Genomic DNA, 144,179 nt, shown 5'->3' with positions numbered 1-144,179 from the left:
TCATGACTTTCTTTATAGAGTTAATACTTTTGACACACAAGAATGTAGAACTCTTAGTATTGAATGCACTAGAGAACACGAAATTAATTAGAGTTGTTTTGGATCTTATTTATAAGAATTGAATATGTGCATGCATTAGGGACATATCTTTTGGTTTTTAGAACATACATGTTGGAAGAGTGTGAATTTCAACTTTTCTTGGTCGGATGCAATCTGAAGCGTCAGAACTGGCTTGAAAAGCGTAGAAGAAAAGAGATTCCTTAGATTAGTCCCAAATTTGCCCAACATACGAGGCCAAATAGTTGTTTGATGTTGATTTCGGGTTATGCCACCCCATCGCCGACGCAGGTGGAACGTGATCGTCGATTCGACGCGGTGGCATCTCAACAAGATACCAATGGTTGCATAGCCTGGTTGTTAGATCTTATCTTTTGGCTCGATTAAAACGCGAGTTATCTGATCTGGACATTCTTGCTTTCCCTAAATAACCCCCATTAACTTTTCTTCTTTGTCATACTAGTCTCTAAAGTGGTTAGATAAAAAGTGAAATTGGATTTAAACTACCTTCCCTTTGTTTCTCTCAACTAAAAATGTGGGGAATTAAAGATTAAATTAATCATTTAACCATTGGTATAAGTCACTCTATCATTTCCCTTGGTGGGAGATGCTAGAGAGCCCAAATTTTTTGGGCATTTTAGTGCCCAGCTGTGTAAATAAGGAAATATGTCACCCTCTAAGTACCAATTTCTAAGTCACTCTATCATTTCCCTTGGTATAATTACACAAAGATTTTTAAAAATAGTTTGTTAACATATCCTAGTCCACGATCTCATCTTTATTAAGCTTATCATAAATAGACAGTCATGCTTATCCATAGTTAACTAAGTTGTTTTATTATAATAGATGGCTAATTATATAAGATGTAGGTGTTGTTTGTTTTTTTTTTTTTTTGTTAACTCTGAATATGAAATCTGAAATGATGTGTTATTTACTCGTAGCATATGAGTACTTCCATTGTTTACTTATCAATTCAAATCTTAAAACAAATTTCTTTTCAAATTGAAACTTGTCTTGAAAGCTGAAAATATATTCAAGAGTTTAAGATAAAAAAATGAAAAGCAACTAAATGATGCCCAACTTAAGACCCTTTCATATAATTTCTATAGGAAAATTCTCAAACATTTCCAAATCAGGATTAAAATCACAAACGGAAAAGAGCACAATCCAATGGCACAAAATTAAACAGAGCAATCAAATTATTCATGATTCTCAATTAGAAACTTGACACATGGCATCTTAGAGGGTCTGCCTAAGATTTAAAAAGAAAAATATATACTACAACTTTTTTTTTTTTGATGAGATATATTAGAACTTGTTTGTTGGTGTAGCAACAGAAGAACAATAGGTAGGGTAACCCTAAGTTCATAACTACAGGCTGGAAATTTAGAGGTGACCTCTCACCAGATCTCTTATTTCTCTCTCTAAATTATGTTGACTGTCTACTTATGCTCTCAAAAAGAATCTTCAAATGTTATATAGTTGTTATAATGTTGCACCACTCATTCATAATAAGTACTTGGACTATTGTTGCTTTCACTAAAAGTTTCAAAATCATTATTTAATTAGATTGATATTCTCATGATTTATTTAATTAAACATAAAAAAAAAAATATGAAGAAGACTTGGGAGAGTTAGAGGAGAGTTTCAAAACCTAAGTAGATCAACCGACTTATTATTTGTGCTATTGAGATAGACAAAAGAAATACAGAAAAGATAATCAATGGGAAAAAAATCTATTTAGAGTCAATCAGATTTTTGTTTAATAACTAATTAGACTACCTTCACCCCCATCCTTCTTAGGTTTTCATGAAAATTTAGACTAATATGCAGTTTAAATACTAATTAAATCATAAGTAGATATAATTTAGGAGCCATCACCTACTAATGAAGTTGAGGGAGTCCTCTTACACTAGTGGGACCCGCCACTTTCTCGTAGAATAGGGGTCGGATAAATTTGCATGTAATTAAACTACTAATAAAACTACATTAACTATTTTAAGTTGACTCTTTCATCATTGTTTGGTGTTTAAGGGAAATGTTAATCTCACTGTTAAGATATATCACCAGGCCCAAGAATACACAAGCCCACCAACATCATGGGATGACCGGCCGACTAGCAAGAGGAAGCCCAACCGGTTATAATTAGGGTTTCCTAATTATTAATAGTTTCCTAACTATTAATTGTCATTTTATGTAATAACTTGTTAAAGGAAGTTTCCATGTTTCCTAGATTTACTTCTATATATAACTTACATGTAAACCTATAAATACTCATGTAAACTAGATGAATAAACACACAGAGAATTCTTTCTCCCATCTCTCTCTCTCCCACACGATTTCTCTCTCTCTCTCTCTCTCTCTCTGTGGTCAGTTAATTATAATCTTCTATTATCAAGAGGTGATTTACCTCTTCACGTGGTATAAGAGCCAATTTTTTTTTGAAAATCAATATCTTCTATCATGACTACTACTGATATCGATTCTGGAGACTATACTCCAAACTCTCCACCTAATCCGGTGTTTGATGTTCATCACTCTGATTCACCAACTACTATTCTCATCACTCCATTATTATCCGGAGATAATTATGCCTCTTGGTCAAGAGCCATGAAGATGGCTCTTCGAGCTAAAGATAAATTCGGGTTTGTAGATGGTTCTATTCCCAAACCCACTTCTCCAACTCAATTACACTCATGGGGAAGGTGTAATGATCTCGTTAGTAGTTGGATTATCAACTCTATTGCTCCGGATATTCGTTCTTCTGTTTTATATGATGAAAGTGCCGCCGATATTTGGCGTAATCTTTACGAAAGGTTCTTCCAAACCAATGCTCCCAAAATCTATCAATTAAAACGGGCAATTTCTTCCTTCAAACAAGAAGGACATGATGTATCTTCCTATTTTACTAAACTCTCCAAGATGAGTTACAATCTCTCATGGTGGTCGATCCATGTATTTGTGGTCAAGGAAAATCATTACTTGATCGTACCAATCAAGAACGCGCCATGGAATTCCTTCAAGGACTACATGATAGATTTTCGGCTATTCGAAGTCAAGTTTTGTTAATGGATCCTTTTCCTTCGATCTTGAAAATTCATTCTCTTGTTAAGCAAGAAGAGATCCAACAAAACATCATGGCCGCCACTTCAACTCCACCGGAAGCCGCCGCTCTTGCCACCTACAATGACCAACGACTACCTCGCATGGACAAATCAACCGGTCAACGTCCTAAGCGACCACGTCCGTTTTGCAATTATTGTCAACAACACGGTCATGTACGGGCTACCTGCTTCCAACTCCATGGATACCCGAACCGACAAGGCCAGCAACCTCGCCCACGGCAAAACCGACCAGCCGGTTCGGTGGCAGCCACCGTGACTGCCCCTGCCGATGCCGAGCTGAACACGGGTGTGCCTCTAGCCACCAGCCTCACCAATGAACAGTACCGTGGGCTGCTGTCCATGCTCGATCAGCACCAGAATTCTGCAGGCACCCACCGATCAGCACCTAGTCAAGCCGAACCTGGAATTAATCTCACGGGTTCGGACATTAATCTCTCAGGTATTTCTTTTTCATCCTCCCCTTGGGTTATCGATTCCGGCGCTGCCAAACATATTTGTTGTCACTTATCTCGCTTCTCCTATTATACTAATGCCCCATCTAATTACTTTGTCCGTCTTCCGGATGGTTCACGCATTAAAGTTCATCATATTGGAACGATTGTTTTCAATAAACAATTTTTACTTCATAATGTTTTATACATTCCAGAATTTAAAATCAATTTAATTTCTGTTTCTCAAATCACTACTTCTCTTCGATGTTTGGTAACATTCGATTCTGGTTCTTGTGTCTTTCAGGACAAATTGACGAAGGCGACGATTGGACTTGGTGATCTCCATGATGACCTTTATTTTCTTCGCACGGACCTTAAGATTTGTTCGTTTTCAGTTCCTAATACTAGTATCAATAAAGATGTTTCCGATATATGGCATTGGCGCCTAGGACATCCCTCTTTTACTTCTTTTAAGTATTTAGTTTCCAAAACTCCATGTATGAAGTTAATTTCTTTTAATAAAATTCCGTGCGAAATTTGTCCTTTGTCCAAATTTACACGTTTACCTTTTCCTTTAAGTCATACATCGACTTCTCGTTCTTTTGAACTCGTTCATGCCGATTTATGGGGACCATTCTCTGTCCCCTCTCATTCCGGCTGTCGTTATTTTCTCACTTTAGTAAACGACTTTACTCGTTGTACTTGGATATTTTTAATGTCCCACAAATCCGACACCTTTAGACTAATCAAGAATTTTTCCAATTATATATCTACTCAATTCAATTCGTCCATCTCTCAATTCAAATCCGGACAAGGAACGATCCTAGTTCCCAAAATTCAAACCATTCGCTCAGACAATGGTACCGAATTTATGAACAATGACATCCAATCATGGTTCCGCAAAAAGGGAATTCTCCATCAGACTAGTTGTCCTCATACTCCACAACAGAATGGAATCGTCGAGAGAAAACATCGACACATTCTAGAGGTGGCACGTTCTCTTCGCCTTCAGGCTCATCTTCCACTTTCCTTTTGGGGTGAGTGTGTTCTCACGGCAGTTTACCTCATTAATAAATTGCCTACACCCACTTTAAAAGGTCTTTCTCCTCATGAAAAGTTATTGGGATCTCCTCCCACATTTGATCATCTTCGGGTTTTCGGTTGTCTATGTTTTACTAGACGACCATTGGTCAAAACCAAATTCGATTCCCGTGCTTCTCCGGGTATTTTCGTTGGTTACCCCAACAGTCAAAAAGGTTATCGCGTTTTTTATCTCAATTCTCGAAAAATCATCACTTCTCGTGATGTTGTCTTCCATGAAAACAAATTTCCCATGATCACAACCGGTCGGGTCCCTCCTTTGGTTCACACACATCCGATGATCTCCATTCCGGATGATGGCTCATTCATCTTTCCTCCTTCTTCTCCTTCGGACTCAACCGGTCTACCTATAGGCACACCAACTAGGATCAATGATTCAGCTCATGCCCTTTCCGGCACTCTCGATCCGCCCTCTCCTTCTCGCCCTACGAGCACTCCCGGGCCTCCTCGGTCTCGGTCATCAAGCCCACCATCTTTCGATGACCGGCCGGTCCCTCTAGAGGCACCATCGTCCCTACCTCTAGAGGCACCGTCATCTCCACCTCATTCCCTTCGGCCTTCACGCCTCCGTCGTCCCCCGACGCACCTAGACGATTATGTTTGTCACTCCTATCCTTCTTCTACTGTTACTTATCCACTCACTAACTATCTTCACTTTAATCAATTTTCAGCCTCTCACCAGGTTTTCCTTAACTCTGTAATCTCTACAGTTGAGCCTACTTCATTCTCTCAGGCAGTCAAATCCCCTCACTGGCGTGAGGCAATGGAAAAAGAAATTGCAGCCTTAGAGGCTAATCAAACATGGACTGTAGACGGTAAAATGTCTACGGGTCGGAAAGTCTGACAGTCAACGGGTCGACGGTCAAATGTCTTGTCGGGTCGGGTCGGATGCTTCGGGGACCGGCTACGTGTCGAAAAGAACCTGCACACAAAAAGAGAGAAGAGATCGTGAAGCCTCTGGGACACCGGGATGGTGCCGGCCTAAGGGGGCTCCGACGGTCAAGTCAGATTACTCGATCAAATATAAATAAAGTGAAAGTGGGCGATAAGGATGTAACCGTCGTCAGAGTGCTTAGGTGTCTCGGCTCGTGGAGTTGTCGGAACAGATCCCCACGGTAATGATATACTTACTGTAATTACGAGGGTGATGGTGATGAAATATTGGCGTTAACTCGCTGGTCGTAAAAGAGACTAGCAATAAGGTGCTGGTCGTAAAGGGGTCAGCAATAAGGTGCTGGTCGTAAATGGATCGGACGGTGAGGATCGATGGATGGATGATGACGATACGCCAAGCGTCTTATCGCTAGGTGAGTGATGCGGTAAGGGGGTGGCCGTATTAAGATGGTGATGCGGCCAGCTAGTTACTGCTGGATGGGTGTTACGGTCAGCTCGTTACCGTTGGATGGAAGATATATCAGACCAGAAAGCTCTTGTGCAATAAGGTGATGGTCGTATGGTGTCGATACGGCTAGCTAGTTATCGCTCGATTCGTGACTACCAGACTCTTATCTCCAAACTTCTAAGATGAAGAGTCAGAGACTTTGAGAGAATCGAAAGACCTTTGAGATGCTTATGAGAGAGTAAGTGAGTGGAGAGAATGGATTAGACTACTCGAGTACTATTGTCGAATGTTGGATGCCTTGGTCTGGTTGTAGCCTCTTGTATTTATAGTGGTAGAGGAGGGTCGTCTTGATGACGGTCAGCTCGTAACCGATGTAATTATTCTGTGACATTACTCATGGAAGTACGTTAAGAGATAGGGGATCTGACGTACTGACCGTCAGATGAGAATTCGAATCTCTTGGGGGACGGTCAGGATGCTACCGCGTGTGCGATAAGCTACTGGCCGGTAACGTCCGTCTTTAAGTGGAAGATACGGAATATTCACCATTAGTGCGGTTATGGATTGCGCGATAACCTTCTAGCCGTCAGATAGCTTAGTACTAGGAGGTGGTTATTGCGCGACACGTGTCAGATACGCTTAGTGTTAAGCGGGTATGGATCTGGTGATCATGCTAGCGTCTTGGGCCGTTACCGGGCCTCCTTATCAAGCTTCGCGGATTTTATCCTTACGAAGCGGTTGTTCATAAATTCTTTGGGCACCTCGTGGGGCGGATATTTGCCCATACAATTTGCCCCCCACTCTCTAAGTCCGGATGCGGAGTTAGAGAGTAGTGAGGTATGACCGTGTCAGCGGAGGAGTGCGCGTCTCGATCATATTTTACTAGCGGGAGTGCCACTTTGCATCGTAGCGATGGCTGTTTCGAGGTTGAGTGTCCTGCTCGTATTATTGGGGTGCCGGTAGGTTTCGGATACTTGGTCTGTCAGAATCGCGGGAAGATTCGTTTGACGGAAAATTGGTCGCGAGATGGGGTGCCACGCGAAAAAATCAGATGTTTCGGGCGCTGGCAGTACGTTGTTGGGCGCCGGGCGCAATGGGGGCGCGCGGGGCGCCCGGAGTGCGACCAGGGCGCTCCTGCGCATGGGCGCACAGGAGCGCACCACGTGGCGCGCGCTGGGCGTTTGAGGAACGCCCAGCGCGCTCCTGCGCGATCGCACAGGAGCGCGCCACGTGGCGCGCGCTGGGCGTTTTGCGGAACGCCCAGCGCGCTCCTGCGCGCTCGCACAGGAGCGCGCCACGTGGGCGCACGCTGGCCGTTGAACGGCCAGCGCTCTCCTGCGCGCGGGCTGGCCGTTCAACGGCCAGCGCTCTCCTGCGCGCGGGCTGGCCGTTGATCGGCCAGCACTCTCTTGCGTGCCGACCGTCCGGACGGCCAGCTTCTTCCGGCGCGTTTGCCGTTCGGACGACAAATGGTCTGTCGCACTTTGTTTGGACGATCAGCTCTCTCCGTTTCGTTTTGTCCGAGTGTCGCCCACTCGGTTCCCGCGTATGCCTCAGACATGTCTTGGGTCCTTGGGACGCCTATGTTCTTCACGTATCAGTGCTCGAATGTATTTGCGCGAAAGACTACCTTGCGGGAAGGAGTTGGGGGGTACCCCTTGGGTTGGACCCTATAAAAAGAGGTGTAAGGCCATTTTTTCACTTGCCATTTGGAGCTTGGAGAGAGATTCTTGGGATTCTTCACCTTCATAAGGTATTTTTCTCTTTCCTACTTGATTTTGTTGAGTTCTTTGATTGAATTTTAGTGTTCTTCAATTATTTTTGAATCGTTCTTGAGTGTTTATAGCGTTTGATCTTCAAAGTTACTTTCCTTATTTGTTGGCATGTGTTTTTGAGATTCATACCTTGAGTTAGTTGTTGCTAGGTTAGATACCTTGACCGAGTTGTTGCTATGTTCGATACTTTGACTGAGTTAGTGCTAGGCTTGATACCTTGAGTGAGTTACTGCAAGGTTTGATACCTTGAGTGGGTTGCTGCTAGGTTTGATACCTTGAGTGGGTTATCACTTAGCTCGATTAACTGACTGCACACACCAAACTAAATATTGCATACCAAGCCAGCTATTGCTCACTTCCTTAGCCTCAGTTAGTCGTTGTAGGATCTGAAACCTTGTCCATTTTCCATACAGACTTTGCCTTCTGAGATGAGTCACCGTCAGCACGGTAGTTCCTCTGATCCGACTAACGCGCCAGATCCTTCCGAATTTAGACGGATGTTGGCGCGAAAAAGCGCATCCTTGAAGCGCTTATCTGAAAACCCGGCCTCCACTATTACGGAGGAGGGGCTTCAGAATGTGAGATTCATGTATAACATTCCCGGCTCTATAGAGCTCAGGCTTCCTCAACCCGATGAGCTGATTGACGAGGATCATGGCGGCTGGACCGCACTGTACACGACTCCTTTCTCCATGGGATTTAGATTCCCCATCCCCCGCTTGGTTCACGGGGTCTTAGATCATTACGAAATAGCTCCTTCGCAGCTCATGCCTGGCGCGTGGAGGCTTTTGTTGTGTTTGGAAGTGTTGGCCTACCTACAAAGCGTAGATCTCTCAGCGAACGATGTCCTCCGCTTCTACCACTTGGCGAGTCACTCTAGGGACAAGGGTCGGTATGGCATCAAGCCGCGAAAACCTGGTGTTCTTTTGATCACTGGTTTGCCGGATACCGATCGAAAGTGGAAAACCAATTATTTTCTTGCACGTGGTGACCTGGTGTTCGGTGACCGGGGGATAGGTCAGATTCCTTCCCGTTGGCAAGACGCCCGTAAGTATGTTACCATTTATTTTGAGTACGCCATGTATGTTGTTGCCTAATGTTGTATCACCTTCTTGACAGATTGTACGTTCAATAATCAGAACGTTGCGAAGCTTCGTGGCTGGAAAGAGAGGATCTCCCAACTGCTGGAACGACGTGACCCCGAGAGAAGTAGCGCTTTCCTTCTGTCTCATTCTCTTATTTCATCAACTCCTCTGTGGGATTTCGTCCCTGGTAGAACTTTGGTTGGTCAAGTTCCTCCTCCTGCTGCGGCTGTCGAGATACAGAGTGCGCTTCGTCATTCCCAAGAGGTGTTTAGTGCGCCGATCTTATTCTCACCTCCCGCAGCGAGTACAGAGTCTTTTTCATCGTCAGAAATGGTGGGTTCCGGCTACATCCCTGGTGCTTATGCGGACATCCGGAAGGGTGGCCAGAGGAAGAGGTCCAAGGCAGGTACCGGTTCGAGTTCTCTTCCTCATTCTTCTTCGTCTACTCCTGTTACCGAGGAGGCCCCAGCTTCAGAGCCGGTTTATTCGGCGATACCTCTGTCTGGGTCTTCTGGTGAGGTTCCCATGTGGAGGCATCATCCTTCTGCTTCTCCTTTTGATGGTTCCACCTTTTTATCTACTGGAGGGGACCAGCTGCTCTCTTCTGAGGATCATCAGAAGTTCCTTGCTTATGGTCCCTGCGGGGGTGCAGACTTTGGTGTTTCGCACCAATACCAGGTATTTACCTCTTACCCCAGTTGCAACTATTTTTTGTTATATTTACATGCTCATCTTTGTTTTGGGTCTTGGTAGGCTCTCATGGCATCGATCTCCTCCCGTCGTCAGTTGAGCGAGAGTGTTGACCGAGTTGCAGAGTTGACGGGATCATTCTCCAGGTTGCAGACTCGCTACGACAGCCAGGTGGTTTCCTTTCAGGAGCAGGGTGACAGGATGCGTGCCCGGGAGAGAGAGTTGGAGGATCTTCGGGGGCGGTACACTGTGTTGGAGCGAGAAGCGGCGTACAACCAACAGCTAGTTGATGAATTTCCCCGTGAGAGAGATCAGATCGCGACTGACGCGGCGTTACGAACTCGTGCAGACTTGTTCGTCGAGTACCGCGAGCATGGGCCCGACAAATGGGATATGGATGATAACATAGAGGCCTGGCGGGTTCGTTACGAGGAGCTCTTGGCGGAGAAGCGGGCGGGAGAGATGACGATAGATATGGATGAGGTGATGAGGGGCGATGATGCAACTGGAGGTAGTTCGCCTCATTAGTGCTTTCCTTTACTTGACTTGTCTAGAAATACTATGTGCGTTGTTGATTTCTTTTCTATGTGACGAACCATATTTGGTCGTCGTCGTGTGTCGTGAGGCGTTCAGCCCTTTTGTTTGGGCGACACACGTCGGATATATGTTGTTGTTGACGAACTATATGTAGTCGTCATCGTGTGTCGTCAGGCGCTCAGCCCTTTTGTTTGGACGACACGCGTCGGATATATGTTGTCGTTGACTCTTGGTTCAGCTAGACTTCTGGATTTGTATTTTAACGGTTCAAGTGAACCCACTGGATTTCTTTAAGACTCTTCCTTCAAGGATACATTTGTTATTGTTGTTTTTCTCCTTAGTTGAGTGGTTATGCTTATGTAGGGAAGACGACAAGCGCCTTATTGCGTTTAGGTGTCGGCAAGTAACTTATTGTCTCATCTTGGATGGATTACCAATCATAATTTATACCAGTGATACGGTCAGCACCTTACTGTGTTCAGGTGACGGCTAGCAGCTTGTCGTCCTAACTTGAATGGATTATGAATCCTAAGTTATACACGGGATACGGCCAGCACCTTACTGTGTTCAGGTGACGGCTAGCAGCTTGTCGTCCTAACTTGAATGGATTATGAATCCTAAGTCATACACGGGATACGGCCAGCACCTTACTGCGTTCAGGTGACGGCTAGCAGCTTGTCGTCCTAACTTGAATGGATTATGAATCCTAAGTCATACACGGGATACGGCCAGCACCTTACTGCGTTCAGGTGACGGCCAGCTGCTTGTTGTCCCAACTTGAATGCTAATTTACATACGGGATACGGCCAGCACCTTACTGTGTTCAGGCGACGGCTAGCTACTTGTTGTCCCGTCTTGGATGGGTTTCCAATCTTCACTTATAAAAGTGATACGACCGACACTTTATTGTGTTTTGGGATCGTCTAGCGACCTACTGTTTTCCTCCAGACAAGTAATTAGATGCCCTTGTAGTGAAATGACAACACAAGTAATTACTGGATAAATACTTGAGATTTTATTTCTAAATTTTTGTTTACATCGGAAGTGATATCTTAGATTTAAGAACATTACATTGAACTTGAGGAATAAGTGCGGGACTTTGTTCCTTCTAAATTAATTTTGATGAACAGTACGTTGATCTTGTTGTTGTCAAATGAAGAAGTGTTCGTCATTCAACTTAGGTGCCTGGTGATTTTAGTTGCCTGTTGGACAGGTGAGGGTTGTTTAACCCGTATTGTTCTTCAGTTTCTTCATAGTCTTCTTATAGTATCCTCATGCCCCCCAGTCGAAGTGCGGAACTCTTCTGGTGGTTTGGACTTCGACTCTGACGTCCAGCCTCTTATTGTTTTTGCTACTTTGTTGTGTCTTGGAGACAGTTCCTGTCATCACACGTAGGTAGTGAGGGGTGGTTGTTGGCGTAGCCAACAACCCTCCGACGCCCAAGTCAGTAGGTGATCTTTTGGAAAAAAGGCAAAATAGGAGAAGTTTCAAGGTTAGAAGTAGTACCTTCGTAAGTGAACGGCATTCCAGCTATTGCCTATGTTTAGGCCATCTTTTGATTGAAGTTTGTAGGCTCCTTGTCCCACTACCTTGGTAATGAGGTATGGGCCCTCCCAAGTAGGGGCTAACTTGCCAGCTCCTGTTTCCTTAGTATTTTGAAATACTTTCCTCAGAACCCAGTCGCCAACTTTGAATGTTCGAACCCTGACGTTCTTGTTGTAATGTTTGGCTGCTTTCTGTTGATATGCGGCATTCCTGATTGCCGCCATGTCCCTTACCTCGTCTACCGTATCTAGGTTATGGTTAAGTAGCTCCCAATTGCTTTCTTCTGTGGTCCACTGGTATCGGGCAGAGGGAACTCCTGTTTCAGCTGGTATTACCGCCTCACAACCGTATGCAAGTGAAAATGGGGTTTCCCCAGTTGGGGTCTTTGAAGTGGTTCTGTATGACCACAACACTCCTGGTAGTTCATCTGCCCATGCCCCTTTAGCTTTTTTGAGTCGTTTTTTCAGTGAGTTCATTATCGTTTTGTTTGACGATTCTGCTTGCCCATTGGATTGAGGGTATCTAGGAGTCGAAAAACTTAGTTTGATTCCCCACTCCTTGCAGAAGTCTTGGAAATCAAAGCTGATAAATTGTGAACCATTGTCTGTGACAATCTCCTTGGGAACTCCAAACCTGCAAATGACATGTTTCCAAACAAAACTTTTTACCTCGCGGTCTCTGATTTGGTGGTAGGCTTCGGCTTCTACCCACTTAGTGAAGTAGTCTGTGACAGCAAGCATGTAGACTCTCTGGCCTGGGGCTGTTGGTAGTTTGCCTACTATATCCATCCCCCATTTCATGAAAGGCCATGGGGATAGAATCGAACTTAGCTTCTCTGGAGGGAGGTGGGAAGTTTGGGCGAACCTCTGGCAGTTGTCGCAACGTTTAGCATAGTCAGTAGAGTCTGCTCTCATAGTCGGCCAGTAGTAACCTGCAGTCAGTGCTCTGTTGGCCAGGCTGCGACCGCCAGAGTGGTTACCGCATTCCCCCTCATGTAATTCCTTGAGGACATACTTGGATTCCTCTTGGGTGATGCATTTCAAGTAAGGCCCAGAGTATGATCTCTTAAGGAGCTGGCCGTCCATGATGCAAAACCTTGCAGCTTTGACTTTGAGCCTTCTAGCTTCATTTCGATCCTGTGGCAACTCATCGTTAGTTAAGTACCTGATTATTGGTGTCATCCAGGTCTCTTCTGCATCTGTAACCGCTACCTCTGAAGGCTTTGTTTTCCATACTGCCGGCCACTGAAGTAGCGTTAGGGGTATTGTCTGTGCATCCTTGGTTGGAATTGATGACCCTAAATTGGCCAAGGCATCAGCGTGCCCATTCTCGAGCCTGGGTACCTGTTCAAAACTAACCTCGGTGAACTGACTTTGTAGTTCTTTTACATGCGACACATAGGCTGCCATCTTCACGTCTTTGGCCTGGTAGGTTCCTTGTAGCTGGTTAACTACGAGTTGGGAGTCTGATTTTATCGCAAGTTTCTGGACTCCCATCTCCTTTGCCAAGTTCATACCTGCGATCAAGGCCTCGTACTCTGTTTCATTGTTGGTGGCTTTGAACCCGCATCTTATTGCTTGTTGGATTAGGTCACCTTCTGGGGAGGTGAGAACAACACCAAGTCCTACTCCATTCATGTTGCTGGAACCATCTACTGATAAGGTCCATTTGAGTTGGCTATGTTCCTGTAGATGGAGCAATTCTCCTTGTGCCTGCACTAAGGTGTTAGGTGTAAAATCAGCAATAAAATCGGCCAGTACCTGAGATTTGATTGCTGTCCTTGGCTGGTAGCTGATGTCATGTTCGCTTAACTCCACTGCCCATTTGGTCAATCTCCCAGACAACTCTGGTTTGTGAAGAATATTCTTCATTGGGAAAGTTGTTACCACCACAATTGGGTGGCATTGAAAGTAAGGTCTCAGCTTCCTGGCTGCAGTAACAAGGGCAAGGGCTAGCTTCTCTAGTTGGCTGTATCGGGTTTCAGCATCGAGCAATGACTTGCTTGTGTAGTAGACTGGAAGCTGCTTACCGTCTTCCTCACGAAGGAGTACTGCACTTACCGCTGTCTCTGAAACAGCATGGTATATGAACAGTTTCTCTCCATCTTTTGGTTTGGAGAGCAAAGGTGGAGAAGTGAGGTATCTCTTCAGCTGTTGTAGAGCTTCTTCACAGGCAGGTGTCCACTCGAAATTTTTCCCCTTTCGTAGAGTGGTGAAGAACAAGTAGCATCTCTCGGAAGACCTAGAAATGAATCGGCTAAGTGCCGCCACTCTACCTGCAAGCTTCTGGACGTCCTTTATGCATTTCGGGGAAGGAATACCCATCACCGAATTGATCTGATCTGGGTTGGCTTCGATCCCCCTTTGAGTCACCATATAACCTAGAAATTTTCCAGAGGACACACCGAAAGAACACTTAGCCGGGTTTAGTTTCATATTATACCTCCTGAGTACCTCAAATGCTTGTTTGAGGTGTTCCAAGTGTTGTTCTGCTACTAAGGACTTGACCAGCATATCATCGATGTAGACCTCCATAGTGTCGCCTAGCATGTTGGCGAACATTTTGTTTACGAGCCTCTGGTAGGTGGCACCTGCATTTTTTAGTCCAAAAGGCATGACTTTGTAACAGAATATACCTCTCTCCGTGACGAAGGCGGTTTTCTCCTGGTCGTTTGGATGCATAAGGATCTGATTGTAGCCCGAGAATGCATCCATGAAGCTCAAGAGTTCATGTCCGGCTGTGGCGTCTACTAGCATGTCGATGTGAGGTAGTGGGAAGGAATCCTTCGGGCATGCTTTGTTCAAGTCTGTAAAGTCAATACATACCCGCCACTTACCATTTTTCTTTTTAACGACCACCACATTAGCGAGCCAATCCGGATAGTGTACTTCTCTTACAGATCCGATATCAAGTAGCTTCTGGATCTCCTCGTTGATCACCTTGTTGCGTTCTGGTGCGAATTTCCTTCTTTTCTGTCTGACCGGGGTATGGGAAGGGTCTACCTGTAATTCATGAACTATTATAGAGGGGTCTATCCCTGTCATATCTGCATGAGACCAGGCAAAACAATCAGAGTTATCGGTTAGGAATTCAATGAGTTTTTCTCTGAGAGTAGGAGCTAGCTGTGCTCCAATTTGGACTTTGTGCTCTGGGATGTTGGGGTTAATTTGGACTTCGTCTAACTCCTCCATGTTTGGTTGGTTGAGGTTTGAGTTGAGGGGCACTTTGTTCTGTAATTGCTACAAGGGCTTCTTGGGAGCCTTCATTGTGTTCTTGTAGCAGTTCCTGGAAGCTCCTTGGTCTCCTTTGATTTCCCGTACTCCCCAAGGTGTTGGAAACCTCAATACTTGGTGGTATGTTGATGGTACTGCCCTCATCTCATGGATCCAAGGTCTTCCAAGGATCATGTTATAAGCTGATGGGCAGTCCAGTACCACAAAGGTGGTGCTAAGGTTAATTCCTCCTGCATATACCGGTAGCACGATTTCTCCCAAGGTATACTTCTGTTCTCCACTAAATCCTATAAGGACAGTAGAACGTCGGCAGATGCTCGATTCTTCTAGTCCCATTCCTAGCAAGGCATGAAGAAACAAGACATTAGTGGAGGATCCGTTATCAATAAGTATACGTTTAACTAACACATTTGCAATAGTGAGAGAGAGGACGAGAGCGTCATGATGAGGGTTGACGAGCCCTGAGACTTCGTTGTCAACGAAGCTGATGGTTTGGTTGGTGAAAGTTAGGGTTGACGCCTCTGTCGAGTGGGCAGTTGGATTTGCTACGATTCGTGCACTCCTTTTGGCTGCTGAGTGGCTTACTCCACTCACTTCTGAGCCACCTGTGATCATGTTGCAAGTCAATGTTGGAATCGGCTCTTCTGGCTCTTTGGGTCGGGCATCTGCTTGGGACATGGTTTTCTTGCCTTTATCCGTCAGTAAGTCGGTGAGGTGACCCCTCTTTAGGAGCTCAGCAACTTCAAGCCTGAGGGCAATGCAATCTGCAGTAGTGTGCCCATGGTCCGAGTGGAATTCACACCACTTGGAAGTATCCCTCTTGTCGCTTGGCGTCTTTGTCTTCCCTGGCCACCTTACCGTGTTACCCATCCCCTTCATTACAGCAATCACCTCACTTGGTTCAATATTGAGGTTGTATTCTGGAATCTTGGTACGGATGGGTCCTTGCGGTTTCTCGTTTTGACGATTAGGTGGAGGGTTGAATGGCCTCCTGTTCTCCCTTGGAATTGGTCGTCTGGTTGGGTATGGATCATTGCTCCTGGCTTCTGACCGTCGTTCATATCTTCTGGAGTGACGGTCTCTTGACCTATCTTCCTGTGAGTAGTATCTGTTCCTGTGGGCTTCGTCTTCTTCCCACCTAATTTCAACCCAGGCTCTGGAAAGAACATCCTCCATTGTTGTGCAATTGAACTTGGTGAGCTCTTTGTACAACTCCCCATCTGGCAGTAAACCTTTCCTGAATGCATCAACTGCTGTCTCCTGGTTGCAGTAAGGAATTGACACCTTCTCCCGATTGAATCTTCCCACATACTCTCTGAGTGGTTCACCTCTTCGTTGTTGGATTCGGTAGAGATCACCAGAGAGTTTCTCCAGCTTCTTACTGCTTGCAAATTGCTCGACAAAGGTGTCTGTGAGCTGGGCAAATGAAGCGATTGAGTTATGGGGGAGGTTAGTGTACCATTGCAGAGCTGGGCCAATCAGACTAGACCCAAAACTCTTGCACATACACGCTTCCCGCAAGTCCCTTGGAATCGCAGCAGTAAACATTCTCTGTTTGTAAGAGGCTATGTGATCGTCCGGATCAGAGGTGTCGTCATACATCTTCATGTTGGGGAAAGTGAACTTTTTGGGCATCTCTACCAGAGCAATTGCATCGACGAACGGAGAATCGGCATAGCTCTGAGGAAGACTCTTCTTGAAGGGGGTTGGGACTCCTGGAATTCTAGTGATCAGGGCCTCCATTTCAGCTAGCCTCTTTGCTAAAGCTTGCTCTAAAGGGGTACCTGTATGTGAAAACAATAAGGGATTAGAAGCCATGGTGGGTTGAGTAGGCATAGGGAAGATAGTAGGCATAGCAATATTAGAAGATGAGTAAAGAGGAGCAGCCATGGTCTGCTGTGGAGTGAGAGGTTGTTGAAAGGTATGTGTTGGAGCCATGAATGGAGCACTTGCGGATCCTGTCCCTACTTGGCTGGTGGTGAAGCCTGCAGTAGTGTTGTGAGGGGGTGTTGGGCGATTAGATGGTCCTCCTACTTCAGAACCGTTGGGAGGTGGTCGATTGTCCCCCAAACTTTGTCTTCTCGGAACCACCAACTCGGTAATTCTTTCTTGCAGTAGCATGTTCTCTGCCCGGACAGTAGAGTTCTCCTCCTCCAAAGCTCTCAATCTTTCGGCGTTTTCTTGCATCTGGGCAGTGAGTGCAGCAAGTTGTGATGAGAAATCCACAGAAGCGTTGGACATGTCTCCTTCCATGGTACTTGTCTTTTCAGTAGTTAGTGGCTGGCCCCCTCCTTCTAGCGCCAAATTGTAGACGGTAAAATGTCTACGGGTCGGAAAGTCTGACAGTCAACGGGTCGACGGTCAAATGTCTTGTCGGGTCGGGTCGGATGCTTCGGGGACCGGCTACGTGTCGAAAAGAACCTGCACACAAAAAGAGAGAAGAGATCGTGAAGCCTCTGGGACACCGGGATGGTGCCGGCCTAAGGGGGCTCCGACGGTCAAGTCAGATTACTCGATCAAATATAAATAAAGTGAAAGTGGGCGATAAGGATGTAACCGTCGTCAGAGTGCTTAGGTGTCTCGGCTCGTGGAGTTGTCGGAACAGATCCCCACGGTAATGATATACTTACTGTAATTACGAGGGTGATGGTGATGAAATATTGGCGTTAACTCGCTGGTCGTAAAAGAGACTAGCAATAAGGTGCTGGTCGTAAAGGGGTCAGCAATAAGGTGCTGGTCGTAAATGGATCGGACGGTGAGGATCGATGGATGGATGATGACGATACGCCAAGCGTCTTATCGCTAGGTGAGTGATGCGGTAAGGGGGTGGCCGTATTAAGATGGTGATGCGGCCAGCTAGTTACTGCTGGATGGGTGTTACGGTCAGCTCGTTACCGTTGGATGGAAGATATATCAGACCAGAAAGCTCTTGTGCAATAAGGTGATGGTCGTATGGTGTCGATACGGCTAGCTAGTTATCGCTCGATTCGTGACTACCAGACTCTTATCTCCAAACTTCTAAGATGAAGAGTCAGAGACTTTGAGAGAATCGAAAGACCTTTGAGATGCTTATGAGAGAGTAAGTGAGTGGAGAGAATGGATTAGACTACTCGAGTACTATTGTCGAATGTTGGATGCCTTGGTCTGGTTGTAGCCTCTTGTATTTATAGTGGTAGAGGAGGGTCGTCTTGATGACGGTCAGCTCGTAACCGATGTAATTATTCTGTGACATTACTCATGGAAGTACGTTAAGAGATAGGGGATCTGACGTACTGACCGTCAGATGAGAATTCGAATCTCTTGGGGGACGGTCAGGATGCTACCGCGTGTGCGATAAGCTACTGGCCGGTAACGTCCGTCTTTAAGTGGAAGATACGGAATATTCACCATTAGTGCGGTTATGGATTGCGCGATAACCTTCTAGCCGTCAGATAGCTTAGTACTAGGAGGTGGTTATTGCGCGACACGTGTCAGATACGCTTAGTGTTAAGCGGGTATGGATCTGGTGATCATGCTAGCGTCTTGGGCCGTTACCGGGCCTCCTTATCAAGCTTCGCGGATTTTATCCTTACGAAGCGGTTGTTCATAAATTCTTTGGGCACCTCGTGGGGCGGATATTTGCCCATACATGGACCATTACAGACCTCCCTTCCGGAAAAAGGGCAATTGGTCGTAAATGGGTTTACAAAATCAAATTCAAAGCTGATGGCTCTATTGAACGTTACAAAGCTCGTCTTGTCGCAAAGGGATATACTCAAATAGAGGGCCTTGATTTCCATGACACCTTTGCTCCTGTCGCCAAATTAGTTACAGTTCGCGTCCTGCTATCCATTGCAGCTGTTAAAAAATGGTCCCTACATCAATTAGATGTCAACAATGCCTTTCTCCAAGGCGACCTCGATGAAGAGGTCTTCATGAAACTACCTCCCGGTTTTTCTAAACAGGGGGAGTCTAAAGTTTGTCGTTTACAAAAGTCTCTATATGGCCTAAAACAGGCCTCCCGTCAATGGTTCTCTAAATTCTCTTCAGTCCTTATCAAAAAGGGCTTCACACAGTCCCTTTCCGACTATTCGTTATTTTCTCTCTGCACAGAATCTGTCCATCTCTACGTATTAGTTTATGTAGATGACATCGTTATTACTGGAAATGACGAAATCGCCATCTCTCAACTAAAATCTTTTCTTTACACCACCTTTTCTCTCAAAGATTTAGGTCCTCTTAAATACTTTCTAGGAATCGAGGTCTCTCGCTCCTCTCAAGGCATCTTCTTGTGTCAGCGCAAATATGCCCTTGACATTATTACAGATTCAGGTCTTTCTGCTTGTCGTCCCTCTCCATTTCCAATGGAACAGAAACTTCGTCTAAGTCCTTCTGATGGTGACCCTCTTCCGGATCCCACCATCTACAGACGACTGATTGGTCGCCTCCTCTATCTCACTGTCACCCGACCTGACATCAGTTATGCAGTGAATAATCTTAGTCAATTTCTTCAAAAACCTAGCACCACTCATCTCGATGCTGCTCATCGTGTTCTACGATATCTCAAAGGATCTATTGGTCATGGTCTACTCCTATCTTCCACCAGTTCTTTACACATATCTGGATATTGTGACTCGGACTGGGCTGGCTGTCCGTCCAACCGTCGTTCTACAACGTGATATTTCACTATGTTGGGTTCTAGCCCACTCTCCTGGAAATCTAAAAAGCAACCTACCATTGCTAAGTCTTCTGCTGAAGCAGAATATCGTGCCTAGCACATTTAACTAGTGAACTTCAATGGTTGAAATATCTACTTCGCGATCTTGGTATCGACCACTCTTCTCCTATGTCAGTTTACTGTGATAATAAAGCAGCACTCCACATAGCTGATAACCCAGTTTTTCATGAACGTACAAAGCATATTGAGATTCATTGTCACTTTGTTCGGGAAAAGATTAAAGCCAACGTCATTGCTCCCCGTTTTACACCTACTTCTGAGCAACTAGCGGATATTTTCACGAAGCCACTTGGAGCAGATGCGTTCAAACATATTATTGGCAAGTTGGGCATCACGTCCCTTTCTGCTCCAACTTGAGGGGGGGTGTTAAGGTATATCACCAGGCCCAAGAATACACAAGCCCACCAACATCATGGGATGACCGGCCTACTAGCAAGAGGAAGCCCAACCGGCTATAATTAGGGTTTCCTGATTATTAATAGTTTCCTAACTATTAATTGTCATTTTATGTAATAACTTGTTAAAAGAAGTTTCCATGTTTCCTAGATTTACTTCTATATGTAACTTATATGTAAACCTATAAATACTCATGTAAACTAGATGAATAAACACACAGAGAATTCTTTCTCCCATCTCTCTCTCTCTCCCACACGATTTCTCTCTCTCTCTCTGTGTTCAGTTAATTATAATCTTCTATTATCAAGAGGTGATTTACCTCTTCACACTCACAAAAAAAAAAGGGAAATGCTAGTGTTTCTCATTAGATAACTTAGAGGATTACCAGTCCACTCATATAGGTGAAGTAAAGTAGCAAAATGTCACTTCAGTTATATGAGTGGTATGACCATCCTCCAAATAAATCAATGAGGAACTATATCATTTCGGCAAGTCTAATTTTCCTCGAGTGATTTAGCATGCACATAAACTCAAAGTATGAGAATGAAACATAGGGAAGTCTTAGAACTAACTTCAGGTAAATATTAAGTTTAGGAGAGTGATGGATCTAACCCATGGTTAAGAACAAATATCCCTAGGAAAATAAAATCTTTAGATCAATACTTTTATATGAAATGTACTACTATTTTCTCTCAGATCTATTTTTCATATATATAATATAATATACAAGAGTATAACTCGTCTGCGCTGGATATAGACGATTCTATTAAATTTTGAAATTAAAAAGAAAAGTCAGATGATAGAATTTGTGTGGGATTTGGTAAACACAAAGAGAGGACTATGTGTTGTGTAAATTTGAAGATAAGTGTTGGAAGTATAATATCAACCTTTTTGACAAATTTGAGAGATGTAATCTTAGTCATTTAAAAGGATGATGGTTTAACTTAAAAAGATATCCTCTTAAAGATATATCTAGAAAATATAATTTCAACCGATTGAAATAAGTACGAGAAGTATAATCTTAGTCATTCAAAAGGAGAGTATAACCAGTGTTTGCCATCCTGGGATAATTTTATCAAATGCGTAACTACATCTCTTAAAGATAAGTTGGGAAGTACAATCTTAGTCATTGATTTGAAGATAAGTTTGAGAAGTATAATCTCAACTTTTTGAAATAAGTTTGGAAAGTGTAATTTTAGCCATTGAATAGAGTTTGAAAGTAAGTTTGAGAGATATCATTTCAACTTTGGAGATAAATTTAGAAGGTGTATTCTTAGCGATTGAATATAAGAGTACATATTAAAAAAGATACCATCTTCCTTTATTATATGAGATATATTATATATAGTTAAACCCCTTTTAAGGGACTCTATAATTCTTTCATTTCCAACACACCTATATAAAATTTCTTAACAGAAAAAAAAAAAAAAAACACACCTATATAAAATGGGCTTTGATTCATTGAGCTCGAGCTCATACGGTGAGGTACGAGCTCGAGCTCGTGGCCCTAGATTTCCAAGATCAACGGCATTCAACAAGAGCGCAAGGTGGTGCCAGCTTGCATTCACACTAAGGAAAAGGGTAACAGTAGAAATACTCCATATAAGTCTAAGTATTAACGAAATTGCCACCCTCTTTACTCCATTTCCTGCACCCTGCACGCTCCTCTTTTGTGCTTTCTGCCCATTAAAACCTATGTGCTTTGGTTGGTTTGATTCATATCTGTTTCATTTTGAAAAGAATTTCAGAGAAAAAAAAAGAGAAATGGGTAGAGATGAGTTTGAAACAGGGGAGAGAGAGAAGAGATTGAAGTTATGATGAAGATGGATAATAGTTTTGAAGAAAGAAAACCCAGAAACAAAATTATTAACAATAGTTTTGAAGATGGATAATATGTTGAGAAGAGATTGGTTAGTTTTGAAGAAAGCGAACCCAGATGAAGATGGATAATAGGTTTGTATCCCGTTGGAGAAGTAGTTGTTCTGTCAAAATCATCAAGTGGTAGGCTGGTAGCAGTAGTTCCAGAGGAAGAAGATGAAAGTTGGAATCTAATGACTAATGGAAAGGGGGTTATCATTAAGTAACAGTAACTAATAGTCTGATACTACTACTATTAACAAGGAGTTAGAAACCACCAGGTTCCCTACATCAGTAGTACTTGATTTTACTTATTCCCTTTTCATTCTGTTTTAAGTCTAATACAAGTTTCTAAACCAATTTCTGATTGTCTTCTTCCTTCCACACCTTAACTCCTAAAAACCCATGTCCGAAGTCCTCTGAAAAGAATAACCCATGTTTTCTTTTTCCTCTTTTGTGTGATCATTTTGATGTCTTGACCTAAAAATGGAACAAGAACTCTTCTCTTGCTAAAATTGCTATAATATTATGACCTTAATCAAGATGTAAGCTTGACCCAGAACAAGAATTTTAATTCTACCTTTTCGAAAATCATTGAGAAAGTAGAAATGTAAGTTTTAATCCAATAGTAGAAGAGAGGAACGACCAGGAGCGAGGATGGGCTAAAGAGAGTGGCAATTTCGTTAATACGTAGACTTATATGGGGTATTTCTACTGTTACCCTTTTCCTTAGTGTGAATGCAAGCAGGCACCACCTTGCGCTCTTGTTGAATGCCGTTGATCTTGGAAATCAAGGGCCACGAGCTCGAGCTCATACCTCACCGTATGAGCTCGAGCTCAATGAATCAAAGCCCATATAAAATTATTCCTACCTTTCACAATAGAAACAGATCCACCAAAGGCATTCCCTAATTAGATTTAGATCACCACCAAAGTTTGTTCCTCCACCTTGGTCCCACTAAACTATTCCTGAATTATTGGGCCCAAACTTTCTATTCTTGATTTGAAAACCCACATTGTTTAATAAAAAGTTCATAAAGACAGGAAAAAGGAAAAAAAATTATTTACACTGCTCATAGATCCAATCGATCTTGTAAAAAATCAGAGAGTGAATTCAGTCTTTCTGTACAATTTCATCATTATGCTTTAGAAAATGATTTTACTTTCAAATTCTTATGCATCCAAAGTCATATTAGCAAATTTTTCATGTTATATACTTGAAAATGGACTTGCATAGACTACAAAAAATTACAATGGTAGTCTATATTATGTAACAAAAGTCGACTCGACCACCCAACACACATGTACAATCTCAATGGTCCCGATTAAAAATTTTGTACTGGACTGTTAGATACTGAAGTACTCAACCAGGTAAGTGCATATGCAATCACATTTCTTTACTTTTAAGATCAAAGATGGGATAAAGATACAATTCCTATCAAACTACTATGAAGGCCACCCATTAAGAATAATTCTACAATAAAACTAATCATTTGATAGATATAAATTATAAGTGGAAAATCTTAAGGTAACCAGAATGTCTAAAACTTGACCCATAATATCTCACTATTTTAAAGTGATGAAAATTAACAAGTTTACAAACTAAAGGGGTAAAGAAAAGTTTATAGTGTGAAATTCACGATTATATTATAATCGGATATATAAACATAAAGTAAAAACACAATATTTAACGAGGTTCAGTCGGATATTCACGACCTACATCTTCGGATAAAGTCAGAATGGCTACTTACTTTATTAACCACAATTGTGGTGATTTATTACAATAATTGAATGGTAATCGAATGTTTAAACTACTAAAACCCATCTCTTATTTATAAAGTAAATTAGATTTTAGGGTTTCCTAGTTTCTCCTAACTAAACTAGGAAACAATATAATCTCTACGTAATACTACTATTAAATTGTTACAAGAGATATCCTAAACATAAGAAAATATATCTTCGATATTTTTCATATCTTCTAATATCTTAAACTCATATTGGTCGCCGGATTCTTCATCTCGATCCGTCTCATATCTCAATATATAGGATTAGATAGAAGCATATATATATATATGGGAGATTTTATAGGGCCCCCTCATTTTTGTTAAAAGGCCTCCCCTCAGTGATAATTTAGCAAGTAAAATGGTTCATGGGGAGGCCTTTTAACAAAATTGGTATATATATCCAAATCTAATATGGTATTTGGTAAATATCTGGCATATATCAGTTCATTAGATCTAAGTTCTACAATTACTCAAAAACTTAATGTTGGAAGGTCCACTCCACTCGGCCAAACCGAGTGGACTTGGTCCAAATAGGAATCCTACTACAACTAGGATTCCTTAGGTATTAGGATTATAGTTTAGATTAGTTTAGGATTAGTTTAGATAAGTTTTGATAACTTAAAACTCTTCATCATGTAAACCTATATAAGGAGATCATACACAATGTATTATTAAGTTGTAGTGTTAATAAACAAGGTATTTACCTATCTCTCTCTCTCCTTCTCACACGATCAACAACTCACTAATCATCATCAAACATTCTCGGTTATAACCGAGAGCTCCATCTCTCTCTCTCTCGGTTATACCCGAGCATCTAAGTTCCATCACTCTCTGCTTCAACCGAGAGTCATCACATATCGTCTCGGTTATAGCCGAGACCATCATCCCTTCTTTATCTTCCTCGGTTAACAACCGAGTTAATCATCTTCTTCATCTCCACTCGATTATATTCGAGTGTGTTTATCATTCAAAGGTTTAACCTTTTCACATGGTATAAGAGCCTTCAAATTTTTTTTTCTCTTGAATCATGAATACTCCCGAAGCTTCTGAAACTTCTCAAGTTCATGCTACCATTAATAGTGGACCGTTTGAGGTTCACCACTCGGATTCTCCCACCACGATGCCTTCAGCAACTACTCTCACACCGGAGCAATACCAATCTATAATTGCCTTATTGGAACAAAACAAACAGCCCACATCTTCTCATGGTACCACTAAAGACCCTCACGTCAATCTTACAGGTAAGTATTATTCTTCTTTTCATCCTCCTTGGGTTATTGATTCCGGTGCCGCTAAACACATATGTTCGGTTTTATCACGTTTTTCTTCATATTCTCTTGCTCCTCCGGATTTATTTGTTAGACTACCCGATGGATCAAGAGTTAAGGTACACCATATTGGTTCGGTCTATTTTTCCAATAGATTTTATTTACAAGATGTGCTTCATATTCCATCTTTTCAATTTAATCTCATATCTATATCTCAAATTTCTAAATCTCTTCGTTGTACCGTCTTATTTGACGATGACTTATGTCTTTTTCAAGACCGAACAACGAAGATGGAGATTGGGCATGGTAGTCTCCATGATGATCTTTACTTCCTCCGCACGGAGCGTCAAATTTTTTCCGTTTCAAATTTATTTCAAGATAAACCTAGTCATGAGTCTTTTTCTTTATGGCATTGCCGTTTAGGCCATCCATCTTTCTCTCGTTTTCAATTTTTTAATTCTAGACTTCCATGTATGAATTTTAAATTCTTATCAAATAAAGTGCCGTGCGATATATGTCCGCTTTCTAAGCAATGTCGATTGCCTTTTCCTTCTAGCACTACTTCTTCCACTCATATATTTGAGTTAGTTCATGCCGATATATGGGGTCCCTTTCCGGTTCTCTCCACCTCCGGGTGTCGTTATTTTTTTACCCTTGTTGACGATTTTTCTCGTTGTACTTGGATATTCCTTCTAAGTTCTAAATCGGACTCCACCATGAAAATTAGGAATTTTTCTAATTATGTTCATACACAATTTAATTGTGTGATAAAAACAATTAGATCAGACAATGGTTCTGAGTTCATGAATCATTCCCTCCAAAGTTGGTTTCTTGAAAAAGGAATCACCCATCAACGTAGTTGCACTTATACACCTCAACAAAACGGTGTTGTTGAGCGAAAACATCGCCACATTCTTGAAGTCGCTAGATCTTTACGACTACAAGCTCACCTCCCTCTTTCTTTTTGGGGAGAATGTGTTTTAACTGCCGTCAACCTCATAAATAAATTACCCACACCAATTCTTGATGGGAAATCTCCTCATGAAATCCTCATGGGTGCTCCTCCGAATCTTTCACACTTACGTGTATTCGGTTGCCTTTGCTATGCCCGTATCCCTTTGGTAAAAACCAAGATGGACGCCCGGTCTTCCGCCGGCATCTTTCTTGGTTACCCAAGTGGACAGAAAGGTTACCGTATCTACGATATCTCTACTCAACGTATCTTTATCTCACGAGATGTGTCTTTCTTTGAGAACCGCTTTCCGATGGCCTCTCCGCCTCCGGCACAACCTCCTCTTGCCAATCCGTCCACGTCCCTCTCTATCGATGATGACGGTACCTTTAATTTTCCGGTGATTAACAAGTCTTCTCCCAACTCACTGTCCGACAGCAGCAGGTTCACCGAAGAACCCACTGTTCCTGTCGTCCCGACTTCTGATTCTGTTTCAGGGGTGCCTCCAGACACCCCTGCTGACCCGCCTTCGGGGGTGCCGACAGAAACTCTTAATTTCCCTTCGGGGGTGCCGATAGAAACTCTTAATTCCCCTTCGGGGGTGCCGACAGAAAATCCTGACGGACTCCCAAGTTCAGGGGTGCCGACAGAACCTCCTGTCTTCACTCCCAGCTCGGTCTCTTCGCTGCCACCGAACGCGATCGACGTTCCCGCTTCCGACTTTCCCGTCGTTGATTCCGGCAGACCGGTTCGGTCTCGCCATCCACCTAGTCACCTCAAAGACTATGTTTGCTCCAACACCACTACCGTCAAGTACCCACTTGAAAACTACTTTTCAATCAATTCTTTTTCCACTTCTCATCAAAAATTTCTTTCTTCGGTCTTGTCCTCGACCGAACCCACTTCCTTCACCCAAGCAATGAAATCTTCTCATTGGAAGGATGCAATGGCCAAGGAAATTTCGGCCTTGGAAGAAAACAAAACATGGACTCTTACTAACTTACCACCCGGCAAGAAGCCTATCGGTTGTAAATGGGTGTATAAAATAAAATTCAAGCCCGATGGCTCCATAGAACGCTATAAAGCTCGTTTAGTGGCTAAAGGCTATACTCAAATAGAGGGTTTAGATTACAATGATACCTTTGCTCCGGTTGCTAAACTAGTAACCGTTCGAGTTCTTCTTTCTCTCGCCGCCATTAAAGGCTGGTCTCTCCATCAATTGGATGTCAATAACGCCTTTCTTCAAGGCGACCTTCATGAAGAAGTTTACATGAAATTACCCCCCGGTTTTTCATCTCAGGGGGAGTCTAAAGTATGTCGTCTCCATAAATCTCTCTATGGTCTCAAACAGGCCTCTCGACAATGGTTTTCAAAATTTTCCTCCGTTCTCATCGAACGTGGCTTTTCTCAGTCTAAAAGTGACTATTCTCTTTTTACTTTTAGATCTCACTCCACTCAAATCTATGTCCTTGTCTACGTAGACGACATAATTATCACGGGAAATAATGATCATGCTATCTCCCAGTTAAAAATATTTCTGAATAAAGCCTTTTCACTAAAGGATCTGGGCCGCCTACAGTACTTCCTTGGTATCGAAGTATCTCGCTCATCACAAGGCATATTTCTATGTCAAAGGAAATATGTTCTTGATATTTTAAAAGATTCTGGACTCACCGCTGCACGTCCTTCTGAGTTTCCCATGGAACAAAAACTACGTCTCAGTCCCACCGACGGTACACCTTTACCAGATCCGTCAGTTTACCGTCGTCTCATAGGCAGATTACTTTACTTAACGGTTACACGGCCAGATATCACCTTTGCCGTAAACAACCTCAGCCAGTTCATGCAAACACCTAGCCAAGTACACTTAGACGCAGCTCATCGCGTTCTACGATACTTGAAGGGTACCCTTGATAAAGGAGTCTTCTTATCCGCAGACAGCTCTCTCCATATTACAGGATACTGTGATTCGGATTGGGCTGGCTGCCCTTCAACCCGTAGATCTACTACTGGGTATTTCACAATGTTGGGATCCAGCCCTCTCTCCTGGAAATCAAAGAAGCAACCCACAGTTGCAAAATCTTCGGCAGAAGCAGAATATCGAGCTTTAGCCATCCTCACATGCGAATTACAATGGCTCAAGTATTTACTACTTGATTTTGGAATCGACCACTCTGACCCGATGACAGTTTACTGTGACAATCGGGCCGCTCTCCACATTGCTGATAATCCCGTCTTCCACGAACGTACAAAACACATTGAGATAGATTGCCACATCGTTCGTGAAAAGATTAAAGACAACGTCATTGCCACACGCTTCACCAGTACAGAAAATCAGTTAGCGGATATCTTCACAAAGCCACTTGGGGCAGAACCGTTCAAGAACATTATTGGCAAGTTAGGCGTTACTTCCATTCCCGCTCTAACTTGAGGGGGAGTGTTGGAAGGTCCACTCCACTCGGCCAAACCGAGTGGACTTGGTCCAAATAGGAATCCTACTACAACTAGGATTCCTTAGGTATTAGGATTATAGTTTAGATTAGTTTAGGATTAGTTTAGATAAGTTTTGATAACTTAAAACTCTTCATCATGTAAACCTATATAAGGAGATCATACACAATGTATTATTAAGTTGTAGTGTTAATAAACAAGGTATTTACCTATCTCTCTCTCTCCTTCTCACACGATCAACAACTCACTAATCATCATCAATCATTCTCGGTTATAACCGAGAGCTCCATCTCTCTCTCTCTCGGTTATACCCAAGCATCTAAGTTCCATCACTCTCTGCTTCAACCGAGAGTCATCACATATCGTCTCGGTTATAGCCGAGACCATCATCCCTTCTTTATCTTCCTCGGTTAACAACCGAGTTAATCATCTTCTTCATCTCCACTCGATTATATTCGAGTGTGTTTATCATTCAAAGGTTTAACCTTTTCACACTTAAAACTTTTAATTACATTTTATTCAATTTCTATAAAAATCAATGAAACTAATTTCATCATTTGATTATAATGAATATATAATATCGTTAATATAGAAATATGTATGTATTTCGAACATAAATGTAATATTTTACTTATAAAATCAAGTATAACCAAATAAAATTTGTAATTATTAAAACAACATAGTAATCAATATTATAGTAATCAATATTGGATAATTGTTAGATACGATACGTGAATTCAATTTATCAGATATGGATTCAAATATCTAAAATTTCGAATAATTTTTAATTTAGAGAATACGAAGTACGAACTCAAATCTAATGTCAAATTTCTTAATATCCATGAACAGATTGATTACAGACTCATGTGGTGTAGTGTATTTTTGGTACAAGAGAGATGGTAACTCGATATGTTTAGACGAGAGAGAGAGGGAGAGAGAGAGGGAGAGAGTTGATGAAAGCAAGTTGCACGCGTGCACATGAGTTGGTCCACATGCAAACCGCGGGTGCGGTGCCCTAGTGCGTTCTTTCCTTCTCTCATCACTTGGAAAATGTCTGGACAGTTTCTTGACTTTTTGGAAAGACAAAACTAAAGCAACCAAAACTAGAGAGAGAAAAGAGAGAATCTATCCATTTATAGTAACCATTAAGAATCCTGCAAATGGAAAAAACCTTTTATACTCCTTCTTAATGGTGGAGTATTTATTTAATTAATGTTTGTGATCAACACTTTCTAATAAACACGAGGGGGGAGTGTATTTAGCCCCTCACTAACTTGAAGGGTCGGATTTGTTTAAGAGACGTATTTTCATAGCTTCAAATTTGTTTGTTTAATTTAAACTTTAAATAATTAATAGTAGGTCTTCTGCAAATTTAATCTTTATTTATACAGTTCTTTTTCTATTCATAGTAGTCAGTGCAAAAGCCAACCACTATCGAGATGTCTCATTTCAAGTATATATATATATATATATATATATATATATATATATATATATATATATATATATGTATTCATAAAGGTTTATTTTATTTTGGCCTTCTATTTGTGATCGACGTACTGTTTTAGTTCCTATAGGTATCTGATAGTTTGTTTTTGTCGCCAAGACTCACATTTTATTTGTATTCTTTAACAGTAACTTATGACATTCTTGTAATTTTGGTTTCCACGACTCACAATTTATTTAGGCCGTTGATTTAGGGAAATAAGAAAAATATCTGAGGTGCAAAATTCTAAATATGTTGAAATTTAGAAGATTTTTTGGGGAAACAAATTTTAAGGGGAAATAAAATATTGTTATTCTTTCTTCTTCTTCTTTCTTCTACAACTCCGACCACCACCTCCGGCCGCCACCACCACTATTATTTCTCTCTTCCTTCTCTCTCTTACTCACTCTCACTGTCTATCTCTTTCTCTAAAGTCTCTCTCACACATGCCCTCCCTCTCTCTCACGGTCTCTCTCTCTCTCTCTCTCAGAGTATCTCTCCAAATCTCTCTCTCGCGCTATCTCCCTCTCTCTCTCTCCCTCTCTCTCACAGAACCTTGGAATCTAATAACACTAGTTACAAGAAATCCTAGATCTTCATCAATTTCTTGCAGCTCGATTAACAGCACCTTAGAATCTAATAATTCGAGTTACAGAAAACCCTAGACCTGTTCCAAAACTTCCTACACAATCTCTTTTGTCCTCAGGAAAAGAAACCTTAGAATCCACTGTACACCCAATATTCAAGCTTTACTCTTTTGACGATATAGATTCACGATTTAATTGAAGGGCAATAGGTTATCGAATTAGGTCAACTTAGAGAGAGAGAAATTGATGGGTTAATTGTAACTGAGAGATTTCGAGCCGCTTTTCTGACGGCGATTTCGCGATCTAAGAGAATGATGAATAGAGAGAAAAAAAAATGATGATGGTGGTGGTCGGGATAATAGTGGTCAGGGGTGGTGATGGCCGGATTTGGTGATCGGAAAATGAGAAATGAGAACGAAAGATTTGAAAAAAATAATAATAATTAAGGTCGTCGATAATGGCAGTTTTCCGGCGACCCTTGCCGGTATGGAGAAGAAATGGTCAACAAAATTTTATTCCCATAACAATTAGAAAATATATTGGTCAACTAAAATTGACAAGTTTTTTAAAAAGTCTTTGTACCCCGAGTACTTTTCTTATTTCCCCAAATCAGCTGCCTTTATTTATATTTTTCAAAAGTAACTTTCAACATTCTTGTAATGCTGACTTTTTTTAGAATAAATCTATTTTGGCCTCTTAAAGACGATCAACTTTCATTTTGGCTCCGTTTTGATTTTTTTCATCAGTCAACCTTAACAGATGAGTTATCTTTCCTTTTCTACCTCTATCTTCAAAACTATTTTCCTTTCTATCCTTTGTAACTTTCTTCTTTCCAGTCACCGGAGATCGGCAGTAACTGATCGGCGTTCATCATTTTAAAAAAAAAAATTTGTTTTCTTCTTTTTCTCATCCTTGTTCCCCTCCTCCGAACACCACAACTTCCTCCGCCCAGCCAACACCATCTCTGCTTCTTCATTTCATTTTTCTTTTTCTTCTTCCCTCTATCTTCTTATCTCTCTTTTGATTTCTCTATTCTAGTTAGATTAACTCACAATTTCCCTTCTCAGACATCTTTTTCCTCTTTATTTTCTTTTCTCTTTTTCTCCGTCTCTCTGTCTCTCTGTCTCTCTCTCTCTCTCTCTCTCTCTCTCTCTCTATATATATATATATATATATATATATATATATATATATATATACATATATATATATATATATTCTATCATCTTTAAACACAATAGAGAGAGAAGAATGAACTCTCGATTAAGGGTTATAGTGGAAGCCTCGATTGAGGGTTCCATACTTATAGTAGAACCCTTGAACTAGGGTTCCAACCATCAAATGGACAAGGGTTCCACCAAAATCCTAATTCGAGGATTTCCCTAAAGGAACATTCGAAGCAGGTTTTCTACAACCTCTAGTAGAAGGTATTGTTCTCTCTACTATGGAGGAAGAGAACCAATAGAGCGAAAGGAGTTGTTAGAGATAGGAAATGAGGGTATCGAGAAAGAGATGTTGTAGGTTTAGTGAAGGGGGGGGGGGGGGGGGGGGGATGGGGACAAAGGAAAAGAAAATGAAATTTTTGGTCATAGTCCTCGCCCTGAGAACGACATTCCTCCTACAACCGACAAGAAGAAAGTGACAAAAGATAGATGGGAAAGAATTTTGAAGAGAATTGATGCATCCCAGAATAGTGGCTAAGTGGGCCTAACAACCACGGGAGGAAAGCCCGCTCGACTATCCCTATAGATTAGATATTTTATCTATTTTAGAAGTTATCTCTTTATTTCCATGTTTATCAGATTAAGTAGCTTAGCAAACACGAAATTAGTATTTAAGTTTTATTTATTTTCAAGTTTGAGTCTATTTTAGGTTTGTCTAAAATCCTATAAAAGGGAGGCTATTATGTTTGTTTTTCATTCAACCACTCCTGAACCACCTATATTTTCTTCATCCTTCCAACCACCAACGACTTTAGTTCACCTTCTAGAACCGAAACCCTAGACCACCCACCTTCATCTAGTCGTGTTACTCAACCTATAAATGACCATAGGTTCCCACCATTATTCGGTAATACCGATTTATTCCAAAATCCTATGTCCCAACCAACCACAAACCCTATCTATCACACTTTCCTAAACCCTACTATGCAACATTACACACCATCCTTCCACCTTAGTAACCCCATGCAAAACCGTGACCACAATACCCTTAGTTAAGACCAATACCCAAACTAAAACCCTAATTCAAACCCTAGAACATCTAGTCGACCACACTTCGAAATCGACCCTGAGCAATTCAATCACAACCATGACCTCCACCCTACACCTATTTGAAACCTCACTCGAGCCCCATCCTTCTCCTTCCATGAATCACCTCTGTTTCCTCAATCAAGGTTAACATTACCACCTCACATGAGCAATTCTTATTCTCGTGGGGTCTTGTTCTTCTCCATCATCTCTGTATTGTATTCATATGGATGTACCTTGATGGGTCAATCGATATAGAAAACTTTTTGGACTATGTTTATAGACTTGAGATATTTTTTGATGTTATGCAAGTTTATGGACCGGATCAAGTTCGTTGTGTTATGAGATATTTATCAAAGACGGCTCTTACATGGTGGAAACAAGAATTCAAAAATAGAAGAATTAATGGTTTTCCGCCTATCACTTCATGGTATGAACTTAAGCCGTTGACGATGGCTCGTTTCTTACCACCTGATTATGAGAACCAATTATGTTCGGCTTATCTTAAGTGTTGACAAGGTAATTGATCAATTGAAGAATATGCTTTGGACTTCCATTGACTAACCACTCAACTTAATTTACCGGATTCAGATTCCATGAAAATTGAGAAGTTCAAAGATGGTCTTCGTAACGATATAAGGGACCTTGTCAATCTTCGTCCTTATTCATCCGTCTCTGACTGTATAAGTGTGGCAAGAGCATTTGAGAACGATTCAAGAGTCATTTATCGTGGTTCTTCTCCTAAACGTAATTCTATGATATACTCAACCGAAGAATCTGATCTACCTAAAAATTCTGAGGTAAAGTCAACTATTGAAAATCCATATAAAAACCCCCTTCTGGTTAAACGCTATATATGTCAAGAATTTGGGCGTTATTCTAAGGTTTGCCCTTCAAGAAGACAAGGTAAACTAGTTGACAAACAAGATGTGGATGATTTCGATGACAAGGATTTTGAGAAAGTTGAAACCAGGGCCGACAATGGGGACCGAGCTGTCTTTGTTCTCCGAAAGGTATTTCTTACTCCTTACTCTCTCGAAAAATCCCAACGATGCAACTTATTCGTTACAAGAGGAACTCTTAAAGGTAAAATATGCACTACTGTCATTGACAAGAGATCTGTTGAAAATCTCATCGCATTACCCTACTTCCTTAATCCAAATAGCCATAGGAGAAGATGAGCTAGCTAAACTAAGTCCGTAGCTAAAGTTCTCAAACAAGAGTGTCATTCCCCTTACTCGTATTGCAGGCAAATCCCGTTACTACTATTGAGAAAGCAAGCCAGAATTCTTTTTCATCACGCTCTATAGTCTGGTCCCTGTCCCTGTCCAACATTTGGGTATCCCTACTGACGGTTTGGATTTGTTCCGGGCCTACAACTCATGTAAACCTTTTTTGCAAGATTCATATTTATATTGGTTCTACTTATTCAGACGATTTTTACTTATTCAGACGAGTTTTGTTCTGATTTTACGAATATGGATATGTGTCATATTATATTTAGAATGAAGGAGATGTACTTCGACCAAAAATGTAATGCGAGCAATTTGTCGGATAGGGAAATTGACGAAGAAGATCATCAAGGCTGGACGATTTAGGGATCGTAATGTTTCGCTAGAAACCAACTACAATCGTCGAATCATAGGGTGATTCGCGGCTAACTTCATCCGGACTCTACATCAAGTTACACCAAAGAGTATCGATTTGATAGGAAAATATGACCAGAGAGATGAGACATAAAAGTATAGATTAGATCCATAAACATGTTCAAAAGGCCGACGACAAAGATAGTAAAAGGTCTGGGTCAAAAGGAAGTTTGGGTCAAGTGCTTAAAGCCCATAAGTGGGCCGCCATGGCCGACCAGACTAATAGGGCTGATCAGACCTAACCCATTAGGGTAAAGGGAGTCCAACCATAACAAAGAAACAAGGAGTTTCTATTTTGAGGAAATCCTAAGTTTGTTTCTATTTTGGCTCTTTAGGAATCCTAATTAGGGTTGGACTATGACTTTATGGATTCTATATAAGGGCCTCATTAGAACAGAGATAGGTGTGAAAAATTCTCAAGGAGATTTCTATCTTTACAACATCAAGTAAAGAGAAAAAGAGAGAGATAGAGAGAATAGTTCTCAACAATCTATCTAGTCTAAAGAACAAGGTGGTCTTCATCTAACTACCATAAAGTTCTAGCTAACTTGAAGGTGGGAAATCAAGTTTTTTTGCTCGGGTGTCTTAGAGAAGCTACAATTGGAGCGCCTGGTCTTCGAATAATCAACCATATTAGTTCATGGGATTTAGCGATTAAGGTAATTTATAAACTTCTAAGTTCATATTTAGCTCATGCATGAGATCCTGGGGATACTAGTTTTAGACATTAGATGTCTGAGATTCCGCTTAGAACACTAGGAGACACCATAACCCAACATGAAGACCATTGCAATCAGATATAGATGCTATTTATCATGGTCGTGCTAGCACATATGAGTTTCTTTGGAATGATAAACTTGTTACTTTACTACCAAATGAAAATGGTATGGAAGAGTTCAATTCTTTACAACAAAGGTCCGAGACAAACCTCCTGAAAGAGGGGGGAGGCTGATGCAGCCCAGAATAGTGGCTGAGTGGGCCTAACAACCACGAGAGGGAAGCCCACTCGGTGAGCCCTATTGATTATGTATTTTATCTATTTTAGAAGTCATCTCCTTATTTCCATGTTTATTAGATTAGATAGCTTAGCAAACAAGAAATTAGTATTTAGGTTTTATTTCTTTCAAAGTTCGAGTCTATTTTAGGTTTGACTAAAACTTTATGAAATGAAAGATATTATGTTTGTTTTTCATTCATTCAGTTATTATCTGTAGAAAAAGCGTCTTGTTTGCATCTTAGTTATTCTAGTTTTATTAATTGTTCATCGTAGTTATTTCTCATAATCCGTTGTGCTACACCAAGAATGCTTGAAACGAAAAAGATAACCAACATGTATAGTTACCAGACGGAAAAAAAGGTCAAAATGGAGGTTGGTCATCTTTATGGCCCATTTTGGTGAGTTTTCATCTATAGGGGCCAAAATAAAATTATCCTTTTTTCACACATGAACCATTTTTCGCTCCTCCGCATCACCCCCCCCCCCCCCAACTCCACATCATCAAACCCTCATCATCATCTTCTTCTTCTTCTTCTTCTTCTTCTTCTTCTTCCCCTTCACGGTCACCGACAAGTGGTTGTCGGCCGACAACCTTAAAACAAAAAAACCTATGCCCTCTATTTTTCTCCCCCTCTTCTTTATCTCTCTTTACTCTCCCTCTCCTCTTTGTCGGGCGGGGGAAAAACCCTTATGTCAAAAAATTTATCTAGTAAAACTGGACCAAGATGGTTTGGTTTTACTAGACGACTCCTTGAATTCTTACCTCTTTAAAAGCATTGCTTGCCACATAGAAAATCTGCACAAAAATTTGGCTGGTTACAGTTTGTGAATCAAAGTTTTAATCATTTTAGTCGTTAGAATCAAAGAGAGATGAACGGATGAGATGATTTGATGATGTGGAAAAAGGGATGATGTGGAGGAAAAAAATAAGTTGAGGTGAATATATAGAAAAATAATAAAAGTACCACAAAGATATCTTTGAAAAATTACAAACAATATTGAACCTTAGGCACTGTAAAATTATTTCTAGAATCCTCAAAGTCAGAAACATCAACAGAGAGGATCCATACTTAGGAGCTAATAGATTCATTGGTAGATCCAAAATTAAACCTTTCCTTCCCATACTTGATAGACTCCATCAAAAACTCAGTTTATGGAAAGAAACCACCTATCTTAGGCTGGCAGAGGAGAATTAATCAAATCTTCCTTGGTTGCTGCCCCTAGGTACCAAATGGCAATCTTTGATCTTCCTTGTAAGATAAAAAGGTCTATTACTTCTCTTCAGAGAGAATTTTGGTGGGGAACTACTGGTAACAAGAAGAAAATTTGCTTCAAGAGTTGGGCATCTATTTGTAAACCTAAGTCACAAGGGGGTTTGGGTCTTAGGAATGTTCATAATGACAATCAAGCCCTTAGAAGTAAATTGAACTGGACCATCGCTACCAAACCTAATACTGCTTGGGCGGAACAAATGAAACTTAAATACCCTTCTTTCACTAGGCAGAGCCATGCCAACTATTCATGGCTTTGGAAATCTATTCAAAAAAACCAGCAGCAGATTGATAATCATATTTGCTATGACATTGGTGATGGTACTCGGATGAATATCTGGACAGATATATGGGTTCCAGGTATGCAACAATTAGGACCAATTGAACAAAATTATGGATATAATATGGTCTCACAGCTTATTACCCCAGAACACAATGGAACTTCAATGCTCTGTCTCTTCTCTTTTCCCATGATATCCAACAGAAAATCCAACCCGTACCTCTCAACACCTCCCAGGATCAAATGAGTTTTTTTTAACTGAGAAGAACTCTCTGTCTCCTCTTACTATAAACACTTGATCCACATGCAACCTATAACTATTCATTTTCATGAGTGGAAACAACTATGAAACCTGAGAATCCATCCTAGAATTCATCTTTTCCTCTGGAAATAGCACAAGACATCATCCCTCTCAACTTCTATCTGTCAAAGTACTTGAGTAACAACTCCGCCATTTGCCCTTGTTTGAAGGAAGATGAATCAATTATCCTCAGTGGTAAAAACTTTTCTAGGGGAATTTCACCCACTGTGTCTCACTCAACTCCCTTGCACTAATTTCTCTGAATGGTTTGAACACTTTATGCAACTGGATCATGGAGAGGATCACTTTAACTCTCTGTCTCTACTTGATACCTTAGCAACTGTTCTTTGGCATATTTGGAAATGTAGGTGTGAACTAATATTCAAAGGAAAACAACTTCACGTATCATCCTTGGTTAGCAACATCAAAAGTTACATTCACACAGATTACTACACTTCCAATATACCAAATTAGCCGAATATCTGGATCACAACAATGGAATGCACCTCCTTCAGGAGTTATTAAGATTAATTATGATGTCTCGCTTGAAAAAAAACTCTTTCATATCAGCTCTGACTTTTGTTGTCTATGATTGCATAGGAAACCAGGTCACCAAAGAATCCAACCTCACCAACTCAAATCAGTAGATGAAGGAAAAGTGAAGGCAACACTATATGGAATTCGATGGGCAATAAGGCATGAAATCACGAAACTTATTTTGGAGGGAGATTCCATAAATATAAACAACTTTTTTAATGGTTTACAAAGTTCCATCCATTGGACGGCAAGCATGCTATGAAAGATCTTAAAGCCTTAATCTTCTCTTTTGAGATGATAACTTTTGTTTACGTAAATAGAAAGATTAACTGTAAAGCGAACTATGTCGCTCGTAGCACTAGAAAAAAGAAACTCAGCTACTCTACTTGTATTCCTAATTGCTCTCTATCTCACCATAACATCCATGTAACTAACATTATTCCAAATCAATAGATGTTATGATTTAAAAAAAAAAACTTAGGGGGCCAAAACAAACTTCAATGTATATATATATATATATATATATAAATATATATAAAGGAAAATAACCTAACTATCACCACAAAAAAGTTAAACAAAGTAATGTAAATTATGTTCATTTATCAGTACATGTCAAACATGAAGGACCCTATTATACACATCCAAATTTGTGCAGTAATAATTAAATTGTTCAATTTTTAGGTCTTCTATTTTTTTTGTTGATTTAGATAATTTTAATGATGTTCATATATTTAAATTTTCTCGAATATTTTAAGACAACAGAATGAAGAGATCAAGCTGTAATTGGTCGTTCATGTAATAAAATATAATTTGACAATACCCACTATTTGTTATTTATTAATTGTATAAAGAGAGTATTGGTTGTTCATGGCATAAAGTAAATAGAAATAAATGAAGAGTCTGAGACAAAAACCTACTTCAAAGAGTTCAAAATGTATTTTAAAATAATCAAGAACCAATGCGAAACCCCAAAGTGATATGTGACGTTATAGTTTACTAATTTTATACCAAACCCATAATCCAAAATGTTGGATTACACATGACAACATTTTATGCTTATAATAATCTTAATCAATTTATTAACTCCTTAATTTTGACATCCAGACGTACTTCATTCTTATTTAGTTTTCTAATCTAATTAACATTGTACTATTTTAGAGTAATTAATGATAGATTTGGTACACTCATTCGAGATTATATGCTCCTCTACCGAAAAACATGAGAAACAAGGCTACACGACTTAGTCGTAATTCTCAATTGATTTCTTTATTATCTCGATAGAATTCATTCTTTCTGGAGGCGTAATATATTCGTTAACTAACTAGATAAACTTTTAAATTATACAATTTAAGATGTCACGTCATACTGAAAATATATTCAAATGGTGATTTTAAACAAAATGGTTCGGAAACATCAGACATGCCACATGAATTACTCTCCACACCCCTCTTTCTTAACCCTCAAACATGTTGAGTAAGAGAATCATGGCCTCTTTTATCATGGGATGTAAAACAAATATTGTATAAGGTTGACCATAAAGTATAAACACAATGCTCCCTTAACAAAAAAAAAAAAAACACAATGCTAATTCTTTGTTTAGGTTTTGGAAAAATACCATAATCATATAAGCTTCCCAAAAGGTGTGAGATTGCAAGTCCTTTACCAAATAAGAGAAAATCACATAAGATTTTGCTAATTGCTTTATATTTGATTTCAAAAAAAAATTAGTGAAGATTAAAATTTAGAATAAATATATAAAATTGAAAAATGTTGAACCAATATCATTTCATAGAAATGTGTGCCATTCAAAATTTACCCCATCAAGTTGGGTAGGAAGTCAAATAAAATGCCACATCTACTAAAGATTATCACGTGTACCTAGCTGACACGTGATATTGGATTAAGTATTTGGTCCAAGGGCTTTGACTAAGTAAGTCTTGAGTTGCAGCAGGTCAAAGCCGGAGTTGTAGTTAACCACTAACCTGGTCCACATGTAAACAGGATTAGAGCCTAATTAGCAATAGGTAGTGATTAGAACTTTTTAGTTAGGTTGTGTTTGTTTTTTTTTTTTTGTCTGAATCTGAATTGGCTGAATCTGAATTGGCTAAACTGAAATGGCTGAATCTGAATTGGCTGAATAATTTTACGAGTTAGCATGTTTGTTTTTTCATCTGAAATATTATGTCTGAATTGAATTTTTTACATTTATACCCTTATAGTAAAAGAACAATTACTTCCAAATCTTTCAACAAAAAAAATCCAAATCTTTCAACAAAAAAAATCCAAATCTTTCAACAAAAAAAAAATCTGAATGTGTGTTAATTTAACACTAATAACCCCTTGAATTAAAAAACTTCCACCACCAACACCACTACCACCACCACCACAACCGAACCAGCACCACTAACCACCACAAAACCTGAAACATGGTATGCAAGGAACTGTCCACGTCAGCAAAAATAAACACGTGTAATAAATACACCAATTACAAAAGAAAATTACGAACCACCAAATTAAACCAGACCTAAAATGACTTCTAAATCTTTCAGCTCTCCGATTCACTTTTTCACTTTTCAAAAGAGATGTATCCAAATAGAGATGAACCTCTCACCATTCCTGTATATACTGTTTGTGATGAATCAAGGTATACCATACCATTTTCTCTCTAGTTTCCATTTATCATCACACACCAATAACTACACCATTCCTGTATATACTGTTTGTGATGAATCAATGTATACCATACCCTATCTTAACAAAAAACAGGTACTAAGAAAATGAAAAGCGCAAGGTCAGAAGAAAAAGGAGAGGCGGAGCAGCAGGCACAACCACCACACATGACATAAATACCCTAGCTAGCTAGTCCCCACTCCCTTTAGACCTCTATTTTGTGAGACAAAAATTCAGTGATTCAAAAACTTTTATATGGAAAAAAAAAGTGAAGCACAATACTAACCTCAAGTAAGAATCTAGGCTCCAAAGATTTGCATTTTTATTAACATCATAATCCCAAACTTCCCAATAAATTGGTGAGTTGATTGAAGAAGAAGAAGATAAAGACTTTATAATAATCTCATCAAGAGTTGCCCCTGCTTTTTCATAACATTCATCAAAACCTCTCTCCCATAATTTCTTGTTACTTTTATATCTTCATCATCTATAGTAAAGTGAACTTACCACCCATTCCTTTTGATCCGCGCCATATGTCTCCCCACTGTTTAGATATATAAGTATTGGTTTAAAGTGAACAAAATTAGAAAACTTTTAACGACATTGAAACAAATCACTAGGCCACGAATAAAAAAAACGAGTAGTTAAAGTGAATATATCTACCTTGTTGTCGGCTCCGACTTTTATCTTCTATCAGAGTTTGATTGAGCAGCAGTAGCACTTCCTCCCGTTGTCGAGAATTGATCGAATTCCATACCTAAATTAGTAAACAAAATCTATGGTTCATAATGCTCTATGGTTCATCAAGATTTCAATTACGATAAACTAGAGTATATCACATTGTTTCTAATAATCCTCGGCTAAGTGCATACAATTTCAAAATAAACATAATAAGGGAACTTCAATTTCTATATAACAAAAAGGACAAGGGAAGCAAGCTTGAACATCTTCATCTCCATCTGAATCAACCATTATCAAATGGTTTTCTATTTTAAAATCAAAAACACATTCTCATATGAATAACAGGAAAAATTCAAACATCATCTTAAATCAAAACCCTACTTCTACCAAACCTTAGATACCCATTAAGTCATACAAGATCTCTAAATGAAACCAACTAATCAATTCATACAAGTTTGGGTAATTGAATTAAAATCTTAGATACCCATTACTTCAATTAAACTAAAAACCCCTAATTCTAACTAACCCTCAAAACAACAACAACAACAACAAGAATTTAAAAACAGAAAAGATCTAAACTTTAGCAAAATTCATGAAAACAAAAAATTACTACTATGAAATTTCAAGGAATTTAAAGGAGAATGAAATTTGGGTACCAGAGTGAAGCCTTGAAGTATGCATAGTAGTAAAGTAGTTGTTGGATGAATGAACCCTAGATGACCAGTTATCAAAGTCCATGGATTGTTAGTTTTTGAACTCAGAAACGTGTCAACTTTCTTACCCAAAAAAGGGGTTAGTTTCTGGTGAGCATGAAACTCGGATTTGAAGATCCTTTCGTAATATGTCAAAACTTACCACAATTTGAGGGTTTCATTAAATCAAAGAATCGGGAAAGATAAAACCAGTATACATATATCGGGAAAAATAGAAATCGAACGAAATCAAATAACATAGAAGTTAAAACCATACCAGTTTGGAGTTGAAAGAGAGTCGAGATCAGAGGAGTTTCTCACAACTAGGTCTCCGGTGCTGCTCGATTTAATGGAGTTTCTCACAGAGGGTTTAAGAGAGAGAAAGTGCGTGTGTGTGTGTTTTAGAGAGAAAGAGAGGGAGGAGGGAGGGAAAGCATAAGGAATGGAACTCAGCTGGAACCCTAGGGTTTTCTGAGTGAAGAAGCCGAGAAGAGAAGAGAAAAAACTCGATTGTTTTGATTTCTAATTTTTTTAAGAGGGTTAAGTTCGTCATTTTACTCATTTCAGATTGTGTCCTTCATTTTCAGACTTGTTTTGAAGTCTGAAAATATGTGGACTTATTTCAGCCGAATTCAGACTTTGGGACTATTCAGACGTCAATTCAGATTTTGTGAAAAAAAAAAACAAACGTCTGAAATCTGAATTGGAGACCAATTCAGATTTCAGATCTGAAATTTTGAAAAAACAAACACAACCTTACTCTCTTAAGTCTTAAACCATGTTTAGAATTAAAAAGACTACCAAAACCTTTAGAAGACAAATAGTTGAAAGAGATGCCATCTTTCTCCAATATAATAAAAAAAAAATGCATATTGTTGGGCTTCTTATGTTTTAATTTAGGTAACACGTTATTTAGAAAGTTATTAAGTTTTCAGTTTTTTTTTTATTTAACTAACCATTGACCTTAGTTTTCATTCATGGATAAAAATAGTTATAGAGTACCATAACTGATTGATTTTCTTACTATTTAACAGTTATTTCGAGTGTACCAATACATGTGCCCATCAAATCATCCTAGCTTACTTTTCACGAGTATATAAAAAGTTATGCAAGTACATTGACGCAACTCTTCACCGAAAAAACGTATTTATTCTCGTGAAACATTTTTTTCTTGAAAATTTTAGATAATTTGTCAGTAAAATCATCGTGGTTATGTAATTATGTTGATTATGAATATCAAGCATGTCCTTCAAGAAAATTAGAAAACTTATATAATATTCTAATTTTTTATTTTTTCTAAATTTTCATTTCGGTTGGGTTAGTTTTTTCTTCTTTTTATTAATGAGAATTTGTTGTAGGGTAGAGAGAGAAAGAGTCCTATTTTAGTTGCAGTGCCTACAAACACCATTCCATCCAATCACAAGCAAACCTTTGGCTGCTCATCTCTTTCTCTCTCTCATCCCTGTAGTTAGTTAGATCTTTTTCTCTCTCTCATCCCTGTAGTTAGTTAGATCTTTTTACAAGGACGAAGAGAAGAAAAATTGGATTCATTTCTTCACCCTCACTTCCCTGCTCATACCTCCTTACTTTTCTACTTTTTTCTCTTTCTTCTCACTTGCTCCAGTCTCAAGGAAGAGAAGAAGAAAGAAAGAAAGAAAGAAAGAAAGGATTTCTTTTCCACTTTTTCTGCTTTGATTCTTCAGATTCTCCCTGTTTTCTCACTTGGGTTTCTGTTACTTCCCACTTTTCTAGATTTTTTTCAGCTCCCCTCACTTATTTGATCCCAAATTTGCTTATCAGTTTGGACTTCACTCAAGATTTTAAGTTGAAGATATCTCAAAATCTTCTTTATAATTTATATATCTCTTCAAGTTTCTTTATCTTTTCTGCTTAGTTTGAGTAAATTTCATCTCAGCCTCTGTTTAATTTCTATCTTTTACTTTGGATTCAGATCTGATGCATTTTGGTTTCTTCTGATTTCCAAAAAGTGGGTCTCTTTTTTTTTCCTTAGATTCTTCAACTAAATGCTATTCGGATTCGCTGCAAATGCTTCTTGATTTAATCCCAATGTTTTCTTCATGAAATCATCAGTTCTTTGCATTTCTTGTTACTCTTTCTTCCTCCCCTGTTCTTCTGATGAACAAATTTGAAAACTCAAACTATTATTTCTTGGATTTGAATTGTAATTAGATATGATGAAGTGGGGAATGGAAATTCTTTCTCCTCAGTCTTATACTCCGAATTCGAATTGGTTACTTGAAGATATGAAGAGCACAAGATGGACAAGGGAAGAGAATAAAAGATTTGAAAATGCTTTGGCACAATTCGATAAGGAAACACCGGATCGATGGCAGAAAATAGCTGCCATGATTCCTGGTAAGACAGTTATGGATGTTATGAAACAATATAAAGAATTGGAAGATGATGTTAGCTTTATAGAAGCAGGTCAAGTTCCAATTCCTGGTTATACAACTTCTTCTTTTACTTTAGATTGGGTTAATAATCGATGTTTCGATGGATCAAACGGAAAGAGATCTTCTTCTAATAGGCTTACTGATCAGGAGAGGAAGAAAGGTGTCCCATGGACTGAAGATGAACACAGGTAATTCACTCTCTCTCTCTCTCTCTCTCACACACACTTTCTCTAAACTTTAGTATTTTTGAATGTGGTTAGGCAAGTGGGTGAGATTTTTCTTTGATAAATTACAGATTGTTTTTACTGGGTCTCAAAAAGTATGGAAAAGGAGATTGGAGAAATATTTCGAGAAATTTCGTCGTCTCAAGAACTCCAACTCAAGTGGCAAGTCATGCTCAGAAGTACTTTATCCGGCAACTATCGGGAGGGAAAGATAAGAGAAGATCAAGCATTCACGATATCACGACGGTTAATCTTACAGAAATAAGACCTCCTTCACCAGACAGCAATACATCAACGATCGATCAATTTACAATGTTAACTCAACAACCTAATCAGAATTGCACACCTAAAGCACTATTTGATTGGAATCAATCCCATGAAGGAACAAACATGGTTTTCAATTCAGCAGAAGGAAATAATTTGTATGGGCCACCTGCTTTCGGTATGAACTCATATGGGATGAAAATGCAAGGCCAAAATCTACACAGAAATTCTCTACATGGATCATATATTGGAGCTCATAATACACTACTTCAGATGCAACCCTCTCAATGTCATCCTCGTGGGTAAGATCAGACGAGTTTCTTATTTCTAAATGGATCGAAATTCTGCTAAGTTGACTTGAATATCTCTGTTTTTGTAATGTCGACGTGGTTTTAATATGAATATATTGATGAATACTTGAGATAGTTCAGCTCTGAACTTCTAAAAGGATATAGAGTCTATTTTGTGATTCAATTTCTGAATTTTGGCATTGAAAGGGGAAGATTCTTGAATTGTGTAAGTTCTATAGGACTTTTAATTTTTACCATCAAAAGAAAAACTAGGAGTGGACCTGAGTAAAAGAAAAACTAAATACACAATGGCTCTTAATCAAAATACACTTACAAAATACTGTTTCGGGGCCGACCACGGGCCGAAAGGTGACGTGGCCGACCCCAATTGGTCAAGCCACTTTTCTCTCCTCATGGCCTAACCAATTGGTGCCTGCCATATCAACATTCGACCTGTAGCCGGTCCCAAAATTCGAACCATTTAGCATTTCTGTATATGCATATTCTAGGATAGAAAGATAATGAACTTGAAATGAGATTGCATTTGACATGAATAATTTCATTTTCTATTCGTCATGGTGTTGAAGTATCTAAATACTAATATTTTGATATCTAAATCTTAGTATTCGATTGATAGTTGCATATGATAAAGCAGAACAACAAGATGAACATAGTAACTTGTTAATGAGTCAAAACTAAACTACAATTTTCATTAAAGAGACTTAATCATAGAATTCAATAGGTATAAGTTATAACTAAACAAGTGGAATCAAATTGAAAACTTTTTCAAGAGGCATTCATGAGAATAGACCAGAACTAGTCAAATCAAACTTTAAGACATCTCTCATTGGATTCTGAATACAAATTGGCTGACTCACAAAGCACTCTCTTTTGATTTTCATTCTAGTTCATCTCTGATTACTTCAAAACTTTTTATTTCTCTCCTAGATAGACCTTTTGAAAGAATTATACTTCCAACATGGCCTAGTTGACTAAAGTTGACTACCACAGTTAAGTAAATGATGTCTATGTTCCACTAATTTCAAGCATCTCAATCCCACTTTTCTTCATTTGTTTGTTGCTTTTTTTTTTCTTCTTCCCCTTTCTTGATGAGTATATTATGCTATAATGGGTGGATCCTAAATACATGTAAAAAGTTAATTTCATGAAACATAGAAGATCCAGTCAGATTATCATTTTATAGTTTTTAATTATTGTTTAATCTTTTGTCCTAATCAACTTTTGTTTAGATTAAGATATTCATCTTCTTTCTTAATAACCTAACTGTAGCAATAAGAATGTTTTGTAACACGTGATTAGTTTTCGTTGTTTAAGCATAATACCGTACTAAAGTCTTATTCCGATACTGTTGTTAGTGGGAATGAAGGATAAAATTAACTTTCTAAATCAAAACCAAGACTATTTCTAAATCAAGAAGATCAAATCTTTATATCTTGAACATGAAGATTCTCTCCATGGATCAAGGAAAGAAAGAAGAATCTGGTTTCTAATTAGGTAATTATCTAACAAGACAAGTTGCATTAATCATGAAATATAAAGCGATTCCATAAAGTAAAACAACCCAAAATGAAAAATACCATCCTTTGACTCATAAGACTAATGGTGGTCTAAATCTAATTACATAAATTTACGTTTGGGCACTCTCCATTTGTCGACGTTTTCGCTACCGGAGTTCTAGCTAGGGATTTGTATTAGTAAAATGTATTGCACCGAATGCGGATTTATGAAGTAAAGAACCCTATGTCAACAGAGTGAAATGTTCATATCAAAATACAGAGGAAGGCAAAAGAAAAGTTTGATAGTGTCACTAAAATGCCTAACTTTTACCCACCCAACTATCCCACTCACCATCTTCCTTTTCTCTACTTAATTCAACAAATAAAAACAACAATTATTTGTCTTAACTCCATTATTTAATTCAATAATGACAAGGAAAAATTAACAAATTTTAATTCCTACTGTCCTGTTTTTTCATGCTTGTCTTTCACTTTTTTTTTTTTTCTATTTTTATTCTAGTTACAATTATTAAATATTTTTATGTCATGTTCTTGTTGCTACTACTAGTTACTACAACCATTGCTGTCAGGGTGGCAACCATCTTGAGAAAAGCCCTAGTGCCCACCATGACACTTGCATATATTATTTCAAAAGTTTCAACCCCTTAAGCAAATAAAAAGAAAAATACATCAAAGCATAACAAGAAAAACTATCATTTTTTTTAGATCTTTTACTCTGCTAATTGACAAAACTACCCACTTTCTCTCTTTTATTTTCTAATTTTCTTTGTCCTAAAAGGAAACCCTTTCTCCAAGTTGCATAGGAAAGCACCTTGACAACTTTATTCTTATTTTGTGATCTAATGGTAATGTGGATTAAGATTTAAAACGTCGAGAGTCAAGACTCCCCTCATGTAATATTAAAATTTTCACATTAGTTTACTCTTTTTTCATTGACAATATTCCGATTCTCTATTCAAATTGCTTTCAATAATCATCAGCATTCAATAGTGTCTATATAAAGTGACTACTTACTACGTATACGAAAGAAAAGAAAATGTCACATAGAGAGAGAGAAATAGAGAGAGGGTGGCTTTCTTTGGATTTTAGTTTTGTGCTGTGGGGTTCACTTCTGACAACCCATTAAAAAAAGAAGAAGCAGACATAAAAGGAGAAGATGCACTAAAATCTAAACCAAAATACAATTATATATTATTGCAACTTGCTAAATTTTGTGTAGTCATAAAAGTGAAAACAAAAGGTCATATACACTACCAAAGGAGCTATAGTTTCTAGTGATCATCTTGATGATATAATCCGTGCTTCTAGATCGTTCGATGGAATTCAAGCGATAGATAACGGAGACTTCATCGATACCCCGACAGTGTAAATACTATACTACAACAGTATGACTTAGAAAACTACAGGGCCAGCAATGATTTCATAAAAAATATCGACTAGAGTGGAGTTCTTTAGTTGATCCAGCGTAAATTGTTGCCATGAAAGTTTTCTTGCTTGAGAAGCTCTTTGAATCCCACTTCTAACCAAATCCTATGGAAGATGTAAGAGTAGATCAGTATATAACAAATAACAAACCCATTTAAATATGACACGAGGAACTTTTATCGACAAGATATCTTTATTTGCTTTTGATAAGCTATGACGTTAGACAAATAACATTTCTGGATTATGAATTCTATGATCCACTGTACCCAAACTGCAATTGGAGCAGTCTTAACGCTTTTATGCAAATAACAACTTGTATAATGAGCGCCGAAATTGAGCATCAAAGTTACTAAAATATTAATAACAGAAAATCTTCAGCGCAGAGGCAAAACTAGTCAAAAACTTATCTTTAAATATCATACAACAAGGTAAGACACAAGCCATTAAACCAGAACCATATAACGTTAGTCCGACTTTTTCTCCTCGGAATGATAATAGTAGTACCCACATGGTATTGACCCAGTAGCCCAAGTAGAAGCCCAATATGAGAATCAAAGATGCAACACTACCAGCTGGCCTATGGTAAATATCAAATTTTGCTATCTCACGGCACCTCATCGACTGAATGGTTATAGATGAGGAGAATTTAGGCTTCATAAATAGCACAGATGGACCTTATACTTAACGCCTCTTAGTTAACTTACTTTTTTTTTTTTTTGTTGAGGTAGTTAACTTACTTGAGAGGCTCTTATTCAATAGATTTGATACCCAGAATTCATGGGCAATTGACCATGTCATCCTGCGAAGACGTTCAAATCATCCACTTATCCTCATGATACAAGAATAGATATACGCTTATACTCTCGTTACGAATAACCAATTGGAAACTCTGGAAGCTACAGAGTTGAACAAATCAGTAGCACCAGGGGGGATCTCAAGACTTGAATTTCACCCAAGGCCTCATAATATGCAGCTTCCCTTACCACAACAATGGCTAGGGCACATTTATCTGTGAAATGTTTTTACGGATACTGCACATAGATCACTTCTGTTTTGTTACCAGCTACTACTGAGTTCTCTCCACGATTATCCGACAATATAATAAGATTTACATCAATATCAAGAGTGTCAAAGCTACATAATAGGAAGAAGAACCTCATTGCAAATGTTAACCATATCACACCAGGCCAGACATGGTGTCGTATGGGTACTCTTCCAATTCATATATAGAAGGGGGATATATCATTCCTCTCGTTCAACTCTTAGTCGGTACCCAATTCCCCGTCACCAACATAATGATGGTCACCGGAATAATTTAATCAAACTAATTAAACAAACAACGCATGTAGTATGGGCAAAAGTTAAAATCCTGAAGCAGTAGATAGTGGTAGAGGAAAGAGAAAACAGTTACTTCTTTTATGAGCAGGTAGTCATCGTAGAGTTATATCGCGACATGGGGAATGTCTAGAAACTACAGACAAGATCAAACAAAATCAAGTAGATGTTCAATCTGGTGAAGATACATATAATGGGAGAAAGACTATCTAGCAACCAAACATATAATGTCTTAGATTCTCTCCACTCGTTGCCAATAGGTTTTGAGTAAGATGATCACAAATTTAACATGGTATCAGAGTTAGGGTCACACGTGTTTCACGTCACCCGGAAAAAAGAAAGGGAGATTTTAAAAGGCCTCCCCGTTTTTGTTAAAAGGCCTCCCCATGGTTTCGTTGACTTAGTAAAAAACCTTTGACTTAGCTTGGTTAAAGGGCCCCCCTCTTTGAATGGGTGAAAAAAACCCCTTTAAAGGTGTATTTCACCCACATCATTTGACCACGCCACGTCATCACCTTCTCCGGCAAGGTCGCCGGCCGGCCAAATTTCCGGCCGGCGACCTTCAAAATAAAAAAAAAAAAAAAATTTTTTTTTTTCTTTCTCTCCTCTCTCTCTCTAAGAACTCCGGCGAAGGAAGGCGAAGGGTTCCTTCGCCGGAGTTCTTAGAGAGAGAGAGAGAGGAGAGAAAGAAAAAAAAAACCATTAGGGAAATAACCCTAAAAAAAAAAAAAAAAAATTTGAAGGTCGCCGGCCGGAAGTTTGGCCTGCCGGCGACCTTGCCGGAGAAGATGATGATGTGGCGTGGTCAACATCACCGGTCTTGGGTTAAGTTTGACCTAACGGCGTTAACTTTGCCGTTAGGTCAAATATTGATGAAGGAGGTGCTCTTTTGTAGAGGGGGCCCTATAACCAAATGGGTCATAAAGAGAGGCGCTTTTAGCGGGGAGGCCTTTTAACAAAAACGGGGGGGCCTTTTAAAATTTCCCAAAAAGAAAATACGTGTTAGGCTAACCAGCCCACACGTGAGGGGGCGTGTGAGAATAGTCTGGGAGAAGATCTACTAATAAAACTCAATTAGTTTCTCCGGGGAATTTACGAAGAGGAAAAGAAATTAATTACCCATCTTCCTCTCTGCTCATCTCCCGCTCATTTATCAAAATTTCGTGGCCAGGATTTACTTCTGTGGTGGTTGGTGAATAAATAGGTCGATTTGCAGGGAAGCAGGCGGGAACGGAAAACCAGAAACCGCTACTAATCTCATTCGGAAAGTTAGGTCAGTTTCAACTGGAATTTCGTGTTTATGAATCTTCATCTACCAGTTTGAACTTTGATATTCTTTAATCAAAAGATTTTTCTGTTTTAGATATATACTTTATCTAGGTTTCTTAAGTTTGGGCTCTTAATTCAGTCGCTTGTGAAGAATATTGATGAGTTTCTGAGTGGAAATGACAATGAAACTTTTAGATTGTTTATTGAGTGAGTTAAATTGATATACAAGTTCGCCTTCACTTCATATAGAAATTAGTGACAAAAATCAGCAAAAAAAAAAAAAGGATCAAAAGTTTGATATTACATACAATGAGTTCACATAATTTCCATATTTCCAAATTAATAAACAAAAACTAAACCCTAAATGAAGGATATCTTTAGTTGATTCTTATGACATCACTTTTAATTGCTGTTTGGTTCACTACTTAGTAGTGAGTTTCCATTCATGGATTGATTCCTGTACTATTTGATTTCTGAACTTCTTAATTTTCAAGTTGATTCGAAGTTTCGTTTTGAAGGTGCTGATTTGCTTCTAAAACTAGGTTTTCTGGTCCCTTTTCCATCACCTTTAGTATGTTATTGCCATCATCAGAATGATCAGCAGAGGCAACTAGCTCATGAACTTCTTCTTTGAGTATATGCATATATGGATCACTTTCTAGATTCTGATTTGTTTCTAAAGTTTTCCCTTCTGTTTCGCTTTCCATTGCCTTTAGTTGGTTAACATCGTCCCCAGAATGATCAGTAGAGATAACACTAGTTTGCATTGGTGTTAACTCGTGAACTTCTTCGTCAGGTAGTTGGTCATAAGGATCACCTTCTATATTCTGATTTGCTTCATGAGATTGCTTCTCTGTTTCGTTTTCCGTTGCCTTTAGTTGGTTAACACCATCGTCAGAACGGTCTGTAGAGGTAATTCCAGTTTGGAATGTTGTTGATTGTGTTAGCTCATGAACTTCTTCGTCAAGTAGATGCATATAAGGATCAGTTTCTAGATTCTGATTTATTTCCAACTTTTCCGCTTCATTTTCGGTCGTCTTTAGTTGGTTAGCGCCATCATCAGAATGATCTGTAGAGATTATACCAACTTCGACTGTTGTTGGTGGTGTTAGCTCATGAATTTCTTCGTCAAGTAGATGCATATAAGGATCAGTTTCTAGATTTTGATTTATTTCCAACTTTTCCGCTTCATTTGCGGTTGTATTTAGTTGGTTAGCGCCATCATCAGAATGATCTGTAGAGATTATACCAACTTCGACTGTCGTTGGTGGTGATATCCGATGAACTTCTTCGTCTAGTATATGCATACAAGGATCAGTTTCTAGATTCTGATTTATTTCTAACTTTTCCGCTTCATTTTCGGTTGTCTTTAGTTGGTTAGCGCCATCATCAGAATGATTTGTAGAGATCATACCATCTTCGACTGTTGTTGGTGGTGATATGTGATGAACTTCTTCATCAATTATATGCATATAAGGATCAGTTTCTTGATCCTGATTTATCCCTAACTTTTCTGTTTCATTTTCCATTTTCTTTAGTTGGTTCACACCATCATCAGAATGATCTGTAGAGATAATACCAGCTTCCACTGTTGTTAATAGTGATACCTGATGAACTTCTTCGTCAAGTAGATGCATATAAGGATCACTATCTTGAACTTGGTTTATTTCCAGAGCTGTTTCTTGGAGTTCATTGCGTCCACTATCATGATGGTCAGCGGAGCTAATACTGGGTTGTAATCTTGTTTGTGGTGTTAGCTTATGAACCTCTTGTTCATGAAGATGCTTTGAAGATTCATCTTCTGAATGCTCTTTTACCTGAGAAGCTTGTTCTTCTGTTCCGCTTTCTTTCACCTTTATAAGGATTTCATCATCATTATTAGAATGATGAATGGAACTTGCACCAGATTGTATTGGTGTTTCTGGTGTTAACGAATGAGCTTCTTGGTCATGGAAAGCCTCAGAAGATTCATTCTCTGAATTCTGTTTTGTGTAAAAAACTTGCTCCTTTATTTCGCTCTCCATAGTCTTTGGAAGGGTATCAAGTTCATCATCATGATGATCAGAAGAGACTGCACCTGATTGAGTTGTTGTTTGTGATGTTATATTATGAAATTGTTGGTCGTTTTGATGCTTCTCTATTCCGCTCTTAGTCGCATTTAGAAGGATTGTATCTTCATCATCATGGTCTGATGGGCTGATATCAGATTGTATTGTTGTTTGTGATCTAATCTGAACTTCTCTATCCTGGGTTTCATTGTCCAGATGTTGTTTTTCTTCCAGAACATGCTTCTCCATTCCAGTCTCAACCATTTTTGGATCGATGCCAATCTCATCGTTAGAGCTAATAGAAGAGCTAATACTGAATTCCCGTGTTGTTTCTGGAGTTGGCTGAACTTCTTGGTTGTAAGGATGCTCAGTAGTGTTGTTCTCTAGATTTGTTGTTTCTTCATCCTTTGCTCCACTCTCATTTGCATTTATAAGGAGTTTGATGTCCTCATCAGAACGGTCACCAGGGTTAACACCTGATTCGTTTGCTAAATGCTGATTTCCTTTGAAAGCTTGCTTCTCTGTTTCAGTTTCCACCGCATTTAGAAGGATCTCAATTCCGTTATCAGAATGATCTGACGAGCTGACTCCAGATTGATTTGTTGTTTGTGGTGTGAGCAGTATATCTTTTTCAGAGAGAAGCTTAGAAGAATCATTTCCTAAATGTTGACTAATTCGATCATCTTCACTATTTCGATCATCAGAATCAGACGAAGAGCTAGTACTGGATTCTGATGATGTATCTGAGAGTATCCCAACTTCTTGGTTGTGGAGACGCGTATTAGTTTCTTCTCCTGTATGCAGATTTTCTGCAGAAGTTTGTTTCTTCATTCCGCTCTCTGTCACATTTAGTGGGATCTCAACCCCATCATTAGAATGATCTGACGATTTGACACTAGATTGTATTGTTGTCTGTGTTGTGAGCTGAACTTCTTTTTCTTGTAGATGCTCAGCAGATTCATTTTCCCGATTTTGATTTTCTTCGAGAGCTTGCTTCTCTATTGATTTTCCAAATGACTGATCATAAGAGTTATTACCAGATTCTGTTGTTGGTTTGGGTGTTTTTCCCACTTCTTGGTTATGGTGATGCTCGGAAATTTTATTTTCTCGATGCTGATTTACATTGTCATGTGTTCCACTCTCTGATACTCTTAAAAGGCTTTCAACTCCCTCATCAGAATGCTTGGAGCTGATATCAGATTCAGTTGTTGTTTGTGGTGTTAGGTGAACTTCTTGGATATGCATTTGCTCAGAAAAATCTTTTTCTAAAAGCTGAGTTGGTTCTACAGCTTGCTTTCCTGTTCCTATCTCCTCACTATTTAGAGTACTTTTAATTCCATGATCAGAATGATCAGAAGAGCCTACATCAGAATCTTGTGTGGTTTCTGGTGTTGGATGATGAACTTCTGGTTCACTATGAAGACACTCAGATGTTCCACTCGTTAGATGATTATCATCAGAAGCTTTGTCTTGTGACATGCTTTCTGTCTTTTCCTGAAAGTTTATACTTCCATGATCAGGATCATCAGATTTAACACCGGAATCTATTATTACTTCTGGTGCTATCTGAAGCTCAGAAGCTAGCTCGTTGTCTAGTTCATCTGCTGCCAAAGATTCTTGATGTATTCCGCTCTCCATTGTCTGTTGAAGGTTCACTGTAGATTCTAACATTATTTCTGGTGTTGGTTGTTCATGCAGGTTATTAGAATTTTCCTTATCTGGTTGCTGATTGGCTTCTAAAATTTGATTCTGTATTCCACTCTCCAATGTGTGTGGAAGTTTATGACTTTCTTGACCAGAATGATAAGAAAAGCTGGTGCGAAATCCCATTGGTGTTTTTGGTGTTCCTAGTGTTGTTTTTGGTGTTAGCCAAACCTCTTCTTCATTTTGCAAATGCTTGGGAGTCCCGTCCTGGACTTGCTGTTTTGCTTCAAAAGCTTCCTTCTGTCTTTTGATAATCATCTGGCGAAGTTTATTACCTCCTTGTTCATGATGATCAGCAAAGCTATTACCAGACCCTGATGATGTTTTGGGTGTTAGCCAAACTTCTTCTTCACTTTGCAGATGCTGATTTGCTTCAAGATCTTCTTTCTGTGTATCTCTGTCCGTCATCTATTAAAGCAATCTCCCATTATTAGGATAAAAAGTAGAGATGAGACTCAATTGCGATATTGTTTCTAGTGTTACCTGATGAATCTCTTCTTCATTATTCTGAAGCTCTGAAGTTTGGTTTTCTGGATGTTGGTTTGTGTCAAAAGCTTCATCCTGCGTCCCCGTTTCCCTCGTCTGTTGAAGTTCATTACTTCCATCATCATGGTGGTCGTAACTAACACCAGTTTCTGAGACCATTTCTGGTTTTGCTTGATCTTCTTGTCCCTGTATATGCTTATCAGGTGTTTCATTTACAAGGTTATGATTTGCTGTGAAATCTTCATCTTGTATCCTGGTCTTCATCTGTTTAAGGTTAAAACTACACTGATTAGGATAAAGGCTAGAGTTAACAGTTCCACATTCTAAGGTTGTTTCCTGTGTTACCTGATTAGTTTCTTGTTCATTATACAGAGGACCGAAACTTTCACTGTCTGGTTGTTGCTTTGCTTCCGAAGCTTCTTTCTGTGTCTTGCTCTCTGTTGTCTGTTGAAGTTTATCATTTCCATGATCAGCATAGCTAATACTAGTTTCTGGTATTACCCGAATTTCGTCTTCATCCATATGGTCAGCAGTTGTTTTGATTCTAAGATCATGAGTTGCTGTGAAAGCAGCATCCTTCTGTGTCCCGCTCTCTACCATCTGTCGCAGGTTAAAACTGACATCTTCATATAAAATAAATAGAGATAACAATACCATATTATATTGTTTCTAGTATTACCTGATTAACTTCTTGTTCGTTTTGCAGATGCTTGGAAGTTCTGTTTTCTATATTATTATCAGCTTCTAAATCTTCCTTTTGCGTCCTGCTTTCTATTGTTTGTTGAAGTTTAGTACTTTCATGATCAGGATGACCAGAAGAGCTAAGATCAGATTCAAATATTGTTCCCGGTCTTCCGTCGTGAACTTCTTCGTCATTCAAATGCTTAGTAGTTTTGTTTTCTGGACTCTTATCTGTTTCAAGAGCTTCATTTTGTGTCTCACTCACCATCACCTGTTGAAGGTTATTACTCTCATTATCAGGATGAATAACTGAGGTAAGATCAGCTTCTGATATTGTTTCTGGTGTTACTCCATGGACTTGTTGTTCAAGTGTATGCTTATACTCTGTTTCATGTTCGTGATCTTGATTTGCTTTGGCCTCTTCCAGTATTCCACTCTCCATCATCTGCTGATACGTCACAACTTTATGATTAAGATAAATGAAAGAGCTAACAGTACCATATCCTGATATTGTATCTGGTATTACCTGATGAATTTCTTGTTCAAGCACATTCGTAGAAGTTTCATCTTTTAGCTGATTCACTTCAGAAGCTTGCTCTGGTACTTGAAGGTCATTCCTTCCATGAACACTGTAACGATCATCAGAGTTGGCACTAGCTTCTAATCTTGTTTCTGTTGTTACCTCTTGAACTCGTTGATCGAGATGCTTAGAAATTTCGTTTTCTAGATGATTTACTTTAGAAGCTTGGTTATGTATTTCTCTGTCGGCCTCCTCTAGAACGTTATAATTTTCATGACCATGATGAAAATCGGAGCTAACAGTTCCAGATTCTATTGCTGTTTCTGGTGTTATCTGTGTTGCTTCTTGTTCATGCAGATGCTTAGAAGTTCTTTCGTCCAGATGATTTTCTTCTATATCTTGCTTTAGTATTTCACTCTCTGTTGTCCCTACGAGTTTACTCCCATGGTGATGGTGATCAATAGAGCTAACACCAATTTCTGACAAGTCCATATTATTCTGGTATTCTGCATTTTCTTGAATTTCTTCAGTTAATCTTTTCCCGTCGTCAGCTTCTATTTGACCCTTTGTATCCTTGGAGATGCTCTCTTCTGACGTAGAGTCCTGCTGTTTTTAAATGATTGAACTGTTAAAAATGCCTCTTTTGGTTCTTCCTTTGTTTACAAAATGATAATTATTGTTCGTGTGTGAATATATATATATATATATATATATATATATATATATATATATATATATATATATATATATTCATGCATGAAAAATGCAGTATATTTTAGCAGCTTTATTAAGCCGACTCACCTGTGATAGTGTATGATGTTTGCTGTCCATATACTGATGATCTGTTGATTTTCCAATCACAGTTTGCGTATCTGAAGAACTGGAAGCTATTGGCTCCACCTCCTCCATATTAACTTGATCGACTTCTTTCTGCTTCTCTGGTTCAGTACCTGATGGTGGATTTTGAATCATCAAATCCCCCTTTATTGGTTCACACGTTAAAGGTAAAGTTGAATTCGTCTCTTCTTGTACTGGATCCTTCAAATTGTTGATGATGTTGTCTTCTTCTATGGACTTGGTAGATTGTTCATGTTCATTGCCCGTTGGCAAATTAACTGTTGATTTTTCGACCATAACCTGCATAGGCGATGAAGTAGAACTTACTGGTTCCACATTGACCACAATGTTCACTTCTTGGACATGATTATGCGTCTCAGGTTCGGCACTTAATGATGGGTTTTGATTTGTCTCCCCTTCTTCAGTTGGCCTACTCATTAGAGATGATTTTGAGTTGGAGTCAACTTCTACAGGAGCCTCCTCATTGTTGATGATGTTCCCTTCCTCCGAAGATTTGGCCGGTGGTTCCTGTTCATTGTCCATTACCTTATAAGTAACAAACTGAAGAATCATGATTTTACCTTATACTTCATTAAAACTAACTAACCTGTGTTTCTTCATGATTCTTGTCAGTATCAATGGAAGGTGGACTTGTCGAATATCCATCCTGAAGTGGTATAGAAGCTACTGGTTCTACATTCTCCTCCAAATCCAATTTATGAACTGGTTCATGCTTATCGGCTTCAGAACCTGATGATGGATATTGATTCATGAAACCTTCATTTATTGGTTCAAAAATTAATGGGCATGAAGTTGAACTGGAGTCAATCAGTGGTTGTAGCTCAATGGGTACTGCATGAAGGACATTGCTGGAATTCGTATTATCTCCTCGAAGTCCACCTCCTATAACATCAGATTCACTAATTTCTGATATTCCCTTTGATTTTGATTCATTTTCATCTACTTCACATAACTCCGACGAAGCTGCCCAAAGATCCTCTTCACTCTTAATGTTCATGCCGGGGTTTACTAACTCTTCATCTGTAAATGCAGTTGTTATTTCTGATGAAGCTGAAGGTGAACTCACTTCTGATACCTCTACTTGCAAATCAGAAGCTATGGATGGAACAGATGTCAGAACAACATCTTTATCCACACAGAACAATGATTCCTCTATCGTCCTTTTTTCTGTTGCAGATGGACTGGAATCAAAAAGTGCTTCATGGGTCTGATTATTGCCTTCCAGCTTCACTGTAGTCCCACTCGTAAGATCACAATCCTCGACCGTTAATGGTGGGCCGTCAGTATTTTGTGATTGAGCTTCATTTTGGCTGGATTCAGATGAGGATGATGAACTCGACCCACTATACTTCTCTTCGACAATATCAGGTTTTACATACACTTCATCGGTGTGTTTACAATTGTTCTCGGCAATATCAGCTTCGAAGGATTGAGTTATTTCTTCAGCGACGTTAGGAGAATAATCAATGTGGGAGATCATTTTAGCTTCTATTGGATTATTTTGGTCTTGCTGATCGGCAAACGAAGGCGGGATTTCAGTTTCAAGAACAAAACTCGACGTAGAATCGCTTCTCTCACTCAATGGTCTTTGCTCCACTGTCGCAGAATCTTCCATTACCAAGTAAGGTTTTATATGATTATCACTTTTATCTTGCTTGATTCCTCCTAAGTATGAACTTGAACCATAACAGAAACTTTCATGTCTGCAAAAAATATCCTTCTGTAGAACTGTCATGAATTCTTGTTGAAAACTATCACGAGTAAGATCAGGTCTTTCTTCTTGTGGGTCATAAGGAAGATCAAAAGGGTTAATTCTGGGAACCAAAACCGAAGGAGCTGAACCAGGTAGAGGTGGTAATCCTGGAATTTCATTTTCAGGCACAGGAACAAAGGGGTTGTTTTTTATGATTGTAATTGGAGCTACTTGTAATGAAGGATCATTGCTATTGAAATCTATCAGTTTTTTCTCCATTCTCAATAATTTCTTCCTTGCTCTTCTCCTTGCCATTAAACTCTCTAATCTCTGGTTCCTCTCCTCCTCAGAAGATCCAAGATCCATAAGATCTTTCTCATCGTCCTCTGTCCATGCAACTACAGATTTCCTTCGTTCTTTCTCTACTATTACATTCTTATCAGTTTCTTCTACAGGATTTTCCGAGTCTAAAACTTGGTGGGATCTGTCACCCGCCATGAAAGCTCTTGAGGAAGAGCTTTCTGCATTCTTAGAAACCTGACCTGGACCTGAAGACTCAGCATTGTCTTCATTGTGATCTATTGAATGGGTATCAGTAATTTCACCTATTCGCTTATCAATCTTCAATTTGCCATCTTCATGAATTTCTTTCGGTTGATTACTCTTTACAGTTTTACTGATCGAACCATAATGATGGATTGGTGAAAAAGTTACCCTTCTCTTACTGCCCTTTGAGTTGGTCCTCTCAGTCAAACTCGAACCTCTTTCAACCGTCTTCTGCTTGATATCATCTGTGTTCTTCAGATTGGTTTCTTTTTCAGAAGTTATCCGATTTTTATCGATAGTGAAATCATCTTTAACGATGTCGCTTTCTTTAGGATATTTCTGCTTCTGTTCTGTATGAGATGTTTCTGTCCGATGACCGAAATAGATGAGTGTTGCAAGAAGAATAATTGTGCAGACAAAAACAGGGAAAGAAGGCAACAAGAGGATAAAAACAGAAGGGAAAAATTTATAAAGAAGAAAGAAGGGAGGTATTAAACACAAGATTGAAGGATGGCATCTGATCACTCTATAACAGGTTTTGATGGAAAAGATTAGGGCTTTGAAGATATGAACTCCATTCTTCATCACATTAATACCCATCTCTCTTCCTCTAGATGTGAATTTATCTATAGATTATACAGACATAACCAATAGACAACTTAGACAAAACTGAGTGTAAATTGAAGAACCAACCTCTGATAGATTTATTTTTTCTTTTAGATCTTTAGATGAAAAAAGAAAAGAAAATGATCCATAATGATCAACTTCACCTGAGACCCACAGAACAAAATGGGAAAAATAATGAATCCCAAGAGTGATTGATTGTTTAAGGTGTAATTTTTGTTAGAACAAAACCAGATGATTGTGGATAGAAATGGAGATTAAGCATGAGTTTAGGTTAAGATAATGCCAGTTAAATCTTTCTTTCATGCATCACCTCTTGTTTTGGTGTCTATATTTAGGTAGCCATAGAAATGAACGTTCAAGTTTCGTGTGTTAGGGTTGTGATAGATCCTGTAAATTAGGGTCTTTTTTTGTCAATTCTTTTCAACAACTTCCCGCCTTTACTCTCACATTTTTTAGAAATGTAAGAAGTCAGATGTTGGCCTTTATTGGTGCACAGGAGTGTACACAAAAATGTTAATTTAACAACTTTTTACTTGACTAGGAGGGTCCCTGGGGGGAAATACTGACGAGAGGGTGTATGATTTTTTAGCACTTGTAAGTGATAGCACTTACAAGTGAATATCACTTATAAAGTGCTATCACTTAATAAGTGCAACGCCGTTTGTTTTTTATCACTTACAAGTGCAATGTCATTTGTTTTTCATCACTTATAAGCGCTTAAAAAAATGTAAATTGTCTAGATTATCCTTGCATAAAATCTCTTAATTTTGTAACTTTTGTTAGTAGAATTCATTCAAAAACATAATTAATCAAACTTCACATCCTAAATTGATAAGGTAAATAAACTTCATGTCCCATATAGTTATGTAAGAAAATAGCATTACGCAATCACATTTGCACTATTAACTAGTTCATCTGCAATTTCGTTTCGGAGTTGGATCATTGCAGCTTGATCTTGAGGTCGGAATGTCTGAGAATGTGGAATTGGATCATCAGAGTCTATAGGAACATTGTTGTTTATCTCTGCCTCAACATCTTCTTTACGTTCTTACTCGATTTTCTTCATAAGAATTTCTCTATCATCTTTGGAGCCTTCAACATGAGAACGCATTATTTCAAGTAATTCACTATATTCCGCACTTGATCTTTTTCTTTTTCCTGAACCTTGAGACTTTTCAAGAGTATGACTTGGTGAAATAGCATAATCTTCCACATAAACATCATTATTTTTTGAAAAATAGTCATCTTTGTCAAGATCCAGATTTCCAGATTTGGGTTCAATTTCCAGATTTGTATATTTTTTTTGTCTCTTTCTCGGCAGATTCTTTACGCACAATATTTAGCTTCGACATTCTTCTCAGAAAATAGAAGTAAACAGACAAATAGATTTAACAACTAATCAAATTTCTCAATTATTATTCTAAAACTCCTTTTATAATCATAAGGTTTATGATTGAAGGTTGTTCATGAAGTGAGTATGTCTTTCTAAACAATGATATTTATTTTTGGAGTGATTTGTTGTGTTACAAAGCATATACAATAATATTTATTGAACAATTGATTTTATGTGTATGGAGAAAAAATTGGGATAGATTTTATTAAGTATGAATATTGTAAACAACACAATATCGTTTTTCTATGCTGTATCACTGTATTAGTTTGTATACCTTCTCATTCTTTCTCAAATAAATAAATATTTAGCTAAACAATACAATCATGATCCTTCAAAAAAAAAAAAAAACAATGCAATCATGATGAAGACACCAAAATAACCGTCAAACAATAAATTAAATAAACCATGAACAATAGAAAAAGATTACCTCAAAGTTGTTATCTCTCTCTATAAGTCTTCTTCTCTCTAGATTGCCTCTTCAAATTTTCTCCACAATTTAATTAGGAATTGTTACGGGCAGTGATTTTAAGTTTTAATATAGATTTGGTTAGGGCACAGAGCAAGTTATTAGGGTTGGTAACCTGCAAAGCAAGTTTCGGGTTTTGGTTAGGGCACAAATTAGTATAGGTATATATAGGTGTGTGGTAAGTTGCCACGCTTTCTGTGGTTTATAATGGGTAGGGCAAGTTTTTAGTTTTGGTTTTGGTTTATAGACATAGGCATTAATTAGGTTTATAATGGGTTTTTTTGTGAGAAGAGTTTAGTTGGTTAGTTAGTAATTTTTATATTGTGTGGAGGGGTGTTATGTCCTTTTTTAGCACTTACAGATGAGCTTACTTTTTTCACTTACTTTGACACCGAGGGTGTTTGATTTTTTCATCACTTATAAGCGCTTTAAAAAATGTTAATTGTCTCTTAACCTTGCATAAAATCTCTTAATTTTGTAACTTTTGTTAATACGAATTTATTCAAAAAATCAATCATAATTAATCAAACTTCACATCCTAAATTGATAAGGTAAATAAACTTCATGTCACATATAGTTATGTAAGAAAATAAGCATTAAGCAATAACATTTGCACTATTAACTAGTTCATCTGCAATTTCGTTTCGGAGTTGGATCATTGCAACTTGATCTTGAGGCCCGAATGTCTAAGAATGTGGCATTGGATCATCAGAATCGATAGGAACATTGTTGTTTATCTCTGCGTCAACATCTTCATATTGTTGAAACAATGAATCATCAAGTGAATGTCGACGAAGATAATTGTGTAACGCTATGCATGCAACCACAATGTGTATTTGTGTTTGAAAACTATAAGATGACATTTTTCCTAATATAGGAAATCTACACTTCAACACACCAAAGGCTCGTTCAATCACATTTCTTAACCGAGCATGTGCGCGGTTAAATATTTCTTCTTTACCAATAGCAGGTCCAGATTTCCAACTCGACAACCAATATCTTTGATTGCGATAAGGAGCCATAAACCCTCTAGTGTGCGTGTAAGCAATGTCACATAAATAATATTTATCTGCATCAACAAATACAAAATAAAATCAATTTTAAAATTCAAAATGAAATCTTATGGTAAATAATGAACAAATTTTACCTGGAGGGGGTAGTGGAAATTTCAAAGCTGGGTTACGGACAGTCTCAGATAAAATCCTAGAGTCATGGGCTACACCTTCCCATCCAGCTACCACAAATAAGAACTTCATATCAAAATCACATACTGCCATCACATTTTGAAAACACTCTTTGCCACCTCGTCCTCTAAAAGGAATTCTTTTCTCAGGAGGAATCACTGCATGGATTAATGTGACATCTAATGCGCCGATAGCTCCTCTGAATGCCCCTTCTCTAAGTCGCCTATGTGTTCTTACTGGTGGCATTGGTTTTTCAAAATTTGGTGGAACTATCATTTCCTTTGCGAATTCTTGCATAGCCCTCAACACTTCATGAAAAAAGTTACTTATAGTTTGTCCTGAGTGTTGAAAACGATGTTTAATCATACGATTGGTTTCTTTATGACCAACTGTCATTAAGAACATGGCAAGTTTTTCTTCAACATTTACATGTTTACTATCACTAAGAAATCCTTTATCTCTTAAATGAGAAGACAACTCAGTAAACGCATTTTTATGCATTATTAATAATTGATACATCACTATTGATGGACCATCTAAAAGTTCCCGTATGTATGCTTTGCCAGTGAGCGAAGAAACACATAAACTTTTGCGAACGTTGGGGCTATGAACTTCGTTAGGTTTGAAACGTAAGAGTAACAATAATGCAAAAAAAATAAATATTTCATCTTCTTTAAGGAAATGTAGAATTATATCCGCATTTGATACCTTGTCGACCAAATTTAATATATCTACAAAGAAAAAAAATATAAATCATAAGCAACACAAACATTCATTAAAATGAAAATGAAAATCTAAATGTCATATAAAATAATTTGTGATAAAGATAAAATTAGTTTATGACACTAAATGTATTAAGAACCTTATCAGAAAAAAAACTTAAAGAAAAACAAAAACCTAAATAAATATTAAACTTAAATTCAACCCTACGATTGTTTCACTAGTTCTTCTAAAAAGACTACCTTATCATCTACGTCTTCTTGCATCATGAAAGCCTTTCGCAATTCAGTGTTTCTACAAAGTATGATTGTAGCAGCAGCATAAACTTTTTTGTCTAATTGAACATCAGGTATGACCTTCATTGCATTTATAATCTTTAGACATTCATCAACAGAATAAGTTTTGGCTTCTACGCCTTCTTTAAGTTCTTGTTCGATTTTCTTTGTTAAAATTTCTCTATCGGCTTTGGACCCTTCAAGATGAGAGCGCATTATTCTAATTAATTCACTGTACTCCGCATTTGCTCTTTTTCTTTTCCTGAACCTTGAGACCTTTCAAGAGTAGGACTTTGTGAAATAGTAAAATCTTCCACATAAGCATCATTATTTTTTGAAAAATAATCATCTTTGTCAAGATCCACAAAGGTTTCACTTTCATTAGAAGTGATTTTATCATTGTCATCCTTTAATGAATCATCATGCACATCTTGATCAAATAGAATGGGACTATAAGCCGTTTCTCCAGTTGAGAGTGTACCCTCAAAGAGTTGCTCCAACTCCTTAAAATGATTTAAAGGTTGATTTCTAAACTTTGCAACCCTCTTATCTTTCTGTACATGCAAAAGGAAAGAAATTAAATTATTACTTACGTTATACTAAACTTAATAAACTAGTCTTTATCTTAAATATGCTACTTGTCTCAATTAAAGTTTTCCATATCTCCTCGGGCCAATCGAATGTTCCTTGATCAGCGTTGTAACCGTGACCAGTCTTATGTGTGAGTTGTCTCCAAACCATATACCCGCTCTTCAGAGAACACCACTTATTCTTAAGGGTCTTTTAGTCAAAGTTCTGATTGTATTTGTTATTCAATACACTGATAATGTTAGACCAATTTTTTAGAGAACTTCCAGCGTAACCAAACACCCCAACCGACTCCAAACATAAATCGATGAAATCTTTCTCCATTGCCGGATTCAATTTCCAGATTTGCATATTTCTTTTTGTCTCTTTCTCGGCAGACTCTTTGCGAACAATATTTAGCTTCGACATTCTTCTCATACAAAGTAAACAACACAAAAAGATTTAATAGATTTTGAGATGATTTTTACCGAAGTATTTCATCTTCAATAATGAATTGAACTTGTTTATATAAATATTTCATCTTCAATAAATAATGTACGAATAACATAAAAATCATAATATTTTTTAATGAATTGAACTTGTTTATATATTAATTAGTGAATAATGTAAAATAACTATGATGACTGACCTTGTTTATATATTCTCTTTGATGATGTAAAAAACTATGATGAATGAATAACAAAAAGATAAAATAATATTATACTAGTAATTAATTGCATAACTTATTTAATCTAAAAAAACTATGATGGAGACAAGACATATCAACAAACAATAAATTAATTAAATAATAAGAAACACTTATGGAGTACCTTATTAGGTGTCTTCTTCTCTCTCTAGCTCTTTCTTCACCGGGTTGTTCCTTCCTTTCTCACAACCAACTTTTTAGATTTTAGGGTTTTAGGTCTTTCAAAAAAAAAAAGATTTTAGGGTTTTTGGTGCTTGTCAATAGGTATAGAGTTTAGGGTTGTAGATGGTTATTAATAGGTATGTCTTTTTAATAGGTAAACCTCTCTAACATTAATAGATAGGTTTTGTCTATTATTATTATATTAGGGTTTTGGTGGTTTTGGGTCTTTCAACTAAAAAAAAGGTGGTTTTGGGAATTTTACCACAACACCTTTTTTTTAGAATTCCCAAAACCACCTTTTCAACTTATTAAGTGAAAAAACAAAGGACCTAAAAAAAAGGTGGTTTTGGGAATTATTATATTAGGGTTTTTGGAGCTTACTTTTTTGCACTTATTTTGACATCACTTACAAGTGATTTTCACTTATTAAGTGAAAAAACAAACGACCTAAAATTGCCGGCCCGCACTTATTAAGTGAAAATCACTTAATAAGTGCAAAAATCAAACACCCTCAAAAGTGATATTCACTTATTAAGTGAAAAAACAAACGCCTAAAATTGTCGGCCCGCACTTCACTTAATAAGTGCAAAAATCAAACACCCTCGGAGCCGCAACTAAATTGTGTTGCTCTTGCTTAAAATGGATTCCAATCATTTTTAAAAGTACAATAACTTTGACCACATTCACAACGAAGTTATTTGAACGACGAAAAAATGCACGTGATTTACATTAACTTTGACAACATTCATAATGGACTTTGTGTTCCCATCCAGGTTGATTGAAACCAAATTAAGTTTTCTTTGTCCCCTTAATTTCTCTAAACTAGTAAGAACTAGTCGACCGAGATTGTAATTTACGAAATTAAGCAATTCAACTCCACATGTCTGAAAGGGAAACTGGAATATCTTATGAAATTGTTTTCACCACCAAAAGTGTAATCACGTTGTAGATTTGGCAAAATCATCAAAGAGAAAAAGGTTTAGCCTAGTAACAGAGAATATGACAGAACAGACTCAGTCAATGCATGAAGAAGTGAGACTTAGCCTTGAGGAGAGTAATGCTAATAACAAAGTCGTAGTAGATGAACATCGTCGAAAAAATGTATATGAAGGTGACCAAGTGATGATTTTCTTATGGATGTGTTTCCGCATGTACTCATAATTAGTTGCAGCAGCCTAATAATTACGGCCCTTACAAAGTTTTGAAGAAAATCCATAACACTGCTTGTGTGGTAGATCTTCCTACAGATACGGGAATTTCAAATACTTTTGATGTGGTATTTATATTTTTCATTCGGGTACGCCAGTTTATCCTATAATCAAAACTCGAGGTCGAATTTTTTTCTAGTAGAGGAGACGGTGTATAAGAATTGACTGATAAATTCATAGAAGAACCCGACGCGGCAAAAAATTAGAGCAAACGGATTAATGGATGAACCTATCAAATTCGAAACTACGGATGTCGAAATTGAACGAATTTTTGAGCATTGGTGCGAAACGACATGTTGCACATTCGTTGACGCTTACGTCGAGGGTAGTGGTCAAATTCCATTGTTAGGCCCTCAAAACAAGACTTTCAGTTTTTGATTTGACCCATTTTAAAGTTTTCTATTTTTTTTGAGATTTTACAATTTATTTATGGATTTCTCAAGAATGCAGAAGAGTCTTGTGTTTACAAGAAGGTTAGTGGGAGCAACCTAGTTTTCTTAGTCCTTTATGTCGATGACATATTAATCATAGGAAACAATATTCCGATGTTGGAATCAGTTAAAGCCTGGCTTCGGAAATGCTTCTCTATGAAGGACCTAGGAGAGACAAAATACATATTAGGAATCAAGATCTATAGAGATAGATTAAGGAGGATGATCGGACTCAGTCAAGAAACTTATATAGATAAAATTCTTCAACGGTTCGAGATGACAAACTCCAAAAGAGGATTCCTTCCCATGACACATGGCATAGTGCTTAGCAAAGATCAGTGTCCTAAGAGTCCTGATGAGCTAGCACACATGATGAAAGTACCTTATGCTTCGGCAATAGGATCTATCATGTACGCCATGATCTGCACTCGCCCAGATGTCTCATATGCCTTGAGCATGTATAGCCGTTACCAATCAAATCTAGGCGAAGCGCACTGGAGCGCCGCCAAGAATATTCTAAAGTACCTGAAAAGGACTAAGGATCACTTCCTGGCATATGGCGGGGAAGATACTCTAAAGGTTGTAGGCAATGTGCATGCAAGCTTTCGGACGGATAGAGACGACTTCAAATCGCAGTCCGGTTACGTCTACTGTCTGAATAGAGGAGCAGTGAGTTGGAAAAGTTCCAAGCAGAGCACAGTTGCAGACTCTACCACTGAAGCAGAATACCTAGCGGCCTCGGAAGCTGCAAAGGAAGGAGTTTGGATAAAGAAGTTCATAATAGAACTTGGTGTCGTACCTGGCATAGAAGAGGGAGTGACTCTCTATTGTGACAACAATGGAGCGATATCCCAAGCCAAGGAACCAAGAGCACACCAAAAATCCAAGCATATCTAAAGGAAGTACCACTTGATTAGAGAAATCATAGAGAGAAAAGATGTGGTCATTTGCAAGGTTCACACGGATGACATTGTTGCAGATCCATTGACTAAACTGTTACCTCAGCCCAAACATGATTCACACATGAGGAGCATTGGTATAAAGTGCATTGAGGAATGGCAACAAATGTAATTTGGATTCATAAAAGAGTTTATGTACCTAATTACTTACATTCGATAAATAAAATAAAAGGAATTTTATTTTTGTCCTTAAAATTTGGTTTGGTATTTAAGAGACAGTCCGTAGATAAAGAAAACACTCCGAGTAGGCTTGTCAGATACGTGATCTGATGAATGAAACCCTACTAAGTGAACTTGGAGTGATTCATTATCAATTCCCTAGTCCAGGTCATTGCATGGACAACAATGACTCACGAAGACTAGTACGGGAGTCGATGGGATAGCGCAGTTTCGTGGGCTATAAGAATAGTGTATTCGATTCGACTACGTGAGTGCATATAGGGGTTATACGCTGGAATAGCCCTCTACATGAGAAGTTCATCCAAAGAATGATGAATCGTCAAACTTCTCATAAAGACAAGATTGAAGAGATTCCTCAAAACATGAGTGCTCAGCTCATCTTATGTAAGGAATGTCTGACTTTGGTTCCGTTAAGCGTCGCGCCGTAAAAGGAGGTTACAAAAACAGATACTGGGAAGGACAAGATAGACCTGAAGTTGAGTGGGAGCGCAAGAATGGATTATGTCCTCCTAACCATGTTAGGATGCAGTGTCCTCGGGCCACTTGACGAGCAACAACTGAAAATGCATGGTCGTGCTCAAATGGATTAAAAGTTAATCATTTGTTTTGACAGTTATACTCGAGATCAAGAAAGTCTGGATGACGTGACATATCAGATGGGATACTAAGTAACATGGGAATCGAGCATTGTACTTGTTCTAAGTCCAAGTGGGAGTCTAAAGGAGTTGAAGGGGATGTCCTTCGACCAAGGTGACAATGCGAACAATTTGTCGGATAGGACAATTGATGTGGAAGATCATCAAGTCCGATTGATTTAGGGATCGTAGAGTTGTAGCTAGAGACCAAAGAAACACGCTTACTCTCATAGGAATGTTGCTTCTCCAAATATCTCTGAAAATAGGCTGATTCCCCTGACCGTTGTTGGTTAAAAGACAAAACAAGGACTTCACTGATATCTCTTCCATCTCAGAAGTCGAGGTGGAGATCCACATTCTTGAATCCTGCTGATTGGATAAACAGAAAGTAGTAATGTCATTCAAAAGACCATTAGCCTCCTCCATTTCCCAATCAAACATACCTCTTCTTAAGTCCACCTTCCAACTGTTCGATTCTAAGTCAAAGAACTCACTCACTGTCCCTTCCTTGGAAACGGCTAATAAGAACAAATTTGGGTACGCCTCTTTAAGAGTGGTGTCCTTGACCCATATATCTGCCCAAAAACTCGCATTCTTCCCATCACCAATCTTAATCTTGGAGATAGACTTAAACTTGTGCCACCGCTTGAATATTCCTCTCCAAACCGAGACCCCATAAGATCCTTTGAGAGGTTTAGAAATCTAACCCAACTCATCCTCCCCATACTTTTCCTTAATAATTCTCCTCCAAAGATGATCTTTCTCCGTGTCAAATCTCCACAACCATTTGGATAGCAAGGCGTCGTTCATACTCCTCAGACTTTTGATGCTAATCCCCCTTGGGAGAGAGGTTTAAAAAGCTTTTTCCATGCCACCCAATGAATCCTTTTGCTGTCTCCATCTCCATCCCAGAAGAAGTCCTTGAATTTCTTCTCCAACACATTACAAATCGAAACAGGAGCAGAGAATAAGGAAAGGAAGTAAATTGGAAGGGCCGATACGACAACCTTAACCAAAGTTAGTTTCCCCCCTCTCGATAGGAGTCTGGCCTTCCAAGGAGACAGACGCCGAGACACCTTCTCAATGACTGGATCCCACAAATGCTTAGATCTGTATGAATAACCCAGAGGCAAACGCAGATAAGTAATCGGCAAGGACGTTTTACCGCACCCGAACACCAAGGCCAGATCCTCTAACCCCGCCACCTTCCCCACTTCAATAACTTGACTTTTGTCATAGTTCACTTTAAGACCTGACGCCGCTTCAAACCAGATGAGAGTATCTTTTAATTTACGGATTTGGTTGATGTCGTCTTTAAGGAAAAATAAGGTATTGTCAGCAAATTGGAGATGGCTAACTGAAGAGGCACTGTTGGCTGCTTGGAAACCATCGAACCAATTAATCTCTTCCCCTCTTTTAATCATACAACTGAGAACTTCCGCGACAAGAAAAAATAAAAGAGGCGATAAAGGATCGCCTTGCCGAATCCCTCTGGAATTCTGTATCTCTTTATAAGGAAACCCTAAATCCTTTATATCCCTATAATTACCACTTATGTACATTAGAATAATATATCAATATAGAGAGAATTAATTTATCAACTATCTCTACCTTCTCTTTGCACTTGTTCTCTCTCTCTCTCTCTCTTTCTCTCGATTACCCTCTCTATCTCTCGGTCTCACTGACTCTCTTTGTATTTTAATAATATTATCAAGAGGTTCATCCCTCTTCACTGGTATAAGAGCCAATTTTTTTAAGCTATAACTTTTCACAAATTTTCTTCCGAAATTGTTACTACTTCTCTTCCTAATCTTGGTGGTCCATTCGACGTTCATCATTTGGATTCTCCCCCTACTATTTTAATCACGCCACTTCTAACTGGCGATAACTACTCCTCAAGGTCTGGAGGAATGATCAAAGCTCTTCGAGCGAAGGATAAAGGCTTTGTTGATGGAACAATCTCAAAACCTACTGATCCTAATGAGTTGCATCTATGGGGACGTTGTAACGACTTAGTCTCTAGTTGGCTTATCAACTCAGTCGATCCTTCTCTTCGTTCATCAATTCTCTATGATGATAATGCATCTGATGTTTAGAAAAATCTCCATGATCACTTCTATCAAACTAATGCTCTGAAGGTTTTTCGACTCAAACTAGCTATTTCTTCCCTTAAGCAAGATGGTTCTGACGTCTCCAATTATTTTACTAATCTCAAGACTCTTCAAGACGAATTAAATTTTTTGATGATTACAGAACCATGTATTTGCGCACATTGAAGGTTTCTTCTTCATCGCACAAATCAAGATGGAGCCATGAAATTTTATCAATTAAGGTCTTGACGACCGGTTTTCGGCTATTCGGAGCCAAATCTTATTAATGGACTATTTTCCCTCCATTCTTCGTATTCATTTTCTTGTTAAGAAAGAAGAAGTGCAACAAAGCTTAATCAACTCAACCATTATCAAGAATGAGGCTGCTACTCTAGTTGTCGGCTCACACGACGATGGACAACCTCCTTGTGACCGATCGGATAAGCCACGTCCAAAGCGTCCACGACACATTGTGATCATTGTAAAATTCACGGACACTACATATCGATTTGCTGTCAACTCCATGGCTATCTCCCTCAAACCGGTGCTCGCCCACGAAACCGCAATCGACCAGACCAGCTAGCCGTTGCGGTTCAAGAACCGACCGGCAATTCGGTGCCTTTAGCATCGTCCCTCACCGTCGACCAATACAAGTTGTTATAGCGCTTTTGGATCAACAGAAGCAGCCGGCTAACACTTCTCCCATCGACACCCCTCAAATCAACCTCACAGGTACATTCTCTTCCTCTCTTTCTTCTCCTTGGGTTATCGATTCGGGCACTGCCAAACATATTTGTTCTTTATTAAACATTTCAAGTCGAGTGGTCACATTAAACATTTCAAGTCGAGTGGTCACATTGCATATCTATTCAGGTAATTCACTTCTCAGATGATTATACCATAAGCTTAAAACTCTCATATTAATACAATTTCAGTTTTGTTAATAAAACGTGGAAGATGAAAGAAATAGTTCATTCGAATTTGTTTGGTGAGATTAGTGGGCGGAAGATGAACATTAGATAAAATTATAAGAATTAAATTCCTTTTCGAAAAAATAAATTCTTGAATCAAGTTTTTTAGTGATAGACAAAAAAGACTTTTCTAATGGACCATTGTCATTAATGATTTTAAATTGTTTTTTAGCTTCATTTTCTTCTCTGTTTTTCTTTTATTTCCCTCAGTAGAATAAATGTAAGATCGACGATTTGAATCACCACCAAGAGCTATCTATATTAGCACAACACTGGGTTCTCGGTTCCCTTATGATGCGAAGGGCATGTTCTTGGATGAGATGAACCAACAATGACACGAAAGGTCGTGTGCAAGATGGGTCTTCGCCAACTAAGTTGGACCTGATCGTCTATCTCCATGAATTCCAATTCTTAGGAATACTTCTCTAATGGCACACAACTCCATTACTACATCTACCATATTCATTCTTTCAGCTGATGATTGAACCGAACAAGCTACACCGATTTTCAGTACTGAGTTTAAGCACACCTTCAGTTTACCTGCTCGAATTCCATCTCTATTAATGCGTTCTTGAATATCAATTAACAGACGTTGATCGATCATCTGAAGTGTTCTCCCTTCAGATGACATAACCAACTTCGAAAAACTATGAAGGTTTAGATCTTCTTTGAACATCTCCTCCGTTGGTCTTTTCCCTGTAAACATCTCAAGTAAGACAATACCAAAGCTGTATACATCACCTTCTATTGATGCTTCACCACCCATTCCGTATTCTGCATTATTGAAATGTTTGGATTACTATTAGAAAGAGATTAAACTTACCTTGTTTAGTAGGCGAAGTTAATCACTTTTTTATCAATAAAATTTAAAGGAAATTAAATGACATGAAGTAGTATAATACCTGGAGCAACATAACCAATAGATCCCTTAATAGCAGCAGATGAAGAGCTAGTTGGATTTTGACTAAAACTAGTCGAAATGGTGGTGCTGAGGAACTTGGCTAGTCCAAAATCACCAACATGGGCCGTCATGTCAAAATCTAGGAGAATGTTGCTTGGCTTTAAATCCCGATGAACGATTGGTGTTTCACACTGATGATGAAGATAATATAATGCAGAAGCAACATCAATTGCTGCATTTAATCTCCGCAAAAGGTCAAAATGTCTCGGTTGAACTTCCAAATTCGTTTCTGGATCAGGGTGTAACCAATTCTCTAGACTACCATTAGCCATGAACTCAAAAACAAGAGCTTTGAAATCATTGCCTCTACTATCAACACTAGAGCAGACAGTCAAGATTTTTATTAGATTTCGATGCCGAATGTTTCTCAAGGAATTGCATTCAGCCATGAAACTTTTTGAAGCTCCTTGTTGTTGAAGGTTCAGTACCTTCACTGCAACAAATATTTCAGTACTACCATCATCCCTTAGAACTCCTTTATATACAGAACCATAACTACCAACACCAATCAAATTTTCTGATGAGAACCCATCTGTTGCTTTGAGGAGTTCCACATAAGAAACCCGTAAAAATTGATGATCAAAGGAAGCTTCAGAAGTAGGTTTCTTTCTTGATCGACTACGTGTAATAACAAAATAACATGTTATTAAGCAAAGGATCATGGCAACAGTAATGAGTGGTGTTATTAGTCTTAGAAGTATAGACTTCGGATGTTTCTTTCGGCCCAAAGCGGGCTGGACAACACACACTGGTAGTCTGAGACTAGGTATACCTCCACAGATCTTACTGTTTCCAATAAGTGATAAAGCACTAACATTTAGGAACACTCCTTGTTGAGGTACTTTACCGTCAAAATCATTAAAGGACAGGTTCAATTTGTATAGGAAATGAATCGAACCTAAATATTCTGGAATTTGACCTGTTAACTCATTACTTGAAAGATCAAGCTCTTGTAAGCCCACTAAAGCATTTAAAGACCGAGGAATGGTTCCTTTGAACGAGTTACCATCTAAGTATAGGTATGTCAAATGAACACAGTTACTAAGTTCGTCAGGGATTTTGCCCGATAATTTGTTGCCAGAAATGTGTAAAGCACCAAGATTTGTCAAGCTACTCACTTGTAGTGGTAGTGACCCACTAAAATAATTATACGACAAGTCGAGGGAAATGGCAAGTGACGAAATACTAAGAACTGGTCCAGGTATGGAACCGGTAAGGTTGTTGTAGCTAAGGTTTAGTTCTCCCAATTGTAAACAGTTTCCTAGAGTAGAAGGTACGCTTCCTTGTAAGCTATTCTTCTGCATGTAGAGTAAATTCAACTTAGACAAGTTCCCAATGGAGGATGGTATAAGACCAGAAAGCTTGTTGTCGCTCAAATACAATATCTCTAACTTCTGAAGCCTCCCTATTCTAACAGGGATACTACCACTAAAGTAGTTAATATCCAATCCTAATGCCTTCAAACTGACAAGGTTCTCAATCCCTGCAGGAATTTCACCATGAATAGAATTTCCTCCGATAAAGAATCGTTCAAGTTGGGTCGACAAATTGCCTATCGATTTAGGTAATTCGCCTCCTAGATTATTGTACGCTACGGATAAAAGTCTCAAATTAGTACAATTAACCAAAGAAGAAAGGAAATTTAAGTCGCTGGTTCCCCCCGATCCAAGTTGATTGAACTCCAAATTTAGTGTGGCTAGTCCCTTTAATTTCCCTAAGCTTATAGGAATTGGTCCACTTAGACGATTATCTGATAAGTCAACCATTTGAAGTCCAGATATATTTGACATGGAAACTGGAATGTGTCCTGTTAAGTTGTTTCCAGCACCAATGAAAACCTCAAGATTAGGAAGAGTGTGGCCTATATCAAATGGAAGTTGGCCGTGAAGATAGTTGTCGGTAAAGGAGAAGAAGAATAAAGAAGAGATGTTATATATAGGAGGAGGAATAATACCAGATAGTTTGTTTAGAGAAACTTGAAAGAATCCTAAGCTCCTCGATTGACCAAGTTCATCTGGAATGGCTCCTTCAAAATTATTGTCTAAGAGAGTCAGCTCAAGTAGAGACGAAAAGTTGCCTAACCAGGGTGGTATTCTTCCTGTAAGATTGTTTTTTTCTAGTTCGAGGTATACCAACTTTGTAAGTGAACTCAGCTGCTTAGGTATACTTCCAACCATGTTGTTAAGACCTAAGCTTAGGGCTCGGAGGTGTGAACAGTGAGTCAGATTGGCTGGAATTTGGCCTGTAAATGAGTTATACGTCAGATTCAGAAACCGCAGTCGTAGCAAAAGACCAATCTCTTGAGGGACTTCACCATGGAAGTTGTTGTCGCTTAGACTTAAACGAGTAAGAAAGGTAAGATTTCCAATAGAGGGTGGCACTGACCCAACTAACTTATGACCTTTTAAGTTCAAGCCCACCACCCTCTCATCAGAGGAATTGCAAGAAACTCCTACCCATTGACAGAAATGGATAGAATTGTTCCATGAGTTCATGACTTGGAATGGATCTTGAGTAATTCTCTCCTTGAATGAAAGTAAAGCAAGACGGTCTGACTCGTTTCCAGAAACTATGGTTGTCCTTTTACTCGATTGTGAACGAGAAATCATGAGAAAAAGAAGAAGAAGAATGACATGAGTGAATAATGACCAATACATGCTTAATCTCGTAAAAAAGAATTAGAAAGTAGTGTGGGAAATGAAGCTCTTTTAAGAAACTTCTGTATTTATAAGCAAATTCAAGTTCAATGACTATTGACTCTTGAGTGGCAGCCCACCCAGCACTTCATTCGCATTATATTGGTCATATTTGAGGTATTTTCATCTTACACTCTTATCATTGTTTGGGAAGATTAGTGGGAAATTTGAAGATTATATAAATATAATGGAATGGAACTTCTTGGTGGTAGACCACAAAGACTTCTCTTGTTCACTAAATTCCTTATTGTCATGATGATTTCAAACAGTTTTTAGTTTGCTTGTCTTCTCAGTCTTTTTCCTGTTTCTTTCTTTTGGTGGTAGAAAGATGTACTAATGGGTTCTAAATTCTTATAGACCTCAAGTCAAGTGGTGACCTTGACTTTGACTTCATAAAGATTAGGTGGATGTTGGAAAAGAAATTAGTAGCAAAAGTAAAGGAAGACTAGCACACCGGGTGAAAGATGGTCTTAAACGCACTAAACACTTGTCGATTTGGAATTGTCGTGACTATTAAGCTAGCACTCACTTCACTACTAGGAGATGCGTGGTCACTGGTAGGACATAATCTCCATACATGACCGAATGATATATACCATGTGATGCTCTATTACGAGAACTAACAGTGTGGTATTAGAGGCTCAGATATCAAGAGAGAAAAGAAAAGAAAAAAGTAGATTTAGGTATAAGTATTTTCTTTGAGAATACCTCAATCCCCAGTTACACACAAAACCATAGAAGTTAAAGCTCACTAACCCCTTGAATCTGGAAGCCACATATCGCTGTGTAGAAGAAGTTCGCAAAGATTTAACGCAGCACTTACGTTAAAACATCCAGCAAGTAACTCTTCCACCTGCGAGAAAGCAATTACAGTTGCCATTAGGACTTTCAATCAGAAATGGAGAAACATCTTCTCCATCATGGTTCATATGAAACCAAGAGAACAAATAACGCGATCGATAACAAAGTTTCTATAGACGGTCGTCCAATCTCTTCGCAGGAAGTATACGGACAGACGAAATGTTCAAGGATGGTTTAACCATTCACAAGTAATGTAGATTGTGGATCCAAAACTGCTCTTAGAAGAAGAAAATATCAATCCCATGGACAATGACCAAAACTAGAATAGATTAGAGGAGTATTTGGTTTCCGTCGCTAGAGCTGGACTCTAATGTACTTTTGAAGGTCATCTCAATAGTCGGGACTCATGGATACTTGCTTATCAAGTTCTTTCTACAAGATTACATCATATTTCCTTTATGAACAAAAAAAAAAACCTAACAAATCAATCAAGCGGAATATAAATGAATTTAAATACAAAGAGTTACAGGTAATAAATCTAAACAAAGATATTGAGCAAACAAAATAAATAATCATCAAAGATAAATGAAACGCCAATAAATTTGAGCCTCGTTATTGATAATCCATAATAACCAACTTCAGAATTTGTTATAGATGAGAATGCTGAATAATAGCATGTTCAGTCAAGCTAACCAAAGCTTCGATCTCCTTATCAGAATCAACAAAAGCGCAAATGATTTCAGTGTTTTGAACGATAACGTGAGAGAACTCCAAACAAAACATGATTTATTCGGCACCATTAATCAGGCTGAGTTAGGTTGGGGTGGCAGGTTAAACTGTTTCTGTCAGGTCATGTGGTAGTACATCAGTATAATATGTATTCGGTATGTTAAAAATGATGAATCTGGTCTTCCAACTATATGGTTTCTAATGTTATCCTGTTCTTTTCCTGTCACCAACACATACAAGAAATGATTTTCTGATGTCATGCAGTTTACTAACTACATTTTTAATCACCATCCGTTCATTCGGTGAATGTGCAGAACACAAGATGCCGATTCTAATCACAGCAACCAAGCATTTCTTAATTCTAGTATCTATATTCTTCATTCTATGCTCAGCCTCAAATTCCAACACAAGTGTTGTTTCTTCTTTTTCTCTTGCCTCTACCTCCCCTATCCCATCTTCCACTGCTACAGCTAAAACCATAAGGGGGTCTACGATCTCCATTACTCGATCCGGCAAACCCCTCAAAGCAAAATTGTGAAGATTTAGGCGTCCTTGAACATGTCGTTGGTAGGCCTTTTTCCTGTAAACATCTCCAACAAGAGAATTCCAAAGCTATATACATCACCCATGATAGAAACTTGACCACCCATTCCGTACTCTGTAATTTTTTTTTTTTGCATTAGAATCAGTCTAGTGGGTAAAAAAAATGTTATATTTAAAGGAAAGCTTATTTTAGATAATTATATTTACCGGGAGGAACGTAACCAATGGATCCCCTTAGCCCAAGTGCTATGCTTTGATTTTCGGAAGAACTATTCGATTTTTTGGAGAGGAACTTTGCTCAGCCAAAGTCACTAATGTGAGCTATTTCATCTTCATCTAGAAGTACATTACTTGGCTTTAGATCACAATGAGCAATAGAAGTCTCACAATTATGATGAAGATACTCTAATGCAGAAGCTACATCTATGGCTATATGTAGTCTTTGACTAAAATTTAAACTCTTGGGACGACCATTTTCCATGTCAACTTGCGGATGCAATCGTTCTTCTAAACTACCATTCGGCATAAATTCAAAAACCAAAGCTTTAAAGTCATTCCCTTCAGAATCGATACTCGAACATGTAGTTATGACTTTAACAATATTACGATGTCGAATGTTTCTCAAAGCTTCACATTCATATATAAAACTCCTGGAAGCACCCACCTGTTGAAGGTTCAATACCTTCACAGCAACTATTGTTCTATCTTCGTTACTAACTCCTTTATACACGCAACCGAAACTACCCACACCAATCAGATTTTCAATGGAGAACCCACCTGTCAATTTAAATAGCTCCATGTAGGATGCACTTCTTAACTGACCACTAGTTGAGGCGGATGCAGGAGCTTTAGTTTTCTTTCTGAACTTTCTGATCCAAATACAAGTAACAAGAGACAACAGAACTACACCTAGAACTCCAAATAGTACTGGGGCTATAACTTTTCGAGAAAGATGACTATGTGATATATGAGTGGCTTTTCCCGAGCACACTGGCAAATGTAGTTTTGGGTTACCACCACAGAGATTATAGTTTCCTAGAATAAAAGTTTCATTTATATCACCAAAAATACCTGATTTTGGTACTTCACCTCTAAACTCATTGAAAGAAAGATTGAGGTACTTCAGAGACAAAAATTTCTCAAGAAAGTCCGGGATCTCTTCGGACAAATCATTATGTGAAAGATCCAACTCTTCTATGACTTTTAAAGCACTCAAAGACTGAGGAAGTGTTCCCTCAAAGCGATTTCGCCCTATGTACAAGTGTTCTAAGCTAATACAGTTTCCCAAAGTGCTTGGAATTTGACCACTAAACTGGTTATCTGACAAATATAACTTTCCGACATTTTTTAAGTTGCCCACTTCTAATGGTAAAGAACCACTCAGTAAATTGTGATTAATGGCCAAGGAAATTGAGAGGGAGGGAAGATTGAAGACCTGAATGGGTATGGTCCCATTAAGATTATTATAAGAGAGGTCTAACAGTACCAAATTTTTACAATTTCCTAGAGTTGAAGGTATGCTTCCTTGTAAGCTATTCATTTCAAGGTAGAGTGAATTCAAATTAGACAAGTTTCCAATGGAGGATGGTATATGGCCTGAAAGCTTGTTAGAATTCAAGTACAACATCTCTAACCTCTGAAGCCTCCCTATCCCAACAGGGATAGTACCAGTCAAATAGGTATGGTCCAACGATAATAGTGTCAAACTGGCAAGGTTCTGAATCCCCATAACAAATCGTTCAAGTTGGGTCGACAAATTGGCTACCGATTTGGGCAATTCGCCTCCTAGTTGATTATCTGCTAAGGATAAACCTTCCAGGTTAGTGCAATTAACTAGAGAAGCAAGGATATTCAAGTCATTGGTTTCCCCTGCTCCAAGTTGATTGCCATAGAAATTAAGCCAAGTTAATCCATGTAATGTTCCTAAACTTATAGGAATTGGTCCACTGAGATGGTTGGTTCCCAAATCAAGCACTTCAAGTACAGATATGTTTGACAGGGAAACTGGAATGTTGCCTGTAAAATTATTTCTGCCGCCAGAGAAAAACTTCAGATTAGGAAGAGTGAGGCCTATATCAGATGGAAGATGACCGTGAAGACGATTTTGTGCAACAGAGAATGCGGATATAGAAGAGATGTTAAAAATAGAAGGAGGAATAATACCAGATAGTTTGTTTCCAAAAACTAGAAAGTAACTTAAGCTCCTCAATTGACCAAATTCATCTGGTATGCCTCCTTCAAGATTATTTTGTCCAAATGAAAGATGAGATAAAGATGAAAAGTTGCCTATCCATGGTGGTATTCTTCCAGTAAGATTATTTCTTTCCAGACCAAGAGACAACAAGTTTGTTAGTGAACTCATCTGGTCAGGTATACTTCCGTCCATATTGTTGTAATCTAAGTCCAAGACTAGGAGATCTGAACAATGGGTGATATTGATCGGAATTTTCCCAGTAAATGAGTTATAACTCAGATTCATATACTTCAATCGTAGCAAAAGACCTAACTCTTGAGGGATTTCACCATGGAAGGAGTTGTCGCTTAGAGTTAAATCAGTAAGAAAGGTAAGATTTCCAATGGAGGGTGGTATTGATCCAACTAGTTTATGACCTACTAAGGTCAAGTTCACCACCCTGTCATTAGAAGGATTGCAGGAAACTCCTACCCATTGACAGAAATGTATAGAATTGTTCCATGAGTTCATGACTTGAAGTGGATCATGAGTAACCTTATCCTTGAACGAAAGCAAAGCAAGACGGTCCGACTCATTTCTAGTAACCGTTGTTGTTGTAATTCTCGATTGTGATGAAGAATTCATGAGAAGAAGAAGAAGAATGGCATGAATGTATAATGACCAATACATTCTTAATCTGGATAAAAGTAATCAAAACAACAAATTTCTTCATGAAATATGAAGCTCTTTCAAGCTTATATATATATATATATATATAGTTATCAGTTGGAGCCTGATTATGCTACGCAAGCGTAATAGTAATAAGGATTCTGCTGTAATCAGCAATTTGGACTTCACTTGCATTTGCCTTAAATGTATCACCTACTATCTTAAAATTTGATGAAGAATGGGAAAAGAAAAATACCCAAATTGATCGGGGAGTAGAATGAAACTAAATCAAACCCTAGAAATCAATCCAGCGGAAGAAAAATGTTGACATACAGATAAATGAAACAAAAGTATAGATGAAACAAGAAAAGATAACTATTACTAAAATGAAAAAAAAAAAAAAAAAAACGAAACACCTCAAATTTGAGCCTCTCCGAACTTCTTCAAAATCGGCAAGAATGGGGATGATTTCAAATTTGGCGCCATTAATCAGACAAGAGTTAGGTTGGTTGGACTACAAGAGCATATCCAATGCAAGACTTCAAGAAAAACTCTAAAAATCATGTGTCAAAGTTTGAAAAATGAATCTCTGACTGACCTCTTTCCTATTTGGCTATTTAGAGATACTCTATTGAAACCAGAGTGATAGGGGACTCCAAACATATACTCCATTTTGTACTCCCTTGGTGAGTTGTAAAAAAGACAAAACATTTTATTATTTTTTGATATTAAAGGTATGAGTATTAGGAGAGAGATAAATTCTAGGTGTTTACCACAGTTAGCTCTAAAAGGGACGGGGTCAAATCAATTGTTTTTTTAATATCAAAGATATAAACAACCAGATTTTTTTACTTTTGTGGGTACTTGTCAAATCTATAATTTTATTCTTTTTTACTTTTTCAGAGAAGTCAAATCGGTACTTTTTTATTCTTTTTAACTTTTCAGAGAAGTCAAATCAATAATTAAATTACCAAAAGACCGGTCTTTTAATTTTTATTTTCAATTGTGTCATTGAAATCAACGACTTAAATTGAATCTCGAATTTGGACTTTTTTTATCTTTGATTGAACTTCCAGACTTATATAACATTCATACTTATTCTAAACACCCATCCTTCTTCTAAACATTCCTTTTTCTTTCAAAAACTTAGTTTTTCATCAAATAACTTCAAGTTCTTCTTTCTTTAACATTTGAAGTCTACTTGTTAAAATTTCTTCCATAAGGTATGTAAAGGATACTACATAAACTATGTGATCTTTGTATTTCTAACATTTCATGTAATGTCTTGTATTTCCAACATTTTCATGCTATTTTATTTGAAATGTTTTATTTCTTTTACTTTGTAGATTAGATAACATACATGGAGGATGTACGTGGAAAGTCTATAGTTGTACAAGAGTCGAATGATGATTTAGAGGTAGAAGAAGATTTTGATGGAAGCGAAAAACACGTGGATAGTTCAGAGATTAGTTCAGAGGATTTAAGAACGACCCTCCAATATGGAACACAATACGATGATCCCGACGAAGTGTACGAAAAATTTAGAAAGTATGGGGCTATAATGGGATTCTCAATCCGGAGGCGAAGTAGTAAAAGAAATGTTGAAGGAGTTGTTGCATACATTGCTTTCACTTGTGGTCAAGAAGGAAACAGACCTAGCAAAACTGCAAATGTCTTGAGACCTAGAGCAAAGTGTCATACAAATTGTAAAGTTTTGATCAGAATAACTCTTGGCGCAGATAGGAAATGGAGTATTACTAAATCAGAGCTTGAACATAACCATGTTCTTAGTCCTACCCAATCTAGATTCTTCAAATGCAATCGAGTCATTAATCCTTCCGATAGAAGAAAATTAGAATTACACGAAAGAGCGGGAATTCGAACAAATAAGAGTTTCGTGTGATTGTTGAAGAGGCACATGGGTATGGAAATTTACCTATCACAAAAAGAGATGCACGAAACTAGTAGATGCTCTTAGGCGAACCCGTCTTGGGAAAGGTGATGTTGTTACACTACAAAGTTATTTTTTGAAGATGCAGTCGGAAAATAACGATTTCTTCTATCGTATGGACCATGATGAACATGGTCATCTGGAAAGAGTGTTTTGGGCAAATGCAAGGAGCAGGAAATGTTGCAAAGAATTTGGAAATGTGATCACATTCGATACGACTTATCTAACTAACAAGTATGACATGCCTTTTGCTCCATTTGTTGGAGTTAATCATCATGGTCAAACAATCTTACTTGGTTGTGGTCTAATCTCACATTAGGATATCAAATCATTTGAATGGTGGCTTACTTGCATGCATGACTGTCATCCTATAGGAATAATCACCGACCAAGACGCAGAAATGAAAGTTGCCATTGCAAAAGTGTTTCCTAAAACTAGGCATAGATTGTGCTTATGGCATATTCTCAAAAAGTTGTCTGAAAAATTAGGTAGTAATAAAAATTATGAGGCTATTAATCAGACAATATACGAATTGGTATATGATTCACAGTACGAAGTTGATTTTGAGCAAGGTTGGGTTGAAATGATTCAAAAGTATGATTTGCATCAACATAGGTGGCTTTATGAAATTTATGAGTTAAGACATAGTTGGGTCCAAGTATACCTTAAGAATTCTTTTTGGACCGGTATGTCAAGTACACAAAGAAATGAAGGTGTAAATGCATTTTTTGATGGTTATGTGCATCATAAAACATCTTTGCACCAATTTGTTGAGAAATACGGTCGTGCAGCAAGAGACAAAGCAGAAAATGAAGCATTAGCTAACTTTAAATCATACTCACAGATGATTCCGTGTGTGACAAGATTTCGGATGGAGAAACAAGCTCAAGCAGTCTACACTAATAAGAAATTCCAACAGTTCCAACAAGAATTAACTTCGTTGTTATATCTTTTTCTAGGGGGAGTTCGTCAGTTACACCAGTATGTAGAATATGACATACTAGATCAGGTTTTGATTGGAGAAAAATATCGTAAAACAGTGACATTCACTGTTTCATTTAGTCAACCGCAACAGGCAATATCATGTAGTTGTTGTATGTTCGAATTTAAAGGTATACTATGTAGACATGCTATGTATGTGATGGTAAACAACAATAGTTGTGATCTCCTTCCGGATATGTATATTCTACGTCGATGGAGAAAAGATGTGAAGAGAGCACGCACAAAGATGCGTGTTGGCGGTGAAGATTGGGGTGTAAGTCTTGATCTTATTCGTTATGATCAACTATGTAGGTCATTTGAAGAACTGGCTGACTTATCTTGTGACGACGATAACCGATGTCAAAGGTATATTAAATGGTGTGAAAAAGAGAAGAAATCAATATCTATTTATAGGCCTCGTGGTGATCCAACTCCTTTGAGTGTTAATGTTAATGCTAATCCTAATGATGATGAAGTCACATTGCGTGATCCACAACGCAATACCTGTAAGGGTAGGCCTAAGTCTACAAGGTTAAAATCTACACGGTTCAATTCCGAAGCGTCAAAAAAGAAAGATTCGGTAATGTTTTTCTAATCGAATATTTTTCGGTTATTTATTTTGAAGTTCATAAGATGTAACTCTATAACATATTTTTTTTGTAGAATCTTGGTGGTCCATCTGAGATGCCAGCTACTTAAGAAAGCATTGATGCATCATCAACTCAAGGGAACAACTATTTTAATCAAACATACGGACAATATACTCATTTTGATCCATATGGAAGTGTGAGTGTTTCTTTATTATATCAACACATAGATGATAATCTTTAACATCTTCATAAGTTAATGTAACACAATTGCCTTTTATTATAATAGGTTGGAACACAATATGGAATGTATCCGTCACCGAATTTCAACTTTGGAGAGCTCTTACAACAAGTCGATCAGAGGAATTATAGTTCAGATGAAAGTTGAAGTTTACTACATGTTATTTTCATGTTAGTTAATTTAGTTTACTGTTATGTTCTAGAACTTGAGAATTTGGTCATTTAACTTAATGAAATTTGACTTCTTTTCATAAGACATTAAGTTTATTTTCAAGCAATTAGACAATATGACTTAAAACATAAAAAATAAAACATAAAACATGTCAATGTTTTTAATCCATAAAATAAAGACAAATACAATCTAACATGAATTAATTTTTCTTTTCCATAGACACAACAACCTTCGTAACTGATGTTGTGATTTTTACGGATTTCTTCTCGACAATTCGAGTCAATTTTTCAAACATGTTTTCGAGCTCTGCCACTTCCGGCGATGACGTGTTTCCTTCTCCTACTTCAATCTTCTTATCCGAATCAAATGACTCACTTTTGTCCCACACGAAATACTTACATTCCCGCACCGAACAATTAAAAAATAGACGTCCATTATTTGGACCATCTTTGACAACTCGTAACCAACGAATTATACCTTCTCCGCATTTGGGACATTTTTTTTATCGGACATTGGATGAAGTTGTGTCCGGCTTCTCTACAGCTATAGCACATCCCATCGTTATACCCACTCTGGCTACATATTCAAATAAAAGATAAAAATGGATCAAATCTACAAAATTTGCAATCTACAATTGCAAATTATTTACAGAGTTATTATGACATTTAAAAGACCCATATTAAATATTTTTGTCCAAATTAGCTTCTAAAATATATTCTATAGATTAAACACAAAATATGGAGATTTGAATTTGACAAAAAAGGTAAAAATCTCAAAAAAAATTGATAAATAGGCTAGGGATGAACTTGTATATGAATTTGGTGTGGACATAAATGGACTAGGGATGAACTTGAATTTGACTAAAAAACTCTAAAGATCATTATGAAACATACCTTTTAGAGTGAAATAAGAATCAAGCCAAACAGATAAATTTGTCTTTAATTTTCTTCTATGATCAAGCAAGAACTAAGAAATGTTAGAGCAAATGTCCCTGGAACTAGAGAGAGATAGATACTTTTTTTATTGTTTGTGGAAAAAATAGAGGGAGGGTTGAGACAATATAAAGACCAACTCAAACAGTAGAAAGTAGAGATAGAAAAGTAAATTTGGTGTGGGTCAGTGCACAAGGTTTTTTTTTTCTCAAACTGTTGAAAATAAATTTGGTGGGGGACAGTGCACATGGGTTTTTATATTTTTTTAGGATAATGTGCACGTGGGTTTGCATTGAAAGAAGAGATTTCTTCTTGGTTGGCATTAATTGAAACGAATTGAAATTTGAAGTAACGGAGCGTTGCCGTTCGTTTCTTTATTTCCCCTCAATGGACACCTAGGCAATGGAGTACCCTTGGGGGTACACTTAATACGGGTCTTTTATCATTTTCGCTATTGAAAAACCTTCTCCAATGCAACACTCAAGAGAAACTCTAAAAGCTTATATTTTAGTGTAAAATTAATTGATTTGCATATATGGCACTTAAAGATCCTCAAGAGGACACTCTAAATTTAGAGTGTCTTCTTAAGGATCTCTAAAATAACTACCGCCACGTCATTTTAGAGATTCAAGTTAAGTGTTGCCTTGGAGATGAATTTTGAAGAGAAACCCTAAAAATTCCTATGTGGCACTCTAAGATTTATAATTTGTGTCTTACATTGGAGATGCTCTAAGTATGATACAAGTACACCTCCCACTTTTGTGCACCGTTCAATAGGAGGAGGATTAATTTTTCTGAATCACTGCTTTGTGATGGGCCTAGAAAGTTTCCTAAATAGGTCACCACCCGCAAGTATACGGGCGTCAAGTGATAATTCCGGTAAGACCGGTTCGTTCCTCAGAGACTAAGTGAAACCTATTCTAAGACTTGGAAGTAAGACGGTTTTTGTTTTTGAAAATTTGGTTTTGGTGATAAAATAATAAAACGAATAAAATAATAAGACAAATAATGAAAGTGAACAGATCAATGGGGAGAGGACCTAGAATTTGGAATCCGCCTTAAACATTTGAAAATAATATCACCGCCTTCCTATCATGATTCTCTAACCTTATAACTCAACGTTTAGAAAATCAACATTATCTAAACATCGGAGAATCAAACATTTTAAACAAATATACCCGAAATGAACTATGCTAAATTTAAACCATAAATAATCATATCCCAACTATCGCCTATCAAATGTCAAGCATAAACCATCAAAGGAATCTATTCCTAAGCATGACATATCAAGCTATAAGCATAAACGATGAAGTTGCTATTATCATTTTATGGAATCAACTAAAGCTTAGTTAAATATTAGCACATCTAAATGAGAATCATGAAGATAAAAGAAATAAACCATTTACTCATGCTTTAAGCTTCATCTTCACTCTAGGTGAGGATTTAGTTGTTAGAAAATTGAATTCAAATACACAAATAAGGGGGATAGAGATAGAGATTAATTAGAGGCTTGAAACGTGTACTAGGTACACTTTCCTTAAAGCAATATTTGCCCCCTCTCATCGAGATTACTTGAAGGTTACTAGACAAATTGCTTCCCAAGATATGACAAGCCTTTGTGAAACTACACCAAGTAACTTGTGGAGATTTCACTTAAGGAGCATTAGAACATTATGAGGATGGCAAAGGTTTTCCGACATTGTTTCTATATGTTGTTTCATCAACTTATAGTTTGTTTAGAGAAAACTTTATTTATAGAAAACGAAGAGACATTTTTCAAGAAGAAAATCTTTTCACAAAAAGAGATATCTCTCCATATAATTTATCAAAAGATATAACTATTAAACATAAATTTCAAATTCAAATATTATAAAAATTAATTTCTGATTTTATAAAATAGTTTACTTAATAACTTGTCCAAAATTCCAACATTAGTTACTCAAATTTTTCATAATCATAAAATATTTGCTCATTAAAAATCAAATGTAAGAGTAAAAAAGATCACTGAATAAGTAGTTATTGTTCCTCGATGACGAATGAGATGGATTGTTAATGATGAGTTTCTCTCTCACAAAGAAAACTCAATAATACAAATGAATTCTTTATCCTTCTCTGTCTTTACAAATATCCTCCCTTTCTCTCTTTGTTCACTTTCTTTTCTCTCTCACAAAGAAAAGAAGGAGATGAAGAACAAATGATGAAATGAAGATGAAATATGATGAACAATCTCTTATAATCCTCTCTTTCTCTCTACACAGTTCTCTTTGTTAATGGAAGAAAAGAAAAGTCTCTCACAAACCCTCTCTATCTTCTCTAAACAATATGCTCAGTTTCTATGACCTCTCTCTACAAATCTCTCTCTCTCTCTCTCTGCAAACTTCTCTCACTAAAATGAAACAGAAGAAGGAGATGAGGAATTATGCTCTCTGTTTTTCTCTATCTCTCTCTAAAAATCTAACATCTAAGCTCCGAGAGTGAGAAGAAGAACATAAACCTTTCTTCAATTCCAATGGAGCTCTCTATTAGTTGCTGTCCCAAGATGAGATAATCCTCTACTGTGTTTTCTGAATATATAGGAGAAGAAGAGCAATAAACTCAGAAATATTTTGCTCTATGTCCATCTCTTTTAAAAATATCTTCAATTTTCTTTGTCTAACAGTCAGAGATTTTTTAGATTTCCAATTCTCTTTCTATAACTCATTGAAAATTCCTGATTTTTGTCTCTAAATCTTCTAACAAAATCACCCAAATAATCTTCTCAGCCCAAATATCTCCTCAAACAAATTTCAATTTCCAGCCAGAGTTCTTTCTCTCTATCTCTACTGTCAATTATAAGAGAGAAGCAGAAGATAAGAGAAAACCAATTCCTAATCAAATATCCTCACTATCAATCTCTGTCTCTATACTATTAAGAGAAATATCAGTTCTGTTTTTAGAAGAGGATAAGAGTAAGAGAACAAAATCTTGTAACTTCCTTCCTCCAGTCCAAATCTTTCTCTAATGTTCCTGTTAAAATATTCAGCCATATCTCTACTTCAATCAACCAAGAAAGAGACTTATATCAATGAAGATAAGAGAAATCTCTTCACCATTCCTTTCCTTTATTTATCTTAGAAAATATCTTCCCAAATCTCTATCAATTTCTGTAAATTCCAGCTCTTCCTTCCATTTTGATGCTAATATCTTTCTCTTTAATTTCTAAAGAATCAGGAAAGATTTCTAAGAATTTGGCTAAATTGGCCATTCCCTCCAAATCACGTTTGAATTGCTTCATAATAGGCAATAAAGTTGGTAAGTGCTGATCCTTTGATACTGGGAAACTTTGTTGTAGCTGGGTTTATCAAGAAAAGTTGAGGAGACCATCTAATTCTTGTTATTCCGTGCGCCCGCGATTGTGTCCGTCGGATCCGCTCGGGAGCATTGAAACTCTAACGTGTGAAGCACCAAATCAAGAGTCAAAAGAAATCCCGAGTGCCATCCAATGTTTCCCAACAGTGTACCACACACTCATCCATGCCATAGATCTACTTCCATCTTGTGCGCCAAGTGTCACTGACCAATCTATGTTGACTTTTATTCAACCGATTTTGACACAAACTTTGACATGCTCTAGTTTTTTCCTCCGAACTCCGATTCAACTTCTGTCTTCGCCTATGGATTCCTCTTGGACTCTATTTTTCAACCGGGTACTAAAATTTCCAGAACATACAAATTTTCAGAATGACCAAAATACCCTCAAGTGTGTCTTTCTCCCGATTTTATTCGTTTTCCGCATTCAACTCTGTAAAAGACACCTCGACAAAAGAAACGCACAATTCATCAGAGTAACTGCTCGAATTGGACTAACTAACCTAAATTAAGAGATCAGATGAGGCATTTTCATGACTCATCACCTTGGCAAAAAAGATAAAATTATATCTTAGTTCTATTAGCCACGTAAAACATACGGTATATAAGGATGTACACGAAAGTGTTCTTTAAACATTTTTCTAGTTAACTATGGGACGGGGGTCCCTTCGAAAATGAGGAATTGTGGCCGAACTTGTCAAGAGCCGACAATTTTCCTCAAAATCATCTACAGAAACATCCAAGGCTCTTGGAAAGAAAAATTTGTCAAAGACTCAGTTTTCGTGGTACTCTTGTTAAATTTGTTTTTGTTCTAATACTACTGTTTAAAATAGTATGCCAATACTTTTTTAAACTACAATAAATTTGACAATATTTACAACGAATGATCTATATTTTTGGTACAAAAAATCCACGTTGATCGTTTAATTAATTTCTCTGCGACTAGAGTAGTATCGTGGTAGTTTAGGTAACGGACATACAATTGTTACTCTTCTTTTGATTAAACTAGAGATATCAAAATAGTATAATTTGTTGGAAAAATATTGTTGTTACGAGTTTGAAATGGAAAAATCAAAAATACAATGTTGTACACGAAAAGTAAAAAGCTTGATAAATCGATTCTTTTAGACAGTAATTCGCCCCCTTCTTGTATAAACTACGAGTACACAACGGGTATGGAATTATGCTTTCAGGGTACAGTGAATTCTTTACAACTATCTGGGTTTAAAGTATGCATGTCTTGACAAAAGATCGAGAACATTCTAAAAAATTTACTGATTATGCCGATAGAGACCGACTTCGAATTCGACAAAGAACTTGTAGCATTATCCCAAGAATTCACCCTTGATTATGAAATAGAAAATGCAAGAGAGACCGAGAGAAAGAGTTTCATTAGATTCCTGGATGGTTTATTGTCACTTAATTTATATTAAGTGAAAGATATGGATGCATCTCATCCCATGGGATGCATCCATTTGATGCAACAGACAGTAATTTGAATGGACATTGCACCCATTCAATTTCTTGACGAGATGGACAACTACCATCTTCCCTCCAAAAAAGCATCCTTCAAATGCCATATTAAACCATTGAAAATTTTCAACAATCCTTCACCATTTTAAAAATTTAAATATATGTAATAAAAATCGAGACATACGAGACAAAGTAGAAATAAAACAAAATAATTTTGCCATTATCACAAAAACTTGTACATACATGATAGATATCTTATGGATTTGAACCTTCACTTGGTGCAAACAATTCAAAGCTTTATCAGAATGATATGTTAACGTATCTTGAAGCAAGAAAAAAAAACTCAAAGCTTTATCAGAATGCTATGGTGAACGTATCTTTAACCAAGAATCATTTAGTGATGAAACCGCAGTCGTTGCACATACTTGTTTCGGTGGGAAAAAGTATTCATACTTTGCACATTAATGGCCATGTGCACTATCATTTTCACGAATCTTCTTAGGAAAACGGTTTTATTTTCCTAGGAAACGGCCTGTCTCCATAGTCACTTAGGTAAGTCCACTTGAGGTGTTTCCACGAGGCACCACTTAAAATTAGGACTTATTAAGGATTTATTATCGATCCTTTGCCTTGCAGAAAAACAATACTAGCTCAGAAGTGGGATATGATATCTTATATCTTGGAAGCAATTGCAAGTTTGGCTGAATCAAGAGTTGCGTCAAAGGATATGATATTTGATTCTAAGGTAAAAAACAATTGAACCTGTTCCCGGATTACCATTTTGAAATGTGTCATATTGTTCATTGACTTTGATTATCATTTCGTTTAGTTATTATGATGGTAAGTGTTTGTTTATTTATTTTAGCTGCTTCATAATCAATTTGATTCTAATTTTTTGTTAAAATTTGTTTTCTGTTTTGTTTTTAATATGAGATTTACGTGTAATCGATTGACCCTTTCTTACTATTCATTTTATTTACGATCCGTTCTCATCTCTCTCTCTCTCTCTCTCTCTCATATTATATAAGGGGTTTGTGGAAAAATGGATCAAGTATTAGCTTCTTATGAAATACGGAGATGATTAAAGATAGGTTGCTTGAGTAAATCAAAATTCATATACAATTGTAATTTGTTAAAGTTGTCACTTATTGCAACTTTGAGCTTTCTTCGTCCAGGTCAGATATCTTCATGGATTTCATATATCAATATGCAAAACTTGATCAAGGGTTTGAATCTTATTTCTATATGTTACTTTGAGAAAAGAACATAATCTTGGTTTAGATTCATTTATTATCATCTACTTTTATGTTAAGCACGAGTGATTTTTTGTAATTGATGTGTTTTTATTGTAGATTTTAGAGGGAGAAAGTTGAAGCTTCAAGGAGTAGGGAGACATACCACGTTGCAATTAGTGATCATTTTAATTAGTTCTTGGCAATCATGTTATTTTGTTCTTTTGATTCATTATTATCAATTTTCATGTTAAACATAAGTGATTTTTTTGTATAAATCTTACTATAGTTTTCATCAAACAAGAAAGTTAGGATTAGGGAAAGTATCCACAAGGTTCCGATGAACTCCTTTGAACATATTTTTTATCGTGGTTTTCCTAAGTATATACAAAGGAAGTATTCATATGATAGTGCTTCAACATACAAAACATAAATAGTTTTTTTATATGTTCGTTTAATGTGTAATATTTTTATTATTCATTTGCATTTGATTTGATTTTCGTAAATTTTGATTTTTATGTTTCCCACATTTTTTTTGGTTCTTCTAATGTATTTTTGGATTTCTTAAATTTTCATTTTAAGACCATATGGTATTTTAGTCCTAAAATAAATCCAAACCTAATCTTTTTAGTGTTCACTGTTTTTTTTTTTTTTTGATGAAAGTTTTTAGTGTTTACTTAGTACATATGTTCAGATATGTTAATGTTCCATCACAGAGTACTATATATGGATCCCAAATAGTAATAAATCCAAATAGCCCGGTAACACCACTACTATATATGGATCCCAACTACTTATAATCATCTTTGCGTTGTATTTTAGACTCATGTTTCTCTTTGTAGTAACAAGGAAGAGAGACAATTCGATCTCTATTGAGTAGTTTGTTATGTAGTTTCAAAAAAAAAGTAGTTTGTTATGTTAATGAATTGTTATTACAATGTTGAGGGGCGAGTGTCGTAAAATACTATCAAATCTTTTCTTCAGTCATTATAAAAGGGAAATATGTCTGAATCTCTGTCCATTCTAACCATACTTCTTCAAAAATAAATTTGTTCTTGATTTATTACACTGGTGTAAGATCATAACACATTTAGAGTTTGTCGTGAATGTTGAGTTTGTTTAGTGAAGAAACAAACATCTCCAATGAATAGCATCAACAAAAAACATGTGTAAACCAGTGAGCAAATAAAATGGGATGGAGAAAGTATATCCTAGGTAGGTGGCTGAGTAAGGACTTCATAACCGGTGAATGTTATTTTTTTTTGTTGAAAGTATATTTTTCATTAAGATTTTGAATTTATATTATGCACGCATACAAACACTTTACGTAAAGTGTTAATAGAATTTTCCGTGCCCTATGGGCACGGGTTATACCTAGTCTATTACGAACCAGATTGACAATGTGTTTGAGAAGCTAGACAATGATACACGTGATTGGAAACTATGTTCAATTCTCGTTTCGGACATTCTTGAAAGTATCAGTGTAGAAGACTACTTTGGAGACAGTGGGGAGATCTTCTATGAGGATGTGAGGGGACGTATGGATGAACTGAAGCAGCTCAATGATGATTCTGGTAAAGTTGTCAAAGGCTTGGAGGCTATACATTCTTTCAACCTATTTATATCAAGGAGCATGCAAAATGGGATGATGGCCAGGGAGTTGTCGCAGAGAGAGAATGCTGATGGTGGATGGAATGTTATTGGTATATGATCCATCTAATAGTGTGTGTTTTTCGTTCATGTTTAAGTGATCTTTCATGTTTAAGTGATCCTTTTTACTATTACTAGGGTATAACCTGTGCGGACAGTTTATCCTATATATTGAGTGAAATTGTTTAAGTCATCGATGCTCCATTATCTCTCTAACTCCACATCTGTTTATCTTTGTCATCAACCCATCTCAGAACCACCACCATCACGACAACCATTCATGAAACATTAAATTCAATGCATGTGATCACAAATAACCCTTTAACGGGTGTTGTCCGGTTGGGCATGTCTCATTTAAGGGCATGTTTCTTATTTGCCTGTAGTCAGGCGGGTGTTGACGGATAGGGGGACTGCAAATCTGTCCTACAAATAGCTATTGTCCCAAATACCTGTCATTCTTTTCGCAAAATGACAGGTATTTGGGACGTAGATAATTTTGTTAATCACCAATAGGACGTAGATAATTTTGCAACCACAACACTGTTATTTAAACACTCAACCCTTGTGTCTGAAAATGTGGTGGATTGCATACTAATTTCGCTTTGCTATCCTAGGTTATCTTTTTTATATAGATTTGTCATATTATAAAGCCCTAAGTTTCTGGTCGATTAATCATTTGAATTTGTCAATATCTAAGCAATAGCTATGAAAATCCATCTTGTATTCATCTTCAACAATGCAGTAAAATTGGAACATGAAATAATGGGAAAAAAAAAATTCATCTTCGAAACATGAAAAAAATATGTAGGACTAATATACAGTCAAGTGCCTAATGAGAACATGTGTGTGTACCCCTTCTGGAAGGGCCCGTTATTCTAAGGCCCAAAATATGAGGGATAATAGAAAAGAGGCCCGATCTTAAATATTAATGAGAAAAAAACCAATCTGTAAAATTACTTCCTTACCCATTGATAAACAAAATACCCAAAAATCCTTCATCAAATTCCCGCCCAAATCAGAAGGGTTATAATTTTCAAAATCCTCTCTTTCTTACCAATAATAACACAAACCTTTCCATCTTTCATTCTCTCTCTGCATTTCTCAAAAAACATTCACACATTTTCTCTCTCTACATTTCTCCAAAGAAGCTCAAACCTATTTTTTTTCTCTCAAAATTTGTAGCAAAAACTAGAGGAATCATGCATCTATTAGAAGCAGTTAGGGTTTCAGTTACAAAGCAACACTTGATGGGTCCAATCTTGAAAAAACTAGGGTTGTGTCTCTTCCTTGCTTCTACCATTTGGAAAGGATCTTTAGGTGATCGATCGATGTGTTTATCTCAATCTCCATCTTCTTTAATCCTCATCTCCATCTTTCTTAATCTTCATCTTCTTCTTTAATCTTCATCATCATACAATCATAAGTTTTTTTTATAGTGTTTTAGAAAAAAAAAAAAAATTCGGATCTAGAGATTTTAATCTCCATTGATGAGGTATTTCTTGATGTTTCTTTATTTAATGATGTGCAATCTTCTTATAAGATTTTTGAGCTTTACTTCTACGTTCTATAATTTCTTTAACAATGTGAAATCCATTATACAGTTTTTTGTTCTAAGAAACCAAAAAGTACAAAGTTAGATCTATTTTTCGGTTTCTCTCTCTAGAAATTACGTTTTAGCAGATGTTGATTTTTAACAGACAAATTTTCAGGTGTTTTAAGCATTTTAGAATATGTTGTTCGTTAAGGGGTTTTGTTTCAAACATTTAGGAGTTTGTTGATGATTTTTTGGGGTTTTACTTGGTAAAAAGCTATTGTTCTTCGCTAAGCATTTTGGGAGGTTTTTTGGAGACATTTACAGTTATGTTGAAGACATTTGGGATTCTGTTTCAAACATTTAGGGTTTTGTTGTTGATTTTTGGGTGTTTTACTTGGTAAAAAAGCTTTTGTTCTTCGTTAAGCATTTTAGGGGTTTTGGGAAAAATTTAAAGTTAAGTTGAAGACATTTTGGGTTATGTTTCAAACATTTAGGGGTTTGTTGATGATTTTTTGTTGTTTTACTTGGTACAAAAGTGATTGTTCTTCGTTAAGCATTTTTTGTTGTTCAAAATACCGACACTTCTTCAATAATGAGAACACTTTCTCTTTTGTTAGAAGCATACTTATCAATTGTTTAATCTATATTTTTGCTCTTCATATTCGGGATTCATTCTGAATGAGAATGTCTTTGACATTTTTTGCTAATTCTAAACATTTTTAGAAATGCTGATAACGTTCTTTTAATGTCTCGAGCATTTTCCAATATTCCTACTGCATATAATCATTTGTTCATTCCGCTTGCAGAATTTTCATCTATGGAACCGGATAGAGTACATGTTACTTCTTAAAATAATGATAAGAAAAGCTAGTTTGTGAATCATGTCAAACCCAATTGTAATTGTCATTCTTCCGTATGTCTCCAACATGAATTAGAATATTTGCATATGTTGCTTATTTGTCTTAGAAACTCTTCTTTTTGTCTATGAATTTTATATATTGTTCCAAACATTCTAACTCATGTTGTATAGTGAATGGATCCTTACATGGCTAACTCTTATTTTGTAAATTTCATATTCATCCAAAAGAGTGTCAAACAATGTAAAAACGCACCTGAAGAATGTTCATAACATTATTGATTGTTTCTTCATATTTTGTTTAATTCTTGAGACAAACTGTTTATTGTCTCTGCATCTCATATATTTTGAAGAACAAATTTTTTGTTATCTTAATCATAAAATGTTATGAACATGTCCAACATCGTAGGTGACATTCTTGAAAATGTCCAGAATAAAATCGCAAATGTTTAAATCAGAACCCACTATGTTTTCAACATAACTTTAAATGTTTCAAAAAAAAACCCCAAAATGTTAAACGAATGACAAAAGTTTTTTTACTAAGTAAAACTCTAAACAATCATCAACATTCCCATGAATGTCTGAAACATAACCCAAAATGTCTTCAACATATTTTTAAATGTTTTCAAAAACCCTCCAAAATGCTAAACTAAGAACAAAGACTTATTTACTCAGTAAAACACCCAAAATTCATCAACAAACCAATGAATGTCTGGGACAAAACCCAAAATAACTACAACAAACCCGTAAATATTTGAAACAGAACCCAAAATGTCTTTAACATAACTATAAATGTTTTCAAAACCACCCAAAATGCTAAACGAAGACAAAAGTTTTTTTTACCAAGTAAAGCACTTAAAATTCATCAACATTTCCCTGAATGTCTGAAACTGAACACAAAATGTCGTCAACAAAACCATAAATGTTTGAAATAGAACCCCAAATGTCTTCAACATAATTTTAAATTTTTCCTAAAACTCCCAAAATGCTTAACGAAGAACAAAAGTTGTTTTACCAAGTAAAACACCCCAAAATCACCAAACAAAACCCTAAATGTTTGAAACAGAATCCCAATTGGCTTCAACGTAACTGTAAATGTCTCCAAAAATCCCTAAAATGCTTGAAGAAGAACAATAATTGTTTTACCAAGTAAAACACCCAAAAATCATCAACAAACCCCTAAATGTTTGAAACAAAACCCAAAATTTCTTCAACATAACTTTGAATTTTTCCCAAAATCCCCAACATGCTTAACGGAGAACAAAAGTTTTCTTTTACCAAGTACAACACCCCAAAATCACCAACAAAACCCTAAATGTTTGAAACAGAATCTCAAATGTCTTCAACATAACTGTAAATGTCTCCAAAACTCCAAAAATGCTTAACGAAGAACAATAGTTTTTTTACCAAGTAAAACTCCCGAAAATCATCAACAAACCCCTAAATGTTTGAAATAGAACCGCAAATGTTTAAATTAGAACCCAACATGTTCAACATAACTTTAAATGTTTTAAAAAACCCCCAAAATGTTAAACGAATAACAAATTTTTTTTTTACCAAGTAAAACCCTAAACAATCATCAACATTCCCTTGAATGTCTGAAACAGAACCCAAAATATTTTCAACATATTTTTAAATGTTTCCAAAAACCCCCCAAAATGCTAAACTAAGAACAAAGACTTATTTACTCAATAAAACACCCAAAATTCATCAACGAACCCATGATCGTCTGAGACAAAACCCAAAATAACTACAACAAAATCGTAAATATTTGAAATAGAACCCAAAATGTCTTTAACATAACTGTAAATGTTTTCAAAACCACCCAAAATGCTAAACGAAGACAAAAGCTTTTTACCAAGTAAAACACTTAAAAATCATCAACATTTCCTGAATGTCTGAAACAGAATCCAAAATATCGTCAACAAAACCATAAATGTTTAAAACAAAAGCCAAAATGTTTGAAACAAAACCCTAAATGTCTTCAACGTAACTGTAAATGTCTCCAAAAACTCTCAAAATGCTTAACGAAGAACAAAAGATTTTTTACCAAGTAAAACACCCAAAAATTACCAACAATACCCAAAATGTTTGAAACAGAATCCTAAATGTCTTCAACATAACTGTAAATGTCTCCAAAATCCACCAAAATACTTAACGAAGAACAATACCTTTTTTACCAAGTAAAACACTCAAAAATCATCAACAAACCCCTAAATGTTTGAAACAAAACCCCTTAATGAACAACATATTCTAAAATGCTTAAAACACCTGACAATTTGTCTGTTAAACATCAACATCTGCTAAAACGTAATTTCTAGAGAGAGAAATCAAAAAATAGATCTAACTTTGTACTTTTTGGTTTCTTAGAACAAAAAACTGTATAATGGAGTTCACCTTGTTAAAGAAATTATAGAATGTAGAAGTAAAATTCAAAAATCTTATAAGAAGATTGAACATCATTAAATAAAAAAACATCAAGAATTACCTCATTAATGGAGATTAAAATTTCTATATCTGAAATTTAAATTCTTTTTTCTAATGATTAAAGTTTGAAGAAGCTTGAAGACAAAGACTAAGATTTGAGGTGTAAAAATGGAAGACAACTAATGAACAAAATATTGTGATAGAGAGAGAAAGTCAGATGAAAATATGAAGAAGACAACTCAGATCTAGGTCTACTCCACAAAAATAAGAATAAAATGTGATGAAGATGAAGATGATGACCACAATGGGAAAGAAGATGAAGCATGAAGATGACCAAAACCCTTACCAAAACGAACAACAACTTAGGCGAATCTCACGAGCAGCAATTCCGCCGATGAGAGAGAGAGTAGCTAATTTTTTTTTTGGTTTCTGGAAAAGGAGATATTAAGGGAAAGAAATCTTCCTAGAGAGAGAGAGAGAGAGTTATATGAGTAAGTTTGAAAGGAAAAAGAGAATGTTATATAGAAGGGCAAATAGGGTATTATTTAAATATATGGCTTCCTAGAGATGAGTAAATGCGCATTGGGATCCGAATTTGGGTTTGATCTTCCTTTATTTTCTTAAAATTGGGTTTCTTATGAAATATTAAATATTAATGTATGGTGGGGCTAATTTTGTATTTGACCCCATTTTTTGGGCTTTTAAATAAAAAATTCCTTCTGGAATCTAACGCATATGAATTTTTAGGTCCTGAAAGTATGAAAAAATAATAGCTAAGCAAGGTCAACACTAATGGTGTGTTTGGATGGCGGAATCATGAATCCGCGGATTCATCAGTCCTTGGGATTCATGATTCCGCGGATTCATGAATCCAAGTAATATTTTTTGACTTGTTTGGCAACTAAGAATCTTATGATTTATTATTATTTGAGTATTTCTAAACGTCTTTAGAAAAATTATGATTTTTGAAAAAAATAATGATTTTGAAAAAATATAATGATTTTGTAGAAGGAAATATTTTTTTGTTGATTTTAAGTTTGAAATTTAGGTTCATTAATCCAAAATCCTAACAAATCCTAGGGGATAGGGTAGGATTTTGGTCCAATACAAATTTTAGAATTAGGAATCCTTAGGATTCAAGAGTCCTAGGATTCTTGGTAGCCAAACAGACCAAGGATTCATGAATCCTACCAAATTCCACTTTTCATGGGAATCCTACTTAGGAATCCTGCAACCAAACACACCATAAGTTTTACAATGGATTAGTTGTGAACCACTAAATCTCAAAATCTACAAATGTGGAAGAGTAAAACCAGAAAATCCTAACGTTCAAGTTAATTAAGTTAAGATAAGCAGAAACCTAAGCTTAACAATGAAGATCATTAGTAAATTATTTGACCAATGTATACGATAACACAAGCAACAACAACATTCTAAGACGGTTTAGTTGGTTTCCAAATATTTCCAAATTTCAAAAGAGGAGGCAGTTTCCAATTTCATGTAGGCGGTTTAGTTGGCTTCATGTAGGCGGTTTGAAATTGATGATGGCGGTTTGAAGGTTTCCAATTTGGTTCAATTTGGTTCAATTTGGAGACTGTTTAAAGCAATCCCTCCTGCTTATATTATATATAAATAGGGATTGAGTGCTTTGTAATAAACACAACAATCAACATAACTACTCAACAACAACTCTTCTTTAGAGAGAGCTAGAGAGAGAGCAAGTGAGAGAGAAATTTTGTTCATAGTTTTGAGCGGTGTTTAATTTCTCGGTTGTCGAAGATTTAGTATAGAAGGTTAATTTTCTATACGGTACCATCTTGGGACGTACTTGCGGGTTGTGTGAGTCGTCTTCATCTATCCTTCAATAAAGATTTCTTGTTCGCCCGAGGACGTAGGTTTTAAAGCCGAACCTCGTTAAATTCTGTTCGCATATTTGATTTTGGCTTAGCTTTTCGATTAATCTTCATAATTGGATCAATTTCTAGGATAAGTTTGATAGCTTCCGCGACTTTTAGCTCTAACATTTTCTTTAAAGATCATTAACTTTCAGTAATGAAACAAGACTCCCATCCAATTACTAAAGATCGGAGTCTTGAAGAAATTGAAAGTAACCTAAGTGATCCTCGTGAAACGTTAAAGCTGACACACTACAACGAGTAACCTAAGAGATGGATTGAATTACCACAGTGAAAGCCTTTACCAACCAAATTCAACTGCAAAATTACAGATGTTTAAATGAACTTAAACATTTTCTTTCATGATGAATTTTTTATTTTGATGAACTGTTGATTCCTATTAAGTCTGGAATAGATCTCTACTTTTGTAGACTTCCTTCTATCAATCTCTTAATCAATATCTATTTGTTTAAATTTTGACATCAAGGTTTTCCATTTGTGAAAAAGATTGAAACTTTTGCTTTTTTGGATATATATAGGGGTTGTAACTTCCACGCCTGATTCTGGTTCAATTGTTTCGAGAATCAAATACCATGCCGAATTCACTCCATCTTTCTCTGCGGAGCGATTTGATCTCCCTAAAGCTTACTTTGCGACTGCTGAAAGTATTAGGGATGCACTCATTGTAAATTGGAATGCTACTTATGATTACTATGAAAAGATGAACGTGAAACAAGCTTATTACTTATCAATGGAGTATCTACAAGTCTATTTTGTATTTCTGGTTTTGATTCAGACAAATTCATGAGTTATGACAGTTGAAATTCTTTAATTTTAAAATGATTAGAGTTTCGTCATGTCCTGATGAGTATTTCAGGGGAGAGCATTACTCAATGCAGTTGGTAATTTAGAGCTATCTGGTGCATATGCAGAGGCTTTAGCAAGCTTGGACCTAAACTCGAGGATGTGGCTGGGCAGGTTAGATTACTTTATATGGTTTTCCCCCCAAGATTACATAACTCTTAATGTTAGTAATACCTATCTAATTTTGTGCTTATATAAACTCATTTTCAGCATTTCTTGGAAATCGACTAAATACAAAAAAATTACTTTTACTTTAAAAATCTTTTGGCTAGCGAAATTGTTTCGACTCGCTTACGAGAAGATTACTTTTCCTTGTTAGGGTGAACGGTATACTTGGTGGTTTTGGAAGGGGTACAGTATGTGAAGAATCATATAGCTTTGTAAAGGGTACAGATGGCTTTGATCACTGTATACATTTCCCGTTCAGTTATTCAATGATACATATCCTAATTCTACCGGATTTGTGGATTTATAGTTTCCATCTAGAAAACCTGCCTTGGAACAAAAATCTCTTATATAAATTACTGATAAAACATCCATTTGGAGAAGAATGTGGATTTGTATAGCTGAATGAACTAACGCGTTTGTTCTAAAAGAAACCACAGCTTGATACTTTGAACTTCTTTGAGTGATTGGTAATAGGAACCTGATGCTGCACTTGGAAATGGTGGACTAGGGCGGCTTGCATCCTGTTTTCTGGAGTCCCTAGCAACATTGAATTACCCAGCATGGGGTTATGAACTTAGATACAAATATGGCTTGTTCAAACAGAACATAACAAAAGATGGTCAAGAAGAAGTTGCATAAAGCTGGATAGAGGTGATTTTACAGCCTGCTTCCTTCAAAACTTTAGTTGTTTGTTTCATGAAACTGTTAGTATCTTAATTAGTTTACAAGATCTTTTTGTTGAGGTTGATTTTCCTATAAAACAAACTACGATACCCTCGTGCAGATGGGCCATCCTTGGGAAATTGTAAGGAATGATGTTTCATATGCTGTGAAGTTCTACGGGAAGGTTGTTTCAGGTTCAGATGGAAAGAAACACTGGGTTGGAGGGGTTGGAGGAGAAGATATAAAGGCTGTTGCCTATGATGTTCCTGTACCTGGATACAAAACCAAAACAACGATCAACTTTCGTCTATGGTCCACAAAAGTTCCATCAGAAGGCTTCGACTTGCATGCGTTTAACTCTGGGGATCATGTCAAGGCAATTGAGGCCAAAGCAAAATGCTGAAAAGGTTTGTTTTTGTTCTTCTTTGAGTTTGCTAGTATAATTTGAGCTACTGCATGATATCTTCCTATATCTCATCTTCATAGTGTTTAGAAGTTGGGTCCAAGTAGAAGTGTCAAGTTGGCGGGGAAATATGAGTCTGGGCAGCAACCCAGCCTGAGCCCACCCCAAGAAATAGTGGCCTGGCCAGACTCAATATTAAGCAGGTTAGATCTAGGTAGGCCAAAGTGCCAAACAGCCTAATCTAATCGGCACCCTTAGGTTGTGACTTCATCCACAAACGTAAAACTGCATGCTACTTACCGATTGACCAGAAAAAATAAACAGAATGAGACAGAAAACTACCACACACAACATGCGCAGAAAGAAACCGTTAGCACTCGACCTTATGCTTTTTTCTGGACATTGTCAATAGATTTTTTTTTTTTTTATTGGCGAGTCCTCGACAATCTTTGACAGATTTCGTTAGATTTGACAGAAAAAAACCGTTAGTGAAAGTGTAAAGACCAAACAATCCATTTGCTAAACAAACCACGTGTGTCGGAATCCAATTTCCCCCTAGAAAGGGCGCCATCTAGAGAAATGGGAGGCGTTTCTAACGGAATCAAGTTGGGAGAACCAACCCTAGTTAGCAGATCATCTTTCTCTCGACCTCCTCTGTCTCGAAGTAACTAGGGCTCTCTCTCGCTCTCGACAGGGCATTCATCACCAGGTTCAGCTAGGCTTCAAATCCATCATTTTCAACAGCAGGTCCTCTCTCTCTACTCGCTCTCTATAGTTCTGTGAAAACCGATTATTTGATGAAATCTGTAGCGTTCAACCTCTTTTTACTCCATATTTCTAGTGATTTACGCTAAAACATTAATTTCTTCAACTAATTACATAATTCTTGATCATTATGGGTATATATTTGTGAAAATTATAGTGCAATTATCTGTACAATTTCACTTTATGTACTGATTTTAGTGAAATTACCACTTTATGTACTGATTTTAGTACTTTGTTATCTTACCGCCATTAGTTGATGTAATTTTTTTAAATGATTTTGTCGAATGGATGTTAGTTTAATGGTGGGAAATTGGCAAGTAAGAAATGTTCTCAGGACCAAGAAGGAGCTTTGGGATCTTATCCCTAGTGCCATTATCTTGGAGTAGTACTGTCCTGATTAGGCCTTTTTCTCACTTTTTTTTTTGTTTCTTGTTGTCTTTTGGGAGGGGCAGGATTCAAATGATTTAAAAAAAAAGTTTTAATTGTGTTTTCTAATATATTTAACTCATTTTTAACTCATTTTTATAATCATTTTTATATATTTAACTCATATTTAACTCATTTTTAACTCATTTTTAACTCATATTTAACTCATTTTTATAATCATTTTTAACTCATATTTAACTCATATTTAACTCATATTTATAATCATTTTTATAATCATTTTTATAATCATTTTTAACTCATATTTAACTCATATTTAACTCATATTTATAATCATTTTTATAATCATTTTTATAAATCATTTTTATAATCATTTTTAACTCATATTTAATCATTTTTATAATCATTTTTAACTCATTTTATAACCATTTTTATAATCATTTTTATAATCATTTTTAACTCATATTTAACTCATATTTATAATCATTTTTATAATCATTTTTATAATCATTTTTAACTCATATTTAACTCATATTTAACTCATATTTATAATCATTTTTATAATCATTTTTATAAATCATTTTTATAATCATTTTTATAATCATTTTTAACTCATATTTAATCATTTTTATAATCATTTTTAACTCATTTTTATAACCATTTTTATAATCATTTTTATAATCATTTTTAACTCATATTTAACTCATATTTATAATCATTTTTAACTCATATTTAACTCATTTTTAACTCATCTTTAACTCATTTTTAACTCATTTTTAATTGTGTTTTCTAATATATTTAACTCATTTTTAACTCATTTTTATAATCATTTTTATATATTTAACTCATATTTAACTCATTTTTATAATCATTTTTATATATTTAACTCATTTTTAACTCATTTTTATAATCATTTTTTATATTTTTATAATCATTTTTATATATTTAACTCATATTTAACTCATTTTTAACTCATATTTAACTCATATTTAACTCATATTTTTAACTCATATTTAACTCATATTTAACTCATTTTTATAATCATTTTTTATATATTTAACTCATATTTAACTCATTTTTTATATTTTTATAATCATTTTTATATATTTAAGTCATATTTAACTCATTTTTATAATCATTTTTATATATTTAACTCATTTTTATAATCATTTTTATATATTTAACTCATTTTTATAATCAGTTATATTGATATATGATAGATATACTAATAGTATTGTAACAACAATAGATCTGAAAAGTGGGGTCGAGAGATTGCTCAACTCTTTGCTTCATCCAAGTAGGTGGTCCGGAGAAGCAATTGATCTAATCGACAGATTCAGGTAACAAAGACTCTTTCTGTTTGATTTTTTTTATTTTTTTTCTTTCCGATTGTGATTTAATCTTAAATTACTTTTTTCAGATCGTGGTCTATTGAGGTCCAGCTAGCTTTTATGCATAATCCGGTTTTTCCACACAACCGAGAATTTCTCCTTCTTAGACACCCTTTTTTTTATAGCGATCGAAGGACTTTCCAGTTCATCGTGAGAAGTCTCGATTTTCTCGATTTTTTACATAAGTACCATGGAGCATCACCAATCTTATCCGACTTACGTACCCTAAGTAAAAATAAATACAAAAACTGGCAGAATAAATTTACTACTTATGCCTTGAAGATGGCAGCAGAATCGTCACGATTATATGCGAAGAAATCTAAGAAGAAGTTCTATTCTAATGTACACTATCTAATGAAGTTTTATCGCAACTTCACGCTACACTACAATGACGTTATTGAACAGAACCATGTGAGTTTAGTTTTGTTATCTTTATCCATTTTAGTTTTCCTAATAATTTCCAATTTTTAATGTCTAATGTCATCTAATTTCCCTTTTTAAATAGGATATTTTTGGGACCCAACGTGTGAATGTGTCATTTGTTTTGAGGGTGATGCGACAACACCACCCGGATTTGATCATCGATGCTTATAAGGTACTTGAGTCTTGTCATGGTGAATTGCTGGCCACTTGCGTGAGAGACAAAGCATACATTGGAAATTTCTTCATGAGTGAATCTATGCTGTCCTTCGAACAATATTGAAATGGTTCCGGTTAGTCTTTTGTTTACTTTCTAATGATATCAGTCTAGCTTCCTGTCTGATAGGAAGTTTTCTTTTATATATATCTTTTGGTAAGTGTTTAGTAACTTTTGGCTACTTTAGTAACTTCATGACAGAACCTATACTTTCCAGTTTAGTGCATTGCAATTCTTTATAAAAAACGATTTCTTCCTGTTTCATAGATTCCCTCTGCATACTGTTTGAAGATTAGTATTCACTTCCATTTTTAACTCATATTTAACTCATATTTATAATCATTTTTATAATCATTTTTATAATCATTTCTAACTCATATTTAATCATTTTTATAATCATTTTTAACTCATTTTTATAATCATTTTTATAATCATTTTTAACTCATATTTATAATCATTTTTAACTCATATTTAACTCATTTTTAACTCATTTTTAACTCATTTTTAATTGTGTTTTCTAATATATTTAACTCATTTTTAACTCATTTTTATAATCATTTTTATATATTTAACTCATATTTAACTCATTTTTAACTCATATTTAACTCATATTTAACTCATTTTTTATATTTTTATAATCATTTTTATATATTTAACTCATATTTAACTCATTTTTAACTCATTTTTATAATCATTTTTATATATTTAACTCATTTTTATAATCATTTTTATATATTTAACTCATTTTTAACTCATTTTTAAACACGGGACGTAGTGACTTTGATGGTAAATATATTTAACTCATTTTTATAATCAGTTATATTGATATATGATAGATATACTAATAGTATTGTAAAAACAATAGATCTGAAAAGTGGGGTCGAGAGATTGCTCAACTCTTTGCTTCATCCAAGTAGGTGGTCCGGAGAAGCAATTGATCTAATCGACAGATTCAGGTAACAAAGACTCTTTCTGTTTGATTTTTTTTTATTTTTTTCTTTCCGATTGTGATTTAATCTTAAATTACTTTTTTCAGATCGTGGTCTATTGAGGTCCAGCTAGCTTTTATGTATAATCCGGTTTTTCCACACAACCGAGGATTTCTCCTTCTTAGACACCCTTTTTTTTATAGCGATCGCAGGACTTTCCAGTTCATCGTGAGAAGTCTCGATTTTCTCGATTTTTTACATAAGTACCATGGAGCATCACCAATCTTATCCGACTTACTTACCCTAAGTAAAAATAAATACAAAAACTGGCAGAATAAATTTACTACTTATGCCTTGAAGATGGCAGCAGAATCGTCACGATTATATGCGAAGAAATCTAAGAAGAAGTTTTATTCTAATGTACACTATCTAATGAAGTTTTATCGCAACTTCACGCTACACTACAATGACGTTATTGAACAGAACCATGTGAGTTTAGTTTTGTTATCTTTACCATTTTAGTTTTCCTAATAATTTCCAATTTTTAATGTCTAATGTCATCTAATTTCCCTTTTTAAATAGGATATTTTTGGGACCCAACGTGTGAATGTGTCATTTGTTTTGAGGGTGATGCGACAACACCACCCGGATTTGATCATCGATGCTTATAAGGTACTTGAGTCTTGTCATGGTGAATTGCTGGCCACTTGCGTGAGAGACAAAGCATACATTGGAAATTTCTTCATGAGTGAATCTATGCTGTCCTTCGAACAATATTGAAATGATTCCGGTTAGTCTTTTGTTTACTTTCTAATGATGTCAGTCTAGCTTCCTGTCTGATAGGAAGTTTTCTTTTATATATATCTTTTGGTAAGTGTTTAGTAACTTTTGGCTACTTTAGTAACTTCATGACAGAACCTATACTTTCCAGTTTAGTGCATTGCAATTCTTCATAAAAAACGATTTCTTCCTGTTTCATAGATTCCCTCTGCATACTGTTTGGAGTAAGAGTTTCCTGTTGTATTGTCAGTAATTGACTGCGTAGAATTTTTAATTTTCTGTCCAAATGTTTCTGAGCCCCATATAGTTAAGTCCTGATCCTGCTATTTTTGAGATAATGACTCTTTGTAGGAGTTGTGTTAGGTCCAATAGGCCTCAAATCTAATAGGAGTTGAGTAGCGGATACTGTGGAGTTCTGGTTTGAAACTCTGATACTACAATCTTGTGAAGGGTTTGAATCAAACAAAACCAAACCAATTCAACTGGACTTCATATACTTCTGGTGACTCTAAAGTTCTTTCCTGTTGGTAGGTGGGTTCCGAAAAATAAAAAATAAAAATGCCACGTCGCTCCGACGTGAGATAACTTCTTTTACCTAAAAAGGATGAAACCTGAAGCAAAAGATAAACAATTTCTCATCTTTCGATTAAATAATAACAATTCCTGTTTAAGATAGTTTCAAGTTCTTACATTGAAGTTATCGTTGGTGTCTACCTAATTTCTTATATTTTCTGTAAACTTTACCTTTTGTAACTCTATATATTGTTAGGAAAAATAACCTAATTAACTTGTTCAGGAATATGAAGATAAACGATGCGAAAGTAAAAGTAGAGACACCAAGATTATTTAACGTGGCAAAAAACCCCTCCAAGCTAGAAGGTAAAAAACCACGGGACCTAGTCCAGAAATCTTCCACTATAATTAAATAATGGTATACACAATTCTTCAAGATGTGTAGAAACACTCTTGGACAACTCTTCACCAAACCTATGGTGGATAAACTGAACAAAGAAACAAAGAAATAAAAATCTCTTACTCCTTAGGATTTGAACAAATCCTAGATTACTAAAGGTTGAAGAAGATAACCACAAACTAAATTGCTTCACAAGATTAATAATCTTCTTTTCTTCAAACCAATATTCTGCTCTTTCAATCTCTCTTGAAAGAACCACTTCAGAAATCTCTCTTTCTCTGACTTCTCTTTGTTCTGGAAGTTGTTGTGTATAATCTCTTCCCTTTCATTCCCTTTTATAATGATAAATAGGGAGGTTTACCAAAAGAAATAGGAATTCCTTTTTAGGCTTGAAAAAACTTCTATTTTTTCCCTAAACAAGGAATAAGGGAAATCCTATTCCAACTAGGAGTCCTTTAATTATAAGGAGGGACCCCAACATATATTTTATTCGAACAGATCGATAAAGTGTGACATTCAAAGTACCCAACTGGAGATAGAAAGAAAGAGAGGTTGCAAGTTGGTTGGTGGTTATAAAATATAGTGGTAGAGGGTTTGAGACTTGAGAAAGAGAGAGAAGAAAAAGAAAAGTTCAAGAGAGAGAGGGAGAGAGGGGTGGTGTTATAGGTCAATGGGTAAGAGGTTTCTCTCTGTCTTCACTTGTTACCTTGACAAATTCAAAAGTAGATATAATAAAATATGAGCAAGAGTTGTTAAGAGAAGAAGGTGATTGATTATATAGTCAAGCTGAAAATTAGAAATCATTGCCTTCTTTAAGCCTAAAAAATGGCAGTAAGTTGTTCTTATTCTCCTTTCTCTTTCTTGGTAGATCAACTTAAGATGCTAATTTTGAATGTGGGTTGTGATTATATTTTGATTATTCCGTTTGAGTTGTTCTTAATTAGTTTATAGCATGGTCTTTGGCTAATTGTGGTTGACTTTTATAATGTTCTTCCCCTGTTCTCTGTTTGCTTTAATGGTTGTGTTCAAATTAAGTTTGAGCTTTTTAATGGCAAAAACTTGGAAAATCTTTACATAGAGATTTTGTTTTCCTACGAATCGTGTTAAGTGCATCACATCATTTTGGTGGCTAGGTAAGTTTTCCTATATTTGTAGAAGATTAAGGAGGGTTTTAGAATTGGAGTTATAAATTTGATTAATTAGTGGTAGAGGGTTTGAGACTTGAGGGTGGCATTGACCCAACTAACTTATGACCTTTTAAGTTCAAGCCCACCACCCTCTCATCAGAGGAATTGCAAGAAACTCCTACCCATTGACAGAAATGGATAGAATTGTTCCATGAGTTCATGACTTGGAATGGATCTTGAGTAATTCTCTCCTTGAATGAAAGTAAAGCAAGACGGTCTGACTCGTTTCCAGAAACTATGGTTGTCCTTTTACTCGATTGTGAATGAGAAATCATGAGAAAAAGAAGAAGAAGAATGACATGAGTGAATAATGACCAATACATGCTTAATCTCGTAAAAAAGAATTAGAAAGTAGTGTGGGAAATGAAGCTCTTTTAAGAAACTTCTGTATTTATAAGCAAATTTCAAGTTCAATGACTATTGACTCTTGAATGGCAGCCCACCCAGCACTTCATTCGCATTATATTGGTCATATTTGAGGTGTTTTCATCTTAGCCACTCTTATCATTGTTTGGGAAGATTAGTGGAAAATTTGAAGATTATATAAACATAATGGAACTTCTTGGTGGTAGACCACAAAGACTTCTCTTGTTCACTAAATTCCTTATTGTCGTGATGATTTCAAACAGTTTTTAGTTTGCTTTTCTTCTCAGTCTTTTTCCTGTTTCTTTCTTTTGGTGGTAGAAAGATGTACTAATGGGTTCTAAATTCTTTTAGACCTCAAGTCAAGTGGTGACCTTGACTTTGACTTCATAAAGATTAGGTGGATGTTGGAAAAGAAATTAGTAGCAAAAGTAAAGGAAGACTAGCACACCGGGTGAAAGATGGTCTTAAATGCACTAAACACTTGTCGATTTGGAGTTGTTGTGACTATTAAGCTAGCACTCACTTCACTACTAGGAGATGCGTGGTCACTGGTAGGACATAATCTCCATACATGACCGAATGATATATACCATGTGATGCTCTATTACGAGAACTAATAGTGAGGCTCAGATATCAAGAGAGAAAAGAAAAGAAAAAAGTAGATTTAGGTATAAGTATTTTCTTTGAGAATACCTCAATCCCTGGTTACACACAAAACCATAGAAGTTAAAGCTCACTAACCCCTTCAATCTGGAAGCCACATATCGCTGTGTAGAAGAAGTTTGCAAAGATTTAACGCAGCACTTACGTTAAAACATCCAGCAAGTAACTCTTCCACCTGCGAGAAAGCCTTGCAGAGCTTCAGCTTCTCAGTTGTGACCCCCTTGGTAAACATGTCTGCTGGATTCTTCGAACCAAGAATCTTTTCCAGTAGTAGCTCACCATCTTCCAGAAGCGACCGAATGAAATGGTAGCGAATATCTATATGCTTTGTCCTTGCATGATAGGCTGAGTTCTTGGCAAGATGAATAGCACTTTGACTGTCACTGTACAAAATACTATTCTTCTTCTCCTGCCCCAACTCTGCTAATAAACCTTTCAACCATATCATCTCCTTGCTTGCTTCTGTCACTGCTACATACTCCGCTTCTGTTGTTGACAATGTTACCAACTTCTGTAATCGTGAGTTCCAACGCACTAAACACTTGTCGATTTGGAGTTGTCGTGACTATTAAGCTAGCACTCACTTCACTACCAGATGCGTGGTCACTGATAGGACATAATCTCCATACATAACTGAATGATATATACCATGTGATGCTCTATTACGAGAACTAGTAGTGTGGTATTAGACTATTAGAGGCTCAGATATCAAGAGAGAAAAGAAAAAAAAAAGTAGATTGAGGTGTAAGTATTTTCATTGAGAATGCTAACCTATATCCGAAAACAAAGAAAAAAATGCAGAGCAATCTGATAGCACCAAGACAAGAAATCTATCATGTTGGAATGACATCACCGGTTACACACAAAACCATAGAAGTTAAAGCTCACTAACCCCTTGAATCTGGAAGCCACTTATCGCTTCGTAGAAGAAGTTTGCAAAGATTTTAACGCAACACTTACATTAAAACATCCAGCAAGTAACTCTTCCACCTGCGAGAAAGCAATTACAGTTGCCATTAGGACTTTCAATCAGAAATGGAGAAACATCTTCTCCATCATGGTTCATATGAAACCAAGAGAACAAATAACGTGATCGATAACAAAGTTTCTATAGACGGTTGTCTGATCTCTTCGCAGGAAGTATACGGACAGACGAAATGTTCAAGGATGGTTTAACCTTCACGAGTAATGTAGATTGTGGATCCAAAACTGCTCTTAGAAGAAGAAAATATCAATCACATGAACAGTGACAAAAACTATAAAAGATTAGACGAGTTTTCCGTCGCTAGAGCTGGGCTCTTATGTACTTTTGAAGGTCATCTCAATAGTCAGGACTCAGGGATACTTGCTTATCAAGTTCTTTATACAAGATTACGTCATATTTCCTTTATGAACGAAAAAAAACCTAACAAATCAATCAAGCGGAATACAAATGAATTTAAATACAAAGAGTTACAAGTAATAAATCTAAACAAAGATATTGAGCAAACAAAATAAATAATCATCAAAAATAAAAGAAACGCCAATAAATTTGAGCCTCGTTATTGATAACATCCATAATAACCAACTTCAGAATTTGTTATAGATGAGAATGCTGAATAATGGCATGTTCAGTCAAGCTAACCAAAGCTTCGATCTCCTTATAAGAATCAGCAAAAGCGCAAATGATTTCAGTGTTTTGAACGATAACATGAGAGAACTCCAAACAAAACATGATTTATTCGGCACCATTAATCAGGCTGAGTTAGGTTGGGGTGGCAGGTTAAACTGTTTCTGTCAGGTCATGTGGTAGTACATCAGTATAATATGTATTCGGTATGTTAAAAATGATGAATCTGGTCTTCCAACTATGTGGTTTCTAATGTTATCCCGTTCTTTTCCTGTCACCAACACATACAAGAAACGATTTTCTGATGTCATGCAGTTTACTAACTACATTTTTAATCACCATCCGTTCATTCGGTGAATGTGCAGAACACAAGATGCCGATTCTAATCACAGCAACCAAGCATTTCTTAATTCTAGTATCTATATTCTTCATTCTATGCTCAGCCTCAAATTCCAACACAAGTGTTGTTTCTTCTTTTTCTCTTGCCTCTACCTCCCCTATCCCATCTTCCACTGTTACTGCTAAAAACATAAGGGGGTCTACGATCTCCATTACTCGATCCGGCAAACCCCTCAAAGCAAAATTGTGAAGATTTAGACCGTCCTTGAACATGTCGTTGGTAGGCCTTTTTCCTGTAAACACCTCCAACAAGAGAATTCCAAAGCTATATACATCACCCATGATAGAAACTTGACCACCCATTCCGTACTCTGTAATTTTTTTTTTTTTTTTTTTGCATTAGAATCAGTCTAGTGGGTAAAAAAAATGTTATATTTAAAGGAAAGCTTATTTTAGAGAATTATATTTACCTGGAGGAACGTAACCAATGGATCCCCTTAGCCCAAGTGATATGCTTTGATTTTCGGAAGAACTATTCGATTTTTTGGAGAGGAACTTTGCTAAGCCAAAGTCACTAATATGAGCTATTTCATCTTCATCTAGAAGTACATTACTTGGCTTTAGATCACAATGAGCAATAGAAGTCTCACAATTATGATGAAGATACTCTAATGCAGAAGCTACATCTATGGCTATATGTAGTCTTTGACTAAAATTTAAACTCTTGGGACGACCATTTTCCATGTCAACTTGCGGATGCAATCGTTCTTCTAAACTACCATTCGGCATAAATTCTAAAACCAAAGCTTTAAAGTCATTCCCTTCATAATCGATACTCGAACATGTAGTTATGACTTTAACAATATTACGATGTCGAATGTTTCTCAAAGCTTCACATCATATATAAAACTCTTGGAAGCACCCACCTGTTGTAGGTTCAATACCTTCACAGCAATTATTGTTCTATCTTCGTTACTAACTCCTTTATACACGCAACCGAAACTACCTACACCAATCAGATTTTCAATGGAGAACCCACCTGTCAATTTAAATAGCTCCATGTAGGATGCGCTTCTTAACTGACCACTAGTTGAGGCGGATGCAGGAGCTTTAGTTTTCTTTCTGAACTTTCTGATCCAAATACAAGTAACAAGAGACAACAGAACTACACCTAGAACTCCAAATAGTACTGGGGCTATAACTTTTCGAGAAAGATGATTACGTGATTTATGAGTGGCTTTTCCCGAGCACACTGGCAAATGTAGTTTTGGGTTACCACCACAGAGCTTATAGTTTCCTAGAATAGAAGTTGCATTTATATCACCAAAAATACCTGCTTTTGGTACTTCACCTCTAAACTCATTGAAAGAAAGATTGAGGTACTTCAGAGACAAAAATTTCTCAAGAAAATCCGGGATCTCTCCGGACAAATCATTATGTGAAAGATCCAACTCTTCTATGCCTTTTAAAGCACTCAAAGACTGAGGAAGTGTTCCCTCAAAGCGATTTCGCCCCATGTACAAGTGTTCTAAGCTAATACAGTTTCCCAAAGTGCTTGGAATTTGACCACTAAACTGGTTATCTGACAAATATAACTTCCCGACATTTTTTAAGTTGCCCACTTCTAATGGTAAAGAACCACTCAGTAAATTGTGATTAATGGTCAAGGAAATTGAGAGGGAGGGAAGATTAAAGATCTGAATGGGTATGGTCCCATTAAGATTATTATAAGAGAGGTCTAACAATACCAAATTTTTACAATTTCCTATAGTTGAAGGTATGCTTCCTTGTAAGCTATTCATCTCAAGGTAGAGTGAATTCAAATTAGACAAGTTTCCAATGGAGGATGGTATATGTCCTGAAAACTTGTTAGAATTCAAGTACAACATCTCTAACCTCTGAAGCCTCCCTATCCCAACAGGGATAGTACCAGTCAAATAGGTATGGTCCAACGATAATAGTGTCAAACTGGCAAGGTTCTGAATCCCTGTAGGGATTCTGCCATGAATAGGGTTTATCCCCATAACAAATCGTTCAAGTTGGGTCGACAAATTGGCTACCGATTTGGGCAATTCGCCTCCTAGTTGATTATCTGCTAAGGATAAACCTTCCAGGTTAGTGCAATTAACTAGAGAACCAAGGATATTCAAGTCATTGGTTCCCCCTGATCCAAGTTGATTGCCATAGAAATTAAGCCAAGTTAATCCATGTAATGTTCCTAAACTTATAGGAATTGGTCCACTGAGATGGTTGGTTCCCAAATCAAGCACTTCAAGTCCAGATATGTTTAACAGGGAAACTGGAATGTTGCCTGTAAAATTATTTCTGCCGCCAGAGAAAAACTTCTGATTAGGAAGAGTGAGGCCTATATCAGATGGAAGTTGACCGTGAAGACGATTTTGTGCAACAGAGAAGGCGTATATAGAAGAGATGTTAAAAATAGAAGGAGGAATAATACCAGATAGTTTGTTTCCAAAAACTAGAAAGTAACTTAAGCTCCTCAATTGACCAAATTCATCTGGTATGCCTCCTTCAAGATTATTTTGTCCAAATGAAAGATGAGATAAAGATGAAAAGTTGCCTATCCATGGCGGTATTCTTCCGGTAAGATTATTTCTTTCCAGACCAAGAGACAACAACTTTGTTAGTGAACTCATCTGATCAGGTATACTTCCGTCCATATTGTTGTAATCTAAGTCCAAGACTAGGAGATCTGAACAATGGGTGATATTGATCGGAATTTTCCCAGTAAATGAGTTATAACTCAGATTCATATACTTCAATCGTAGCAAAAGACCTACCTCTTGAGGGATTTCACCTTGGAAGTTGTTGTCGCTTAGACTTAAACGAGTAAGAAAGGTAAGATTTCCAATAGAGGGTGGCACTGACCCAACTAACTTATGACCTTTTAAGTTCAAACCCACCACCTCTCATTAGAGGGATTGCAAGAAACTCCTACCCATTGACAGAAATGTATAGAATTGTTCCATGAGTTCATGACTTGAAGTGGATCATGAGTAACCTTATCCTTGAATGAAAGCAAAGCAAGACGGTCTGACTCATTTCGAGTAACCGTTGTTGTGATTCTCGATTGTGATGAAGAATTCATGAGAACAAGAAGAATGACATGAATGTATAATGACCAATACATGCTTAATCTGAAAAAAATAAAAGTAATCAAAACAGCAAATTTCTTCATGAAACATGAAGCTCTTTCAAGCTTATATATATACATATATATATATAGTTATCAGTTGGAGCCTGATTATGCTATGTAAGCGTAATAGTAATACGGATTCTGCTGTAATCAGCAATTTGGACTTCACTTGCATTTGCCTTAAATGTATCACCTACTATCTTCTTTACTTTGGGTAGGTGGTAGTTAGTTCCTCTTTGGTTCTTTCTTTCTATATTTTTGGTAGGCCCCTTGAAACTATTCAACTTCAATTCAATCAGATGAGGATAAACAAACCCATTACTTAAAATCTGATGAAGAATGGGAAAAGAAAAATACCCAAATTGATCGGGGAGTAGAATGAAACTAAATCAAACCCTAGAAATCAATCCAGCGGCAGAAAAATGTTGACATAAAGATAAATGAAACAAAAGTCTAGATGAAACAAGAAAAGATAACTATTACTAAAATGAAAAAAAAAACACCTCAAATTTGAGCCTCGTCGAGTTAATCCGAACTTCTTCAAAATCGGCAAGAATGGGGATGATTTCAAATTTGGCGCCATTAATCAGACAAGAGTTAGGTCGGTTGGACTACAAGAGCATCTCCAATGCAAGACTTCAAGAAAAACTCTAAAAATCATGCGTCAAGTTTGAAAAATGAATCTCTAAATGACCTCTTTCCTATTTGACTATTTAGAGATACCTATTGAAACCAGAGTGATAGGGGGATTCCAAACATATACTCCATTTTGTACTCCCTTGCTGAGTTGTAAAAAAGACAAAACATTTTATTATTTTTTAATATTAAAGGTATGAGTATTAGGAGAGAGATAAATTCTAGATGTTTACCACCGTTAGCTCTAAACGGACATGGTCAAATCAATTGTTTTAAAAAAAAACAATTGTTTTTTTAATATCAAAGATATAAACAACCAGATTTTTTTACTTTTGTGGGTACTTGTCAAATCTATAATTTTATTCTTTTTTTTATTTTTTCAGAGAAGTCAAATCGGTACTTTTTTATTCTTTTGAACTTTTCAGAGAAGTCAAATCAATAATTAAATTACCAAAAGACCGGTCTTTTAATTTTTATTTTCAATTGTGCCATTGAAATCAACGGCTTAAATTGAATCTCGAATTTGGACTTTTTTATCTTTGATTGAACTTCCAGACTTATATAACATTCATACTTATTCTAAACACCCATCCTTCCTCTAAACATTCCTTCTTCTTTCAAAAACTTAGTTTTTCATCAAATAACTTCAAGTTCTTCTTTCTTCAACATTTGAAGTCTAGTTGTTAAAATTTCTTCCATAAGGTATGTAAAGGATACTACATAAACTATGTGATCTTTGTATTTCTAACATTTCATACAATGTCTTGTATTTCCAACATTTTCATGTTATTTTATTTGAAATGTTTTATTTCTTTTACTTTGTAGATTAGATAACATACATGGAGGATGTACGTGGAAAGTCTATAGTTGTACAAGAGTCGGATGATGATTTAGAGGTAGAAGAAGATTTTGATGGAAGTGAAAAAGGCGTGGATAGTTCAGAGGATTTAAGAACGGCCCTCCAATATGGAACACAATACGATGATCCCGACGAAGTGTACGAAAAATTTAGAAAGTATGGGGCTATAATGGGATTCCCAATCCGGAGGCGAAGTAGTAAAAGAAATGTTGAAGGAGTTGTTGCATACATTGCTTTCACTTGTGGTCGAGAAGGAAACAGACCTAGCAAAACTGCAAATGTCTTGAGACCTAGAGCAAAGTGTCATACAAATTGTAAAGTTTTGATCAGAATCACTCTTGGCGCAGATAGGAAATGGAGTATTACTAAATCAGAGCTTGAACATAACCATGTTCTTAGTCCTACCCAATCTAGATTCTTCAAATGCAATCGAGTCATTAATCCTTCCGTCAGAAGAAAATTAGAATTACACGAAAGAGCGGGAATTCGAACAAATAAGAGTTTCGGTGTGATTGTTGAAGAGGCACATGGGTATGAAAATTTGCCTATCACAAAAAGAGATGCACGAAACTATGTAGATGCTCTTAGGCGAACCCGTCTTGGGGAAGGTGATGTTGTTACACTACAAAGTTTTTTTTTGTAGATGCAGTCGGAAAATAACGATTTCTTCTATCGTATGGACCATGATGAACATGGTCATCTGGAAAGAGTGTTTTGGGCAGATGCAAGGAGCGGGAAATGTTGCAAAGAATTTGGAGATGTGATCACATTCGATACGACTTATCTAACTAACAAGTATGACATGCCTTTTGCTCCATTTGTTTGAGTTAATCATCATGGTCAAACAATCTTACTTGGTTGTGGTCTAATCTCACATGAGGATATCAAATCATTTGAATGGTTATTTGAGACTTGGCTTACTTGCATGCATGACTGTCATCCTATAGGAATAATCACCGACCAAGACGCAACAATGAAAGTTGCCATTGCAAAAGTGTTTCCTAGAACTAGGCATAGATTGTGCTTATGGCATATTCTCAAAAAGTTGCCTGAGAAATTAAGTAGTAATAAAAATTATGAGGCTATTAATCAGACAATACACGAATTGGTATATGATTCACAGTACGAAGTTGATTTTGAGAAAGGTTGGGTTGAAATGATTCAAAAGTATGATTTGCATCAACATAGGTGGCTTTATGAAATTTATGAGTTAAGACATAGTTGGGTCCAAGTATACCTTAAGAATTCTTTTTGGGCCGGTATGTCAAGTACACAAAGAAGTGAAGGTGTAAATGCATTTTTTGATGGTTATGTGCATCATAAAACATCTTTGCACCAATTTTTTGAGCAATACGGTCGTGCAGCAAGAGACAAAGCAGAAAATGAAGCATTAGCTAACTTTAAATCATACTCACAGATGATTCCGTGTGTGACAAGATTTCTGATGGAGAAACAAGCTCAAGCAGTCTACACTAATAAGAAATTCCACCAGTTCCAACAAGAATTAACTTCGTTGTTATATCTTTTTGTAGGGGGAGTTCGTCAGTTACACCAGTATGTAGAATATGACATACTAGATCAGGTTTTGATTAGAGAAAAATATCGTAAAACAGTTTCATTTAGTCAACCGCAACAGGCAATATCATGTAGTTGTTGTAAGTCCTGATCTTATTCGTTATTATCAACTATGTAGGTCATTTGAAGAACTGGCTGACTTATCTTGTGACGACGATAACCGATGTCAAAGGTATATTAAATGGTGTGAAAAAGAGAAGAAATCAATATCTATTTATAGGCCTAGTGGTGATCCAACTCCTTTGAATGTTAATGTTAATGCTAATCCTAATGACGATGAAGTCACATTGCGTGATCCACAACGCAATACCCGTAAGGGTAGGCCTAAGTCTACAAGGTTGAAGTCTACATGGTTCAATTCCGAAGCGTCAAAAAAGAAAGATTCGGTAATGTTTTTCTAATCGAATATTTTTCGGTTATTTATTTTGAAGTTCATAAGATGTAACTCTATAACATATTTTTTTGTAGAATCTTGCTGGTCCATCTGAGATGCCGGCTACTCAAGAAAGCATTGATGCATCATCAACTCAAGGGAACAACTATTTTAATCAAACATATGGACAATATACCCATTTTGATCCTTATGGAAGTGTGAGTGTTTCTTTATTATATCAACACATAGATGATAATCTTTAACATCTTCATAAGTTAATGTAACACAATTGCCTTTTATTATAATAGGTTGGAACACAATATGGAATGTACCAGTCACCGAATTTCAACTTTGGAGAGCTCTTACAACAAGTCGATCAGAGGAATGATAGTTCAGATGAAAGTTGAAGTTTACTACATGTTATTTTGATGTTAGTTAATTTAGTTTACTGTTATATTCTAGAACTTGAGAATTTGGTCATTTAACTTAATGAAATTTGACTTCTTTTCATAAGACATTAAGTTTATTTTCAAGCAATTAGACAATATGACTTAAAACATAAAACATAAAACATGTCAATGTTGTTAATCCATAAAATAAAGACAAATACAATCTAACATGAATTAATTTTTCTTTTCCATAGACACAACAACCTTCGTAACTGATGTTGTGATTTTTATGGATTTCTTCTCGACAATTCGAGCCAATTTTTCAAACATGTTTTCGAGCTCTGCCACTTCCAACGATGACGTGTTTCCTTCTCCTACTTCAATCTTCTTATCCAATTTAGTCTTCTTATCCGAATCAAATGACTCACTTTTGTCTCACACGAAATACATACATTCCCGCACCGAATAATAAAAAAATAAACGTCCATTATTTGGACCATCTTTGACAACTCGTAACCAACGAATTATACCTTCTCCGTATTTGGGACATTTTTTTTTATCGGACATTGGATGAAGTTGTGTCCGGCTTCTCTGCAGCTATAGCACATCCCATCGTTATACCCACTCATGGCTACATATTCAAATTCAAATAATAGATAAAAATGGATCAAATCTACAAAATTTGCAATCTAGAATTGTAAATTATTTACAGAGTTATTATGACATTTAAAAGACCCATATTAAATATTTTTGTCCAAATTAGCTTCTAAAATATATTCTATAGATTAAACTCAAGAACACAAAATATGGAGATTTGAATTTGACAAAAAAGGTAAAACTCTAAAAAAAAAATTGATAAATAGGCTAGGGATGAACTTCTATATGAATTTGGTGTGGACAAAAATGGACTAGGGATGAACTTGAATTTGACTAAAAAACTCTATAGATCATTATGAAACACACCTTTTAGAGTGAAATAAGAATCAAGCCAAACAGATAAATTTGTCTTTAATTTCCTTCTATGATCAAGCAAGAACTAAGAAATGTTGGAGCAAATGTCCCTGGAACTAGAGAGAGATAGGGACTTTTTTTTATTGTTTGTGGAAAAAATGGAGGGAGGGTTGAGACAATATAAAGACCAACTCAAACAGTAGAAAGTAGGGATAGAAAAGTAAATTTGGTGTGGGTCAGTGCACATGGGTTTTTTTTTTCTCAAACTGTTGAAAGTAAATTCGGTGTGGGACAGTGCACATGGGTTTTTATTTTTTTTTTAGGATAATGTGCACGTGGGTTTGCATTGAAAGAAGAGATTTCTTCTTGGTTGGCATTAATTGAAACGAATTGAAATTTGAAGTAACGGAGCGTTGCCGTCTGTTTCTTTATGTCCCCTCAATGGACACCTAGGCAATGTAGTACCCTTGGGGGTACACTTAATACGGGTCTTTTATCATTTTCGCTATTGAAAAACCTTCTCCAATGCAACACTCAAGAGAAACTCTAAAAACTTATATTTTAGTGTAAAATTAATTGATTTGCTTATGTGGCACTTAAAGATCCTCAAGAGGACACTCTAAATTTAGAGTGTCTTCTTAAGGATCTCTAAAATAACTACCGCCACGTCATTTTAGAGATTCAAGTTAAGTGTTGCCTTGGAGATGAATTTTGAAGAGAAACCTTAAAAAATCCTATGTGGCACTCTAAGATTTAGAATTTGTGTCTTACATTGGAGATGCTCTAAGTATGACACAAGTACACCTCCCTGTCCACTTTTGTGCACTGTTCAATAGGAGGAGGGGTAATTTTTCTGATTCACGGCCTTGGCAAAAAAGATAAAATTATATCTTAGCCACCTAAAACATACAGTGTATAAGGATGTACACGAAAGTGTTCTTTAAAAATTTTTCTAGTTAACTATGGAAGGGGGGTCCCTTCGAAAATGAGGAATTGTGGCCGAACTTCTCAAGAGCCGACAATTTTCCTCAAAATCATCTACAGAAACATCCAAGGCTCTTGAAAAGAAAATTTTGTCAAAGACTCAGTTTTCGTGGTACTCTCGTTAAATTTGTTTTTGTTGTAATACTACTGTTTAAAATAGTATGCCAATACTTTTTTAAACTACAATAACTTTGACAATATTTACAACGAATGATCTATATTTTAGGTACAAAAAATCCACGTTGATCATTTAGTTAATTTTTCGGCGACTAGAGTAGTATTGTGGTAGTTTAGGTAACGGACATACAATTGTTACTCTTCATTTGATTAACTAGAGATATCAAAATAGTATAATTTGTTGGAAAAATATTGTTGTTACGAGTTTGAAATGGAAAAATCAAAAATACAATGTTGTACACGAAAAGTAAAAAGCTCGATAAATCGATTCTTTTAGACAGTAATTCGCCCCCTTCTTGTATAAACTACGAGTACACAACGGGTATGGAATCATGCTTTCAGGGTACGATGAAGTCTTTACAACTATCTGGGTTTAAAGTATGCATGCCTTGACAAAGATCGAGGACATTCTAAAAATTTACAAATTATGCCGATAAAGACCGACTTCGAATTCGACAAAGAGCTTGTAGCATTATCCCAAGAATTCACCCTTGATTATGAAATAGAAAATGCAAGAGAGACAGAGAGAAAGAGTTTCGTTAGATTCCTGGATGGTTTATTGCCACTTAATTTATATTAAGTGAAAGATATGGATGCGTCTCATCCCATGGGATGCATCCATTTGATGCAACAGACAATAATTTGAATGGACATTGCACCCATTCAATTTCTTGACGAGATGGACAACTACCATCTTCCCTCCAAAAAAAAAGCATCCTTCAAATTCCATATTAAACCGTTGAAAATTTCCAACAATCCTTCACCATTTTTAAAATTTAAATATATGTAATAAAAATCGAGACATACGAGACAAAATAGAGATAAAACAAAATAATTTTGCCATTATCACAGAAACTTGTACATACATGATAGATATCTTATGGATTTGAACCTTCACTTGGTGCAAACAATTCAAAGCTTTATCAGAATGATATGTGAACGTATCTTGAAGCAAGAAAAAAAACTCAAAGCTTTATCAGAATGCTATGGTGAACGTATCTTTAACCAAGAATCCTTTAGTGATGAAATCGCAGTCGTTGCACATACTTGTTTCAGTGGGAAAAAAATATTCATACTTTGCACATTAATGGCCATGTGCACTATCCTTTTCACGAATCTTCTTAGGAAAACGGTTTTATTTTCTTAGGAAACGGCCTATCTCCATAGTCACTTAGGTAAGTCCACTTGAGGTGTTTCCACGAGGCACCACTTAAAATTAGGACTTATTAAGGATTTATTATCCATCCATTGCCTTGCAGAAAACCAATACTAGCTCAGAAATGGGAGAATATAAAATGCTATTCCATAATCGCGAAAGCTTTAACTTGTTGGAACCCGTTGAACTTTGCCTATTTATTTCAAGACATAAGTTAGGTTTCTGTTAAAGGCGATCAACCTTCTTTCACAGACATGCACTCCATTTCTTTACTCTTAACCGAGACCATTACTTTAGGAAGTCCTTTAGTTAATGGATCTGCTAAGTTTTTCTTCGATTCTTTATAGTCGACTGTAATGACCCATTGTAGGGAATTAAACCCTTATACTAGTGTTTATAGCGGATAACGACATCTAATGTCTAACACTAGTATCCCCAAGATCATCATGCAAAACTAGTAATTAAACTAATGGAGATAGTAGATTACCTTAATCGCTTTTCCCTCGAACTAGTTGAATTGATTAAAGAAGACCAAGAGCTTCAAACGTAGCTCCTCTACTTGGGACACGAGCAATCAATTTGATCTCCCACCTTGTTGTATAGCTAGCACACCAATGGTGGTTGGAAAGAAGAACACCTTATTCTCTGCCCTAAGAGTGTTTATATAGAACCCTAATAAGAATCCACCTCCTTTTAGGTTTCCCAAAACACCCTTTAGAATAAGATTTAGGGAAATAGTCGAAAATAGCAACTATTGATATTTTCTCAATTCCCTAAGGAGGAGGTGTCCAAACACCACGAAAATTGGCAGATATAATTTTTATTATATCAGCAACTAACCCTCCAAAATTCAGCCCAATCCGAGTCCTAGAAGTACCCGAACCGGTCTAAGCCCAAAAACCCTGTTTTTGGCCTTTTTGTACTATCTTTGCCTAATTCCTTTTTAGGCCTATGAGATATGTTTATGGGACACTCCCATGATTATATCTCACTCCCACTAGTCATATCCTAGATCAATTTGTCACTCTTATGTGTAACCCGTTGTAGGATCCGATCGAAGTTAGCCGCGAATTACTTCGTAATTCGACGATCGTAGTTGGTCTCTAGCTACAACTCTACGATCCCTAAATCAATCGGACTTGATGATCTTCCACATCAATTATCCTATCCGACAAATTGTTCGCATTGTCACCTTGGTCGAAGGACATCTCCTTCAACTCCTTCACCCATGTCTTAAGCAATTGTCTCACAAATTGATGTTTTAGACTCACATTTCTCGACTTTCCATTTTGGTCTTATTTGCAATGTTGTAGAGTGTTGTCTGATTGTCACAATTTATCATGACCGGTGGAGATGGCTTCTTCCGGATGAAATTTTCTTCAACCAGATTGCTAAGTCATTCTGCTTTCTTCATTGCATCTGCTAATGCAATTAACTCTGACGACATACTTGAATCAGATATTGATCTGCTTCTTGGATCCCCAAGACACAACTGCACCACCTAAAGTGAAAATCCATCATGTGGTAGATTTAGACTTTGTTTCAATATTATTCCAGCTAGCATCACTTTTTTTTTTTTTTTTTTGAAAGCCATAAATTACTTAAAATATACATTACAATGTTCAGTCCCCTACATTGACAGTAAGTTAAAGTAGGGACGAGATTGAAATGGAATTAACAACATAAGGGCTAAATGATAATAATTTAAAGGACGTTGGATAGAACCGAAGCAGCCAAAAAATGGGCGTCCTCATTCTGAATTCTTGGGCAATACTTCAAATCCAACGGTCTATTAGCTATTCTTGCTCGGATGCCGTTGATCTTAGCTGATATCCTCCATGGGATCTCCGGATTGACGGCCCCGATTAATTCGAGTAAAACCCTAGCGTCCCCCTCGATTATAAAAGAGGAAAGTTGCATCTCCTCTGCTAGGGTTAACCCAAGCTCCAAGCCGGCGATTTCACTTGCTATCGGTGAGATTGGTTCCGTTAGGGTAGCTCGAGCTGCTATCGTTACTCCCTGTGAGTTACGAATTAAAGCTGCACATGATGCTTTTGTATCCCGAAAGGATCCATCGAAGTTAATCTTCAGGACTCCTTCCGGTGGTGGACACCATCGATTTCCCTGCATATGATGGTTAGTTGTTAATGGAGGGTTTGAAACTACCACATACCTGAGGGCTTCTGTTATATTCCAGTAGCATCTGTTCAGATCCGGTTGTCTCTCTTGAAAATGAAGTTCGTTCCTGGTTTTCCACCAAAACCACATGAGATAAGTATATCTATACCACCATGCTTCCCTATTTTGTTTATTCTTTAACATTGTGTCTAAAGCTTTAATTGGATCTGTTTGAATATGTTGTAGATGGTCTAATCCGGCCTTTTGAAGGAGTTTCTTGTACAAAGAACATGATCCGAATAGGTGATTGATGCTTTCCAACTCCTCTGTACCACACAACTTACATGTCTGATCGATTTGAGGAACCCTAGCTCCGATACTGGTGAGTACTGGAATCCCATTTTGAATTACTTTCCATATAAAATTTTGTATCTTTGGTTGAGCTTGATTCATCTTCCAAAATTGAGACCATGCAAATTCTTGCACTTGGGTTGGTAACTCAGGGTTTACCTTAATTTCTGCATAAAACGATTTTGATGTGAATTTCCCGTTTTCTTTGGGACACCAGATTAGTTCATCCTTGCTGTTGGTAGTGTGGATTGTTATATTAAGTATGTTATGAGCATCTTCTTCATTAAACCATTCTCGAATAAATGCCTCATTCCAAGTTAGATTATCCTGCATAATTAGTTCAGAAACAAACACAATCTCTTGTGGTAAATTAGTAACATCTGTAGGAATGTTGTGATAGCTATTGTTGGGAATCCAAGGGTCTGATCGGATTTTAACAGAAACACCATTATGAATATGCCACATACTTTTCTCCCTAATTATATTCTTAGTATTATTAATAGCTTTCCAAATGTGGGAAGAGTTACTAGAATAAGTATGAGACCAAAATTCCCCATCTTTGATATATTTAGCATGAAGTAGTCTAACCCATATGTCATTCTGTTTAGTAATGAAGTTCCAAGTCATCTTGGCTATTAGAGATGAATTGATCTCAACAATAGACCTAATGCCTAGACCCCCTTTGTGCTTTGGGGCAGTTATAATGTCCCAATTGATAAAGTGGATTTTCCTCTCTGAGGGGGAGTGACCCCACCAAAAACTTCTCTCGATCTTCTCTAGACTATTAGCCACTGCCTTAGGCATTACTTGGTAACTACAAACATAAGTGCAAAAAGAAGATAAAATGGATTTGATAAGAATTGACCTACCTGCTTGAGTAGTGAATTTGTGTTTCCATCCGGCTAAAGATTTATTGAATTTCTCAATGAGCCAGTTATAACTCTCGATTCTGTGATCTTTTTTGAGCACTAATGCTCCCAGATATTTATCTCTATCAGTCATCAAGGGAGCATTGAGGGTTTGAACAAATTGCGTGGTTATATTAGAAGGAACTCCATTGCTAAAATACAGAGAAGACTTGGAGTAATTTACCCGTTGCCCCGAGAATCTTCCATATTCATCCATTATCTGCATCACTGTATTTAAATTCTCTTGTGTTGCCTTTCCAAATACAATCAGATCATCAGCAAATAGGAGATGTGTAATGTTAGGGGCTGCTTGATTGATCTGATATCCTGTAAATGTACCTTTGTGCTCATAATAATTGAAAAGGAGAGAGAGAGACTGTGAGGTAAGGATGAAAAGATAGGGCGATAACGGACAGCCCTGTCTTAGACCTCTAGTGGCTACAAAATCACCCACAGTACCCCCATTTAGTTGAATATTAAATCTGGAAGTGGTGATGCAAGACATAATAAGAGATAGAATACGGCCAGATAGGCCCGTTGATTTTAATACACATTCTAGAAATTCCCAACTGACTCGGTCATAGGCCTTAGCCATGTCCATTTTCAAAGAAAAAATACCCTTTTTTGCTTTAGAACCATGCATAGAGTGAAGCAACTCCTTTGTAATAACAATGTTATCCATTATTTGCCTATTAGGTACAAAGGCATTTTGGGTCCACATGATGCCTTCTTCCAGATACGGCCTAATCCTGTTTGCTATAAGTTTAGTGATGAATTTATAGACCGAGTTGCAAAGGGCAATCGGTCTAAACTGCGAGGCCGTACTCGGATTTCGAATCTTAGGAATTAAAGCAATAGTAGTATTATTTAAATGGGGTTCGATTAAACCTGAAGAGAAAGCTGTTTGAATATACGAAATAAGATCTTGTCCCACGATGTCCCAGTTGTGTTGAAAGAAATAACAAGGTAGCCCATCTGGTCCCGGACTCTTAATCGACCCCATTTTCATAACTACATCTTTAATCTCCTCGGGAGACGGAATTCTGGAGATATCGGCCAGCTGTTCGATCGAAAAGACCTTGTATGCATTAATTATCTCGGTCGGCGGATCACTCACCGGTTCCGCCTTGAATAGATTCTGAAAATGCTCAATAAACTCTTGCGAAATAATGTTCATATCCGAAGTAGTCTGGCCATTTGATAATGTGATCTGATTAATTTTGTTTTTCTGTCTCCTGGTAGTCATAGCAATATGAAAAGCCTTTGTATTGCGATCCCCATTTTGTACCCATTTCACTCTTGATCTCTGTTCTGCTTTTGTTCGTTCAATGTTTTCCAAAAATAGCAATTCCTCTTGTATTTTGCTTTCCATTTCCAAAAGCGTAGTTGTAGATTGTAAGTTTTGCAAATCACCCAGTCTTTTTCTTAAGATAGTTAATCGGTTTTTAATAATTCCAAAGGCTCTTTTACTCCAACCTTTAATAGAGTCTTTTACTTGGTTTAGTCTCTCCAAAAAGCTGCCTTCTGACCGAGCCCATTTATCTTCAAAAATTTGTTTATATTCTTCATGTATAGTCCAGAATATCTCGAACTTTGTAATTGTTTTAATGGGTTGACCTTCTACCTTTAGTTTGAGCAAAATTGGAGCGTGATCGCTGTTATATCGTGGTAGATGAAAGATCCCTGCTTCTGGAAACCTCATAAGCCAAGTCGCGTCACTAAGACCTCTGTCGAGTCGTTCTTTGGTTAAATGATGTATTGCTTTATTATTAGTCCATGTGAAGGCTGGACCGTTGAACCCCAAGTCAACCAAGTTAGCATCTCGAACAAACTGTTTAAAAGTAGACATAAATGGTATATTAGAATGACCTCCCCATTTATCTCTATGGTCTAACAAAGCATTCATATCTCCTAAGCAACAGAACGGATTCGTGACATTATTAATACGGGATAGTAAACTAGTCCAAAATCTGGGTCTATCCCTGACATTAGGTGGACCATAAATGAAAAATATATCCCAAGGTTCAGAAGAGGGAAAAGCAATAGTTGCATGAATAAGATTAGAGGAAGAAAAATGAATATTCATATTAATATCTGCATTCCAGTACAATAGTAGTCCACCGCTACGACCTATGGATGGAACAGTAAAAAACTCCGTAAGATAGTTTTTATTGAAACACATAAGAGGCATATAATTTATTAATTTGGTTTCAGAGAGAAAAACCACAGCCGGTTTAGTCGCTCCTAGGAACTGAGACAAGGTTTCTTTTGTCGGGGCGTTCCCTAACCCACGACAATTCCACGCCAGAATACTCATGGCGATTTCGGCATTTGGGATGTCGGCACCCTTTCATTACATAATACAATTGAGTGAGAGGATCGTTTAAAGTATTTAGGAGATCTATCATTGACAATGTGCATTTCTTCATCAACATATCCTTGATCTCCTTGTACTGCATTCTGTTTTGGAAGTGATGTAGACGTTTCTCCCGAAAACAAAGCATTTGAATATAATCCCGTTGATCCATACATGGTTTGAACTCCTCTCTTTTTAGTTTCACACAATCTGGACAACAAATCTCCAAAATTAGCATTAATAGAGAAATCAGGAATATTTTCATTCATAACTTCGTCAGATTCAGAATTAATGAAATTATCATTGCCTAAATTAACCCGATTAACATGACAAAATGAATCAAGATCTTTTATTTTATTCTTAGTCGAGAAGGGAACTTTGAAATCATCCGAAAATTTAGGAGTCATAATTTTGGAGATTTTAGTCCGTTGTTCTTCTGTGAGGTTCTGTTTAAGAAGATCATTACATGCTAACATGGTAGGGCAGAATTTAATGGTATGTCCAGTAAAGCCACAAGCTATACAAAATCTCGGCAGTTTTTCAACTTTAAGATGAACTGCAATTATTTTAGTATTAGACAATTTCAAATATACTCTAGGAACAAATGGTTTATTCAAATTGAGTTCTATCCTGACTCTCCCAAATAGGGTCCATTTGATAGCATCTTCATTTGTGGTCGGAACAATTGTACCCAACGGTTCTGCTAGTCTATTAACAGTTGTACTATTAAGATGACTGGGAGGAAGACCATGCATCTGAACCCAAAACCATGCCGAATCGAAAATATGATCGCTCGGCATAGTATCCTGTTGACATTGTTGAAGAACAATTAACTCCTCCTGAATTACCCAGGGAGAACTTTCTAAAGCAATTTCAAGTTCTGTAGCCGTATTGAATTTGATTAAGAACACATTATCTTTAACCTCCGAAATGTTGAATCGGTTTGGACCATGAATCACTCTAGATAACCTGGTCATAGCCTGATTTAAATCTATATGCTTGTCACTTTGAAACCAAATTACTCCATTTTTCACTATATCCGATGAATTTTGGGCGACATCGTCTCCTTCAATCACGATTGGGGGAGGATCATCGGTAGTCAAAGCCGCAAATTGTTGAATAAATTGACTGCTTGGTTCAGCCATAGAAAAGAGAACAAGAAATAAGAAGAAACTTGATGAAACTCAAATGAAAATGACCGGCAGACGAGAACAAGAGACTCCTATAGAGCGACTGAATTGGAATTCCCGGCTATAACAGCCTGAATTCGAGAAAAGGAACAAAAAACGAGATAGAAAACTGCCAATAACCGCCTGATCCCAGCCCAAAAAACCGTCAATTTGAATTAAAGATAGTAGTAACTGCTTGTATAACCGAAAGCACCACCACTTTTGGTTGTCCGATCAGAAATAGCATAAATCTCCGCCCGGGAGAATTTTAGGCCTCACCTAGCTAGCATCACTAAATCCTTCTAATATAACGGGGTTTCCTTTATAATATAAACCATAATCCATGGTTCCCTTCAGGTAACTTAGTACTCTAAAAATTGATTTCCAATGCTCTGGTTCTGGATTACTTCTAAATCGACATAGAACATTGACAACGTAGGCTATGTCAGGTCTAGAGCAGTGCATCGCATACATCAGACTACCTATAATACTAGCATACTCAAGTTGAGCCTGCGTGCGACTAATATTCTTCAGTTTTTTTACTGGGGTCCATTGGAGTTGGAGTTGGTTTATGCTCGAAGTGATCATACCTTTTCAAGATCTTCCCGATGTAATGTGTTTGACTTAAAGCCAATACATTATCCTTTCTTAAAATTTTAATTCCTAAGATGACATCAGCCACCCCAAGATCTTTCATATCAAACTTAGATGATAAAAAATCTTTATTTCTTCGACTGAAGATAGATCAATTCCAAAAATGAGCATACCATCAACATATAAACAAATAAGTACACAACTAGACTTATCTGTTTTATAGTAAATACACTTATCTGTATCGTTAACGACAAACCCATTTGATCGAACAGTATGATAAACTTTTCATGCCACTGCTTAAGCGCTTGCTTCAGACCATAAAGAAATTTCACTAACTTGTTGTCTTTCTTTTCTTGGTCTGGAGGAATAATCCTTCAGGTTGTTCCATATAAACTTCATCTTCTAGGTCATTATTTAGAAAAACAGTTTTGACATCCATCTGATGAATAACTAAATGGTGAACTGAGGCAAGAGCAAACAACACCTGGATCGAGGAGATACGTGTCACTGGTGCATAGGTATCAAAATAGTAAGTACCATGTCTCTGTTTAAAGCCTTTAGCAACTAACCCCGCTTCAAATTTATTTATGGACCATCAGGATTTAAGTTCTTCTTAAATATCCACTTACATATATCTTATAGGTTTAGATCCAGGAGGTAAATCAGACAATACCCAAGTTTGGTTTAATAAGATAGAGTTGATTTCATCATTTGTAGATTTTTTCCAGAAATTATAGCCTCTAGAATTCACAACTTCAAAAAAGTTAATTGGATCATTATCAATATTCAAAACAAACTTAGTAATGTCTGTGACTTCACTTCTATCACCTTCCACTTGATTAGTAATGAATTCAGCACCATATGAACGTTCTGTTCTAGCCCTCTTACCTCTACTTGGTTCTAATTCAGGAGGTTCATGAGATTTCAGATTTTCCTTCGTATTATTCTCAATGATTGTAGATTAAGAATTAGATAAATTTACAGGATTTAGTAAGTTATGATTATTAGCACTAGATCTCGTCGAATTCTCAAAAATTCCACATCTACATATTTTATAATTTATAAAGTGTCTAGATTGATAAATCCATATGTCAATCTATTATGAGAATAACCTATAAAAGCACATTTATAGGCTCTAACACCTAATTTTGGTCTCTTAGGGAAACTGTAGTGCCCCTATTTATCTAGTGGGTGCCTATAGCACCATCCCATAAACCTATTAATAGCCAAAAAAACCCTACTGCCCATTTCTTCCCCACCTTCATCCCTTAAACCGTGAGCTAGTGAGAGAAAGGGGGGTGGGGGGTATTGGATGCTCTTGTGAGTGGAGGCCAAGAAGAAGAAGAGGAAGATCAAGGTGTTCGTGGCTTTTTATTTCTTTGGTTCTTAGTGTGGGAGTTCCCAACTTTCTTCATCTCTTCATTTTCTTAGTGTAGCCATTAGTGTTAGAGAGAGGGAGCTTGGTTCTAGAGAGGGAAACTAGGGCAAGTGAAGGAGAAGGAGGCATCAAGCTTGGTGATTTTTCTTTGTTGTTCTTGGTGTGGAGCTTGGTTTACTTTGGATCTAAGGTAGATTTGTATCTCTCTAGGGCTTGAATAACCATTTTTATAGAAAACCTAGACAAATTAGATAACACTACAAACCCTATATTTTAGTATTACTTGAAAATAGTTTAGGGTTCTTGACACAAATGTATATACTAGAAGTAGTAGATCCTTCATTTCTACAAACTCTTTTCTAGGTCACTTTGAAATCCCATCTATGTGTGTTAGGTTTTGTAGGATATTTTGCCCTAATGGCATACTTGATGAACCATATAATCTCTATTAACATTTTCATGCTACGTTCATGTATTACAATGATATTTAGGGTTGGACCTCTTCATTTGGCATGATTTTAGTAAATAACTCTTATAATTAGATGCCTCTCACTATTGGACAATATCCTCAATGTAGATACATGAACATGTGTTAGTACTCAACATGATATGGGAATCTTAGGCTATTGTTATACATCAATTCATTACTTGCAAAACATTATAAATATGAAACTCGTATGTCGTAATATACTAACGAATATGATTTTGATTTATGTATGTTGTGGTGTGATGCTATTATATGTGTGTGATGTGATGGAGTTGGTGGAGGGTTATGAGAGTCTTGTGGTTAGTTCGACCCTCTCTACCGGATGTGATATAGGTATGGAGCGTATGGGGTCGGCGCTAACACAATGGATGACCTTGTGGACCACACTCTCATACAACGTGGATACCAACTTGTCATATTGCTTTTGGTTGTTTATTACAAATGGTGTGACATTATGTATGTGTGACGTGATGGAGTTGGTGAAGGGTTGTAAGAGTTTTGTGGTTGGTTCGACCCTCTCTACCGGATGTGATATACGTATGGAGCGTATGGGGTCGGCACTAACACAATGGATGACCTTGTGGACCACACTCTTACATAAGGTGGACACCAACTCGTCATGTCGCTTTTTGTTGTTTGTTACATATGTGTTACACTTTATTTCTAATGGTCACAACTCGGATACGATACTTGGACATCTTTACATGATATATTGTCTATTTGTTTTGGTAGCTTTTGAAACTGTCTATTGAGGCTTTAGAGGTTTCGAAATTTACTTGTTGGGGTCTGACCCAACCTTTTATTTGTCAGGACAAGGAAATCGGGGAGTGCCACCTGCTTGAGTCATAGTTAGCCGTTGAGGAGTTTCTTTAGTGGTTTTCTTTCTTTCTTTAGGTAGTTATTTGGAGTTGCATCTCCTAAATACTTGGTGTTGTTTTTGTTTGATCTTGTCCGATAGATGTGTCGATGATTTAGAGACATCATGTGTTTTGAAAAACTAAGTAAAGTTTTATTAGATGATTTATTGTTACTTTTTGAGCTTCTTGTTCGATACTATTTGTCTCCTTGATGAGTATATCGTATATGTTTACTGTTCTGCGGAGAAATGCTTTAAATTTAGGTTTTCGTGGCGGCCGACGTGGAAATCTGGATTTGGGGTGTTACAAAATCAAAGTTAAAAAATAGTTGCATTTAATTTCTTTAAAGAAATCCTATCAAGATATAACATGCTGATAATAATGCTTAGCTCCATAAAGAAAATGGTAAGTCAGAACTTATAAGCATTGCATTGACCAACTTAATCATAGTTCTTTTCCTCTCCGCAATTCCATTTTGCTAAAGAGTGTAAGGTGCAGTGACTTGATCAATAATGTCATGTGTTTGGCAGAATTTAATAGATTAATTTGGACAATATTCACCACCTTTGCCGGATCTTAAATTTTAAATTTAAGACCAAGTTGATTTTCAACTTCAGCTTTAAAAATCATGAATTTTTCAAAGATCTCGTCTTAACGTTTCATTAGATATAGGCAAGTATATCAAGAACAGTCGTCAATGAAAGTTACATAATATTTGTTGCCACCTTTAGTTATGTGATTTTTTAAATCACCCACATCACAATGAATTATGTCTAGCAAATTTGAATTCCTAACAATAAATTTATGGGACTTTCGAAATATTTTTACTTCAACACAAACATGACATTTACTAGTTGAATTAAAATCATTCCCATAACTCGCCCCCCAAACGGATCAATCAATATTCATTCTTTTACTGCAAAGAGCACCCTGGCTGGCTTGAGCGTCGGAGCGGTTTTTGAACCCTTTGCAGGTTTTCTCTCCTCGGGAACAGACAAATAGGAGCAAGGAGCAGGAACAAGGAGAAATGAGCAAGGAACAGGAGCAGAGAGCAAGGACGAGGAGCTGATATAAGGAGAAGCAGAGTAGGAAGCAGAGCTGGAAGCAGCAGTTAGGAACTAGAGCAAGGAGCAGGAGCTAGGAGCTAAAATAAAGAGAAGCTGAACAGGAAGCAGAGCTGGAAGCAGGAATGTCAGGCTGAGCAACACTCGATCTAACAGAACAATCAGACATAACGGAGGTTGTCATGCATCAACTCCCTTTTTCATGCTGATATAACGAAAAGTCATTTTTTGACATCAGCACAAACGAACGAGTAAGTCACAACTTCTAAACTCGGGATCGCTCAATATTCAGTTATTTAATTAGAAGGGCACTCTGACTGTCTTGAGTGTTGAAGAGGTTTTCGAGTTCCTTGTAGGTTTCACCCCTAGATCGAGATGAGGAAAGCAAAATTCGACGTTGCAGTCTGAACATTTTGGATGATACCGGGAGAACAAATTTTGACATCATCATTTAAGATATTTTTACATCATCCATAATCATTGTTATATAATTCTGAATCTTTCTTTTATAATAAAAAAAACTCCCATGTACTCCTTCCCGTCAAACGATTACAAGTAATAATACAACTAATGTGAGTGTAACTCAAATATCTTCTTCTTTACCTAAGAGAAAGCCCACTAGACCCCTTTTTACTGGTTAGGACCACTTTAATAAGGTCAGAACTAAAACTAAATGAAAGTTTGTAACAAAGAGTATGCATGCAACTCAAGAATAATAGAAAACTAATTGACATGCATGTATAGCTTTAAAATGTAAGAAGTACCCTCGACGAAATGTAAACAAAAGGCTTTATCCTACGAAGTATCTAGTGAAGATGGGAAAGGTACACTCACATCTATGAGTTTTAGCATGGAAGCTTGTAGACGAGCCTTACTTAATATGATCATCTGAGATGAATTGCCATTTAGTATAGTCGAGGGTGAAGGAGTTATGAATTTTTTTGTTGAGTGATGGTTTCATATACCTTCTCTTACCACTATTAAACGCGACCTTTTGTCTTGTTACGTTGAACAAAAGAACATCCTAAATATTACATAGTTACCAATGGTCAAAGAGTATGTCTCACTACAAATACGTGGACATCTGTGCAAATCCTCAACTATATGTGTCTTATTGTTCAAAATATTGATAATAATTGGAAGTTACACAATTTTTTTTTGAATTTTTTTCAAATTGAACGTATCACTGGGAGAGAGTATGGGGAAATCAATAGAGTCATGTCTATTGGAAGGAGGTTTTGACAAGATCTTTACTATCACAGTTGATAATGCTAGTTCTAATGACTTAGTTGTGGCAAACTTGTCAAAAACGGTGATTAATTGGAAAGGTTCTGTAATGGTTGGTTTATTCATTCATATGAGGTGCTGTGTTCATATGTTGAATCTCGTTGTTTCTGTTGGACTTAAGGAATGTGTAGGATCAATTACTAGAATTCGAGACATAGTGTGATATGTTAATTTGGTCTCCCCTTGCGAGAATGCACAAATTTAGAACATATATTGATAGAGAAAATATAATATCAAATAAGATTGTGTGTTTAGATGTTGCAACTCAATGGAACTAAACCTACTTAGTGTTGATAGTATTAGATAGTGCAGAACAGTTTCAAAAAATATTTAAACGGTTAGACATTCAAGATGTTAACTTTTACCATGAGTTGGTTGAGAAAAAAAAAAGAACTCTACTACTGATGATCGAGATGTAGCTCGTCCTTTCATTAAGTTTTCGAAAGTCTTTTATGACACTACTTTGAAGTTTTCTGGATCTTTACATGTTACATCTAATACATTTTCATGACAACTATGTATGATTTATACACAATTGAAATTGTGGGTGAAAATAAAGATCATTTTTACAGTCTGTAGCGAAGAATATGAGAGACGAGTATGACAAGTTTTGAGGTACCTATGAGAAAATAAATCATTTTTTTTTTTGCTACAATTTTTTATCCACGACAAAAAGATGCAGGTTTAAGATATTGTATGGAAATATTGTGTGGTGATAACAAAGCTAGTAGGTTTGCATCTAAGGTTAGGAGAACTATTGAGAACTTATATGATGAATATTAGTGTTTTCACCCTATTGATGATGATAAAGAACAATTAAATCTATATAATAAAACAGAAGGGAAAACGATGACTGGAACAAACATCCTTCTTTAATAAAGGATATTGTCTAGAAACCCTTCTCAAAATTAAAGATATAGTCCTTCGTATAAATAAAGTTACCTATTTAAAAAGCAATAATCCTCTCCTTCTTAGAAATAAAATAGCTAATTTAAGAAAAAAAGAAACAAAATAAATTTCAAGCATTAAAAAAGAAATTAAAATCTCTCTCTCAATAAAATACTAACTAATTTAAGAGAAAAGAAACAAAAAGCTAATAAAAATCTCTCTCTCTTAATAAAATATAAAATAAATTTTGTAACATTTGATTGATACAAGTGTCCGTGCCCTAGGGCATGGGATATACCATAGTATTATATAAAACAGAAGGGAAGATGCTGATTGAGACAAAGACTCTTATTTAATTATTTGTATTATTTAGAAGCCCCCGTCATTTACAATATGCTCCTTTGCTAAATATTAACAAACCCTCATTTTTCTACCGTTAGAACTTATTTCCTTCCAACAATTCCATTTTCCCTCTCATTAATTACGTAAGGTTTCCATTTTAAAAAAAGTAATGGTGCGTTTGGTTGCAGGATTCCTAAGTAGGATTCCTATCAAAAGTTGAATTTGGTAGGAATCATGAATCCTTGGATTGTTTGGCTACCAAGAATCCTAGGACTCTTGAATCCTAAGGATTCCTAATTCCAAAAATTGTATTGGACCAAAATCCCACCTTACCCCCTAGGATTTGCTAGGATTTTGGATTAATGAACCTAAATTTCAAACTTAAAATCAACAAAAAAATATTTCCTTCTACAAAATCATTATTTTTTTTTCAAAATCATTATTTTTTTTTCAAAATCATTAATTTTTTCAAAAATCATATTTTTTCTAAAGACTTTTAAAAATACTCAAATAATAATAAATCATAGGATTCTTAGTTGCCAAACAAACCAAAAAATATTAATAGGATTCATGAATCCGTGGAATCATGAATCCGAAGGACTCATGAATCCGCGGATTCATGATTCCGCCGTCCAAACACACCATCGGGAAGTCTTGATTTTTTTATTTTAGAAAGAGAAAAAGAGTTATAGAGAGAGAAAGAGAGGGGAGGTCGTTCAATCTCTGTCGTGAGTTGCAGAAAGAAAGAAAATGAAGAAGAAGAGGAAAAGTTATTACATAGGTATTTCTACTTCTGGACATATTTTTAATGGATTCAGATCCTCCAGTAAACTATGGTTTGCTGGTGGTTCGTTCTTCTTGATCTAAAGAGGGTCTACCTCTGTTCATCCTAAACCATCAATTCATAAAGATTTTCTGTATCGATTTGATTCGAAGAGGAGAAGAATCGGGTTTAGATCACAATCCTAAATTGTAGGTTGATCAGGTTGGTTTAATTTGTTACTTAATTACGCCAATCTTTTCTCTTTTTAACGACTCAATGATATTAATCTTTAGTTTGATTTTGGTTTTTTAGCTTAATTTGGACGATCTTTGGTTTGATTTTGATTTTTAAATCGATTTATTGATATTTTGGTTTTTAAATATTTTGTTGAAGTTAGTGACATAGTTTTATTGTTACAAGAAGTGGATTATGTAGTGCATAGGCTATGGGAAGTGAACAATATCGAGGTATAAGCTTATATCCTTTCTTCTCTACTTCTTTGTTAATTAACCAAGATTATACACTTTATCAGGGTATATGGTTCTGCATCTTTCTTACTTTTAAAATTTTTTACCGAGATATAATACACTACATCATTATTACTGTTGATGTCAAAAAATGACTTTCCGTTATATCAACATGAACTAGGGAGTTGATGCATGACAACCTCCGTTAAGTTGAATGTTCGGTTATGTTAAATTAGATCCCGTAGGGTGCTCCTGCTTCCAGCTCTGGTTCTCTGCTCCTCTTTTCCTGCTCCTTGCTCCTTGCTCCTACTCCTTGCTCCTGCTCCTTGCTCTTGCTTATTGCTCTTGTTCGTCTGTTCCCAAAGGGGGAAATCCTGCAAAGGGTTCGGAAACCGCTCCGACGCTCAAGCCAGTCAAGGTGCTCTTTGCAGTAAAAGAATGAATATTGATTGATCCTTTTGGGGGCGAGTTATGAGAACTCAGAGTTAATTGTGATCTTCTAGGGTTTCGAGATCGTGTCCTTTGAAGGACGATTTGGGGGCCTTTTATAGGCTTAAGAGGCAGCGATGATTGTCGTAGAGGGAAGTTTTCCCTTTGTGTTTATCTCGCATCCAGGATAGTTGAAAGTTCCTAAGTTCAAGGATCTTTCGTAGATTCCTACCAATGTGAAAGATCTTTGGGGGGAAGTTTCCTCCCTTGGAGGAGTGAAGTCCAAACTTGCTTAAACACTTAGAGATCTGTTGCCGACTGAGATCTCTGTGGAGATTCTGGGATTAAGTCGGTAGATTACTGGTGCGCTTTGCCTTTCCAGTTCTGGGCGTAAGGCATCGATCGAACCTACGTGGACCCCCTCATTCCTTTAGAAACCCATGGCTGATCCGTTCATGCCAAGGGCGTTACAGGGTTGGTTTCCTCTAGCCGACCTCCCAGTTAGGGGAGTACGTGACGGATCGTCAAGGGTTCAGCTGATCTGCTACCTTAAGCCAGGTTGACCCGATGGACTTCAGGTCTGATCTTGACTCTTCAGACGTTAGTCAACGTCTGGACATTGTGTGCATCATCAGTTACTAGTCGTAAATTTTTTAGTTTTCTACGCTATATCCAGATATAACACTACATTTGTAACACTTGATTAATTGATTGATTCCCATTTCTCTCAAGTCTTCATTAGTTGATTTGTTTGAGTTTCATATCCATTAGAACATCAACAATTTTTATAGTAAGGGCGACTTCCATTGTTAGACATATAGTTATGACATCGCCCACTTCCTATGATTTTATTCTAAGTGATAAAACATATGCAATAGATGGTGATAAAAATGATTTGTTGCAAGTGATAAATGCAGTATATGGCCTTGCGGCTCTCACCACTTCCTAGATATGACGTCACATAGTTCGGACACGGCCAACGGAGCTACTTGATCAACGAATGAATAAATCATCCGTTATGTTGCTTTGATTGTATTTGATTTTGTTACACTTTGGTCGTGTTTGGTTTAGCTCAAGCAACGAATGAATAAATCATTCATTATGTTGCTTTGGTTGTATTTGATTTTGTTACACTTTGGTCGTGTTTGGTTTAGCTCAAGCAATGAATGAATAAATCATCTGTTATGTTGCTTTACTTGTATTTGATTTTGTTACACTTCGGCCGTGTTTGTTTTAGCTCAAAGATAAGGTTTCAGTTACGGGATCCGAATCGACCCAAATTAAAGAAAATAACATATATCAGTTTAGGTATTTCATTTTAAAGTTTGTTTGTCATTCTATTTTTAAGAAGGCATATGGTGTTCTTGGATTTTGTTTGTTGCATTCAACTAGCATTTAGAGAATTTTGTGTAATTATTATATTTGTCTGATTTTAGGTAGAAGATCTCATATTAACGTGACAACAAGAAAACATATCTAAATCTAAATGCAGGTATGGTTCTTATTCTCTTCTTGATATCTTATGCTTCCTTTTTTTCTTTCTCAACCTTGGATTTTGTATGCTTCGTTTATCCTTGATTGTAGGTAACATTATCCCGACAATGTATAGTCTCAGTTTTTGTTTGGGATTTTTCATTATTCAGATTGTCTTAGTATAATAAGTTTTAGATTTGCTTATGTGTTTTTTCAATGACTTTTGAAATGACATCACCATAGTAAAAAAAAGTTATCGGATGTTTGCTAAGAATCTCCGACAAAGGTATGTCTTTTTTTTTGTTGAGATACAAGAAAGAGAAAAAAATTAGCCACCACTAATCAAAAGGCTGACCGGGAGATCATTTGCAGAGTTCCACAACCAGTTACCCCCATTCCTACGCCCCCATTTCGCTAAAAGATCAGCTTGATTGTCATCTTCTCTAGGGATATACGTGTAAATCACCTCCTTAATATATCCGACAAAGGTTTGTGGTATGCGTGTATTTTTTTCTTCCATTTCTTTGCTTTTGTAAATATATTTAGGTAGTTTTATAATTTGTTTGTAGTTTATTTGAATTTACGGAAGTAAGAGTTTTACATGTCTGCAAACTGCAATTATGAATATCATCGCTCTAGTGCCTGAAGGCGATTAATTACCAAGGGATGTATGGAGATCCTAAAACAGATCAAATTAAATTATAGACATTTTATACAATCTATGTCATTTTATATTTTTAGTGAGTTTCATATAGATGATATGGTCGACGTTATCCGTCTCTCACTTGTTTATCTACTGTGATGTTACTTTCGAGGTGTGGGTAAGATTTTTTCGGAGTGTTGGTATCGTTTGGGTCATCCCTAACTGTTTGGAGAATCTTCTCAAGGCTTGGAAGGGTTTGAAATGCAGTCATACGAAGAAGACAATCCTTAATCTCATTCCTAAGGCTATGATTTGGGCAGTTCGGAAGTGCAGAAACGAAATCATTTTCAGAGATAAAGTTTACTCAGCAGACAAGATTTTATTTTCAGTTAAATGCCTCATTTATCACTGGAGCAAAAATCTGGTTTGGGCCGAGACAATATCTTTTGTCAATATGGTCGAATGTTTGGAGGTCTTTATGTTTTCTTTGTAATGATCTAATGTCTTATTCCTTTATCTGTCTTTTTCTTTTTTGCTCTCTTTGCTTGTTAGGCCTATTGTAACTTCTTTTCCCTTGGATATTCAATCAAACTTTTCAAAAAAAAAATGGCCGACGTTTTGAGTATTTTCTTTTTCTTTTCATGTTATCCCTTCTTTGCTTGTTTTTGGCTTATGCTTAATACAAATTTTATTTGGCTCTTTGTGGTGTTTACTGTTGTATAGTCTTGTTATTTATTATTTTAGGTTGCTTGTGAACATTTCCTTTTTCTTTTGTTCTTCTTATATCTATGTAGAGTTATGGTACAAAGCGGCCTTCTAATGTTTCTATATAATTTTTCAAGGTACATGATTACCTGTATAAATCTCTAAGTAGGAAAAGTTGATGAGGTTAAGTACAAGCCTTCTAATGATAACCTATTTATTATCTCATTATGGGAAGAGAAAATTAGATGAAGTTTTTTGTTTCAATTTGTGTTGTACATGTACATAAATATCTGCATTTGGGGAACTTGAGGCTTTTAGGTTGCCGAACTCAATTACTTTGTATTTTTATCCTCGCTTGATTTACCTTTAGCAATTTGAGTTGAAAATTTTAAGATGGGTTTGTCTATTGATACCTAATGATTGATTCGGTTCTCTCGAAGTGTCGCTGTTTTATTTTTAGATTTAAATGAGTAAAACAAGAATGGGACGAAAAAGTCTCAAGTGTGAAATATATTTACCCGGAAATATCAGTGCCAAAGGCATGGGGTTCTACCCTAGTTCATATAAAAATGTAAATAACAAAGTAAATATTGAAACCTTACTATGCTTTAAAAAGTGTGTAAAGGAGAATGAGAACTTGGAATACAAGAGTGAGTTGGATATATATTTGATGGAAGGAGCTGAAAGTCGTTCAAATCCCAACTTTGATATATTTGAGTTGGTAGAAAGGTAATTTAAACGTGTGCAAATTTTTATCTCATATTGCACGAGATGTTCTAGTAGTACCTGTTTCTAATTAATGTTGCTTCAGAATCAACTTTTAGTATTGGTAAATGAATCCTTGATCGATTTCGAAGCAGTTTATTACCAAGGACAATTGAGGCTTTGATATGCACTCAAAGTTGGATAACACCGCAACATGAATTGATCAACATTCAAACTTCTATGACGAGGTTGAGGATCTCGAGTCAGGTAATTTAATGTTTGAATTACTATCGTGAACTATTAAGTTGTACTTTTGTTTTAAAATAGCAGTTTTTCTTTTAATGTTTTTTTATCTTTTGAACTTTTAAGTCATATTTTTCACATCATTCATGTTACTTTAATTTCTTTTCTTTAATACCTCACTTTCTTCATTCATCGTTAACTTTTGCAGCTTGACGATGAAGAATATGAGCATGTGAAATGAGGGTCATCATTGGACTATTTGTTTTTTTCTTTAATTTGTTTTATTTCTTATGTGATGTGTGTGATTTACGTTGTATGTGCAAGTTGAACTATTGACTTCTTTTCACTTTGTTCTTCACACATTTCTTTGGTGAAATTATACTGTGACTTGCATATTTCTTCAATGTTTAGAATGTTTTTTTGTCGTTTTATATTAGTTTGATTGTTTCTTCAGGATATCAAGGAGTGTTGTCTTGATTTTCTATGTCTATGTATGAAGAAAGTAACTCGATTCATCGATTTCATTGTCTTGATTTTATACGTCAATGTATAAAGAAAGTAACTCAATTCGTCGATTTCATAGAGAAAAACTATTTCTACGAAGGGTTTGGTATTCAATAGTATCCAAACCGCTCATTTAGGATTTAAATGCATACCAAATCATGACCAGTTTGGTAACAGTTTAAGAAATCACTAACCAAACCATGAGCGGTTTGGTAAAGGATGAGCCCAAAATACCTCGTATCAAAGCAGTGAACACCCCTAGGAATTACCAGGTATCATTTCATACCCTCTTAAATGTTAATTAAGGGGGCGACTTTGGGGGCATCCTGAAAAAGTCTATGGGATATAAATCTTGGGGAATAAAGACTCACAAAAATCCAAAATTGACTTAGGAAACATATTTATTTTAGCCAAAAATTCACTTAATTATTTTTGTTCCCTACCATCTTCACGTCTCCTACACCACCACAACTTCCGACCACTAATCACCTCACCCAGACACACTCTCTCTCATTGTCACTCTATCTCAGTGCCTCTATATCTTAGTGTCTCTCGCTCCCACTCTCACCCATTTTCTCTCTATATCTTTCATTCCTTATATATCTCATTATCTCACTTTTTCACTATTTCTCTCTTGCTCCCTAAACTCTAAAGCTCTAGGAGGGCCTCGGAAACTCCACTCAAAGTGTCATACTTTGTGGTCGACCATTAAAGAGGATTTTGCCAGAAACCCTCCTCGAGGTCTAGTTCTGGCAAAGGGACTTCCCTTTGCCGGAACTGCGTTAAAAAGAGAAACAACAGAGGGATAGATAAATAAACAAAGCGAGAGAAAGAACAAGATAGTAAGAGAGAGAGAGAGAAAGATAGGATGACAGAGGGAGAGAGAGAGACAGGAAAATAGAGAGAGAGAAAAAGGTGAAAGAAGATGGAGAAAGCAAGACAATAAGAGGATAGAAAAAAGATAGTGAAAGAGAGGGTGATAGAGAAGGGACATTGAGAGAGAGAGAAGAAGGAAAAAAAACATGAAAAATGAAGATTAGGGGGGCAAAAAAATAAAAATAAAATCAATTTTTGGACCCGAAGTGAACATGCCGCCTAGGTTAAATATAATTGACCAAAATCCTTATTTCTGAAAGACTTTTTAGGATGTCCCGAAGCCGCGACCAAATGTTAAACCAAGAAAAAAAAACTTGTAAAGGTAACTAGGGAAAATCTACATGCACTTCCGTTCATTGTTTTCTTATCCTAGAGGAGAGTGGATTGCATTAACAACATATAGCGTCGGTGTCGTCCTTTTTTGTTTCTTTTAATTGAGCAACATCAGATGCTAGATCTTGATCAGTGGTCATGATGAATTCAAAGTTAACCAAATGTGAATGATGAATCTCGTGAAGAAATTGTAAGATTAGATTCGAGATATCGAATGTTGGGGGGTTGTTGAAGTGTTCCCCCTTCCTCTAGCGCCAAATTAATGATGTCAAAAATTAATATTCTCGATTATCTTCTTGATGATGAAGATCAACGATTAGATGATGAACTTCCTAGTGTGATTTGATCAAACAGAGCCCCAAAATTCATAAACCACTCTGACCCTAAAGTCATAGGGTGTTTTTGTAGGGTTTTGTGTATCCTATACACTAACTAGTGTTGTAAGCGGAATCTCAAACATCTCATGTTTAACACTAGATTGCCCAGGATTGTTATGCATAAACTAATCAATGAACTAGAGAGGGATAAATACCTTAACGCGTTTTTCCCTCGAACCATTCCAATCGCATGCAAAGATCGAGAGCTCCAACTGTAGCTCCTCTACTTGAGACACCGAGTGAATAGACTTGATCTCCCTTCCTTTCAGACTGCTAGGACTTACTAGAAGGTTGAGAAGAACTCTTCTTCTTGACTAGATTGATAGAACGGGAGCTTTTTCTCTATATTCCTCTCTCTCCAATAGCTGTATATTCAGAGAGAGAGAGAGCTGTATATTTTTCCTTAGAGAAAAATCCACACCTTTTCTGTTCTCAACTGACCCAATATATAGACCAACCCTAATTAGAATCTCATTCAGATTAGGTTTTCTATTTCTGGGTCACAGAAAAGATAATTACCAAAATACCCTTTTGGGGTATTTTGATAATCCCCTTAAGTGTGGCCGGCCAGGGCAGCCCACCATGGGCCTTATGTGGCCGGCCCACTTACTCTGGTCGGCCATCTCATGGCCGGCCCAAAGAGCCTTCCTTCTATCTTGTCCCGAATCTCCATTCGGACCCTTTCGGCCTTTCTAGTTGAATCCCATCCAACTTTAGCCAGTTCCCGTCTAGTCAATTCTCTCCGACCAAGCTACCACTCTTATGTGTAACCCGTTGTAGGATCCGGTCTATGTTAGCCGCGAATCAACTCCTTGATTCGACGATCGTAGTTGGCTTCTAGCAAAGCATTACGACCCCTAATTAGACCGGACTGGATGATCTTTACGTGTGGTCATCGTTATCCTAACTGACAAATTGATCGCATTGCCACCTTGGTCGAAGGACACTCCTTCGGAAGGACATCTCCTTCAGACCGAACGGATAAATCCTTCAGTCTCCCACTTGTACTTAGAACAAGTGCAATGCTGAATTCCCATGTCACTTAGTATCTCATCTGATACGTCACACCGTTCAGACTTTCT

The 144,179-nt window shown here is 36.8% G+C and overlaps 8 protein-coding genes, 4 long non-coding RNA genes and 2 pseudogenes across 18 annotated transcripts; 6 read left to right on the top strand and 8 right to left on the bottom strand.

The window, feature by feature from the left end:
* Positions 1 to 11,636: 11,636 nt before the first annotated feature.
* Positions 11,637 to 14,879, bottom strand: LOC147557974 (uncharacterized). Its single transcript, XM_086658976.1, has 3 exons — positions 14,525 to 14,879; positions 12,357 to 14,068; positions 11,637 to 12,071 (listed from the first exon to the last, which is right to left on the bottom strand). Exons 1-3 carry the CDS (start codon positions 14,877 to 14,879, stop codon positions 11,637 to 11,639), a joined length of 2,502 nt encoding a protein of 833 aa, XP_086515102.1.
* A 24,938-nt stretch (positions 14,880 to 39,817) lies between these two features.
* On the bottom strand, positions 39,818 to 41,085 carry LOC147557973 (uncharacterized). Its single transcript, XR_015234228.1, has 5 exons — positions 41,034 to 41,085; positions 40,878 to 40,914; positions 40,657 to 40,789; positions 40,225 to 40,407; positions 39,818 to 40,119 (listed from the first exon to the last, which is right to left on the bottom strand). It is a non-coding gene; the product is annotated as an uncharacterized LOC147557973 (long non-coding RNA).
* A 1,980-nt stretch (positions 41,086 to 43,065) lies between these two features.
* On the top strand, positions 43,066 to 45,119 carry LOC147557972 (transcription factor DIVARICATA-like). The gene is made up of 2 exons (XM_086659517.1): positions 43,066 to 44,345; positions 44,453 to 45,119. Exons 1-2 carry the CDS (start codon positions 43,936 to 43,938, stop codon positions 44,949 to 44,951), a joined length of 909 nt encoding a protein of 302 aa, XP_086515643.1. The 5' UTR covers positions 43,066 to 43,935; the 3' UTR covers positions 44,952 to 45,119.
* Positions 45,120 to 50,679: 5,560 nt separating this feature from the next.
* LOC147557971 (uncharacterized) lies at positions 50,680 to 59,638 on the bottom strand. 6 transcript variants are annotated; one of them, XM_086659514.1, is made up of 7 exons: positions 57,386 to 59,638; positions 56,743 to 57,306; positions 55,948 to 56,547; positions 55,420 to 55,869; positions 55,086 to 55,340; positions 54,738 to 55,004; positions 50,680 to 54,662 (listed from the first exon to the last, which is right to left on the bottom strand). In XM_086659514.1, exons 1-7 carry the CDS (start codon positions 59,636 to 59,638, stop codon positions 50,985 to 50,987), a joined length of 8,067 nt encoding a protein of 2,688 aa, XP_086515640.1. In that variant the 3' UTR covers positions 50,680 to 50,984. The 6 variants fall into 6 exon arrangements, with proteins under 6 accessions (XP_086515640.1, XP_086515641.1, XP_086515642.1 ...); XM_086659515.1 differs by having other exon boundaries at positions 55,948 to 56,544; XM_086659516.1 differs by having other exon boundaries at positions 55,420 to 55,866; positions 55,948 to 56,544.
* A 12,018-nt stretch (positions 59,639 to 71,656) lies between these two features.
* Positions 71,657 to 75,265, bottom strand: LOC147557970 (LRR receptor-like serine/threonine-protein kinase EFR). Its single transcript, XM_086659508.1, has 2 exons — positions 72,515 to 75,265; positions 71,657 to 72,386 (listed from the first exon to the last, which is right to left on the bottom strand). Exons 1-2 carry the CDS (start codon positions 75,228 to 75,230, stop codon positions 71,983 to 71,985), a joined length of 3,120 nt encoding a protein of 1,039 aa, XP_086515634.1. The 5' UTR covers positions 75,231 to 75,265; the 3' UTR covers positions 71,657 to 71,982.
* Positions 75,266 to 76,499: 1,234 nt separating this feature from the next.
* Positions 76,500 to 80,359, bottom strand: LOC147557969 (uncharacterized). The gene is made up of 2 exons (XM_086659510.1): positions 77,550 to 80,359; positions 76,500 to 77,457 (listed from the first exon to the last, which is right to left on the bottom strand). The coding sequence occupies exon 1, from the start codon at positions 80,203 to 80,205 to the stop codon at positions 77,641 to 77,643; it is 2,565 nt and encodes an 854-aa protein (XP_086515636.1). The 5' UTR covers positions 80,206 to 80,359; the 3' UTR covers positions 76,500 to 77,457; positions 77,550 to 77,640.
* Positions 80,360 to 81,544: 1,185 nt separating this feature from the next.
* LOC147557968 (protein FAR1-RELATED SEQUENCE 11-like) lies at positions 81,545 to 82,087 on the top strand. The gene has a single exon (XM_086658975.1). It carries the CDS (start codon positions 81,545 to 81,547, stop codon positions 82,085 to 82,087), a length of 543 nt encoding a protein of 180 aa, XP_086515101.1.
* Positions 82,088 to 82,535: 448 nt separating this feature from the next.
* Positions 82,536 to 83,815, top strand: LOC147557967 (protein FAR1-RELATED SEQUENCE 5-like). Its single transcript, XM_086658974.1, has 2 exons — positions 82,536 to 83,696; positions 83,780 to 83,815. The coding sequence occupies exons 1-2, from the start codon at positions 82,536 to 82,538 to the stop codon at positions 83,813 to 83,815; spliced, it is 1,197 nt and encodes a 398-aa protein (XP_086515100.1).
* A 355-nt stretch (positions 83,816 to 84,170) lies between these two features.
* On the bottom strand, positions 84,171 to 85,146 carry LOC147557966 (uncharacterized). Its single transcript, XR_015234227.1, has 2 exons — positions 85,009 to 85,146; positions 84,171 to 84,691 (listed from the first exon to the last, which is right to left on the bottom strand). It is a non-coding gene; the product is annotated as an uncharacterized LOC147557966 (long non-coding RNA).
* Positions 85,147 to 90,546: 5,400 nt separating this feature from the next.
* On the top strand, positions 90,547 to 91,426 carry LOC147557965 (uncharacterized). The gene is made up of 2 exons (XR_015234226.1): positions 90,547 to 90,613; positions 91,221 to 91,426. It is a non-coding gene; the product is annotated as an uncharacterized LOC147557965 (long non-coding RNA).
* A 1,214-nt stretch (positions 91,427 to 92,640) lies between these two features.
* On the top strand, positions 92,641 to 101,560 carry LOC147557964 (alpha-1,4 glucan phosphorylase L isozyme, chloroplastic/amyloplastic-like; annotated as a pseudogene).
* Positions 101,561 to 111,412: 9,852 nt separating this feature from the next.
* On the bottom strand, positions 111,413 to 114,685 carry LOC147557963 (LRR receptor-like serine/threonine-protein kinase EFR pseudogene; annotated as a pseudogene). The gene is made up of 2 exons (XR_015234140.1): positions 111,994 to 114,685; positions 111,413 to 111,894 (listed from the first exon to the last, which is right to left on the bottom strand). The product of XR_015234140.1 is annotated as an LRR receptor-like serine/threonine-protein kinase EFR pseudogene (transcript).
* A 1,470-nt stretch (positions 114,686 to 116,155) lies between these two features.
* LOC147557962 (protein FAR1-RELATED SEQUENCE 5-like) lies at positions 116,156 to 118,530 on the top strand. Its single transcript, XM_086658973.1, has 5 exons — positions 116,156 to 116,783; positions 117,123 to 117,729; positions 117,869 to 118,136; positions 118,219 to 118,341; positions 118,432 to 118,530. Exons 1-5 carry the CDS (start codon positions 116,156 to 116,158, stop codon positions 118,528 to 118,530), a joined length of 1,725 nt encoding a protein of 574 aa, XP_086515099.1.
* Positions 118,531 to 118,588: 58 nt separating this feature from the next.
* Positions 118,589 to 119,614, bottom strand: LOC147557961 (uncharacterized). Its single transcript, XR_015235409.1, has 2 exons — positions 119,476 to 119,614; positions 118,589 to 119,143 (listed from the first exon to the last, which is right to left on the bottom strand). It is a non-coding gene; the product is annotated as an uncharacterized LOC147557961 (long non-coding RNA).
* Positions 119,615 to 144,179: the final 24,565 nt, after the last annotated feature.

Source organism: Eschscholzia californica, unplaced genomic scaffold, assembly GCF_041429995.1.
Source record: "Eschscholzia californica isolate CP2 unplaced genomic scaffold, dmEscCali1.0.p SCAF_2, whole genome shotgun sequence".
In the NCBI taxonomy this organism is placed as follows: domain Eukaryota; kingdom Viridiplantae; phylum Streptophyta; class Magnoliopsida; order Ranunculales; family Papaveraceae; genus Eschscholzia; species Eschscholzia californica.
This window is presented reverse-complemented; position numbering and strand designations above follow the sequence as displayed.

Coding starts and splice junctions, on each gene's coding strand:
- LOC147557974 (XM_086658976.1), bottom strand. CDS start 14,879: ATGGAGGAGTTAGACGAAGTCCAAATTAACCCCAACATCCCAGAGCAC. Junction 14,069..14,524: donor GGTCGTTAAAAAGAAAAATG/GTAAGTGGCGGG, acceptor GAAAATTTCTAG/GTTATATGGTGACTCAAAGG. Junction 12,072..12,356: donor ACCAAATCAGAGACCGCGAG/GTAAAAAGTTTT, acceptor ACCACTTCAAAG/ACCCCAACTGGGGAAACCCC.
- LOC147557972 (XM_086659517.1), top strand. CDS start 43,936: ATGATGAAGTGGGGAATGGAAATTCTTTCTCCTCAGTCTTATACTCCG. Junction 44,346..44,452: donor TGGACTGAAGATGAACACAG/GTAATTCACTCT, acceptor GATAAATTACAG/ATTGTTTTTACTGGGTCTCA.
- LOC147557971 (XM_086659511.1), bottom strand. CDS start 59,638: ATGGGTATTAATGTGATGAAGAATGGAGTTCATATCTTCAAAGCCCTA. Junction 55,870..55,947: donor TTGAACAAGAAATTCATCAG/GTAATACCAGAT, acceptor GTGACGTATCAG/CAGATGATGGAGAGTGGAAT. Junction 55,341..55,419: donor ACGAACAAGAAGTTAATCAG/GTAATACTAGAA, acceptor AACCTGCGACAG/ATGGTAGAGAGCGGGACACA.
- LOC147557970 (XM_086659508.1), bottom strand. CDS start 75,230: ATGTATTGGTCATTATTCACTCATGTCATTCTTCTTCTTCTTTTTCTC. Junction 72,387..72,514: donor TATTGGTTATGTTGCTCCAG/GTATTATACTAC, acceptor TCAATAATGCAG/AATACGGAATGGGTGGTGAA.
- LOC147557969 (XM_086659510.1), bottom strand. CDS start 80,205: ATGTATTGGTCATTATACATTCATGCCATTCTTCTTCTTCTTCTCATG.
- LOC147557968 (XM_086658975.1), top strand. CDS start 81,545: ATGGAGGATGTACGTGGAAAGTCTATAGTTGTACAAGAGTCGAATGAT.
- LOC147557967 (XM_086658974.1), top strand. CDS start 82,536: ATGAAAGTTGCCATTGCAAAAGTGTTTCCTAAAACTAGGCATAGATTG. Junction 83,697..83,779: donor CGTCAAAAAAGAAAGATTCG/GTAATGTTTTTC, acceptor TTTTTTTTGTAG/AATCTTGGTGGTCCATCTGA.
- LOC147557962 (XM_086658973.1), top strand. CDS start 116,156: ATGGAGGATGTACGTGGAAAGTCTATAGTTGTACAAGAGTCGGATGAT. Junction 117,730..117,868: donor GGAGTTCGTCAGTTACACCA/GTATGTAGAATA, acceptor TCAACTATGTAG/GTCATTTGAAGAACTGGCTG. Junction 118,342..118,431: donor ATTTTGATCCTTATGGAAGT/GTGAGTGTTTCT, acceptor TTATTATAATAG/GTTGGAACACAATATGGAAT.